We start from the raw sequence: 144,179 nt of genomic DNA on the forward strand, positions 1-144,179 counted from the left end.
GATAAACTTTTATTTAAAAGATGTTATTCTGAGAAAATGATTTTTATTATGAACATGAAACTATATCCAAAAATTATGGTTAAACTCAAAGTGGAAGTATGTTTTCTAAAATGGTCATCTAGACGTCGTTCTTTCGACTGAAATGACTACCTTTACAAAAACGACTTATAACTTATTTTTCCGACTATAAACCTATACTTTTTCTGTTTTTATTCATAAAATAGAGTTCAATATGAAACCATAGCAATTTGATTCACTTAAAACGGATTTAAAATGAAGAAGTTATGGGTAAAACAAGATTGGATAATTTTTCTCATTTTAGCTACGTGAAAATTGGTAACAAATCTATTCCAACCATAACTTAATCAACTTGTATTGTATATTATGTAATCTTGAGATACCATAGACACGTATACAATGTTTCGACCTATCATGTCGACACATCTATATATATTTCGGAACAACCATAGACACTCTATATGTGAATGTTGGAGTTAGCTATACAGGGTTGAGGTTGATTCCAAAATATATATAGTTTGAGTTGTGATCAATACTGAGATACGTATACACTGGGTCGTGGATTGATTCAAGATAATATTTATCGATTTATTTCTGTACATCTAACTGTGGACAACTAGTTGTAGGTTACTAACAAGGACAGCTGACTTAATAAAATTAAAACATCAAAATATATTAAATGTAAATTGGAATGATTCGTGGACTGATTCACAAGTTCCCGAAGAGGAACCGGAAGAAGAGTCGGAACCGGAAGAAGAATCGGAACCGAAAGAAGAATCGGAACCGGATGAAGAAATAGAACCGGTGGGGGAAATAATAAAACGGTTAAGTAAAAGAAAATCCTCAACCAACCGACCAAGGTTAATTATGGTCAATGGTGTTTCCGCCAAGGAAGCAAAATATTGGGAGGATTACCAATTCTCCGATGAATCGGATTCCGACGAGAATTCCGATGATGTTATAGAAATTACCCCAACTGAATTTAAAAAGGCAAAAGAAAATAATAAGGGAAAGGGCATAAAAATAGAGAAATCTAATTCCAACCCCGATGAACTTTATATGTATCGTCAACCCCCGAAGTCCTTAAGTTGTAACAATGACCCGGGAACCTCTAAACCACCAGGTTTTTCTAAACCAATGTGGAAAACGACGGCTCGTATTAGGGGAACATCATATATCCCTAGAAACTTGGCAAAACGATCCAAAACCGAAGAAGAAGAAACAAGCGAGTCGGAATAAGATAGTTGTATTCGTGTGGTGTAATATATGTAATATAGTGTGTTTATGCTTTATGATATATGTAAAAATTGCTTGTATTAATAAGTATTTTTTTATGAATCTAACTCTTGTCTATTTTACAGTATAAAAACACAAAATGGATAGACAACCCAATATTTTAAGAGACTTACTCGGAGACATGATTGATGAAATCTTGTCTAGAGTCGGTCAGAATTCTTCGGCACAACTATTTAAGGTGAGATCAGTTTGTAAGACATTCGAAGAACGTTCCAAGAATGCCTTGGTTTATAAAAGGCTTTCGTTCGAAAGATGGGGGATATCACATTGAGAAATCCATAAGTTACGATGTGTTTACTTTGACGCATATATTGCGGGGAACCCAAATGCTATTTTACGCAATGGGTTAAGAAATTATTTTGACTCAATATATCCGAATATTGGACTTCGTGATTTAGAAAAAGCAGCTAACATGCAACATAAAGAAGCATGTTATGCTTACGGATTAGTAATGTTCGCTTCTCACCAAAGTGAGAACAAGAACATCGGGCTACAACTATTAAACAAAACGTTCCCACAAGTGACGGAGTCGGTAATTGGGGTAAGAAATGAGGTTTTTAGATTGTTAGGGGACTGTTGGACATTACGTAACCCTCGTCCCTTTGACGACGTTACAACACGCTGTCTTATCAACGACCATTAGTTATGTTCCACAAGACCAAGGATGGGAAGTAATCCTAGTAAAACCAGAATGCATGACTTGTTTCTGGACGTATGAATTACGTGTCTTTATTGCCTTTGCTGAACGACTTGTGTACTAGCTAGAATTATCTTCACAACCATCTTGTATCAAATTTATTGTGTGCTATATTTCATGCTATATGTAAAATAAGCGGTATTGTAAGTTTGTAAAATATTGTGTAAAAGTTTGAACGCGAAATATTATTATAATCAGTTTTTCATATAGAATTGTAGTAGTTGAATTGTATATTAGCTACTAAGTATGAACTTAACGGGTAGGTACTACCCGAATTTAAACTTATAAAACGCTAATATGAAGAAAAAGCTTTTATAAATGAGTTCATATTATGCTACGAAATACTATTAACTACTCTTAATATTCTGTATGATTAACTTGTTCCATTTGACTATTTTGAAGGAAATGGCACCGACTACTCGACACACCGTGAATATGAATGAAGAGGAATTTCGTACTTTTCTAGCTTCAAACATAGCCGCAGTACAGGCTGCGTTACATACCAACAATAACCTTGGATCTAGTAGTACAGGAAATCGTGTAGGATGCACCTACAAAGAATTCACTGCCTGCAAACCTTTAGAATTTGATGGAACCGAAGGACCGATCGGATTGAAACGGTGGACCGAGAAGGTCGAATCGGTGTTTACCATAAGTAAGTGTACTGAAGAGGACAAAGTGAAGTACGCTACGCATACCTTCACAGGTTCTGCGTTAACATGGTGGAATACCTATCTAGAGCAAGTGGGACAAGACGATGCGTACGCACTACCGTGGTCAGCATTCAAGCACTTGATGAACGAGAAGTATCGTCCCAGAACCGAGGTCAATAAGCTCAAGACAGAACTTAGAGGGTTACGAACCCAAGGATTTGATATTACCACGTACGAAAGACGATTCACAGAATTGTGCCTATTGTGTCCGGGAGCATTCGAAGATGAGGAAGAGAAGATCGACGCGTTTGTGAAAGGATAACCGGAGAGAATCCAAGAAGATATAAGTTCACACGAGCCCGCCTCCATACAACAAGCATGTAGAATGGCTCACAAACTAGTGAACCAGATTGAAGAAAGAATTAAAGAACAGACTGCTGAAGAGGCCAATGTGAAGCAAGTCAAAAGAAAGTGGGAGGAAAACGGTGATAAGAATCACCAATACAACAACAACAATTATAACAATAATCCCAACAATTATCCCAACAATCGCAACATCAATCGCAACTACAACAAACGGCCCAACAACAACAACAACAACAACAACAACAGTAACTACAACAATCATCCCAACAACAATAATAACCGCAACAACAACAACAATCAGAAGCAGCTATGCCAAAGGTGTGAAAAGTATCACTCGGGGTTCTGCACCAAATTTTGCAACAAGTGTAAAAGAAATGGTCATAGCGCGGCGAAGTGTGAGGTCTACGGACCAGGGGTTAATAGAATGAAAGGAACAAATGGTGTCGGAACGAGTAATGGCGGAGCAAGTAGTGTCGGAGCAAGTTATGCCAATGTAGTTTGTTATAAATGTGGAAAACCGGGCCACATTATTAGAAATTGCCCGAACCAGGAGAACACGAATGGACAAGGCCGCGGAAGAGTTTTCAATATTAATGTGGCAGAGGCACAGGAAGACCCGGAGCTTGTTACGGGTACGTTTCTTATTGACAATAAATCTGCTTACGTTTTATTTGATTCGGGTGTGGATAGAAGCTATATGAGTAGAGATTTTTGTGCTAAATTAAGTTGTCCATTGACGCCTTTGGATAGTAAGTTTTTACTCGAATTAGCAAATGGTAAATTAATTTCAGCAGATAATATATGTCGGAATCGAGAAATTAAACTGGTTAGCGAAATATTTAAGATTGATTTGATACCAGTAGAGTTAGGGAGTTTTGATGTGATAATCGGTATGGACTGGTTGAAAGAAGTGAAAGCAGAGATCGTTTGTTACAAAAATGCAATTCGCATTATACGAGAAAAAAGAAAACCCTTAATGGTGTACGGAGAAAAGGGTAACACGAAGCTACATCTTATTAGTAATTTGAAGGCACAAAAACTAATAAGAAAAGGTTTCTATGCTGTTCTAGCACACGTCGAGAAAGTACAAACTGAAGAAAAGAGCATCAATGATGTTCCCATTGCAAAAGAATTTCCCGATGTATTTCCAAAAGAATTACCGGGATTACCCCCACATCGATCCGTTGAATTTCAAATAGATCTTGTACCAGGAGCTGCACCAATAGCTCGTGCTCCTTATAGACTCGTACCCAGCGAGATGAAAGAACTGCAAAGCCAATTACAAGAACTTTTAGAGCGTGGTTTCATTCGACCAATCACATCACCGTGGGGAGCTCCTGTTTTGTTTGTCAAGAAGAAAGATGGTACATTCAGGTTGTGTATCGACTACCGAGAGTTGAACAAACTTACCATCAAGAACCGCTACCCACTACCGAGAATCGACGACTTATTTGATCAACTACAAGGCTCGTCTGTTTATTCAAAGATTGACTTACGTTCCGGGTATCATCAAATGCGGGTGAAAGAAGATGATATTCCAAAGACTACTTTCAGAACACGTTACGGTCATTACGAGTTTATGGTCATGCCGTTTGGCTTAACTAATGCACCAGCTGTGTTCATGGACCTTATGAACCGAGTGTGTGGACCATACCTTGACAAGTTTGTCATTGTTTTCATTGATGACATACTTATTTACTCAAAGAATGACCAAGAACACGGTGAACATTTGAGAATGGTGTTAGAAGTATTGAAGAAGGAAGCGTGCATTTTGGTTGGAAGAAGTTCAATTCCTCGGTCACATAGTGAACAAAGAAGGTATTAAGGTGGATCCGGCAAAGATAGAAACTGTTGAAAAGTGGGAAACCCCGAAAACTCCGAAACACATACGCCAGTTTTTAGGACTAGCTGGTTACTACAGAAGGTTCATCCAAGACTTTTCCAGAATAGCAAAACCCTTGACTGCATTAACGCATAAAGGGAAGAAATTTGATGGAATGATGAACAAGAGAAAGCGTTTCAGTTATTGAAGAAAAAGCTAACTACGGCACCTATATTGTCATTGCCTGAAGGGAATGATGATTTTGTGATTTATTATGACGCATCAAAGCAAGGTCTCGGTTGTGTATTAATGCAACAAACGAAGGTGATTGCTTATGCGTCTAGACAATTGAAGATTCACGAACAAAATTATACGACGCATGATTTGGAATTAGGTGCGGTTGTTTTTGCATTAAAGACTTGGAGGCACTACTTATATGGGGTCAAAAGTATTATATATACCGACCACAAAAGTCTTCAACACATATTTAATCAGAAACAACTGAATATGAGGCAGCGTAGGTGGATTGAATTATTGAATGATTACGACTTTGAGATTCGTTACCACCCGGGGAAGGCAAATGTGGTAGCCGATGCCTTGAGCAGGAAGGCCAGAGAACCCATTCGAGTAAAATCTATGAATATAATGATTCATAATAACCTTACTAATCAAATAAAGGAGGCGCAACAAGGAGTTTTAAAAGAGGTAAATTTAAAGGATGAAATACCCAAAGGATCGGAGAAGCATCTTAATATTCAGGAAGACGGAACTCGCTATAGGGCTGAAAGGATTTGGGTACCAAAATTTGGAGATATGAGAGAAATGGTACTTAGAGAAGCTCATAAAACCAGATACTCAATACATCCTGGAACGGGGAAGATGTACAAGGATCTCAAGAAACATTTTTGATGGCCGGGTATGAAAGCCGATGTTGCTAAATACGTAGGAGAATGTTTGACGTGTTCTAAGGTCAAAGCTGAGCATCAGAAACCATCAGGTCTACTTCAACAACCCGAAATCCCGGAATGGAAATGGGAAAACATTACCATGGATTTCATCACTAAATTGCCAAGGACAGCAAGTGGTTTTGATACTATTTGGGTAATAGTTGATCGTCTCACCAAATCAGCACACTTCCTGCCAATAAGAGAAGATGACAAGATGGAGAAGTTAGCACGACTGTATTTGAAGGAAGTCGTCTCCAGACATGGAATACCAATCTCTATTATCTCTGATAGGGATGGCAGATTTATTTCAAGATTCTGGCAGACATTACAGAAAGCATTAGGAACTCGTCTAGACATGAGTACTGCCTATCATCCACAAACTGATGGGCAGAGCAAAAGGACGATACAAACGCTTGAAGACATGCTACGAGCATGTGTTATTGATTTCGGAAACAGTTGGGATCGACATCTACCGTTAGCAGAATTTTCCTACAACAATAGCTACCATTCAAGCATTGAGATGGTGCCGTTTGAAGCACTTTATGGTAGAAAGTGCAGGTCTCGGATTTGTTGGAGTGAAGTGGGGGATAGACAGATTACGGGTCTGGAGATTATACAAGAAACTACCGAGAAGATCATCCAAATTCAACAACGGTTGAAAACCGCCCAAAGTCGACAAAAGAGCTACGCTGACATTAAAAGAAAAGATATAGAATTTGAAATTGGAGAGATGGTCATGCTTAAAGTTGCACCTTGGAAAGGCGTTGTTCGATTTGGTAAACGAGGGAAATTAAATCCAAGGTATATTGAACCATTCAAGATTATTGATCGTGTCGGACCAGTAGCTTACCGACTTGAGTTACCTCAACAACTCGCGGCTGTACATAACACTTTCCACGTCTCGAATTTGAAGAAATGTTTTGCTAAAGAAGATCTCACTATTCCGTTAGATGAAATCCAAATCAACGAAAAACTTCAATTCATCGAAGAACCCGTCGAAATAATGGATCGTGAGGTTAAAAGACTTAAGCAAAACAAGATACCAATTGTTAAGGTTCGATGGAATGCTCGTAGAGGACCCGAGTTCAACTGGGAGCGTAAAGATCAGATGAAGAAGAAATACCCGCATCTATTTCCAGAAGATTCGTCAACACCTTCAACAGCTTAAAATTTCGGGACGAAATTTATTTAACGGGTAGGTACTGTAGTGACCCGAACTTTTCCATGTTTATCTATATTAATTGAGATTGATATTTACATGATTAAATGTTTCCAACATGTTAAGCAATCAAACTTGTTAAGACTTGATTAATTGAAATATGTTTCATATAGACAATTGACCACCCAAGTTGACCGGTGATTCACGAACGTTAAAACTTGTAAAAACTATATGATGACATATATATGGATATATATATATATATATATATATATATATATATATATATATATATATATATATATATATATATATAGTTAACATGATACTATGATAAGTAAACATATCATTAAGTATATTAACAATGAACTACATATGTAAAAACAAGACTACTAACTTAATGATTTTTAAACGAGACATATATGTAACGATTATCGTTGTAAAGACATTTAATGTATATATATCATATTAAGAGATATTCATACATGATAATATCATGATAATATAATAATTTAAAATCTCATTTGATATTATAAACATTGGGTTAACAACATTTAACAAGATCGTTAACCTAAAGGTTTCAAAACAACACTTACATGTAACGACTAACGATGACTTAACGACTCAGTTAAAATGTATATACATGTAGTGTTTTAATATGTATTTATACACTTTTGAAAGACTTCAATACACTTATCAAACTACTTCTACTTAATAAAAATGCTTACAATTACATCCTCATTCAGTTTCATCAACAATTCTACTCGTATGCACCCGTATTCGTACTCGTACAATACACAGCTTTTAGATGTATGTACTATTGGTATATACACTCCAATGATCAGCTCTTAGCAGCCCATGTGAGTCACCTAACACATGTGGGAACCATCATTTGGCAACTAGCATGAAATATCTCATAAAATTACAAAAATATGAGTAATCATTCATGACTTATTTACATGAAAACAAAATTACATATCCTTTATATCTAATCCATACACCAACGACCAAAAACACCTACAAACACTTTCATTCTTCAATTTTCTTCATCTAATTGATCTCTCTCAAGTTCTATCTTCAAGTTCTAAGTGTTCTTCATATATTCTACAAGTTCTAGTTACATAAAATCAAGAATACTTTCAAGTTTGCTAGCTCACTTCCAATCTTGTAAGGTGATCATCCAACCTCAAGAAATCTTTGTTTCTTAAAGTAGGTTATCATTCTAATACAAGGTAATAATCATATTCAAACTTTGGTTCAATTTCTATAACTATAACAATCCTATTTCAAGTGATGATCTTACTTGAACTTGTTTTCGTGTCATGATTCTGCTTCAAGAACTTCGAGCCATCCAAGGATCCGTTGAAGCTAGATCCATTTTTATCTTTTCCAGTAGGTTTATCCAAGGAACTTAAGGTAGTAATGATGTTCATAACATCATTCGATTCATATATATAAAGCTATCTTATTCGAAGGTTTAAACTTGTAATCACTAGAACATAGTTTAGTTAATTCTAAACTTTTTCGCAAACAAAAGTTAATCCTTCTAACTTGACTTTTAAAATCAACTAAACACATGTTCTATATCTATATGATATGCTAACTTAATGATTTAAAACCTGGAAACACGAAAAAACACCGTAAAACCGGATTTACGCCGTCGTAGTAACACCGCGGGCTGTTTTGGGTTAGTTAATTAAAAACTATGATAAACTTTTATTTAAAAGATGTTATTCTGAGAAAATGATTTTTATTATAAACATGAAACTATATCCAAAAATTATGGTTAAACTCATAGTGGAAGTATGTTTTCTAAAATGGTCATCTAGACGTCGTTCTTTCGACTGAAATGACTATCTTTACAAAAATGACTTATAACTTATTTTTCCGAATATAAACCTATACTTTTTCTATTTAGATTCATAAAATAGAGTTCAATATGAAACCATAGCAATTTGATTCACTCAAAACGGATTTAAAATGAAGAAGTTATGGGTAAAACAAGATTGGATAATTTTTCTCATTTTAGCTACGTGAAAATTGGTAACAAATCTATTCCAACCATAACTTAATCAACTTGTATTGTATATTATGTAATCTTGAGATACCATAGACACGTATACAATGTTTCGACCTATCATGTCGACACATCTATATATATTTCGGAACAACCATAGACACTCTATATGTGAATGTTGGAGTTAGCTATACAGGGTTGAGGTTGATTCCAAAATATATATAGTTTGAGTTGTGATCAATACTGAGATACGTATACACTGGGTCGTGGATTGATTCAAGATAATATTTATCGATTTATTTCTGTACATCTAACTGTGGACAACTAGTTGTAGGTTACTAACAAGGACAGCTGACTTAATAAAATTAAAACATCAAAATATATTAAAAGTGTTGTAAATATATTTTGAACATACTTTGATATATATGTATATATTGTTATAGGTTCGTGAATCAACCAGTGGCCAAGTCTTACTTCCCGACGAAGTAAAAATCTGTGAAAGTGAGTTATAGTCCCACTTTTAAAATCTAATATTTTTGGGATGAGAATACATGCAGGTTTTATAAATGATTTACAAAATAGACACAAGTACGTGAAACTACATTCTATGGTTGAATTATCAAAATCGAATATGCCCCTTTTTATTAAGTCTGGTAATCTAAGAATTAGGGAACAGACACCCTAATTGACGCGAATCCTAAAGATAGATCTATTGGGCCTAACAAGCCCCATCCAAAGTACCGGATGCTTTAGTACTTCGAAATTTATATCATATCCGAAGGGTGTCCCGGAATGATGGGGATATTCTTATATATGTATCTTGTTAATGTCGGTTACCAGGTGTTCACCATATGAATGATTTTTATCTCTATGTATGGGATGTGTATTGAAATATGAAATCTTGTGGTCTATTATTATGATTTGATATATATAGGTTAAACCTATAACTCACCAACATTTTTGTTGACGTTTTAAGCATGTTTATTCTCAGGTGATTATTAAGAGCTTCCGCTGTCGCATACTTAAATAAGGACGAGATTTGGAGTCCATGCTTGTATGATATTGTGTAAAAACTGCATTCAAGAAACTTATTTTGTTGTAACATATTTGTATTGTAAACCATTATGTAATGGTCGTGTGTAAACAGGATATTTTAGACTATCATTATTTGATAATCTACGTAAAGTTTTTTAAACCTTTATTGATGAAATAAAGGTTATGGTTTGTTTTAAAATGAATGCAGTCTTTGAAAAACGTCTCATATAGAGGTCAAAACCTCGCAACGAAATCAATTAATATGGAACGTTTTTAATCAATAAGAACGGGACATTTCACCTTGAAAGCTACTTGATACATGCTTCCGCACTCTTTTTGATACTTGCTTGGATGTCGAGTATGCATGCATAGTTGGAGCATCTTTTGACTACTTTAAATTGTGTCGCATAGGTTTCATTCGTACGTTAAACTTTGTATTGTAACTAATCTTTGAACTACATTTGTAAACTTGAAACATCCCTTTACTTATGAAATGAATGCGACATATTTTGGTCAAACGTCATAATAAAGACTTATGACCACGCAACGGGACCTAAGTAGTCGGCGCCGTCAAACATGATTTGGTCGGGTCACTACAGATGGTATCAGAGCGTTGGTTGTAGGGATTTAGAGTTCATTGGTGTCAACCCCGAGTCATAGGGTACATTGGTGAGTCTAGACTACAACCGGCATATAGACTTGAAGTAGGAATTACTTGACTACTTGTGCATTATACTCGAACTCGTCTATCACATCAAATTCTTATTCTACCTTAATCTCACGTTACTTAATTTAATTGACGCGCCACCTTGACTATATGAATTAGTGTCGAATGCACATATGAATTAGGGTAATATAATTTCCGGGATTATATTACAGTGACTCAGATGAACATTCCGACATTATGACATAAAGAATTTAAGGCGAGTCAAGGAAAATTTTTCTCTATCCTTAATCCATATCATGGTTAGTATTATTAAGAATACTAATCAACGGTATTCTTGTGTTTTGAAGGAACAATGCCTCCTCGTCGTGTGTCACGCCATGAGACTCCCGAACAAGCTCTACAACGAATGATAGCCACCGCCGTGGAAGCGGCCATGGCCGATCACTCCTCCAACAATAACAACAACCACAACAACAACAACAATGGAGCCGGTAACTCAAACGAAGGGTGCTCCTACAAATCCTTCATGGGGTGCAAACCTCACACTTTTGATGGAACCGGGGGACCGGTTACTCTTACTCGATGGTTTGAACAAACGGAGGCCGTCTTTAGCATAAGCGGTTGTCGGGACCAAGACAAGGTCAAATACTCCACTCACACCTTCGCCGGTGTCGCTCTTACATGGTGGAATACTTATGTACAATCGGTGGGTACCGATGAAGCTCACGCCCTCTCTTGGGCCGATTTAAGGGAAAAGATGGTCATCGAATATTTCCCTCGCGAAGAAACCCGAAAGCTCGAACAATAGCTAAGAACCTTAGAGGCGGTCGGAAACGATCTCAAGGCCTATAATCAACGATTCGCCGAACTATCCTTGATGTGTCCCAACCTCGTGAACCCCGAATCTCAAAGAGTCGAACTTTATATGTATGGTCTTCCAAAGAGCATCAAACAAGGGGTGATGTCATCCAAACCCGCTAACCTACAACTAGCATTGAACATGGCCCGCCAATTGATCGAAACGGTTGACGAAATCATAGTTCCGGCACCTAAGGCCGAGGATAAATCGGGCGGCAACAAAAGAAAGTGGGAACCCTCCCAATCAAGCAACAACAACTTTGCTAAGAAGCCTTACACCTCCGACGCCAAGAAAAGTTATGGCGGAAATAAACCCTTTTGCAACAAATGCCACAAGCACCACTATGGTGAATGTAGCAATCTATTTTGCCACCGGTGCCAAAAGGGTGGTCATGTGGCCAACGATTGTAGAAGTGCCGCCCCCGTCGCTCAAAAGGTGCCCAATGCACCAAAACCGGGTACTTGTTATGAATGTGGCCAAACGGGACATTTTAGAAATGCATGTTCGAAGAAGAAAGCCAACCCCAACACACGCAGCCTAGCTTTCAACATCAACACCGAGGAAGCCCGAGATGACAATGAATTAGTCACGGGTACTTTTCTCCTCAACAACACTTATGTTACTTGTTTATTCGATTCGGGTGCCGATAAGAGTTTTGTATCCAAGACTTTGACTCATTCTTTTAATACTCCACCACTCCCACTAGATACCACTTATACCATTGAAGTGGCCAACGGAAAACTATTGAGTGCCGACACATATTACCGGGGGTGTACGTTAAACATTTTGGGTAATGAGTTTGAAATTGACTTGATACCCATGGAACTAGGAAGCTTCGATGTATTAATCGGTATGAATTGGCTATCCAAAATGAAATCTCACATCCTTTGTGATCTTAACGCAATCCGAATCCCTATCGAGAATGGTGAACCTTTGATCGTCAATGGCGATAAGAGTTGCACCGGACTCAACCTCATTTCGTGTATTAAAGTTAGAAAACTACTCCGTAAGGGTTTTTTTTGCGATCCTTGCTCACGTTAACAAAGTCGAGTCCAATGAGAAGCACATCGATGGTGTGCCAATTGTTAGTGACTATTCCGATGTATTTCCCGACGAATTGCTGGGTCATCCACCTCATCGACCGGTTGAATTCCAAATCGATCTTATTCCGGGGGCCGCACCCGTAGCACGTACACCTTATAGACTCGCTCCATCCGAAATGCAAGAATTGCAAAGTCAAATCCAAGAACTACTTGATCGTGGTTTTATCCAACCTAGCCATTCACCTTGGGGCGCTCCGATTTTGTTTGTTAAAAAGAAAGACGGATCCCTACGAATGCGCATTGATTATCGGGAACTAAACAAATTGACGGTTAAAAACCGATATCCTCTTCCTAGCATCGATGACCTCTTTGATCAACTACAAGGGTCTTGTGTATATTCAAAAATCGATCTCCGCTCGGGTTATCATCAATTAAGGGTTAAGGGGGAAGATGTCTCCAAAACCACTTTTCGAACTCGTTATGGTAGTTATGAATTTCTTGTAATGCCATTTGGTCTCACTAACGTACCGGCGGTGTTCATGGATCTTATGAACCACGTGTGCAAACCGTATCTTGACAAATTCGTTATCGTGTTCATCGATGATATTTTGGTTTATTCTAAAAGCGAAGAAGAACACGAGGAACACCTCTGGCTCGTGCTTGAACTTTTAAGACAAGAACGACTCTATGCCAAATTCTCCAAGTGTGAATTTTGGTTGAAGGAAGTTCAATTTCTTGGTTATGTTGTAAGTGACCAAGGTATTAAAGTCGATCCAACGAAAATCGAAGCCATTAGTAAATGGGAGACTCCCACTACTCCTACTCACTTCATCAATTCTTGGGTCTCGCTGGATACTATCGTAGATTCATCAAGGATTTCTCTTTGGTCGCTCGTCCTCTAACCGCTTTAACTCACAAGGGAAAGAAATTCATTTGGGCGACCGAACAAGAATCCGCATTTCAAATCTTGAAAACAAAGCTAACCACCGCTCCTATCTTGTCACTTCCCGAAGGCAATGACGATTTTGTTGTGTATTGCGACGCCTCGAAACATGGTTTTGGGTGTGTGTTGATGCAATGAACGAAAGTCATTTCTTATGCTTCTCGACAACTCAAAATTCATGAACGAAACTACACTACACATGATCTCGAACTCGGAGCCGTTGTCTTTGCACTTAAAATGTGGAGACACTATCTTTATGGAACCAAGAGTACTATCTTTACCGATCACAAAAGTCTCCAACACATCTTTGACCAAAAGCAACTAAATATGAGACAACGAAGGTGGATTGAAACCTTAAACGATTACGATTGCGAGCTTCGTTACCATTCCGGGAAGGCAAATGTAGTAGCTGATGCCTTAAGTCGAAAAGAAAGAGCGGTGCCTCTTCGTGTCCGAGCCTTAAACATCACCATCCACACCAACCTTAATAGCCAAATTCGGGTAGCCCAAGATGAGGCTCTCAAGGATGAAAACGTTTCACACGAGCTCTTGAACATTCTCGTCTCTCGATTCGAAATTAGAGAGACCGGACTCTGATATTTCACCGGAAGGATTTGGGTGCCTAGTTATGGGGACCTACGAAGCCTTATTTTAGATGAAGCCCATAAGTCGCGATACTCGATTCACCCCGGTGCCAATAAGATGTACCACGACCTTAAACAACTATATTGGTGGCCGAACATCAAAAGGGACGTAGCTACTTATGTTTCCAAGTGTTTGAAATGTTCCAAAGTCAAAGCCGAACACCAAAGACCGTCCGGATTACTTCAACAACCCGAAATCCCGCAATGGAAGTGGGAAAGAATAACAATGGATTTTATCACCAAACTACCAAAAACGACGGGCGGTTATGATACCATTTGGGTTATTGTTGACCGTCTCACCAAATCCGCACACTTTCTCGCCATGAAGGAGACCGACAAAATGGAGAAACTTGCACGACTTTATATCAAGGAGATCGTAGCCCGACACGGTGTACCTTTATCGATTATCTCCGACCGAGATGGTCGTTTTGTTTCTAGATTTTGGCGTACCTTGCAAGAAGCGTTGGGAACGCGTTTAGACATGAGCACCGCATATCATCCTCAAACCGATGGACTAAGCGAACGTACAATTCAAACCTTAGAGGACATGTTACGAGCTTGCGTGGTTGATTTTGGAAAATCTTGGGACAAGCACTTACCTCTCGCCGAGTTCTCTTACAACAATAGTTATCACGCGAGTATAAAAGTCGCCCCATTCGAAGCATTATATAGCCGAAAATGCCGTTCTCCTCTTTGTTGGGCCGAAGTAGGCGACGTACAAATCACCGGAACCGAATTCATTCACGAAACCACCGAGAAGATCGTTCAAATCCGAGATAGGCTTCGGACGGCCCAGAGTCGTCAAAAGTGCTATACCGACAAAAGACGCAACGACCTTGAATTTCAAGTCGGTGACCGCGTCATGTTAAAAGTCGCACCTTGGAAGGGTGTAATCCGTTTTGGGAAACGCGGGAAGCTAAATCCGCGGTATATTGATCCTTTCGAAATCTTGGAACGTATTGGAACCGTTGCTTATCGTTTAGATCTTCCGCCTCAATTGAACTCCGTTCATCCTACCTTCCATGTATCTAACTTAAAAAAGTGTCTTGCCAAACCCGATATCGTCATCCCTCTCGAGGAACTTACTATTGATGGCAAACTTCATTTTGTGGAGGAACCGGTTGAAATTGTGGACACCTCCGTCAAGACATTGAAACAAAGCCGAATCCCGATTGTTAAAGTCCGTTGGAATGCCAAAAGGAGACCCGAGTTTACTTGGGAAAGACAAGATCAAATGCAAAAGAAATACCCTCATTTATTCCCGGCTCCGGAAACGCAAGATCCCGAGGAAGAAACAACGACTACTACGCCTACTTAAATTTCGGGACGAAATTTCTTTTAAGGAGTAGGTAATGTAACATCCCGGCTTTTTCCGTTTACTTTTCCGTTTAACTATTTAAATCCCGTTATATGTTTATAACATCTCCGGTTAATACGTGTTTTAAAAATATCTCGTCTAGGTATTTCACTCACCCGCAAACGAACTTGAGGGACTAGTTTCGCCAAAATGCCAAAGAGGTGACTAGCCTTTGACTAGTCAACCCCCACCCCCATCTTTTCTTTTTCATTTCCCTTTTCTTCTTCTACTTCCATATTTTCTATCAATTCTCCAATTTCAAGAATCATCATCTAAATCAAATCGAGCAAGCATCCATCTAAACAAATTGCATATTCTGAATCCTCTCATCTTCCTCTTCTATTCCATACCGATTTCATCAAGTTTGGGTAACTTTCTAAAATCACTAGATTTTGTGTTCTTGATGTTTTTAACTTATAAAGTTGTTAATTAGTGTCTATGGCTCAAGTCTAACATGATTATATGATTTATATGCTCGATTTCGTTATTTGAAGTAACTAGCGTGAATATGAACTTTGGTATGTTTGATTTGGTAATTTGGTTGCTTAAATGTTGTTGTTATGGTAAAGTGCAAGTATTAAATGTGTTACTAGTAGCACTAGCTTCAAATTGATGTGTAGGTTGTTTTAAAAAACTTCATAAACTTGATTATTGGTTTTGGTGGATTTGGGTTAGGGTTTGATGAACTTGAAATGAACTTTTGATGCTTTGAATGACATGAAATGTTATTTGTAAGTGTTAGGTTGTATTGTATGCTTGATCACCTTCGAAACGGCATATCATTCATGTAAATTGGTTGCCGAATCATCGAATTTCATTTATGAACTTGAGTGCATTTAATGAGGAGCTTTGAATGTGATTTTGGTTGTTGTAAAAGTAAATGTGATGGATGAAATGTGTTTAGTTGTTTTCCTTGTCAAAATACCTTTCCGATGATATAAGATACATGCTTTGGTTGTTTGCGGGTCATAAATGGTGATTGGTTGAAGTTAGGTTCGTGCATAAAACTTAAAAACTGCCAGAATTCTCTGCACAGGTAATGGCGCGGCGCGCCATATACCCGCGCGGCGCGCCAAAGTGGTCTGTCCAACTTTGTCGATTTTCGAATAATGTTTGCTATGCTACGCACCTCCGATTCACATGTAACTTGTTCTAACATTCTCATATATGATTAAAAACCTCAGAAAAATAGTTCGGGACCCGACCCGAACGTGTTGACTTTTTCATTGACTTTGACCGACCAAAGTTTGACTTTTTGTCAAACTTAACCAAATGATTATGCAACCTTCCTAACTTGTTTCTATACTTGTATCTTGCATGAAACTTGACAATTTGATTCCACATGCTACATAATCGAGTCGTAACGAGCCATAGGACTAATTGAACATCTTTGACCTATCGTGTTTACCGTTATTGATACGACCTATTTGTTTAGGTCAAGACTAGCACTATCCTTCGCACACGTTACTTTGTGAAGTACTTTTCATACGTGCACTCAAGGTGGGATCATAGTCCCATCTTTCAAACAACTTTTATGCTTTAAACTATGGGATGAGAAACATATACGTATCATACTTTTATACATTGAACACAAGTACGAAAACGAACATTCCACGTACGAGTTTGAACGAAAATCCTCAATTCAATTATCATTAGTTACACTTGCAGGGTGTAAACGTGAACTTATATTATGTGATCACATGGGCTTGACGAGCCTCATTCGGACGGTTCGCTACCGTTAGCGGATGAAATATATTTTCGGGTCTAGTGTATGTTCTAACACTATGCAAAAGGTGCAAAACAATTAAGTTTGATAATTGGGTGCCCGCGAAACAAATAAAAACTTTGGAATGCAAATGATTTTGATAATCATATTATATTAAATCTTGCGGTTCAAATGCAACGTTTACTAAAACACCTATGATTTCACCAACGTTTTCGTTGACAGTTTTCTATATGTTTTCTCAGGCCCTTGAAAGCTACTTGATACATGCTTCCGCACTCTTTTTGATACTTGCTTGGATGTCGAGTATGCATGCATAGTTGGAGCATCTTTTGACTACTTTAAATTGTGTCGCATAGGTTTCATTCGTACGTTAAACTTTGTATTGTAACTAATCTTTTGAACTACATTTGTAAACTTAAAACATCCATTTACTTATGAAATGAATGCGACATATTTTGGTCAAACGTCATAATAAAGACTTATGACCACGCAACGGGACCGAAGTAGTCGGCTCCGTCAAACATGATTTGGTCGGGTCGCTACATTAGTGATTAAAGTCGAGTCTTGGCCATTTATGGGCGGTTGTGAGTAGTTGAGTCATTTAATGCAAATTGGGTCATTAAATGCTCAAGTGGGAGTATTGTGGTTAATCCCACTAGTTGTGAAATTGAATGTGCACTTAATGATTTAGGTACATTGCGTTGAAGCTCGGAAGTGCTAAATCATCATCCTTGTGACAATGTGAGTGGAATAATTATATATGCATGTATATGATTTATTTTCTTGTGGGGTATGGGTTGAAGTTCGTTGTTGACGATAGCATACCCTAGAGTATATTATGTTGTTGACGAGGGTTTAAAGTTCGTTGTTGACGATACCTCATACGTATGGAATTAAAGTTCGATGTTGACGATGCCATACGATTATTGTAATGACGTTGATGAGGGTTTAAAGTTCGTTGTTGACGATACCTCATATGTGGGTTTAAAGTTCGGTGTTGACGATACCACATTAATGTAGGCGAATGGGGTTTAAGTTCGATGTTGACGATACCATTCGTTGGGCTAGCCTTGGGATCTTGAGTACTATGGATGTTGTGAACATCATCGTTTTATTTGTGTTTTAGCATAATGTATTGTTGTGTTATATGCTATTGTGATACTAGCCTTGTTATCGTGGTGCTCAGCGTTATACATGTGAAAGGTATGCTAATTATGTAACTAGTATGTATGCGGATTTGGTAAGTGTTTGCAAGTAAGTAGGTTATATATATGTATGTATAATTGTTGCACTCACTAAGCCTTGCTTACCCTCTCGTTGTTTACCATTTTATAGGTTCCGGCTTGGACAAGGGTAAGGGCATACGTTTGGACTAGTGGTCTCCCGCTTATGTTGTCGGGGGTGCTTTTGGTGTTAGCTTTTGAAGTTGGCCTAACGTTTTGGGTAGTTTAGCCCCAAACCATGCTCGAGGTCGTTTGGATTATAAACTATCCTTGTAGTGGGTCAAACTTGATTTAAACTTAATTAATGGCTTTCGTGCCTTTTGTAAATATTTAAATTGATGTACGTTTAAATGGAACTTATGGAATGGTTTACATATTTAATTGGCACATAAATATGTATTATAAAAAAAAATTATCGTATGGAATACGGGTTGGTTCGTTTCATCTTTTATGTACTTTAGATTGTAACTTGTTTGCAGGTAATATAATTTGATTATCTTGCTGTAATATAACTCATTATTTACTTATCTTATTTGAAGTTTTAGTATGAATCCTGCTGAAATACAACATCAATTAAATGGTAAAGACCTATGTATTGCAGATAGTGGTAACATACATACTATGATCAAATCTAAGAAATATTTCATTGATTTAAATCAAATGAAGGAATTATAAATACTATATCATGTATTGCAAACTTGATAAAATGAACCTGAAAGGCAAAATTCATGTTACCAAATGGTATGAATTTTGTGATAAATAAAGTCTTATTTTCTCTCAAATCAAAAGAAATTTGTTAGGTTTCTCTGATATATATCATAATGGATATGATTATCAGTCAATGATAACCGGAAATGAGAAATACCTATGTAGCACCGAAATGCGCATATGATTAAAAGCGCATATGATAAAAAGTGCAAATGATGAAAAGCGCAGCGCATATGATTAAAAGCGCATATGATGAAAAGTGCATATGATGAAAAGCACAGCGCATATGATGAAAAACGCAGCGCATATGATTAAAAGCCCATATGGTGATTAATGAAAAAGCACATATTGTGATTAATGAAAAAGCACATATTGTGATTAATGAAAAAGCACATATGGTGATTAATGAAAAGCACGTATGGTGATTAATAAAAAGAATATTGAGAAAGAATCACCAATATCTCTTGAAAGAATTCAAGGTTATATATATTGACCAATTCATCCATCAAGTGGACCATTTTGATATTTCATGGTTCAAATAGACGCATCTAGCGGATGGTCTCATGTTTGTGTGTTATCAAGCTATAATATGGCATTTGCAAAGTTTCTTGAACAAATTATTAAATTGAGAACACATTATTCTGATTACACCATTAAAATGATGAGACTTGATAATGCGGGTGAGTTAACATATCAAGCATTTAATGATTATTATATGTCTACAGGGATTGTTGTTGAACATCCAGTTGCTCATGTGCATACACAAACTTGGTTTAGCTGAATCAATAGATAAACACTTGCAGCTAATAACTAGACAATTGGTAATGAGTACAAAACTCTCAATATTTATATGGGGACATGTAAATTTACATGATGCGACATTAATTCGCATTAAACCAAGTGCAAGTCATAAATATTCTCCGTTACCAACTTAATTTTGGTCGAAAGCCAAATATTTTTCATCTTAGAACATTTGGTTGTGGAGTGTATTTTTAATTACACCACCACAATAAATGGTTCCTCAAAGAAGGATTGAAATATATGTTGGATATAAAACATTTTCAATCATAAGATATATTGAACCCATGACGGGTGATGTTTTTACAGCACGTTTTGCTGATTGTCATTTAAAAAAAAAATTATTCCCTATATTAGGGGGAGAAATGAAAAATAAAGAAAAAGATGCTTCATGATGTGAATATCAATTAAGGTATATAGAACTCGCACAAAAGAATGTGAAACAAAAGTTCAAAAAATAATACATATGCAAGAACTTGCAAATTAATTACTTTATGCATTTATAGATACAAAAAAAGTGACTAAATCATATATAATAGTAGGAAATGTTCCAGCTCAAATTGAAATTCCAAAAGCTGACAATAATATCACTCATGAGTGTTTGCCACGTCTGAAACGTGAAAGACCAATTGGTTCCAAAGATAAAAATCCTCGAAAAGGAAAATCAGCTGATAATGAAGTAAAAGAAAGTGTTCAAGAAGAACTACAAATCAATATTCCTTCTGCAGAGGATATTGATAAATGTAAATACATAAATTGCGATAAATTATGCAATATTATGGAACCGAAATGAAATGAAAAATCTTGATGAGATATTTTCATATAATGACATCATGAATAAAGATGATGATCTGGAACCAAAATCTGTCATTGAATATCAAATAGACATGATTGAGCTCAATGGAAAGGAGCAAGACGAGATGAATTAGAATTGCTCAATAAAAGAAAAAATTTCGGATCAATCATTATCACTTTTAAAGATGTGAAACAAAAAAATGAATTTTTATCCGAAAAAGAAATGAGAAAAAATGAAGTTACAAAATAAAGCTAGACTTGTAACTCAAGAATTCTCTCAAACACCATGAATGGATTATGAGGAAAACTTATTCTCCTGTTATGGATGCAATTACTTTTAGATACTTAATCAGCCTAACAGTTTCTAAAAAATTTAGAAATGCATCTCATGGATGTTATTACTACTTATTTAAATGAATCACTTGATAGTGATATACATGAATATCCATGAAGGATTTAAGGTATCAGAAACATCTAATGCAAAATACAAGGAAATGTATTCCATTAAATCACAAAGATTTTATATGGGTTGATACAATGGTACAACCGATTAAGTGATTACTTGATAAGAAAAATGGTATACAAATAATCTTATTTGCACATGTGTTGTCATTAAGAAAACAACAATCGAATATGTGATCATATTTGTTTATGTTGATATTCTTAACATCATAGGGACAAATAAAGAGATCCATAAAACCATTCAACTTCTAAAAGAAAGAAATTAAAATAAAAGATCTTGAAAAAAAATCAAGTATTGCACTAGTTTGCAGATTGAGCGTATGCCTAATGGTTTACTTGTACATCAAACAACTTACACCGAAAAGATTTTAAAACATTTTTTTAAAGACAAAAATATTGGTTGTTAGATCACTCAATATTGACACTGATTCATTACATCACCGTGAAGATCATGAAGATCTTAACGGATCAGAAGTTCCATATCTTAGTGCAATTGGAGCTATTATGTATTTTACAAATTGTACAAGACCTGACATTTCTTTTGCAGTTAATTTGTTGACAAGGTTCAGCTTAACCCCTACAAAAAGACATTGAAATGGGATCAAGCAGATATTTTGATACCCTTGAGGAACTGCTGATTTAAAATTATTTTACTCTAACGCTTCAAAACAAGATTTGGTTGATTATGTATATGTAGGTCATTCATCAAATCCTCATAAAGATAAATCTCAAACTCGATATGTATTCCTAAATGGAGGTACCACAAAATCATGGCATTCTTAAAACAAACACTTGTTGCAACATCACCAAATCATGACGAAGTGATTGCATTATATGAAACTACTCGAAAATGTGTTTGGTTGAGATCAATGACACAAATCATTATTGATTCTTATGGGCTAGAACGCTATAAAAAGACCAACAACTGTATATGAAGATAATGCAGCTTGCATAGTACAAATGAAAGAATAGTATCAAAAGTGACAGAACAAAATATAAATGCAAACAAGATGCTAAAGCCATAGACGGTCTTAGCGGTCATAATTTTGATGGGAAAGAACGGTATGTAGGTAAAGCTTAGAAAAAGACTGAAAGGGAATAGGAATTGAAACAACGTTGAGCTAACCATGAAAGAGATTGTAGACAAATCACACGGGCTAAACTTGTACATAAAAGATTTAGATGATACAGTTTCAGATGAAAAATCTCATATTCTTATCATATACTCAAGATCTCATAAAGGCCAACCAGATTGAAATGAGATACGTTCAATCAACAACTCTGCTGATCTTTATACCAAAGCACTGTCAACTACTATTTCCAGAACACACGTTCACAATATTGACATGAGTCAAGTTCAAAAGATGTGATGACTCAATGATGTCTACTTGAGGGGGAGTCAACTCCATGCTGCACTCTTTTTCCCTTAGCTAAAGTTTTTTCCCACTGGGTTTTCTTTAGCAAGGTTTTTAACGAGGCAGTAACTTATAGTTGATCTTCAATAAAACAAAATTGATATCCAAGAGGGAGTGTTATAATAATAACAATATTATTTATATGTGGATAGTCAATTTTGTACTAATACTTAGTCAATATTGGGTAGCTTTGTTTTTGTATAAATAGCCATGTATTGCAAGCTAAAACACTTGCACCATTTCTCACACTTACAAAGTGTTTCCTTTTTTCTCTCCATTATCATCTTTGTTCTTACACTTCATTATTAGTATTCTTAATCAAGAATCAAACCACTAAAGGTAGTTATAAGTCTACTGAATTATAACACAATCAAACCACTAAAGGTGGTTATAAGCCTACTGAATTATAACAAAAATTACAATTGCGGAGACATTAAGTAAACGTGATACATCCTAGCATGTTCTCTTTTATGATACATTTTAGTTATGTATTTAAGCATAGAAAGGAATTAAATCCAAATTTGTCAATGATCATTTTATTCAATAGTACGTCTACATTATTATTATTATTATTATTATTATTATTATTATTATTATTATTATTATTATTATTATTATTATTATTATTATTATTATTATTATTATTATTATTATTATTATTATTATTATTATTATTTATATATATATATATATATATATATATATATATATATATATATATATATATATATATATATATATATATATATATATATATATATAGGGGCAGGATCAATGGGGAAGTAACCAATCGGGAGGAAGTGGGGGAAGCAATTTTTTTATTTTTTTCGTTTTTTATGGAATTTTTTTTCCGGCATCAAGATCACACGAAAATATGAACATTTAGAAGAGACACTTCGTGATGAATGTTATTATTTAGGCGGGAAAACGATCGACAAAAATAACATTCAAGTTAATATTGTTCGTGAAGAATATGAACGTTTTTTTTTCATGTTTTGTGAAGTAAAATTTAGCCCGATTTAGAGTTTAGGGTTTAGGGTTTAGGGTTTGGTGTTTTGGGTTTATTCCATAAACCCAAAACACCAAACCCTAAACTCTAAACCCTAAACCCTAAACCCTAAACTCTAAACCGTTCGTGTTAAAAACTCAATCTAAATCCTAAATCTAAACCCTAAATCTAAACCCTAAACCCTAAATTTCTAAACCCTAATATCTAAACCCTATAAACCCTAATATCTAAACCCTAATATCTAAACCCCAATAGCTAAAACCTCAACATACGCTCGAAAGACACGATAATTGTTATATATTACTTCTTCGAGCGTTTTCCCGCCAAAATAAAAACATTTATCACAAAGTGTCTCTACTAAATGTCCATATTTTCATCCCATCTATAATGTTCGTGAACAAAGTTTTTTCAAAAAACGAAAAAAAAAAGTTTTTGCTTCCCCCCGATTGGTTACTTCCCTCTTGATCCTACCACTATATATATATATATATATATATATATATATATATATATATATATATATATATATATATATATATATATAGTGGTAGGATCAAGATGGAAGTAACCAACTACATGGACCAACTACCTTGAAAAGAAGTTCACGGACCTACTGCTTCATATGAAGTAAACCTTAGGTTTTCTGTTTAGCTCTCTAGTTGCATGGCCTCTCATTTTGTTCGTGTATTTTTTTGTCGGCTTTTCATCAACGGACCGAACTGCACTAATAACTAAGATTGTCCGGGGTTGGATAATCTATCAAATAATGATTAAGTGTGAAGAATATAGGCCGATGAAAATCTTTTACTAATATAAGTTTTTATTTTAATCTTTAAAAAAAACCAAGTGTAACCAAAAACTTTAACATTCATTACAATCCTAGCTACTCCCAAAAACATATTCAAACCAAGTCGGTGATCCATAGTGGTTTATTCTCGGGTGTTGAAATTGGAAATAAAAAAGTTCCTATATCACACCTCCAATACGTGGACGACGCTATTTTTTTCGGTACATGGAGTGAGAGCAACATACTTAACCTTATGTGTCTTCTTAAATGCTTCGAATTAAATTCGGGCTTAAAGGTAAACTATAATAAAAGTAATATATTTGGAGTTGGTGTAAATAACAGTGACATTGAGGTAATGGCAAATAAATTCGGGTGTAAGGTTGGCACATTTTCGTTTATTTATTTAGGTCTTCCAATCGGTGCTAAGATCAACAAAGCTTCTAGTTGGGACCCGGTTATTGAAAAGTTTGAGAAAAGGCTTTCGGATTGGAAAGCACGTGCGACGTCTTTTGGTGGTCGATTGACTCTTGTTAAGTCGGTTCTTAATAGCATCCCGTTGTATTACTTCTCGCTCTTCCGCGCTACGCCCGGCGTCCTTAAAAAACTTGAGAGTGTAAGACGTTCCTTTTTTTAGGGGGGGGGGGGGGGGGGGGGGCGGGGGGGGGGGGGTCGGGTACTAATTCAAAAATGTGTTGGGTAAAATGAGATGAGATTCTTCTTCCATACTTGGAGGGCGGGTTAGGTTTGGGATCTTTAAAAAGCAAAAATTTAGCTTTGATCGGCAAGTGGTGGTGGAGGTTTTATTCCGAAACTATTTCCTTGTGGGTCAAAGTTATAAAAAGCATTTATGGTTCTTCGGGTGGTTTCGAGTCTTGTAATATTTCTGTTTTTAACTCCACTACATCTGCATGGTCTAACATCATCAAAACAGGAAGTGCTATAGATACAATTGGAGTTCCTTTCAGGTCTTCCTTTTCCAAGAAAATTGGTGATGGTTCAACAACGTCTTTTTGGGATGACAAATGGATTGGAGACATGGCGCTAAAATTCATATTCAAAAGGCTTTATCAATTGGACTTGTCTCATAATGCGTCTGTTAAAGACCGTACACGATGGGACGTGTCCAAATGTTGCGATTTTTGGGAATGGTCGAGATGTCCATTTGGTAGGGCTGCTGACGAGCTTTTTGAGCTGGAAACAATGCTCGGGTCGTTCACCATGGCCCCCACAAACACAGAATTCATGGTCATGGAATGGATGCACTAGCGGTTTATTCACAACAAAAGCACTCTCGGATTTAATCAACTCAAAATTGCTCACGACAGGTACAACAAATCTTGAAACATTGCGAAACAATCTTGTTCCAAAAAAAGTGAAGGTTTTCGTTTGGCGTACTAAAGGTCTCGCTTGCCAGCTCTTATCGAATTAGACAAGCGTGGGGTTGATCTCCACTCTACTCGTTGCCCCATTTGTGACGATAGCGTGGAATCGGTTGACCACTCGATTGTCTCATGTAAGCTTGCAAGTGAGATTTGGGATAAAATTCGCGCATGGTGGGGGCTAAATTCTGCTACAAATGTTGCTCCAATTACTACTTCAAATTGTTGCGTTGCTAAATTTTTAAAAGGTTCTTCGGCTCAACAAATGTCGGATCTAGGTACGAAGCTATGGCAAGCGGTGGTTTGGATGTGCTGATACTTAATTTGGAAAAACCGAAATCAAAATGTGTTCAAAAATAAATGTTGGAATCCGCCAGTGGCGCTCAACGAGATACAATTTTATAGTTTCGAATGGATCGCGAAGAGGTGTAAAAAAGTGTCGATTGATTGGCATACATGGCTTCATAATCCTCAAGTTTTTCTCTATTAATTTTTGTTGCTAGCTTAGCACCAAGATTGTAGGATTGTAGTCTTGTATATTGTGAGTTTGTGAGATTCTGCTATGTATATTTTCATGTACTGTGAGTTTTTTGTGTTAATAAATAAAATATCATATTGCCTTTCAAAAAAAATAAGTACCAATATAAAAGAATAAAAGTAACATATATACTTTTGAAACAAACTTAAATATAAATATTTTTAGCTCTTTTATGGTTCAGCATTAAATGCAATATATTTTTAATATAAAATTATATATTTTTATGAATAAATTGATTCATAATTTACGTATGAAAAATTCTTTATAATATAAAAATTAACATAATTAATGTTTAAGTGTACTTTAACCCTTTTGATATGAATAATAGACTTAAAATGATTTCAATACCAAGTATTCTTACTTGAAAACGTTGACCCCCTTGAAAATTAAAGTGGCATCCTCTCAAGTTTTGACAACATCCGTTCTGTCCATTTCAATTTTTCATATGGGCTCTGTTCAGTTATTAAAAAATAGGACTCTAGTATACAAAAGTTTTAGACAATTGTAAGATTAAGTTTACTAAATAATAAAAAATTAAGTTAAGTACAAACATCAGTCATAACAATATTATTCAAAAGTACTACATATTGTTGGATTATAGGCCCCTTTGAATTATGAGCCATGTGCAAGCGCATATGTTGAACACCCTCAAATCCGCCCCTAACATCCAATCTCTGTCTCTATATAACTATATTATTATTATTATTTTTTATTATTATCATATGAGCAGATATACAACTCGTGCACATCCATTGCACTAAACCTGTCCAAGTCCAGTTTCACATATTAAGCAAATAATACTTCCAGATTTTTTATCAAACAAAAGCAACCTTTTGTTATATTTATCAAAATTTTGGTATATTTATTCAATCAAGATGCATGCTTTAGGGTGTATATTAATCAGTGTTCTTGGAGTCTTGTTGCTCATCAATAATCCAACCATGGTGGAATCATCAAATCGATTATGGCCGTGTTCGGAAAAAGTATCTAAAAGGAGGAAACTTGCCGCAATCGAAACCACCTTCAAACTTCCTGCTCCTTTACCCAATTGGCTTCCCGGTTCTAAATTTATATATCGTCATTGTCATCTTTTATAATATAAAAATAAAAATCGATGATATTAATGTTGATTCACAAGATTATAAAATATAAACTACAAGGGTGGTTAGTCCCTATGAGTGAAAATAACAAGAGGTCCAGTTTCAAATCATAGGAGAAACAAAATACCTCTTTGTAGCCACCGATGTTGACAATCGATGACTCTGGACCCGCAAAGCTAGTGATCGCCTTGGATTAGTTGGCTCACAAAAAGCGAGCCAAATACTCAAGTTAACTAAAAAAGTTTACAAATTTGTTTTAATTCTTTTGTTTTATTTTTTAGGTGGAGGTTTTGGTGGCGGAGCCATAGATATAGGAGGATTACAAGTGAGTCAAGTAACAACATTTAACAAGATTTGGGCAGCTAATGAGGGAGGACCGGGCAATGCAGGGGCAACATTTTATGAACCGGGTTCAGTCCCTCAAGGTTTTTCGATTTTAGGATGTTATAGCCAACCGAATAACATGCCTTTATTTGGGCATGTTCTTGTGGGAAAAGATGTCACAAATGACTCTTCTAACCCTTCTCTAAAATCACCAATTGACTATACTCCTGTTTGGAACAGTTTGTATCTTAATATCAAGAAAGATGGTGATAGTTATATTGAAAGGACCGGTTATAGCCCAACAAGCACCAAACATATAAGTCATGAGCTCCCAAATTACTCTAAAACCAATTGGTAGTAGAGAGAGACACTCATGAGCTTATATGTTGATCTTGACATTTATCCCCAACCAATGTGGGATTGGGTTTGCACCCAACAATCCTCCCCTCCAACCGAAGACCACATCACCAGGCCTCCCTTCAACGATATTCCGCACAAGATTCATTCATCTTATATCGCCGGCCATTACCCGCAACTCTCAACCTGACCAAGGCCAAATCAGGGAGATCTTTTGATATAAGGCACACACAATGATCCATTATCGTTGGCGAACTTGGGCGATTAACCCACATCATAATTTTGAGCTAACCCGCTCTGATACCACTGAAAAGACTGGTTATAGCCCAACAAGCACCAAACATATAAGCCAAGAGCTCCCAAATTACTCTAAAACCAATTGGTAGTAGAGAGAGACACTCATAAGCTTATATGTTGATCTTGACATTTATCCCCAACCAATGTGGGATTGGGTTTGCACCCAACATATATTTGGTTCCCCAATCCACCTAACGGATACATGCCTGTTGGGTATCTTTTTACGAATTCATCACAAAAACCGGATCTTGATAGAGTCCGTTGTGTCAGGTCTAACTTAACGGACTCTCTGGAGACCGATGTATGGATATAGGGACCGAGCAATATTTTCAATGTTAATGAATTCAATGTGTTTAGTTCTAGGCCAACAAATAGAGGTGTTGGAGCAATGGGTGCAACAATAGGAGGTTTTTTGGTTCAAAATGGGAATGGGGCCAACACATTATCATTGTCTTGTTTGAACAACTTGAAGGGTAGTTTGATAAATTCAATGCCGAATTTAAACCAAGTTGAGACCTTAATTCAAACTTATTATCCAGTGGTTTATTTACATCCTAATGAAATTTATCTCCCATCCTCAGTTGATTGGTTCTTTCAAAATGGTGCATTGTTATATCACAAAGGGGATGAGTCAAATCCTAGCCCAATTAGCCTAATGATGGGAAAATAATCACAACGGACAATCTACAAAGCGGAAACAAATCCGTTTGACCAATACTTTCCCGACCCGTATGAACCCGTAAGGATGCTAACAAACAAGCTATAACAAATCCAACCCAAATCAGTAGCTAAACAATACCAAATTAGTAGCAAATCAGTAGCTAAGCAATAATCAAGTACACACAATACACACGAGACTTTTTACGTGGAAAACCCCTCAAAATCGAGAGTAAAAACCACGGGACTCGTAAGCCACTTAAACTTCACTATCACCAACAAGGAGAACAATACAATAGGTCTTTTCTAGATCATCTAGAGGTATACAACATCATCATACTCTTGAATTACAACAATCAACAAGTATATGAACAACCTAAAAGACAAAAGAGGAATTATCTCACCCAAAAACTGCTCTCTGTTCCAGCAGCAAAATCACGACCTACAGACCTCTTTAGACAAATTCGACGGTTGAAAATGTTGGACCTGATCTCAGGAAGACACAGTCCAAAATTGAAGAAGATTCAATGGTCGGATTTCCGGGGATCGTCGATTTACTGGGCTGCTGTACATAAAAACGGGAATTGAGAAAACACACTTTTTCTTGAGTTGACTTCTCTCTTTTTTTTTTATCTCTAAAATGATGAATACAGCTGCACTTGATTTGAATTAAGAGATGCCTCTAATGGTTGACCAAGTCAAATAACCATTGGGCCTAATTTTGTTGGGCTTGGGCCTTTCACATTAATTGGAAACCAAATTAAAACCCAACAAATCTCTCCCTTTCCAATTATGCGGAAGAGTTCGCCATCCCGACGATCGTGCAACATATCTTGAGCTTCTCACTTGCTAAAGCCTTTGTAAACATGTCAGAACCATTATCGTCGGTATGAATTTTATCAAGTTCAAACAAACCATCTTCAAGACGTTCTCTAATCCAATGATACCGCACATCTATATGTTTTGTCCGCTTATGATACATAGAATTTCTAGCCAAATGAATCGCACTCTCATTATCACAAAGAACCACATATCGTGATTGCTTAAACCCAAGGTCTTGTAGAAACATTTTCATCCACAATAGTTCTTTGCACGCTTCTGTTGCTGCCATATACTCAGCCTCGGTCGTAGACAATGCAACACACTTTTGTAACCTTGATTGCCATGAAACTGCTCCTGTAACACCTCGCCAAAATCGCCATCGACGCGGATGTTAACTTTGGTCCCAGTGCTCGGCTTGACTTCTAAGTAACAGCAGAGCTCTACAACGGAAGCAATATATCTAAGTACCTGAGACAAAACATGCTTAAAAGTGTCAACCAAAATGGTTAAGTGAACAACATAGGTTTAATAATTATAACAAGTTCTTAGACCACAAGATTTAAATAAGCGGTTTAATCAGTTCGGTAGTAGTGCTGGTGTATATGATATCGATACTAACCATTAGTTACCCTAAACACATCACGTTCGTGTCGTTCATCGTTATTATGTATCCATTGACCAGCGGTCATCCGGATAGAGACGTCACCCTCAATAGCGCTATCACAATAACTAAGCTTGCCTTTATACGTAGCAATTAACGATATCATGGTAGGGATTAAGCATGAATCAAAGCATGTTAGCAACAGTTTGAACTAATCAAAATAAAGTTTGAGTACTTGTGTCTAATTGTAAAACAGTTTAAAAGGAAGCATGTGTCTCACCCCAAAGTTATAAAAACAGTTAAGAAATAGTAAAAAGAGGGGCTATGAAGTTTACCTTAATAGCAGATAAATATTCCACGCAAGTTATATGATCGGAGTGTTGAACACGGGGATCTCAACCTAGAGATATTATGTTCGATTAGTTAATGTCTAATAGACATAAAGTTTATTTATTAATATAGCAAACTATATTAACAGTGACCGTTCTCGAGAAAAGTTATATTTATATTTATATAGGTGATTATATACTTAGTGTATTTAAGTGTTACTATATAATTAAGTGTATAAGTTATACTAATAATAGTATTATTATTTATTTTAATTATTCAAATATTATGTAGACTTATCATTATATGTTACATCTATAAATATACCTCTATGTGATACATACATATACATATATTCTTTATTATTATTACTATTCATGTAGGTATTTATAACTATATGATACAGATATAGAAGGTGTATGTGTTACATATATAATAGTGTAAGATGGTACATATACATATACTTATCACTTTTATTTTTATTAAGTTTATTAACTTATACTTTACATAATACACATTCATATATACATACACACGTACATATACATACATATATACACACATACATATACCTGTATGTATATATTTACATATACACACACACATATACATACAGGGTATACATGCACATACGTACGCATGCATGCATGCATGCACGTACACCATGATCAATTCCTAAACTTTATCTATCTTTTCTACATTACTAATCTTACCATCAAAACTTTTATCTTTAACCTAATCAATACATAAAATCATATCTTTTCAACATAATTACTAGTTACATTCCTTTGATCATACTTGTTATCATCTTTTAATTATATTTTTAATTATATTTTTATCATCTTTTACTAACCATAATCATACTTGTTATCATCTTTTAATTATATTTTTACTTTGATCATAACCATTATTATTTTATTAATCAATTTTTATCAAACCTACTTAACCTTATTACCATAACACCTTTAACATAAAATTATAACTTATCATAATCATAAACTAGTTTCATCAAAATTCTTAGTCTTATTAACCTAAACTTCTACCATTACACAATACGTGTTCTTGTTTAACCTCCACCTTTTAATCTTAGCCATAATCTTCAACTAACATTAACTAACTTCATGATCATACATAATTCAACCTAGTATCTTATTAACATAAAATCATGACTTTATATCATAATAAATAATCATCTTTTTAGCCATAATCAATTCGTATTCATAACCTAAACTTCACATTAAATCATAATTCATACTTGATTCATTATCATCTTATTAACCGTTTATTATAATACTTGATCAAAATCATACTTCATATTCATTATCTTTATTCATTCTTACTAGTTACCTCGTAAAATCATAAACTTTTATTATAATACATACAACTATAACTTAATAGATTTAATGTAGGAATGTACTAGGGTTTATTAGTTATACCTTAGGGTTTAATGATCAAGAATGATGATGGACGTGGACTAAATAGACGACAGAAAACAGAAGCCAAGCAGCAGTAAACACGACCCAAAAGGCTGTTTGGGTTTGTATGATTCGACAGAAAAACTGGTGCAGGAGCAACAACAATGAATCACGACCCAAAACAAGGGTTTTCTTGACCCGTTTGATCCCAACAGAAACAGCAGTAACCCGCAGCAACTTTGCAGGTTTCTTAGCTTGTTTGATCACGAATTTGCAGCAGGCAAATAGGAGATTAAAAGGGCTGTTGAGTGGCGACTATTACAGCTGCTATTAACAGCTGTTATGGCTCGAAAAAGACGGCAGAAAAACAAGAACTAGTAGCTGTTTTGGACTGCACAAAGGTGGAGGATAGGAGGCTGAATGGGTGGCGATTAGAAGGCTGAACAGCAGGTTGTTTGGTGGGGTTTAAGGTCGATGCAGGATTGGTTGTGGAAGGCTGTCTAGTCGACTAAAAAATAGAAGGAAAGAAGCTGTAAATTGTCGACTAAAAAGAGGGCTGAAGGAGGGTTGTTTAATCGACACAAAGAGAAGGAAAAGGCTGGGGAACTCTGTCGACTAGAGCAGCCAAAAAGAGAGGGATTGTGACAAATTTTATGATGCTAATTTTGAGAGATCATGTAGCCTTTTATAGATGACTCTAGTTTCCTAATCCACTCAAATTGCTTAGAGATCAAGGTTTATGTGTTAGTGTTTGGCTAGGACTAGTTACTTTGTGAACAAGTTGGTTTCCCTTTTCTTTTTGTGCTAGCCAAAATTACATACAATACATATTTATATTTTTTTTCGGCATTTTACTATATTTATATATATTATTATTATTATATATTATTATTATTATTATTATTATTATTATTATTATTATTATTATTATTATTATTATTATTGTTATTATTAAAGTTACATTTATTTAAATAAGTTGTATTTATTTAATTTACATTATTGGTCCATATCCTTTATTAATTTAAATTTACTTCTAATTAGTTTTTAATTTAAAATTTGTCACCACTTAATATTATATATAGTTTATTTATTAATTTAATATTAGGGTTAGGGTTTAAGATTTAATTACGAGCATTATTTATAAGAGCATTTATTATATCTGGATAACAACCCTAATGCTAATACACAGAGTATGACATTGAAACCCTAAGGGCAATTTGGTAAATTCAGATGGGAAAAGTGAGGGTTGTTATAGCTCCCCCTGCGAAAGTCATCAAATATTCAGAAGTGGATTTCATGTTATCTTTGTTTCCTGCCATATCTGAGTCTGTATAACCAACAAGCACCGGCTCTCCATTTCCGAATGTGATACCTAACTTTGAAGTACCTCGTAAGTATCTCATAATCCATTTAACTGCTTCCCAATGCTTCTTACCCGGATTTGACATAAACCGACTAACAACACCTACCGCATGAGTTATATCAGGCCTAGTACACACCATAGCATACATCAAGCTACCAACCGCTGAAGCATATGGAACTTTATCCATCTCCTCAACATCCTCCTTTGATGTAGGGCAATCTCTATCTGTTAGCTTAAAGTTATTAGTAAGAGGGGAACTAACCACTTTAGCATTCTCCATGTTGAATCTACTAAGCACCTTTTCAATGTATTGCTCTTGTGATATATGTAACGTCTTAGCACCTCTATCTCTAGAAATCCGAATGCCAAGAATCTGTTTTGCTGGTCCCAAGTCTTTCATAGCAAAAGACTTGCTCAATTCTCCCTTCAACTACGCAATTCTTTTAATATTTTTACCAACAATCAACATATCATCAACGTATAACAACAATATGATGAAATCATCATCACCAAACCTCTGAAAGAAAACACAATGATCTGAAGTTGTCTTTCGATAGCCTTGCTTTTCTATAACCGACTTAAACTTCTTATACCACTGTCTCGGTGCTTGCTTCAACCCATATAGACTTTTCTGAAGTCTACAAACATAATTTTCTTTACCCTTAACCCGAAAACCTTCAGGTTGCATCATGTAGATTTCCTTATCCAAATCACCGTGAAGAAAAGCAGTCTTGACATCCATCTGTTCAACCTCAAGATCAAGACTAGCAGCTAACCCAAGAACCACTCGAATAGATCCCATCTTCAAAACCGGAGAGAAAATCTCATCAAAATCAATACCCTTTATCTGGCTGAATCCTTTAACGACTAACCTAGCTTTGTACCTTGGTTGTGAAGTAAGCTCATCTATCTTCACTTTGAATACCCATTTGTTTCTCAAAGCTCTTTTGCCTTTAGGTAACTTCACCAGGTCATAAGTATTGTTCTCATACAAAGAATTCATCTCATATTGCATAGCTTCACCCCACTCTTTCTTATGCTCATCTTTCATTGCTTCTGAATAACACTCTGGCTCTCCCCCATCAGTGAGTAATACATACTCATCAGCAGAACATCTAACAGAAGGATGATGGTCTCGAGTAGACCGCCTAAGTGGGACAAATGAAGGAATATCTGGTACTGGAATCTCTACCTGCTCTGGAGCATCACCAACATCAGTACCATGTTCATCATTCTGAACATCATCTCCAACATGTTGTGGAGTAACTGGATCCAAATCAACAAGATCAGTACTAGGTTGAGGAACTGAATCTGTCTTCTCAATATCTTTTAACATCTGATCTTCTGTAAAAACAACATCTCGGCTTCGTACAAGTTTCTTCTGAACTGGATCATATAACCTGTACCCAAAATCATCTTCACCATAGCCGAGGAATACACATGGCTTAGTCTTCATATCAAGCTTTGACATCTCATCTTTAGGAACATGAACAAAAGCTTTACATCCAAAAACTCATAAATGACGGTAAGAAACATCTTTGCCGCTCCAAACCCTGTTAGGAACATCAAAACGCAAAGGAATACAAGGGGTTAGATTAATAATATGAACTGCCGTATTTAAAGCCTCACCCCAAAAGGAATCGGACAACCATGCATGTGAAAGCAAACATCTAACTCTCTCAACCAAAGTTCTGTTCATCCTCTCTGCTAAGCCATTCAACTGAGGTGTCTTTGGTGGAGTATTTTGATGCCGAATACCATTCTCCTTACAATAAGCATCAAATCTGCCAATGTATTCACCGCCATTATCAGTCAGAATACACTTGAGTTTCTTCCCCGTTTGCCTTTCAACTAGTGCATGAAATTCCTTAAACTTCTCATATACTTGATCCTTTGACTTTAAGGTATAAACCCACACCTTCCTGGAATGATCATCGATGAATGTAACAAAGTAGAAACATCCACCAAGTGTCCTAGTCTTCATAGGCCCACAAACATCCAAATGCACTAGATCAAGTATGTTCTCCATTCGAAAAGGAGAATGACTCTTAAACGCAACTCTGATCTGTTTACCTACCAAACACTGAGAACACTTACTCAAATTAATATCACTAACACCCGACAACACATTCTTCTTAAACAAGATAGACATCCCCTTTTCACTCATGTGGCCAAGTCTTTTATGCCACAACTCAGTAGAATCAACATTGTCCACTACGTTAACAATGTTCTTGATGATCTTCGGACGCGTGATGTATAATCTTGAGTCTTTCTTTCCTCTTCCCACTATCATAGAACCAAGAGTTAGCTTCCAAATACCATTACCAAAACCATTATAATAACCATCATCATCAAGAATGCCTGTTGAAATAACATTAAGTCTCATATCCGGAACATGTTTTACATTATGCAAAACTAACTCCATTCCCGTGTCAAATTTCAAACAAACATCTCCAATACCAACGATCTTTGATAACTCGACATTACCCATCCTAGCAAATCCATAGTCACCTGGAGTGTAAGATGAGAAATGATCTCTACAAATTGCAACATGACATGTAGCACCACTATCAACAATTCAACTCGTGTCATCATGAGTAAGATTGATCATATCATAATCAATACAAACAAAGAACTCATCTGTGATAGCGTTAACTTCAACCTTATCATCATCACCACCATCACTTTTCTTTTGTTTATTCTTGTCATATGCCTTTTTCTTCTCATTCTTCAACTTTGGACAATACCACTTTGTGTGCCCCTTTTCATGACAATTATAACACTCAGCATTAGCAAATTTACCTTTGCGTGAGCTGCTACGATGATTGCCTCTTTTACCCTGACCTCTACTATGACTTCTCCCCCGCATTTCTGTCACCAAGATATCTGACTGTGAAGAGGAACCTTGTGACTTTCTTCTCATCTCTTCATTCAAAATACTACCCTTAGCCAATTCCATGGTGATAGTACCATTCGGTGCAGAGTTGGACAAAGACGTCCTAAAAGTCTCCCAAGAGTCCGGTAATGTACCAAGTAACCAGAGACCCTGAATCTCATCCTCAAACTTGATACCCATACCTGCAAGCTGATTTATAATACCCTGATATGCATTTAGGTGATCTGTAATAGGAGTCCCATCATGATACTTCAAAGTCATCATCTGCTTAATTAAGAACAACTTGTTATTCCCAGTCTTTCGCTCATATAACTGCTCAAGCTTTTTCCATAAGGCTTTAGCATCAGTCTCCCCAGTAATATGATTTACAACATTATCATCAACCCACTGCCGAATATACTCACATACTTGTCTATGCAAAATTTTCCATTGAGCATCAGATTTTTCCTCAGGTTTATCCTCAGTAAAAACAGGCAAATAATAATATTTCACATAAAGAAGATCCTCCATCTTGCCTTTCCAAACATGATAATTTGAACCATTTAAACTAATCATTTTACTTGTATTAGCTTCCATCTTTCACACAAGTCAAATCAAATAACCTAGCTCTGATACCAATTTGATGGGAAAATAATCACAACGGACAATCTACAAAGCGGAAACAAACCCGTTTGACCAATACTTTCCCGACCCGTATGAACCCGTGAGGATGCTAACAAATAAGCTATACCAAATCCAACCCAAATCAGTAGCTAAACAATACCAAATCAGTAGCAAATCAGTAGCTAAGCAATAATCAAGTACACACAATACACACGAGACTTTTTACGTGGAAAACCCCTTAAAATCGAGAGTAAAAACCACGGGACTCATAAGCCACTTAAACTTCACTATCATCAACAAGGAGAAAAATACAATAGGACTTCTCTAGATCATCTAGAGGTATACAACATCATCATACTCTTGAACTACAACAATCAACAAGTATATGAACAACCTAAAAGGCAAAAGAGGAATTATCTCACCCAAAAACTGCTCTCTGTTCCAGCAGCAAAATCATGACCTACAGACCTCTTTAGACAAATTCAACGGTTGAAAATGTTGACCCTGATGTCAGGAAGACACAGTCCAAAATTGAAGAAGATTCAACGGTCGGATCTCCAGGGATCGTCGATTTACTGGGCTGCTGTACATAAAAACGGGAATTGAGAAAACACACTTTTTCTTGAGTTGACTTCTCTTTTTTTTTTATCTCTAAAATGATGAATACAGCTGCACTTGATTTGAATTAAGAGATGCCTCTGATGGTTGACCAAGTCAAATAACCATTGGGCCTAATTTTGTTGGGCTTGGGCCTTTCACATTAATTTGAAACCAAATTAAAACCCAACACCTAAATGGTTCAAATCTCCTACAAGGTGGTTCAAATGATGACACATATTGGCTAGACCTTCCAAAAGATGGTTCGAGTCAAGAAATGGTTAAGAAAGGTTACTTACAAGATGCAAGTGCCTATTTTAATGTTAAGCCCATGTATATATTGCTATTTGGTTATTTTACCCTTTTAATGGCCCATCAAGAGCCCAAGTTGAGTTTGTAACCATTCCATTTGAAAAGATAGGAGAATATGTTGGTGACTGGGAACATGTTACATTAAGAATAAGTAATTTCAACGGTGAGTTAACTAGTGTCTTTTTCGCTCAACATAGTTGGGGGACATGGGTTATTGCTTCTGTTCTTGAGTACGCGAGTGGGAATAAACCGGTTGTGTACTCATCGCTAGATGGGCACGCATCTTATCCTACAGCCGGGTTAGTTTTGATTGGTTCTTCGGGGGTTAATATCGGGCTAAGAGATGATACGGCTAAGAGTGATAAGGTAATGGATACCGGAGTTGGGTTCATTGTGGTCTCGGCCGAGTATCTGGGTTCGAAAGTGGTTGAACCACCATGGTTGAACTATGTAAGAAAATGGGGTCCAAAGATTGATTATGACCTTGATAAAGAAATTACTAATTTGGAGAAGGTTATGATAGGGAATTTGAAAACATCTTTTGACAAGCTTGTAAAGAGTATTCCAAGAGAGGTGTTGGGTGAAGAAGGGCCCGTTGGCCCTAAACTGAAAAATAGTTGGAATCGAGATGAAATTTCATAAATTCAACTTATAATAATACAAATTTAAGTTTGTTACAAAATGTTATTTATATGAGATTCTGTAAAATTGTACTACGTATACATTCCTTCTCTTATTTTTCTATTGAAATGAAAAACATTTCAATATGTATACATGGTTTCGTAAGATCTTTTATGGCTTTTTGTATACACCACTACAAATTTTTTAAACCAATTTAATGTCCTAAGCTCCTAATATTGATATAAAATGTCTCAGATTCAAACTACGAGTATAATGACGTACGTCACGCCATGGGTGACGTCACATTCAACGCATGGTGTATAGCACATGAACCTGTCGGGAACCTAATGCTGTATCACGTGTAACACACGTAATATCCAGTAAACGTTCAACTCATGCTCAATCTACCGTCACGCCATGGGTCACGTGATGGACTGTCAAGGTTGACTTGGTATTGCTGAGTTGGACCACATCCCTAGATTTCAGGAACGTGGAATAGGTTGTAGGCTTGATTAGGAGGTTCTAGTGGCAGTTACAAGTCGTGGGTGCTATTATAATGGCTATCATGCATAACTATCATTTTATTATCTATAAATAGCATCATTTGGCCTCATTCAATGGCCAATCGACCAACTGATCATTTCACACACTAACCTTCCATAGCTTACCTTGGACGCTCGGAAAAAGACAAACAACATCACCACATCCATCTCCCATTTAACCGAAGGAACCCCTTCCAAAGGTTAAACTTCCTTTTTAATTCACTTGCACTCAGACCGAACAATTTTGGTTTGATCATTTGGCGCCATCCATGGGACCCGACTAATCAACGCTCTAATAGCAAGATGACAGAAGGTTCCAACCCACAATCCACTACTAACAATGGCAAAGAACCATATGACCATTTCAAACCTAATGACGATAGCACTTACGAAACTCCAAATAATTCCATCAAGGGTACCCGTTTGCAGTTTGATGACGACGAGAAGGAAGCTGATCAATGTGACTCTGAAGAGACGGAAACTCAAGAGGAAAACGTACACCAGCTCAAACCCATTAACGGCGAGGAAGCTATACACTTCTTGGCAAAGGGAGGATTCGTTTTACCCTCACTCATGCCCAAAGGCGCCGAAAGGCCTACCGGTATGTTGAAGGCACAACCCCGCATCTCAACACGTTCGGTGTCAGGGACCGGTAAGAGTTCTGACAAAACTAGGGGGAGGCACGAAAGGATCTGATTGATAATTTGATCCTTGCCGCACCGAAATCTATGAGTGCTAAGGTCGAGCAGCCTGGGTGGCGGACAATATGTTGAATAACTGGTATGCTATGATGGGGGACAACGTTAAACGTTCATTTGAAATTTCTGCAACGTCAGAGAAGTTTACCTGGGAAATAGCTACCCATCCGCTGTCTGCCATCCTTACTACCCCCCTCACGCTAGGGATGTATGACAGTAGCTCGGATCCGGAGGAATTTCTGCAGCAGTTTGAGCTCGATGTCAAGACGCAACACTAGGATAACCCTACGGCATGCCACATGTTCCTGGGATAGCTTCAGTCCGCCGTGCGAGAGTGGTTTGCCAAGTTGCCCGCGTTGAGCATTACCAGCTTCACGGACCTTAGAACCAAGTTCGTGCAACGCTTCCAGAATTTTAAACGTACAGAATTGACCCATTTAGACGTGCATAGCATCAAGATGAGGTCACGCGAGTCTTTGATGAGTTTTACTTCCCGCTTCACAGCGGAATGTCAAAAAATCCCGGACTTGCCAGAGTCACAGCAAATTTTCGCGTATATCATGGCAATCTGCCAAGTTAGACATTTGTCTCTGGTAAAGGCGATGCGACGGAAGTTGCCAAAAACGTTTGTTGAAGCGGTAAGGATGGTGAGAGACTACGTTTGGTCAGAGGAGTTTGCTAACGCCGCTGTCGGTGAAAACAAAACAACAGACCGCAACGATAGAGATGACAAAGGCAACGGTAAGGGTCACGCAAATAGAAGTCATAGGGGTAGCGACGGAAGTAGCGGTGATGGCTACGGATGTTCCAATCATAAGTCTGGAAACCGCCATAATTACCGCCCGTACGAACGTTACGGGACTAAAAGGCTATCACCCGAGGAGGAAAGCTTAATAAGGTCACTATCTAAAACGCTAAAAGAAATTCTGGCAACGGAGGAGATTAGCAGAGACTTCCCGCCACCCAAGCCTATGAAACCACGCTTCGCGGTAGACGAAACGCAATACTGTATCTTTCACGAAGATAAGGGGCATGACGTGGACGATTGTCGTGAACTAAAAAAGGTCATAATTGAGAGGCTAAAGTTAGGTGAGTTTAACCACTTAAAACCTTCGAGCAAAGGAGGATTCGCGACCAAGAGGTTCGCGTGGCAGAAAGGAAAAGATAAAGCGCTGGAAAAGCACATTCACATGATTCAGATGTGGCACTCGGGTCACGTAAGGAAGGCCGAAGCGCTTGAAAATTGGGAATGCGCGCCTATCACATTCCCGGAATTTTGGAAGATCTGCCTAACGGACCTACCGTTAACGATCACTGCAACAATCGGACGTTGCCGGGTATCACGTATTTATGTCGATACGGGTAGCGCTGTGGATGTCATTTATGAACATTGCTTTTTGCAGTTACCACAGGATGTGAGGGACAAGGTTAAACCCCCGTTGCACCCCGTTGAGGGATTCACAGGTGAAACGACTTGGCCCCTAGGGCGTGTTACTATCGACGTGACGTTGGGAGATGATTACCGTTCCCGCACCGTGCAGTTAACATTTGTAGTGGTTCGTAGCCAATCCAAGTACAATGTGATTTTGGGACGGACAGCGCTCCAGGAGTTGGGCGCAATACCTTCAACAGTTCACGGTATGCGGAAGTTCCCCACAAGGGCAGGTGTAGCAACTTTGTTTTCAGATCGCGCTCAAGTCTGCGCTGATATCAGTCAACCGGTTGTACAGTTGGCACCTGTTAATCGCGAAGGGGGTGTCGTGATCAATCATACGTTTCCCGAGAAAGTCATTAAAATCGGTAGCACCCTTTCGGAGGAAACTAAGAGTGCTCTATGCGATTTGCTGTCCAACAACGCCGATGTTTTTGCTTGGCAAGAGTCAGACATGATAGGAGTTCCAAGGGAGGTGGCGGAGCACCATTTAAACAAACCCAAGCATAACGCCGGTACGACAGAAAAAGAGAGGAATGGCACCAGAACGAAGCACATTCCTCCGTAGCGAGGTAGAGAAGCTTGTTGACGCCAACATATTGAGAGAAGTCCGTTACCAAACTTGGGTAGCCAACCCGGTGCTAGTCAAGAAAGCCAACGGGGCGTGGTGCATGTGCGTTGATTTCAAAGATATCAACAGGGCGTGCCCAAAGGATAACTATCCGCTACCGGAGATTGACTGGAAGGTCGAATCACTTGCCGGTACCACTTTAAATGCTTCCTTGACGCGTACAAATGGTATCATAAGATTCAAATGGCGAAAGGAGATGAGGATAAGACCGCATTTCACACTGATCATGGCATTTTTTTGCTACACTAAGATGCCGTTTGGACTAAAGAACGCTGGAGCAACGTATCAACGGGTGATAGACACTGCCTTCAAGAACCATATAGGATGCAACGTTGAAGCTTACTTTGATGATATCGTAATCAAAAGCCATACAGAACCATCTCTCCTTAAAGATATCCAAGAAACGTTCTACTCCTTGAGGAAAATCAATATGAAACTCAACCCGAAGAAATGCAGTTTCGGCTTCGAGGAGGGTAGCTTTCTTGGTCATGTCGTGACGCCACGAGGTATCAGAGCAAATCCAAAAAAAAATTCAAGCCATGGATGAGATGGTATCACCGCGAACAAAAAAAGAGGTGCAAAGCTTAAACGGGAAGTTGGCGACACTCTCTAGGTTCTTGTCGAAGGTCGCAGAGCGTTCTCTACCGTTCTTTCAGGTGTTAAAGGCATCCATGGGCAAAAGCTTCGACTGGACGCCGGAAGCAGAAAACGCGTTCCAAGAGATGAAGGCGTTCATCAAAACCCTACCTACGTTAACAGCTCCGGTACCGGGTAAAGTGTTCGTTCCACTACTTGCTTGTTTACTGACGTTTCAAAAATTTCAGGAGAAACTTTAACTGTTTACTTAGCAGCAGGAGCCGAAGCAATCAGCTCGGTACTAGTGGCGGAACGCGACGGAACCCAGATGCCGGTATACTTTGTCAGCAAGGTTTTGCAGCACGGTGAGGTCAATTATAACCCAGTCGAGAAACTGGTTTACGCATTAGTTCATACCGTGAGGAGGCTGAGGCGATACTTTCAAGCGCACCACATCTTGGTGCTAACAGATACGCCCATCAAGCAGGTACAACATTTTTGAGACACTTGTACAGCAAAGAACGTTACTAACTTCTTCATGACAGGTTTTAAGTAAGCCGGAGATCTCCGGCCGAATGGAAAAATGGGCAATCGAACTTGGGGAGCATGAAATTAGCTACGCATTGCGTAACGCTATCAAAGGGCAAATCATGGCCGATTTCATGGTAGAATTCATTAATTTCGAAACATCAACAGTTGCAAACGAAACGGTACCCCAAAACATCACGTGGGAGCTTCACACTGACGGAGCGTCAAGCTCAGACGGGGGCCGGTGCAGGCTTTATACTGATGTTAAAGCTAAGGGGTATAAAATACTATTAAATTTTACAAGGAAATACTATTAAATACGATACAATTTTACACAAGATATTTATTTATTTAGAGAATGGATATACTTAAACCTTGCTACAACACTTATAGGCAGTGTACCTAATCGTACAGTAGTGTAGTTTTTAGTAAGTCCGGTTCGTTCCACAGGGAAAATCTTTTAATCAAAGCTTAACGCTATATTAGTTTTATTTTATAAAAATACAAATATATATATAAGTAATATTATTATTATAAAGGGGGGTTTTTACCGTTTAATGACCGGTTTGTCGATTTTAAAAACTTTAGTCGCAGTTAAAACAAAATGTAAAATATTGAATAAATAAAAGACTTAATTTAAAGCGTAAAGTAAATAATGATAATGAAATTGCGAAATAAAAGTGCGATAAAATAAACTAGCGATAATTAAAAAGTATGATAATTAAAAGTGCAATTAAATACAATAACAAAAAAATAAAAGTGTGATAATTAGAAGTGCAATTAAATATAAAATAAAGGAAATTAAATATGAAATAAAAGAATTATGCTTATTTAAACTTTCGTAATCATGATGTTTGACGTGTTGATTTTAGTTTTATGCCCATGGGTTAATTGTCCTTTGTCCTGGATTATTTAATATGTCCGTCTGGTTTTTGTCCATAACAGTACATCAGTCATAAATATAAAGTGCGAGTGTCCTCGTCAAATTATCCTTATACCCGAAGTAAAATATTCCAACTAATTGGGGACTTAAACTGTAACAAGATTTTAATACTTTGTTTAATAATTACACCAGGATGTCGACTGAATGTAACCCAAGGTTTTAATACTTTGTTATCAATTATACCAAGTGTCCTTGTACATAATTTCACCCCTGTTTTAATAATTCTAGTGGCTATTAATCCATTCCTGTGTCCGGTTAAATGAACGATTAATCGTACATATAAATATCCCGCCCATCGTGTTCAATTGAGTGTATATGGTTATTTATAGGGACGTCCAATTGTAAATCTTTATATTAAAATTAACAAACTATCATTTAGTTAAACAAATATAAAGCCCATTAATAGCCCATAGTCTAATTTCCACAAGTGTCGTTCTTTTGTCCAAACTCCAATTATGGTACAAAGCCCAATTACCCCAATTATGGTACAAAGCCCAATTACCCAATTTTAATATTTTTAGCCAAACATCATGATTAGTCACCATGTGTAGAATTTGTCCTTTGATTTCATAATCTGGCGCATTAATGTCTGGATGAGTAATTGCTTGACCTTGGCCAGTGCGTTTAGCTCTCATTCAGTCTTCCATACTTAAAGGTTCCAGATTTTCCATAATTAAATTTGTTGAATCTGAATCACTAGAGGATTCTGATTTAATGGTTCGTTCCTCAACAATCTCTGTTTGAATGATTGGTGGTTCCGGAGGAAAATTTAATGTTTCAGGATCTATGAATCGTCCCTGAATATTCTCCGGATTCTCAATTGTGAGGTCGGGTTCAAAAAATGGATTATCGAAAAGTTGAACTGGAGTACTTGGTTGACTGGATGACGATTCTAAAGAAAAATCAACGGCGGTAATATTTGCTAGATGTCTTGATCTAGTTACAGGTGGTGAACGTACAAAAGGTGGTGAACGTCTTGCTCGGTGCATTCACTGAATATCCTATTAGTTTTTAAAAGGAAAGAAAAAATTATATAAGTTATCCAATTAATAGACTTTTCTGATTTTGCCCACGTTTCGAATAGCCAAATGATGCAGCAGAGGGGCAGGATTCGTTTGGTCTCAATATAATTGAGGACTGTTTGGCTCCAATAACCCGGTCCACGTATAAATCCAACTATTACTACGAACCAGAAAATTTTGATGTCTATCAATTTAACCACTTAAAATAAATTTTCGTAATTTTAAGAAATTTAGATAAGAAGTAGAATAAAAATCTATGTCCTAAAACTAGAATGGCGAGAAATAAGAAAGAAAAAGAGCGCGTCGAGAAATAAGGAAGAAAAAAAAAAGAGTTGAAAAATAAAAGGCGTCGAAAAATAAGAAAGAAAAAGAGTGACTTATAAAACTTTAAAACACTCGACTAACCCAACCTTATTACTACCACTAATTTAAAATTATAATCGCAAATTGAGATTACTAATTGGAATGATAATTGATACATAGGTAAAAGGCGTCTAAAAATATTAAAGCTTACAAGTAAAACTGTATCCCAAATGGAAATGACTTAAAAAGGTACTAAAACTTAAAAAGACGTCGCAAAATTCTAAAGCACTTTAATCTTAGTCTAAAGAAAAAAAAGCACTTAATGGATTTTACAGCAAAGCGTAAAAATCTAAATAAAAAAAAATAACTATGGCAAAAACTATGAATTAATAACTAAATACGAGCGAAAAATACAAATTTTACGCTAAAACAATTAAAAAGGGACAAAATATAAAAATATACTAAAAGTTGTAAAAAGTACAATTTTTTATAAAAATATTATTTTTATATTATTTATTTAATAAAACTATTAATTTTACAATTTAAATAAACTAATTTAACTAAATATAAAATAAATTAAAAACTAAAATTAAACTAAATAATAAAATATTAAAACCTAATTAGGGTTTATTAAATAATAATAATAATACACCGTAATTAATGCAGTTAGGGTTTCCTGTTGGCGTGTCAGACACTCTCATGCGATCGCATGAGTTTATGCCTTCGGGCTTATGCGATCGCATGAGCCAGGATTTTGGGCAAGGTTACGAGCTGCTACAATAGCAGGCCCGGGAGTTTTTTTTTTTTTTTTTTTTTTTAGCGTTGCGCTTCCGGCTTTTAAGCAAGAAAAATCCACGGCAGCGGCGCCAAAAATACTTGATGTTAAAGCTAAGGGGTATAAAATACTATTAAATTTTACAAGGAAATACTATTAAATACGATACAATTTTACACAGGATATTTATTTATTTAGAGAATGGATATACTTAAACCTTGCTACAACACTTATAGGCAGTGTACCTAATCGTACAGTAGTGTAGTTTTTAGTAAGTCCGGTTCGTTCCACGGGAAAAATCTTTTAATCAAAGCTTAACGTTATATTAGTTTTATTTTATAAAAATACAAATATATATATAAGTAATATTATTATTATAAAGGGGGGTTTTTACCGTTTAATGACCGGTTTGTCGATTTTAAAAACTTTAGTCGCAGTTAAAACAAAATGTAAAATATTGAATAAATAAAAGACTTAATTTAAAGCGTAAAGTAATTAATAATGATAATGAAATTGCGATAAAATAAACTTGCGATAATTAAAAAGTACGATAATTAAAAGTGCAATTAAATACAATAACAAAAAAATAAAAGTGCGATAATTAGAAGTGCAATTAAATATAAAATAAAGGAAATTAAATATGAAATAAAAGAATTATGCTTATTTAAACTTCCGTAATCATGATGTTTGACGTGTTGATTTTAGTTTTATGCCCATGGGTTAATTGTCCTTTGTCCTGGATTATTTAATATGTCCGTCTGGTTTTTGTCCATAACAGTCCATCAGTCATAAATATAAAGTGCGAGTGTCCTCGTCAAATTATCCTTATACCCGAAGTTAAATATTTCAACTAATTGGGGACTTAAACTGTAACAAGATTTTAATACTTTGTTTAATAATTACACCAGGATGTCGACTGAATGTAACCCAAGGTTTTAATACTTTGTTATCAATTAGGCCAAGTGTCCTTGTACATAATTTCACCCCTGTTTTAATAATTCTAGTGGCTATTAATCCATTCCCGTGTCCGGTTAAATGAACGATTATTCGTACATATATGGTTATTTATAGGGACGTCCAATTGTAAATCTTTATATTAAAATTAACAAACTATCATTTAGTTAAACAAATATAAAGCCCATTAATAGCCCATAGTCTAATTTCCACAAGTGTCGTTCTTTTGTCCAAACCCCAATTTTGGTACAAAGCCTAATTACCCAATTTTAATATTTTTAGCCCAACATCATGATTACTTCGGATTAAATAAGTATAATAATAACTTAGCTACGAGACATTAAATAAAAAAAGTTGAACATAACTTACAATGATTAAAAATAGCGTAGCGTTACACGGACAGAATTTCGACTTACACCCTTACAACATTCGCTAACACACCCTTATTATTATAAATTAAAATTAAAATTATAATTTAAATATAAATATTATACGTTGAATGAGGAGAAGAAAAAGATGTGTTTTGTGTTACACCAAAGCTCGATTTTTATAGGCCTGTGATCTGGAAAAGATGCTCATGCGATCGCATGAGCTTTACCCTTCAAGGCCATGCGATCGCATGGCCAGCTGGGGAGACTCAAAAGTCTTTGTTTTTTATGCCGACGGTTTTTAAATATAATATAATATATATATTAATTTTAAGAATTAATTATATATTATATTATATTCAAGTGCATAGTTGACTTGAAATTTTTAGTCCGTTGCGTCGAGCGTTGAGAGTTGACTCTGGTCCCGGTTCCGGATTTACGAACGTCCTTGCGTACAATTTAATATCTTGTACTTTGCGTTTTGAATCTTGTACTCTTGTAATTTTGAGACGTTTCTTATCAATAATTGGAACCTTATTGATTGTATTTTGTACTTTTGAGCTTTTTAGTCATTTGCGTCTTCAATTCGTCGAATCTGTCTTTTGTCTTCACCTTTTATTATTTAAATGAATATCACTTGTAAATAGAACAATTGCAACTAAAAGCTTGTCTTTCTTGAGGAATAATGCTATGAAATATATGTTCGTTTTTAGCATTATCAAATATTCCCACACTTGAGCGTTGCTTGTCCTCAAGCAATATCGTCTTGAAATACTAGAATCACTTCTTTATTTTTCACACTTTGTACATCAGTGATTTCAATACGGCGGTATAAACAATGGTAGTAACGTTGTGGTTTACAGTCCCACATAACTATAAAAATTTAGATCCTTTAAGAAATTGGATCTTTATGAAAACATTTGATCTTTTTGAAAATTCAATCTAGCTTTTACCCTAGATAAGTTTTCCGGAATAACCCTTCACCGGTGTTTGCAAAATATTTTTGTGGGTTTGGTGGGTTTCAGATTTGAAAATTTTAGCTCAAAACTTGTGGTTTTGTGTCACCCACTTGCTAACCTTGTTTTGGGAAAGCAACACGTCCAGTATACTTACTCCGTATATTACCTTTCGGTAAACTACCGTCCGGTTGTAAAGGAAAGCGTTTGAACAAGCAACTGTTAAGGCAATGTCCCCTGACATGCTTTTAATTATGGTCTATAACGTGTCGGACGCAATTACTATCCATGGTAGGAGCAATAGTAAAGCTCACCCTTATGATTTTTCGGTCTGGCACAAGGTCCTGTCTTTGACCATGCTATGCAACCACCGTTCTTACAGTTGACACCCGATTTGGTTCAGATGACCTAATGAATTCCAGGTGAATTCCTAGGATTTTACGTTCAATGGTAATGAACGCATTGAAAATGGGTTTTCAGAAAACAAATCGGTTTGTAATTTTGATCAAAATATTTTCTCGTTCAAGCTCTAGTTTAGATATCATTGAATTCCATGAGTTTGTAATTCTCAAACTTTAAGGTCAATCTCTAGGATTGAGTAATATCAGTCTTAAAAGCTGATTTTTGATCTTTAAAGGAGATTATCCTTTCTGGGGATCTGATTTATTAGTCTTATCAAGCTAATTTGCACGGTGCCCCCATTGTACGAGACAGATCCTCTCATGGTTAGGATAAGTCTGACCACTTGGCGACCCTGTTTGATGCTGAGGTCCGTGGATTTCCTGCTGATTTTAGTGATGACTTTTCTAGGTTTTTCGTCAACCTACAGCTGGTCTGGACGACAACTTCATGACCTAAATCAAGAAGCGCGTGTCTTTTTCGGAAGACTTTACTTCCTTTAAATGATGGAATTGATTCATCGTGTAGATCCATCTTTCTTTCAAATATATTACAGTAAATCGGGTAAAACTGTTTAGTTTAGTCCAAAGCAAAAGTATCTTCAATTATTTGTTACAGAAATATGTGATATATGTTTAAGATAACTTGGTAATTTTTCCCACACTTGGCTTTTATTTTCCTTTTTATTGTCCTCTATTCCATTTTAAATGAATTTTAACATTTTGGTTTGTTTCTCAATTTATGTCCTTTCCGAGGTAACAATAATTTCGGTGTTAACACCTAGTTTTATCGTTCATAAATATGTATAAACATGATTTTGAGTTCATTTAATTGAAAATTTTGAAAATTTTTACTAGAATTGGGTAGTCAGTATATAAGACTAGGGCTGTTCTTTATCAGAGAGCACTAGATTCTAATTCAACTACTACTTTACTAGTATTTCTAATGGTAACCAAGTGTTTAAAGTAAAAAAATTTAAAAATCCGAAAGAATTTAACCCCTTCCCACACTTAAGATCTTGCAATGCCCTCATTTGCAAGAAATCAGTAACAATTTAAATTATTGAGGGTGATTAGCGTAGAAAAATGATTAAATTTTATCAAAGTTTCCAAACATATTGGCGTTTGTTTGCTGAATGATAAATGGTGCATATCATTTGTTCATTCCGTCTGTTGTTACATCACATTTATTTGTCATCTTGTCGTCAAAATTAGTAGCTTTTGCTGAACTTAATGCCAGTCTTTGAAAATGCGCTGTTTTACCATGTTTTGTACAATTTACAATATACATACATACAAATATAAACATGCATGGCAATTTGAAATGGGACTTAATATCCCACTTTCAAATCCTAAATGTGAAATATTAGTACACAATAATAATAAAAATGATAAAGATTACATAAGTATATTCAATAACATAAGTTTAAACATGAATAAGTAAAAAGATAAAAACATAAAAATCATATAAATAACCAAATGGAACCAAATCAGTCTGGATAGGGGTTCCAGTTCATCTCAGCAGGTGGGTTCCATTGTTGGTTATAGGTGTTCTGATAGGCTTGGTTATAGTCATACCGGTTAAAGGGTGGCCGGATATCGGGGCTGTGTGGCGGAAAATGAGCAGGTCGAGTAGGTACATAGTTATTTGGTACCTGATATGATAGCTGGCTCATGATTTGGTGCTGATGAACTACCCAGCTATCGTGTTGGCGTCGCCTATAATCCTCTTATACTCGCTCGGAGTTCCACTGCTCGTACATACTATGTCTGGCCGCGTTCGTCATTGCTTCCTCATCTATACGAACGTGGACGTCAAGAATAGCATCTCGAAAGACATCCCTAATGTCTTCCGCCTCCTCCATTTCCTCGTCTGAGCCTCTCTCTACCTGAGGATGAGATCCCTCATAGGGTACTGCCTGGTTACGTCTACTTTTCAATACCTTAGCACCCACATAAACTTTCAATCCTAAGGGCTCAACCTGTTCTCTACAAAGCTGTAATGGACCCCCTTGGTTCCTATCAACACCTAAATACTCTCCAATGAGAGTAACAAAAATACCTCCTCCTATTATACTCCCGTCCTGCATTCCCTCTACCATTTTAGATAAATAAAAAGCAACACAGTAAGGGATATTGACAAAGCTTCTAGTACCCGAATACACTTTAGGTAGAATAAATCATGTAAGGTAATTTTTTCTTTATTGTGACCTCTTTGTGTAATTGAGTTAGCCAAAAATCTATGAATAATATGAAGCTCGGCTCTGTCAATATGTGTATAGGAGTGTCCTCCTGCTCGTGTAAAAACATCAAAATGTGACATACGCCTCCAAATGGCGTCAGCGTCAAAGTTACTATCTACCCTTTCACCATAATGAATCAAATTTGTACAATCGGGTAACAGCAACTCACCAGGAGTATATATCTGTAAGGCCCTGGCCATGTCCAGCATGGACATTCTGTACATCCTACCGCCAAGGATAAACCTAAGAAATCTTCTATCATCTATTCTAACTATATTTGTATCAAGTGATACAGTACTCATCAACTCAACACACCATTCCTTATATACAGGTCTACGAATGGTGAAAAGACATTCCCAGTCTGTAAAAGAAGAACTGCCATACCTTTGTACCAAAAGTTGTCTAACACGGTCAGCTAGATGGACCGTTTCTAAAGGGGCCCAATCGATTACCCTTGGCACCTCTCCATTTTTTGTTACCAATTTGAATTTGTTCCTTTGATATGTCTCGTAATCTCTCCATCTCCTATCAAATCTTAGATTAGGATGCAGAGTTTGCTCAGGAATCGTTGGGAATTCTACTGGCAGCCTCATTGGGAATACTATGAATTCATCAACAAACTGTACCGGATCATAATAAGGTATGTGCTGATCAGGCTGTTGTTGTGGTTCATGTTATGGTTCTTGTTCGTGCTGCATTTCTGGTTCTGGTGCTGGTGTTGGTCGTCTAGATGATGATGCTCCTGAACCTCCAGTATCAGCTTTCTGCAAAACACATTAAACACAAAATTTGTGCATCCAAATATGCATTAGTGTTAGCAAAATAACAACTTAAAACAATCACTATAACATGTTAAATTAAACTTATACACATTTTCACAATTTTTCACAATTCTACACTTTTCAAATAAGCACATATGAAAATGTATACAAAATTCATAAGCATTTAACTCAAATAACATGTCAAAATAGTCATTACTAATAATTAAACAAGTCTCAAATGTCAAATATATCAAATTAATCAAGTTCATGAATTTTGGACTTAAAAAGTCCACTTTAATCTCTAAAAATCATGTTTAGGATCAATGTTTGGATCATTTAACTATCTAAACATATTACACTACTCAATTTAGCAATAATTCATGACAAAAATCGGCCATAACCTGTTTATATCAAAAAGCCCCAAATTGCTCAAGAACACAAACCCTAGATTTCTGAAAATTTTGAAGTTTTTGGCTTCAAATCATGTTAAATAGCATCAATCTAGGTTATACATGCATAAAATACTAACAATTTAACACTAATTACACTAGAAATTAACAAAATTGCATTAGGTAAAAAATTGGAATTTATCACAAAAACTAGCAAATTTATGAGTTTATGGGTGTAATTTTTACCATTTTGCTGAAGAATGAGAATCTAGGCATGATTAGAGCAAGAAAAATGATGAATTACGGTGAAAAATGGCGAATTTTAGAGAGGATTTTGGGGTTGGTTCGTGTAAATGTGTGTGTTTGTGTTGAAGAACAGACTCGCTGTCTGTTTTGATCTGGCCAGAAATATGCCTCCATGCGATCGCATGGAGGTATAGGGTGATTCCCATGCGATCGCATGGGTACCCGGCTACAGTGTTTTGCCCCTTTTTTTTATTTTTTTTAATAAAACCTTATACTTTATAAAACTTATAATTAATTAAATTTTAAAAATTTGTTTTCCTTTAGGAGCTAGGGTGTTTCGGATCGAAGTCCTAGTCTGTCCCTTGACAAAATTTTTAAAATTTGTCAAATCAAAGCGCTGTTTTAAAAGTAAAGATTTTTGGGTTTTTTAATGTTTTTGGCATAAAGCAATTTCGGTTCAACGACCTAGTCTTCAACTCACGACGAATTTTAAAAAACATATTTTTAACTTAGCGAAATAAAGTAAATTTTTGTTTTTAAATTCACACCAAACTTAAATTTAAAATGCATAAAATTAAAAATTCACACCAAACTTAAATTTAAAAATTTATATTATAAATTCACACCAAACTTATATTATATTTTTGTTTTTATACATACAAACTTATATTAAAAAGATTAATTTTTCAAATATTTACAATTTTAAATATATTAATTTTAAAAAGTTTACAATATTATTTTAACTTTTATATATTAATTTTAAAACATGGTAAAAATAAAATTAAAAATCTTTTTGGCTTTTATCCCACTTTAATCAATCAAATATTACCAAAAATATACGCCCCTCTTTTCGGTAAAGTAATTTCGGTTCCATGACCTAATTTAACTCATGACGAATTTTTAAAATATTTTGGGTTGATTGATTAAAGATATTTATACCTTAAGAATAAACGTTAAATTTCGCAGTGATGTAATAAATTTTTGAATGATATCAATAATTTCGGTCGCCAAACCTAATTTTATTCAATACCAATTTAATACTTTATAGCGAACAAATTAGCGTTTATTATCAAAAGGTTAAAAATAAAAATAAAAAATAAAAACTGTACAGACTTACCTGTGAGATAGTATTCTTAGTGATACGATCTATCCCATTCATAAGATAGTCAGTTTAATTGATTTTCCATGGCTACATAGGCGTAACCTCGAGCATTCAGTGTTTTTTCTTCTAAACATATGAACGGTCCGTCTCTGCATAAAGTAACAAATTCGGTGTTTGAATAGGTTTGATTATTTGAACATTTACCTCCATGAGACCATTTTCCGCATTTGTGACATCTTTCTAGGTGTCGTGTTCTTCTTGTCGCTGCGGATTTTGATTTTCCTTTACCAAATTGTAACTTATTATCTTCGCATCTGGATTCTTTTCTTACTCCGTCCAATCTTTCTCTGATTACTGATACTAGTTCACTCGAAAGTGTGTCATTATTACGTTTAGTGATCAAAGCGTGTAGCATTAGACCATGGTTTAGTTCACAGGAAGTCTTCATTTCCTAAATAAAAATAAAAATTCAGAATGGGGGGAGAAGACTAGTTCTTTAGGGTCTGCTAGGGAAAGACCATTCGGGTTCCATTTTCGAGAACTACATGAAAACAGACAATCTAACTCTAACAGAAATACATAAAATCCTTAAAAGACTTGATTCTCCCCACACTTAGTTAGCTGTGGTATCGAAATTGTGATTAACTTCGTTGTCGACTTCCATCGGACTATCTATGTAATGTTTAACTCTGTGACCATTAACTTTAAATTCAATTCCATTTGAATTTATTAATTCTATCGTTCCGTATGGGAAAACTCTTTTGACTATGAATGGTCCAGACCATGTTGATTTCAATTTTCCAGGAAATAGCTTGAATCGTGAATTGAAAAGAAGAACTCTGTCTCCTTCTTTGAATTCTTTTGAACTTCTGATTCTTTTATCATGTCATTTCTTCGTTATTTCTTTATAGATTAATGAATTTTCATATGCTTCATGTCTTAATTCTTCTAATTCGTTTAATTGACTTAATCGTAGACGTCCAGCTTCATGTAAATCAAGATTACATGTCTTCAAAGCCCAAAATGCTTTGTGTTCAATTTCTACTGGAAGATGACATGCTTTTCCATAAACGATTCTAAAAGGTGTGGTTCCAATTGGAGTTTTGTAGGCTGTTCTAAAAGCCCAGAGTGCATCCTCCAATTTAATGGACCATTCCTTCGGATTTGATCCTACGGTTTTTGCTAGAATACGTTTTGAAGCTCGGTTGGTATTTTCAACTTGTCCACTTGTTTGTGGATGATATGCGGTGGAGATCTTATGAGTTACTCCATATCTTTTGAGAACTTTCTCAAGTTGATTATTACAGAAATGAGTACCCCGATCACTTATTAAAGCTTTCGGTGTTCCAAACCTTGCAAAAAGACGTTTTAAAAAGTTGACTACAACTCGTGCATCGTTAGTTGGGAGAGCTTGTGCTTCCGCCCATTTAGATACATAATCAATAGCTACGAGAATGTAGAGATTATTATAAGATTTTGGAAATGGACCCATAAAGTCAATACCCCAAATGTCAAATACTTCGCATACTTGAATGACATTTTGTGGCATTTCATCACGTTGACTTATTATTCCGGCCCTTTGACAAGCATCACAGGATTTGCAAAGAAGGTGTGCGTCTTTGTAAATTGTAGGCCAATAGAATCCAGCATCATAAACTTTTCTTGCTGTTAGTTGAGGCTCATAGTGCCCTCATGTTGGTCCTGTGTGACAATGGTTTAAAATTTTACTAGCTTCATCTCCAAATACACATCGGCGTATTATTCCATCGGGACAACTTTTAAACAAATGTAGATCTTTCCAGAAATAGTATTTTATATCACTGAAGAATTTCTTTCGTTTTTGGTACGATAATCCTTTTTCAAGGAATCCAATACTAAATAGTTTGCATAGTCTGCAAACCACGGAATTTCATTATAATCTATCTTCAATAGATATTCATCAGGAAAGTTGTCTTGTATGGTCGATTCATTTAGAACTTCTAATTCGGGATTTTCAAGACGAGAAAGATGATCAGCGGCGAGATTTTCTGCTCCTCTTTTATCTCGGATTTCAATATCGAACTCTTGTAAGAGTAAGATCCAATGGATTAATCTTGGTTTGGCATCTTGTTTCGAAAATAGGTATCTAAGAGAAGAATGGTCGGTATAGACTACCGTTTTTGCTAGAACGAGATATGAACGAAATTTGTCAAAAGCGAAGACAATAGCAAGGAGTTCTTTTTCAGTAGTTGTATAGTTCGTTTGTGCTCCTTGTAACGTCTTACTAGCATAATATATAGGTTGAAATCGTTTTTCAATCCTTTGTCCTAAAACGGCTCCCATTGCAAAATCACTTGCATCGCACATTAGTTCAAACGGTAGATTTCAATTTGGTGTTATCATGATCGGCGCATTAGTGAGTTTCTCTTTAAGAATATTAAAAGATTTGATGCATTCATCTGAAAAGATGAATGGAGCATCCTTTTCTAGGAGTTTATTCATAGGAGTGGCAATTTTAGAAAAATCTTTTATGAAACGTCGGTAAATACCGGCATGCCCTAGAAAACTTCTAACTCCTCTAACATTGGTGGGATATGGAAGTTTAGCAATTACATCTACTTTAGCTCTATCCACTTCAATTCCTTCTTTTGAAATTTTATGTCCAAGAACGATGCCTTCTTTAACCATGAAATGGCATTTCTCCCAATTAAGTACTAGATTTGATTGTTCACATCTAATAAGCATTCGTTCCAGATTAACTAGACATGATTCAAATGTATCACCGAAGACTGAAAAGTCATCCATGAAAACTTCCATGCATTCTTCTATCATGTCGTGGAAAATCGCCATCATGCACCTTTGAAAGGTTGCAGGGGCGTTGCAAAGTCCAAATGGCATGCGTTTGTAAGCAAAAGTACCATAAGGGCACGTGAATGTGGTTTTCTCTTGGTCTTCGGGTGCTATTGGAATTTGAAAATATCCGGAAAATCCATAAAGAAAACAATAGTAACTGTTTCCGACTAATCTTTCCAACATTTGATCAATAAAAGGTAAAGGAAAGTGATCTTTTTGGTGGCGTCATTTAATTTTCTATAATAAATACACACACGCCATCATGTTACAGTCCTAGTAGGAATAAGCTCATTTTTCTCATTTGTGATGACAGTCATGCCACCCTTCTTAGGCACACATTGAACTGGGCTTACCCATGGACTATCAGAAATTGGATAAATTAAACCTGCATCTAGCAGTTTAATTATTTCTTTTTTAACAACATCTTGCATATTCGGATTTAGTCTTCGTTGGCGTTGCACATACGTTTTATGACCTTCTTCCATAAGGATTTTATGTGTGCAATACGAAGGACTTATTCCTTTTATATAATGAATCTTCCATGCAATGGCTGGTTTATGAGCTTTTTACACAGAAATGAGTTGTGATTTCTCATTTTCAGTAAGAGAAGACGATATTATTACAGGTAATTCAGATTCACCATGTAAATACGTGTATTCCAAATGGTTTGGAAGTGGCTTTAACTCTAATTTCGGAGGTTCTTCTATCGATGATTTATATCTATATCTGTCTTCTTCTTTTAGCATTTGAATTTCTTCTGTTGTTGGTTCATATCCATTAGCTATTAGTGTAGCTAACATTTCAGTTTCATCAATTGGTTCAGTTCCTTCTCATAAAGAACATTCTCCTGTTCCTTGTAATTCTGGAAATTCTTCTAATAATTCTGCATGTGAATCTATAGTTTGAATATAATAACATGTATCATCTGCAGATTGCGGTTGTTGCATTGCTCTATCAACTGAAAAGGTAGCACTCTCGTCCTCTGTACTTAGGGTCAATTTCTTACCGAACACGTCTATCATTGCTTTAGCCGTGTTTAAGAATGGTCTTCCTAATATGAGAGGAACTTGAGAATCTTCTTCCATGTCCAGAACAACAAAATCTACTGGAAATACTAAAGTACCAACTTTAATTAGCATGTTCTCCATTATCCCTCTAGGATATTTTATTGATCTATCGGCTAGTTGTATACTTATTCTTGTTAGTTTCAATTCTCCAAGGTCTAGTTTAGTGTATAGTGAATACGGCATTAAATTTATACTAGCACCTAAGTCTGCCAATGCTTCTATTGAACTAAGACTACCCAGAAAACATGGAATTGTGAAACTTCCTGGATCAGATAATTTTTCTGGTATCTTATTCAACAGCACTGCTGAACAATTAGCATTCATAGTAACAGCCGAGAGTTCTTCCATTTTCTTTCAATTTGGGATTAGATCTTTCAAGAATTTAGCATATCTAGGCATTCCTGAAATCACATCAATGAAAGGAAGATTTACATTTATCTGTTTAAACATATCCAAGAATTTGGATTGCTCGGCTTCAAGTTTCTCTTTCTTCATTTTACTCAGGTAAAGAAGTGGTGGTTGGTATGGTTTAACATAAGGTTTATCCTTAGCTGTGTTATCTTCATTAACATTTTCAACTACCGGTTCTTTTTCCTTATCTTGATCAGGTTGTGGTTCTTGTGGAGTAGGAATAGCTTCATCAGAAGTTACAGGTATTTCAGGTGGTTTAAGTGTTATACCACTTCTTGTGGTAATGGCTTTAGCTGTTTCATTCTGGGGGTTAGCATTTGTAGCACTAGGTAAACTTCCCGATTTTCTTTCACCTATTAACCTTGCTAGGTTACTTACTTCTTGTTCCAAGTTTTGAATAGAAGCTTGTTGATTTCTAAATGCTTGAGCATTTTGTTCATTAGTTTGTTTTTGAGATGTGAAAAACTGAGTTTGAGTTTCAACTAGCTTCGTCATCATATCTTCTAAATTCGGCTTTTTATCATTGATTTGTGGTGGTTTGTTTTAAAAATTAGGTCTTTGCTGATTGTAATTATTATTGGATACTTGTTGATTGCTAGGACCTTGTTGGTTGTTGTATGGAATATTTAGATTATAATTCTGGTTTTGATTGTAGATCGGTCTTGGCGGTTGATAATTATTCTGATGATTATTTCCAGGCCTTTGGTTTAGATATGAAACATTCTCTCTTTGTTCCATTGTTAATTCAATACTGGGACAATCTTTTGTCAAATGTGGTCCTCCACACTGCTCACAACTAATTCGTATTGAATGGATATCTTTAGTCATCTTTTCCATTCGTCTCTCGACAGCATCAATCTTTGCGGAAATAGAATCTAAGTCATGGCTAGAATCGGCTCTAGCTACTTTAGATGATCTAACGATATCTTTTTCTTGGTGCCACTCATGTGAGTGGGAAGCAGTGTTATCAATAATTTTGTAAGCATCAGTTTCGGTTTTCTTCATAATAGAACCACCAGCTGCTATATCGATGTCTTTTCTTGTAGTGATGTCGCATCCTTGGTAGAATATTTGTACTATTTGACAGGTGTCTAAACCATTTTGCTGACATCCTCTTAATAACTTTCCAAATCTTGTCCACACCTCATATAGAGTTTCATTTGGCATCTGTGTGAACGTAACAATTTCTCCTTGAAGTCTTACGGCTTTAGATGCCGGAAAGAATTGTTTAAGAAAATTTTCAACTAAAACGTCCCATGTATCAATCGCCCCTTCAGGTAACGATTCCAACCAATCTTTGGCTTCTCTCTTTAAAGTCCAGGGAAATAACATGAGATATATCTGTTCATCCTCCACTTCTCGGATGTTAAATAGAGTGCAAATCCTATTAAAGGTACGAAGATGTTCATTTGGATCTTCCTTCGGCGCACCACTAAATTGGCATTGATTAGTCACCATGTGTAGAATTTGTCCTTTGATTTCATAATCTGGTGCATTAATGTCTGGATGAGTAATTGCGTGACCTTGGCCAGTGCGTTTAGCTCTCATTCAGTCTTCCATACTTAAAGGTTCCAGATTTTCCATAATTAAATTTGTTGAATCTGAATCACTAGAGGATTCTGATTTAATAGTTCGTTCCTCAACAATCTCTGTTTGAATGATTGGTGGTTCCGGAGGAAAATTTAATGGTTCAGGATCTATGAATCGTCCCTGAATATTCTCCGGATTCTCAATTGTGAGGTCGGGTTCAAAAAATGGATTATCGGAAATTTGAACTGGAGTACTTGGTTGACTGGATGACGATTCTAAAGAAAAATCAACGGCGGTAATATTTGCTAGATGTCTTGATCTAGTTACAGGTGGTGAACGTACAAAAGGTGGTGAACGTCTTGCTCGGTGCATTCACTGAATATCCTATTAGTTTTTAAAAGGAAAGAAAAAATTATATAAGTTATCCAATTAATAGACTTTTCTGATTTTGCCCACGTTTTGAATAGCCAAAAGATGCAGCAGAGGGGCAGGATTCGTTTGGTCTCAATATAATTGAGGACTGTTTGGCTCCAATAACCCGGTCCACGTACAAATCCAACTATTACTACGAACCAGAAAATTTTGATGTCTATCAATTTAACCACTTAAAATAAATTTTCGTAATTTTAAGAAATTTAGATAAGAAGTAGAATAAAAATCTATGTCCTAAAACTAGAATGGCGAGAAATAAGAAAGAAAAAGAGCGCGTCGAGAAATAAGGAAGAAAAAGAAAAGGGTTGAAAAATAAAAGGCGTCGAAAAATAAGAAAGAAAAAGAGTGACTTATAAAACTTTAAAACACTCGACTAACCCAACCTTATTACTACCACTAATTTAAAATTATAATCGCAAATTGAGATTACTAATTGGAATGATAATTGATACATAGGTAAAAGGCGTCTAAAAATATTAAAGCTTACAAGTAAAAGTGTATCCCAAATGGAAATGACTTAAAAAGGTACTAAAACTTAAAAAGACGTCGCAAAATTCTAAAGCACTTTAATCTTAGTCTAAAGAAAAAAAAGCACTTAAGGGATTTTACGGCAAAGCCTAAAAATCTAAATAAATAAAAAATAACTATGGCAAAAACTATGAATTAATAACTAAATACGAGCGAAAAATACAAATTTTATGCTAAAACAATTAAAAAGGGACAAAATATAAAAATATTATAAAAGTTGTAAAAAGTACAATTTTTTATAAAAATATTATTTATTTATTATTTATTTAATAAAACTATTAATTTTACAATTTAAATAAACTAATTTAACTAAATATAAAATAAATTAAAAACTAAAATTAAACTAAATAATAAAATATTAAAACCTAATTAGGGTTTATTAAATAATAATAATAATACACCGTAATTAATGCAGTTAGGGTTTCCTGTTGGCGTGTCAGACACTCTCATGCGATCGCATGAGTTTATGCCTTCGGGCTCATGCGATCGCATGAGCCAGGATTTTGGGCCAGGTTACGGGCTGCTACAGTAGCAGGCTCGGGAGTTTTTTTTTTGTTTTTTTTTTTTAGCGTTGCGCTTCCGGCTTTTAAGCAAGAAAAATCCACGGCAGCGGCGCCAAAAATACTTGATGTTAAAGCTAAGGGGTATAAAATACTATTAAATTTTACAAGGAAATACTATTAAATACGATACAATTTTACACAAGATATTTATTTATTTAGAGAATGGATATACTTAAACCTTGCTACAACACTTATAGGCAGTGTACCTAATCGTACAGTAGTGTAGTTTTTAGTAAGTCCGGTTCGTTCCACAGGGAAAATCTTTTAATCAAAGCTTAACGTTATATTAGTTTTATTTTATAAAAATACAAATATATATATATAAGTAATATTATTATTATAAAGGGGGGTTTTTACCGTTTAATGACCGGTTTGTCGATTTTAAAAACTTTTGTAGCAGTTAAAACAAAATGTAAAATATTGAATAAATAAAAGACTTAATTTAAAGCGTAAAGTAATTAATAATGATAATGAAATTGCGATAAATAAAAGTGCGATAAAATAAACTTGCGATAATTAAAAAGTACGATAATTAAAAGTGCAATTAAATACAATAAAAAAAAATAAAAGTGCGATAATTAGAAGTGCAATTAAATTTAAAATAAAGGAAATTAAATATGAAATAAAAGAATTATGCTTATTTAAACTTCCGTAATCATGATGTTTGACGTGTTGATTTTAGTTTTATGCCCATGGGTTAATTGTCCTTTATCCTGGATTATTTAATATGTCCGTCTGGTTTTTGTCCATAACAGTCCATCAGTCATAAATATAAAGTGCGAGTGTCCTCGTCAAATTATCCTTATACCCGAAGTTAAATATTCCAACTAATTGGGGACTTAAACTGTAACAAGATTTTAATACTTTGTTTAATAATTACACCAGGATGTCGACTGAATGTAACCCAAGGTTTTAATACTTTGTTATCAATTATGCCAAGTGTCCTTGTACATAATTTCACCCCTGTTTTAATAATTCTAGTGGCTATTAATCCATTCCCGTGTCCGGTTAAATGAACGATTATTCGTACATATATGGTTATTTATAGGGACGTCCAATTGTAAATCTTTATATTAAAATTAATAAACTATCATTTAGTTAAACAAATATAAAGCCCATTAATAGCCCATAGTCTAATTTCCACAAGTGTCGTTCTTTTGTCCAAACCCCAATTTTGGTACAAAGCCCAATTACCCAATTTTAATATTTTTAGCCCAACATCATGATTACTTTGGATTAAATAAGTATAATAATAACTTAGCTACGAGACATTAAATAAAAAAGGTTGAACATAACTTACAATGATTAAAAATAGCGTGGCGTTACACGGACAGAATTTCGACTTACACCCTTACAACATTCGCTAACACATCCTTATTATTATAAATTAAAATTAAAATTATAATATAAATATAAATATTATACGTTGAATGAGGAGAAGAAAAAGATGTGTTTTGTGTTACACCAAAGCTCGATTTTTATAGGCCTGTGATCTGGAAAAGATGCTCATGCGATCGCATGAGCTTTACCCTTCAAGGCCATGCGATCGCATGGCCAGCTGGGGAGACTCAAAAGTCTTTGTTTTTTTATGCCGACGGTTTTTAAATATAATATAATATATATATTAATTTTAAGAATTAATTATATATTATATTATATTCATGTGCATAGTTGACTTGAAATTTTTAGTCCGTTGCGTCGAGCGTTGAGAGTTGACTCTGGTCCCGGTTCCGGATTTACGAACGTCCTTGCGTACAATTTAATATCTTGTACTTTGCTTTTTGAATCTTGTACTCTTGTAATTTTGAGACGTTTCTTATCAATAATTGGAACCTTATTGATTGTATTTTGTACTTTTGAGCTTTTTGGTCGTTTGCGTCTTCAATTCGTCGAATCTGTCTTTTGTCTTCACCTTTTATTATTTAAACGAATATCACTTGTAAATAGAACAATTGCAACTAAAAGCTTGTCTTTCTTGAGGAATAATGCTTTGAAATATATGTTCGTTTTTAGCATTATCAAATATTCCCACACTTGAGCGTTGCTTGTCCTCAAGCAATATCGTCTTGAAATACTAGAATCACTTCTTTATTCTTCACACTTTGTACATCAGTGATTTCAATACGGCGGTATAAACAATGGTAGTAACGTTGTGGTTTACAGTCCCACATGACTATAAAAATTTAGATCCTTTAAGAAATTGGATCTTTATGAAAACATTTGATCTTTTTGAAAATTCAATCTAGCTTTTACCCTAGATAAGTTTTCCGGAATAACCCTTCACCGGTGTTTGCAAAATATTTTTGTGGGTTTGGTGGGTTTCAGATTTGAAAATTTTAGCTCAAAACTTGTGGTTTTGTGTCACCCACTTGCTAACCTTGTATTGGGAAAGCAACACGTCCAGTATACTTGCTCCGTATATTACCTTTCGGTAAACTACTGTCCGGTTATAAAGGAAAGCGTTTGAACAAGCAACTGTTAAGGCAATGTCTCCTGACATGCTTTTAATTATGGTCTATAACGTGTCGGACGCAATTACTATCCTTGGTAGGAGCAATAGTAAAGCTCACCCTTATGATTTTTCGGTCTGGCACAAGGTCCTGTCTTTGACCATGCTATGCAACCACCGTTCTTACGGTTGACACCCGATTTGGTTCAGATGACCTAATGAATTCCAGGTGAATTCCTAGGATTTTACGTTCAATGGTAATGAACGCATTGAAAATGGGTTTTCAGAAAACAAATCGGTTTGTAATTTTAATCAAAATATTTTCTTGTTCAAGCTCGAATTTAGATATCATTGAATTCCATGAGTTTGTAATTCTCAATCTTTAAGGTCAATCTCTAGGATTGAGTAATATCAGTCTTAAAAGCTGATTTTTGATCTTTAAAGGAGATTATCCTTTTTGGGGATCCGATTTATTAGTCTTATCAAGCTAATTTACACGGTGCCCCCCCCCCATTGTACGAGACAGATCCTCTCATGGTTAGGATAAGTCTGACCACTTGGCGACCCTGTTTGATGCTGAGGTCCGTGGATTTCCTGCTGATTTTAGTGATGGCTTTTCTAGGTTTTTCGTCAACCTACAGCTGGTCTGGATGACAACTTCATGACCTAAATCAAGAAGCGCGTGTCTTTTTTGGAAGACTTTACTTCCTTTAAATAATGGAATTGATTCATCGTGTAGATCCATCTTTCTTTCAAATATATTACAGTAAATCGGGTAAAACTGTTTAGTTTAGTCCAAAGCAAAAGTATCTTCAATTATTTGTTACAGAAATTTGTGATATATGTTTAAGATAACTTGGTAATTTTTCCCACACTTGGCTTTTATTTTCCTTTTTATTGTCCTCTATTCCATTTTAAATGAATTTTAACATTTTGGTTTGTTTCTCAATTTATGTCCTTTCCGAGGTAACAATAATTTCGGTGTTAACACCTAGTTTTATCGTTCATAAATATGTATAAACATGATTTTGAGTTCATTTAATTGAAAATTTTGAAAATTTTTACTAGAATTGGGTAGTCAGTATATAAGACTAGGGCTGTTCTTTATCAGAGAGCACTAGATTCTAGTGCAACTACTACTTTACTAGTATTTCTAATGGTAACCAAGTGTTTAAAGTAAAAAAATTTAAAAATCCGAAAGAATTTAACCCCTTCCCACACTTAAGATCTTGCAATGCCCTCATTTGCAAGAAATCAGTAACAATTTAAATTATTGAGGGTGATTAGCGTAGAAAAATGATTAAATTTTACCAAAGTTTCCAAACATATTGGCGTTTGTTTGCTGAATGATAAATGGTGCATATCATTTGTTCATTCCGTCTGTTGTTACATCACATTTATTTGTCATCTTGTCGTCAAAATTAGTAGCTTTTGCTGAACTTAATGCCAGTCTTTGAAAATGCGCTGTTTTACCCTGTTTTGTATAATTTACAATATACATACATACAAATATAAACATGCATGGCAATTTGAAATGGGACTTAATATCCCACTTTCAAATCCTAAATGTGAAATATTAGTACACAATAATAATAAAAATGATAAAGATTACATAAGTATATTCAATAACATAAGTTTAAACATGAATAAGTAAAAAGATAAAAACATAAAAATCATATAAATAACCAAATGGAACCAAATCAGTCTGGATAGGGGTTCCAGTTCATCTCATCAGGTGGGTTCCATTGTTGGTTATAGGTGTTCTGATAGGCTTGGTTATAGTCATACCGGGTAAAGGGTGGTCGGATATCAGGGCTGTGTGGCGGAAAATGAGCAGGTCGAGTAGGTACATAGTTATTTGGTACCTGATATGATAGCTGGCTCATGATTTGGTGCTGATGAACTACCCAGCTATCGTGTTGGCGTCGCCTATAATCCTCTTATACTCGCTCGTACATACTATGTCTGGCCGCGTTCGTCATTGCTTCCTCATCTATACGAATGTGGACGTCAAGAATAGCATCTCGAAAGACATCCCTAATGTCTTTCGCCTCCTCCATTTCCTCGTCTGAGCCTCTCTCTACCTGAGGATGAGATCCCTCATAGGGTACTGCCTGGTTACGTCTAATTTTCAATACCTTAGCACCCACATAAACTTTCAATCCTAAGGGCTCAACCTGTTCTCTACAAAGCTATAATGGACCCCCTTGGTTCCTATCAACACCTAAATACTCTCCAATGAGAGTAACAAAAATACCTCCTCCTATTATACTCCCGTCCTGCATTCCCTCTACCATTTTAGATAAATAAAAAGCAACACAGTAAGGGATATTGACAAAGCTTCTAGTACCCGATTACACTTTAGGTAGAATAAATCATGTAAGGTAATTTTTTATTTATTGTGACCTCTCTGTGTAATTGAGTTAGCCAAAAATCTATGAATAATACGAAGCTCGGCTCTGTCAATATGTGTATAGGAGTGTCCTCCTGCTCGTGTAAAAACATCAAAATGTGACATACGCCTCCAAATGGCGTCAGCGTCAAAGTTACTATCTACCCTTTCACCATAATGAATCAAATTTGTACAATCAGGTAATAGCAACTCACCAGGAGTATATATCTGTAAGGCCCTGGCCATGTCCAGCATGGACATTCTGTACATCCTACCGCCAAGGATAAACCTAAGAAATCTTCTATCATCTATTCTAACTATATTTGTATCAAGTGATACAGTACTCATCAACTCAACACACCATTCCTTATATACAGGTCTACGAAGGGTGAAAAGACGTTCCCAATCTGTAAAAGAAGACATGCCATACCTTTGTACCAAAAGCTGTCTAACACGGTCAGCTAGATGGACCGTTTTCAAAGGGGCCCAATCGATTACCCTTTGTAGTGACCCGAACTTTTCCATGTTTATATATATTAATTGAGATTGATATTTACATGATTAAATGTTTCCAACATGTTAAGCAATCAAACTTGTTAAGACTTGATTAATTAAAATATGTTTCATATAGACAATTGACCACCCAAGTTGACCGGTGATTCACGAACGTTAAAACTTGTAAAAACTATATGATGACATATATATGGATATATATATATATAGTTAACATGATACTATGATAAGTAAACATATCATTAAGTATATTAACAATGAACTACATATGTAAAAACAAGACTACTAACTTAATGATTTTTAAACGAGACATATATGTAACGATTATCGTTGTAAAGACATTTAATGTATATATATCATATTAAGAGGTATTCATACATGATAATATCATGATAATATAATAATTTAAAATCTAATTTGATATTATAAACATTGGGTTAACAACATTTAACAAGATCGTGAACCTAAAGGTTTCAAAACAACACTTACATGTAACGACTAACGATGACTTAACGAATAAGTTAAAATGTATATACATGTAGTGTTTTAATATGTATTTATACACTTTTGAAAGACTTCAATACAATTATCAAAATACTTCTACTTAACAAAAATGCTTACAATTACATCCTCGTTCAGTTTCATCAACAATTCTACTCGTATGCACCCGTATTCGTACTCGTACAATACACAGCTTTTAGATGTATGTACTATTGGTATATACACTCCAATTATCAGCTCTTAGCAGCCCATGTGAGTCACCTAACACATGTGGGAACCATCATTTGGCAACTAGCATGAAATATCTCATAAAATTACAAAAATATGAGTAATCATTCATGACTTATTTACATGAAAACAAAATTACATATCCTTTATATCTAATCCATACACCAACGACCAAAAACACCTACAAACACTTTCATTCTTTAATTTTCTTCATCTAATTGATCTCTCTCAAGTTCTATCTTCAAGTTCTAAGTGTTCTTCATATATTCTACAAGTTCTAGTTACATAAAATCAAGAATACTTTCAAGTTTGCTAGCTCACTTCCAATCTTGTAAGGTGATCATCCAACCTCAAGAAATCTTTGTTTATTACAGTAGGTTATCATTCTAATACAAGGTAATAATCATATTCAAACTTTGGTTCAATTTCTATAACTATAACAATCTTATTTCAAGTGATGATCTTACTTGAACTTGTTTTCGTGTCATGATTCTGCTTCAAGAACTTTGAGCCATCCAAGGATCCGTTGAAGCTAGATCCATTTTTCTCTTTTACAGTAGGTTTATCCAAGGAACTTAAGGTAGTAATGATGTTTATAACATCATTTGATTCATACATATAAAGCTATCTTATTCGAACGTTTAAACTTGTAATCACTAGAACATAGTTTAGTTAATTCTAAACTTGTTTGCAAACAAAAGTTAATCCTTCTAACTTGACTTTTAAAATCAACTAAACACATGTTCTATATCTATATGATATGCTAACTTAATGATTTAAAACCTGGAAACATGAAAAACACCGTAAAACCGGATTTACGCCGTCGTAGTAACACCGCGGGCTGTTTTGGGTTAGTTAATTAAAAACTATGATAAACTTTGATTTAAAAGTTGTTATTCTGAGAAAATGATTTTTATTATGAACATGAAACTATATCCAAAAATTATGGTTAAACTCAAGGTGGAAGTATGTTTTCTAAAATGGTCATCTAGACGTCGTTCTTTCGACTGAAATGACTACCTTTACAAAAACGACTTGTAACTTATTTTTCCGACTATAAACCTATATTTTTCTGTTTAGATTCATAAAATAGAGTTCAATGTGAAACCATAGCAATTTAATTCACTCAAAACGGATTTAAAATGAAGAAGTTATGGGTAAAACAAGATTGGATAATTTTTCTCATTTTAGCTACGTGAAAATTGGTAACAAATCTATTCCAACCATAACTTAATCAACTTGTATTATATATTATGTAATCTTGAGATACCATAGACACGTATACAATGTTTTGACCTATCATGTCGACACATCTATATATATTTCGGAACAACCATAGACACTCTATATGTGAATGTTGGAGTTAGCTATACAGGGTTGAGGTTGATTCCAAAATATATATAGTTTGAGTTGTGATCAATACTGAGATACGTATACACTGGGTCGTGGATTGATTCAAGATAATATTTATCGATTTATTTCTGTACATCTAACTGTGGACAACTAGTTGTAGGTTACTAACGAGGACAGCTGACTTAATAAACTTAAAACATCAAAATATATTAAAAGTGTTGTAAATATATTTTGAACATACTTTGATATATATGTATATATTGTTATAGGTTCGTGAATCAACCAGTGGCCAAGTCTTACTTCCCGACGAAGTAAAAATCTGTGAAAGTGAGTTATAGTCCCACTTTTAAAATCTAATATTTTTGGGATGAGAATACATGCAGGTTTTATAAATGATTTACAAAATAGACGCAAGTACGTGAAACTACATTCTATGGTTGAATTATCGAAATCGAATATGCCTCTTTTTATTAAGTCTGGTAATCTAAGAATTAGGGAACAGACACCCTAATTGACGCGAATCCTAAAGATAGATCTATTGGGCCTAACAAACCCCATCCAAAGTACCGGATGTTTTAGTACTTCGAAATTTATATCATATCCGAAGGGTGTCCCGGAATGATGGGGATATTCTTATATATGCATCTTGTTAATGTCGGTTACCAGGTGTTCACCATATGAATGATTTTTATCTCTATGTATGGGATGTGTATTGAAAAATGAAATCTTGTGGTCTATTGTTACGATTTGATATATATAGGTTAAACCTATAACTCACCAACATTTTTGTTGACGTTTAAAGCATGTTTATTCTCAGGTGAATACTAAGAGCTTCCGCTGTTGCATACTAAAATAAGGATAAGATTTGGAGTCCATGTTTGTATGATATTGTGTAAAAACTGCATTCAAGAAACTGATTTCGATGTAACATATTTGTATTGTAAACCATTATGTAATGGTCGTGTGTAAACAGGATATTTTAGATTATCATTATTTGATAATCTACGTAAAGCTTTTTAAACCTTTATTTATAAAATAAAGGTTATGGTTTGTTTTAAAAATGAATGCAGTCTTTGAAAAACGTCTCATATAGAGGTCAAAACCTCGCAGCGAAATCAATTAATATGGAACGTTTTTAATCAATAAGAACGGGACATTTCACCCTTGGCACCTCTACATTTTTTGTTACCAATTTGAATTTGTTCCTTTGATATGTCTCGTAATCTCTCCATCTCCTATCAAATCTTAGATTAGGATGCAGATTGTGCTCAGGAATCGTTGGGAATTCTATTGGCGGACTCATTGGGAATACTATGAATTCATCAACAAACTGTACCGGATCATAATAAGGTATGTGCTGATCAGGCTGTTGTTGTGGTTCTTGTTGTGGTTCTTGTTCGTGTTGCATTTCTGGTTCTGGTGCTGGTGCTGGTCGTCAAGATGATGATGCTCCTGAACCTCCAGTATCGGCTTTCTGCAAAACACATTAAACACAAAATTTGTGCATCCAAATATGCATTAGTGTTATCAAAATAACAACTTAAAACAATCACTATAACATGTTAAATCAAAATTAAACTTATACACATTTTCACAATTTTTCACAATTCTACACTTTTCAAATAAGCACATATGAAAATGTATACAAAATTCATAAGCATTTACCTCAAATAACATGTCAAAATATTCATTACTAATAATTAAACAAGTCTCAAATGGCAAATATATCAAATTAATCAAGTTCATGAATTTTGGACTTAAAAAGTCCACTTTAATCTCTAAAAATCATGTTTAGGATCAATGTTTGGATCATTTAACTATCTAAACATGTTACACTACTCAATTTAGCAATAATTCATGACAAAAATCGACCATAACCTGTTTATATCAAAAAGTCCCAAATTGCTCAAGAACACAAACCCTAGATTTCTAAAAATTTTGAAGTTTTTGGCTTCAAATCATGTTAAATAGCATCAATCTAGGTTATACATGCATAAAATACTAACAATTTAACACTAATTACACTAGAAATTAACAAAATTGCATTAGGTAAAAAATTGAAATTTATCACAAAAACTAGCAAATTTATGAGTTTAGGGGTGTAATTTTTACCATTTTGCTGAAGAATGAGAATTTAGGCATGATTAGAGCAAGAAAAATGATGAATTACGGTGAAAAATGGCGAATTTTAGAGAGGATTTTGGGGTTGGTTCGTGTAAATGTGTGTGTTTGTGTTGAAGAGCAGACTCGCTGTCTGTTTTGATCTGGCCAGAAATTTGCCTCCATGCGATCGCATGGAGGTAAAGGGTGATTCCCATGTGATCGCATGGGTACCCGGCTACAGTGTTTTGCCCCTTTTTTTTTAAAATAAAACCTTATACTTTATAAAACTTATAATTAATTAAATTTTAAAAATTTGTTTTCCTTCAGGAGCTAGGGTGTTTCGGATCGAAGTCCTAGTCTGTCCCTTGACAAAATTTTTAAAATTTGTCAAATCAAAGCGCGGTTTTAAAAGTAAAGATTTTTGGGTTTTTTAATGTTTTTGGCATACTTTAATTCAATAAGATTAAAAATAATGATAATAAAAGTTCTCGTCCCTCCCTCGGGTAAAGCAATTTTGGTTCAACGACCTAGTCTTCAACTCACGACGAATTTTAAAAAACATATTTTTAACTTAGCGAAATAAAGTAAATTTTTGTTTTTAAATTCACACCAAACTTAAATTTAAAATGCATAAAATTAAAAATTCACACCAAACTTAAATTTAAAAATTTATATTATAAATTCACACCAAACTTATATTATATTTTTGCTTTTATACATACAAACTTATATTAAAAAGATTAATTTTTCAAATATTTACAATTTTAAATATATTAATTTTAAAAAGTTTACAATATTATTTTAATTTTTAAATATTAATTTTAAAACATGGTAAAAATAAAATTAAAAATCTTTTTGGCTTTTATCCCACTTTAATCAATCAAATATTACCAAAAATATACGCCCCTCTTTTCGGTAAAGTAATTTTGGTTCCATGACCTAATTTAACTCATGACGAATTTTTGAAATATTTTGGGTTGATTGATTAAAGATATTTATACCTTAAGAATAAACGTTAAATTTTGCAGTGATGTAATAAATTTTTGAATGATATCAATAATTTCGGTCGCCAAACCTAATTTTATTCAATACCAATTTAATACTTTATAGCGAACAAATTAGCGTTTATTATCAAAAGGTTAAAAATAGAAATAAAAAATAAAAACTGTACAGACTTACTTGTGAGATAGTATTCTTAGTGATACGATCTATCCCATTCATAAGATAGTCGGTTTAATTGATTTTCCATGGCTACATAGGCGTAACCTCGAGCATTCAGTGTTTTTTCTTCTAAACATATGAACGGTCCGTCTCTGCATAAAGTAACAAATTCGGTGTTTGAATAGGTTTGATTATTTGAACATTAACCTCCATGTGTGATGACCCGGAAATTTCCGACCAAATTTAAACTTAATCTTTATATGAAATTAAACATGATAAGCAAAGTCTGTACTATTGAGTCTCAAAACTTGTGAACTATTTTCATGGATTCATTTAACCTTTGACCATGCCCGACGATTCACGAACAATTATTTGTAAATAAATAAACAAACAAACAAATATATATATATATATATATATATATATATATAAATATATATATATATATATATATATATATATATATATATATATATATATATATATATATATATATATAATGTATGTATATATAATAATTGAAGATAATAAGACATAAGTTGTTATTAAGCTATAAATATAACATATAATTTATGTACATATTTATTATTAGGTGTATGATAAAAATGTAAAAGTTATACTATTAACCTAATCCTCATTATAAATGTTAATATTAATGTTTGTATTATTAAAATATATATAATATATGAAACTTGGAATGTACAATTTAAATGTAATCAATATACATATGACTTCTATATTTAATATTGTAAGTAGGTTATAAGATATATAATTATATAAATATTAAAATATGTTATATAAATATTAAAAAGGACTTATGTACTTTTAATAAATTAACTATAATACGAATTTAAATGAAGTGTTATATAAATGTTACTATTATTATCTCTATTTTATTATTAATATTAATATTAATACTATTAATTCTATTAGTAATATTATTATAATATATACATACAAAAATTGAAACATTTAACTTGTTATTATTAGTATTATCATAAAGGATCATATATATATATATATATATATATATATATATATATATATATATATATATATATATATATATATATATATATATATATATATATATATATATAATATCATTATAAAATAATACAATTTAATAATATCATTTTTTAAAATATCATCATAAACATTATTATTAAGATTTAAGATAATTATTAAAATTCAGTATTAATATAATATTATTAATAATAGTTAAGTAGTATTATTATTTAACATTATTGTTAATATTAATTATTTATAAAATAAATAAAAAACGTATAGACAAAGACTAAAGATCAAAATTTGTTTCCTGTTATTGTCAAACTATTTTTGCTTTTAGAATTCGTACCAATCAACCAATTCAATCAACAGAACATTCCAAGAATTGGTTAGCCATCGTTTTCATTTTTTTTTTATTTTTTTATTTTTTTTTATTCCTGTCTATTACAATATCGGCCATAGATTGATACAAATAGAAGGGAATTACTGGAGAACATTAACATAGTCAATCAGCTTCACATTATCACTATCGATTGTTATTTTCTATCTGTTTTAATTGATTAATTTTTACAAAGAAATTCAAAGAAACAGACGTAAACTCTGTTCTTAGTTCCATTTTTCAATTAGCTCGAATACTTAATGGATTTCAAAAGTTAAAAGTGCAGTGTTGTTGTAAATCTTTTACTAAAACTATCTGGGAAGTTTCACGATCCAATTTATCAAATTAAGGACGAATTTCGAAGTCAAAGTTAATATTCAAAAAAGTCAAACGAAGTGTTCAAGGTGAAATTCGAATTTGTTTTAGTGTTCTGAGTTCAATTGTTGATTCAAAGAGTTTCTAGTAACGATTTTGAACCTTTTTCATTTGGAAGTTGTTGTCTGAAACACTCTTAATAAACGAATTGATGTTTGAGTTATAATTTTTTTTTCTTCGAAAAACAGAAGCAGCAGCAACTGTTATTTTCTTTTTCTGTTAAATAAAAGTTACAATCACAGGTCGTATACAAGTAAGTTTCAATTATTAATACAGTCTTTAATTCGTTATTATGTTTATAATGTGAGTCTGGATCGATCTTGAATTGATGAAGAAGAAGATGAATAATAAATACGGGATATAAGGAATCAGGGTGGGATAATCTCAGGAAAAATGAAATTGGAGGAATGGTTTAGAGGATATGTGAGTGAGCGGGAGGTCTTGGGTTCGATCCCGGTTGGTGCCATTTCTTTTTAAAACTCTTTTCTTTTGAGGTATAACTATTATTATTATTTTTACTTCTATTATTATTTATTATTGTTATTGTTATTATTATTAGTAATATACTTATTATTATTGTTATGTATTTATTAAGTATTAGGATTATTATTAATATTGCTGGTATTATTATTATGACTATTATTGTTATGACTATTATTATTATTATGACTAATATTATTATTATTATTATTATTATTATTATTATTATTATTATTATTATTATTATTATTATTATTATTATTATTATTATTATTATTATTATTATTATTATTATTGACTATCGTTATTATTATTAGTATTATTGTTATTATCAAAGTTATACGTAATATGACTATTATTATTATTATTATTATTAATATTGATATCATTTTTGTGATTATAAGTATTAGTAGTAATATTAAAGTAAGTAGTATTAATAATATTTATACAAGTATTATTATTAACATTATCATAGTTATTTTATGAGTATCATCCTTAATGAACTATTACTAAAATTAATATCACTAGTAGTAAAAATGGTTATTTTATAGTTATTATTAATATTAGCATTATTATAGTTATCATTAAAACTAAAAGTACCATAAATTTTAAATCTATCATCTTATTAAAAATTAGTATTTTTACTAAGAATATTATTAGTAGTATCATAATTACTAACATCATAATTATTATTAAAATTTGCACCTTACATAAAAATTATCATTTCTTGTATTATTAGTATTATTAAATCTAATAGTATTAATATCATTATCTTGGTATAATCAATAATTTAAGAAACAAATGATATTTATATAAACATATACTTAATACATATAAATAAACTATATTAACACCTTATGTATTAAAACATATAAAATGAATACATTTAATTAATTAATGAAATATATAAGTTATTAATATAAAAACTATATCACTAATAATAATATATATATTTGCTCAATTACAAGTATATGTTTTAACGTATATATAAATAATATAGGTTCGTGAATCCGAGGCCAACCCTGCATTGTTCAGTTGTTCAATATAGCCATATGTATTTTTACTACAAAATACATTAGGTGAGTTTTCATTAATCCCTTTTTAAATGTTTTTGCAATATATATTTTGGGACTGAGAACACATGCGCTGCTTTTATAAATGTTTTACGAAATAGACACAAGTACTTAAAACTACATTCTATGGCTGGATTATTAAACTAAATATGCCCCTTTTTATTAAGTCTGGTAATCTAAGAATTAGGGAACGGACACCCTAATTGACGCGAACTCTAAAGATAGATCTATCGGGTCCAACAAGCCCCATCCAAAGTACCGGATGCTTTAGTACTTCGAAATTTATATCACGTCCGAAGGAGGATCCCAGAATGATGGGGATATTCTTATATGCATATTGTGAATGTCGGTTACCAGGTGTTCTATCCATATGAATGATTATTTTTGTCTCTATGCATGGGACGTATATTTATGAGAAATGAAAATCTTGTGGTCTATTAAAATGATGGAAATGATTATTTATGTTAAACTAATGAACTCACCAACCTTTTGGTTGACACTTTAAAGCATGTTTATTCTCAGGTACGAAAGAAATCTTCCGCTGTGCATTTGCTCATCTTAGAGATATTACTTGGAGTCATTTATGACATATTTCAAAAGACGTTGCATTCGAGTCTTTGAGTTCATCAAGATTATTATTAAGTCAATTAAAGTAAGATATATTACGAAATGGTATGCATTTTGTCAACTTTCGATGAAATGAAAGATTGTCTTTTCAAAAACGAATGCAATGTTTGTAAAATGTATCATATAGAGGTCAAGTACCTCGCGATGTAATCAACTGTTGTGAATCGTTTATAATCGATATGGACTTCGTCTGGATTGATTAGGATGGGTCTTCACAGTTGGTATCAGAGCGGAGGTCTTAGCGAACCAGGTCTGCATTAGTGTGTCTAACTGATAAGTCGTTAGGATGCATTAGTGAGTCTGGACTTCGACCGTGTCTGCATGTCAAATGTTTTGCTTATCATTTCTAGTCGGAATTCATCAGCTTATCATTCTTAGTCTAGACACATCATACTGCAATGATTACATGAATAGTATATAGACAAAATTCATATCTTAGCGTATCTGTTATTGTTACCTTTGCCTGACAGTTTTCGTAGATTCCTCCTTAACTTATGGGATTTTAGTATTATATATGCATATGTAAATTATGTATTGCAGGGTACTAATCTACATCCTATAATCTATTTCTTATCAAAAATCCTTCATCTGATCATACGAGATGAATCCCTCAACCAGTTCGAATTCCTCAGATTCCGACAGCTATTCCAATATTGAGTTTCACCTAAGCTCCGAAAGCAGTGTCACCAGAATGAATCAACCAATCATCCATCCCCAATTCATCTGATGGGTTCGTTGTCGACTTAATCGATGGAGACGCGCAGACGGCGATCCCTTCCACTAACCGAATTCACCTTTTGATGAAGAACCCGAAGCATTTACCGGCAAACCTGTTCGTAACTTCACCCTCATTTCCCGAATATCTCGCCACGACTATATCATAACTCAGATTCTAAACCTTATTCATCCGCTCGTCTGACCGACAATCATCCCGGAATAATAGAAGAAGTCAATGAACTTCGTGCTCGAATAATCAGTTTGGAAAACGTGGTGCAAAACCTACCAGCTTCAGCAACAGCACCGGCAACAACAGTACCACCAACAACCCAAGTTTCAACATCACACACCTCAACATCTCAATCCGTACCTCGAGTATAATCATCGTTCTACGTATCGTTCTACATCATTTATTTTCGTTCGACATGGCGATCATGTAATCTCTAATGTTTTAGAGATTATATATTCTTGTCCTAACGGTAAACCAAATGAGTTTAATATCATATTAACTCATTAAATCCATGATTACATCTGAAGAAAAAATATATGTATATATGTTTTCATAAAGATTGTAGTTAAAAATTCTTTTGTACAAACTGTTAATGGTGAAAATATTTTAACGGGTAGGTAATACCCGAGGAATATTTAGATTTCACATTAATAAGTTACATTGTACGTTCTTCGAATCTGATTCAACGATCATTTAATATCCTACTTACACCCATAGATATACGTATCCGTTCACCGCAGAATAACCATTTTTATTTAATTTCATATTTGGATTTTGACCTATCAGAATCCAACAAGTGGCATAATGAAGAAAACATATGACAAAATAAAATTTGTTAGAAATAGACTAATTAACTATGATAAATTGTGTTAAGAATCCACGCTAACTGTTCCTAGCTAACTATTTATATTTTATTTATCGCAATTTACATTCTCGCAATTTACATTCACGCAATTTTATTTTTGTCATTTAATTTCTGTATTTATTTTAGGCACTTTAAATATCGGGACACGTATACAAGGTTTTGACATATCATATCGACGCATATATATATATATATTATTTGGAATAACCATAGACACTCTATATGCAGTAATGATCGAGTTCTCTATACAGGGTTGAGGTTGATTCTATAATAATATATATATACTTTGAGTTGTGATCGAGTCTGAGACATGTACACGAGTCACGATACGTATTAATTAATTTGAATGTTATATATTAAATTATATATGAATTATTGAATTGCTAACTGTGAACTTTGAACTATGGATTACCAACATGGGACAATTAAAATGAATTAAAACATTGATTATAACATATGAAACTAAACATTTCTTCAAGTTTGCCACTTGATTTTATCCTAAACCCCATTTGTATCTTCACGATTACATTCTGCGTTCAAACCTTTCATGATTCTTGAAAACGCCTCAATCGATAGGATGAACCAACCGCACTTCATTTACGGAAGAAAAGATTGATGCATATAGTAATGCACTTGAAAAACTCTCGGAAACTGAGTAAACGTTCAACACATAACTGTTATTATTACCCAAAATAACTTTGCAGTTCTTCTTCAAAATAGCCAATTTTGTCACAGCTCCAGCAAGACAACTTCGACTTTTCGTACAAAACAACCTTATTATAACATTGATATATACGCGTGCTCTTTTATTGTTACTAGAGAACCTTTCATATTCCACCATATTACCATCAGCGTTTAATCATCTAAAAACACAATTCTCCTGAAACCACCTCGGATTAATAACCGATGATTCAGATATCATAGCATTAAATGAAGAGGAAACAGAAAAATGGTAGATGGTCTAAACGGCCAAAAGTTTGATGATAAAGAAAGGAGTGTTAGGAACGCTCGATAGAAAATTGGGTATTGAAAAACAGATTGAGCTACCCATTAAGGAGACCAAGGACAAACACAAGGACCAAACCCTATATTCAAAAGATTCAGGTAATTCTGGATCCATTGAAATCGTTAGAGAATATCTTGCTCCGAAGTCATGTTAAAATCTTGCGGAAAAATCTTTCTCCATCAACCATCGAACTTAGAAATTCCAAAATATCATCATCAATATCTTCGATATTTCTGAGGATATTTTCATAAATATTCTCGTCCAAAATTATATACCTCCTCGTGCTTCCTGTGTATCATTATATTGAAAACATTCAATAGAAAATTTAGTACCGAAAAGCAGATTATGCGAAACTATGAAGAAAGCCGTGGAAAAATCAGTTTAACTTCAAAGAATCCAAATGATTCAATGTCCACTAAAGTCTTTAGTGAATATCTTGCTCCTTACTCTAAACCCTTGCAGACATTAGTTTCTATCATCCTCTGATCTTAGATATTTCGAGATATTATCATATCTTTCATTATAAATATCCTCCATATTTCTGGAGATATTTTTATAACTATTCTTATCTGAAATCATTAATCTCTTCGTGCTATCAGTATTACATCATATAGAAACTGTTAGTTTCTATATTCTGTAAAATTTCGAGCTTAAAAATATGAATGTTATTGAAGTAATGTTGGGAACTGATGCATGAGTTAGTATAATATAATGACACTTGATCAATGTGATTATATTACAGTAAGTCATGCTGAGTTTCTAATGGGACGTGATGATTCACAGATCATAACATCATCATGTGCTATGTTACATAACTCTTTCATTCTACTTAACTCCTGAACAAATCAAGAAAATGTATCCTTGATGGTTCTATCTTTCGTGATGTTGATAAATTTAAAAATCAAATCGTGCTATCACGTTCCTTCCTGCTTAGAACATTATAATTATTTGAAACTCTATATCTACAAATTCTGGACCATTATTCGCTTTACTTGAAGTCGGAAAGAGAAAACAAAAGCGTAGAGCTCCAAAATATAAGAGAAAATATAAAGCCCAATAACAACACGGAAATTACAAACCGTGTATATCAATGTTTATCGCAACATAAAGACACGGGAGAATTAAAAACACTATAACCCAAGGGCAAAGTAGAAGAAAACAGATTCCTCTGGTGGAAGTTGGAAAAGGTGAATGATTGTTGTGATAGTAAGGATACGGACAAGGATTAGAACTGGATTAAGCATTTTCACAATCATTTGGATGTATGAAATAAGAAAAAAAAGTATAGGAATTGTGAGAATAACGGAATGGAAAAGTTTAATTTATAATGGAAATATCAGACAGAGAAATCGAGGCAGATCACCGTATTTAATTATAGAGATCTTAATTTCCTTATTCGCCGAAGAATCAAATCTTTTATATTTCAAAGATTTTCTTTAAATCCCTTGAATTCCGGAATTCAACCCTGACTACGTCAAAAGTTAAGATGCACCTCATTTTCTAAATTCAACCAAGGCAACGTCAAAAGTTAAAACGAAACTTCATTTATTCATATTCACTCTTTTGTGATAGCTTCGATCGTGCTCTTCGAATAATCGAATTATTTTATCTGTATTATTCAATAATGATAAAACTCTATTTATCAGCTCATATTCATCAGGAAAACATATTTATTGTTAGCCATGACGACCTTACTCAAATTTCGGGACGAAATTTCTTTAACGGGTAGGTGCTGTGATGACCCGGAAATTTCCGACCAAATTTAAACTTAATCTTTATATGAAATTCGACATGATAAGCAAAGTCTGTACTGTTGAGTCTCAAAACTTGTGAACTATTTTCATGGATTCATTTAACCTTTGACCATGCCCGACGATTCACGAACAATTGTTTGTAAATAAATAAACAAACAAACAAATATATATATATATATATATATATATATATATATATATATATATATATATATATATATATATATATATATATATATATATATATATAAAATGTATGTATATATAATAATTGAAGATAATAAGACATAAGTTGTTATTATGCTATAAATATAACATATAATTTATGTACATATTTATTATTAGGTGTATGATAAAAATGTAAAAGTTATACTATTAACCTAATCCTCATTATAAATGTTAATATTAATGTTTGTATTATTAAAATATATATAATATATGAAACTTGGAATGTACAATTTAAATGTGATCTATATACATACGACTGCTATATTTAATATTGTAAGTAGGTTATAAGATATATAATTATATAAATATTAAAATATGTTATATAAATATTAAAAAGGACTTATGTACTTTTAATAAATTAACTATAATACGAATTTAAATGAAGTGTTATATAAATGTTACTATTATTATCTCTATTTTATTATTATTATTAATATTAATATTAATACTATTAATTCTATTAGTAATATTATTATAATATATACATACAAAAATTGAAACATTTAACTTGTTATTATTAGTATTATCATAAAGGATCATTTATATATATATATATATATATATATATATATATATATATATATATATATATATATAATATCATTATAAAATAATACAATTTAATAATATCATTATTTATAATATCATCATAAACATTATTATTAAGATTTAAGATAATTATTAAAATTCAGTATTAATATAATATTATTAATAATAGTTAAGTAGTATTATTATTTAACATTATTGTTAATATTAATTATTTATAAAATAAATAAAAAAACGTATAGACAAAGACTAAAGATCAAAATTTGTTTCCTGTTATTGTCAAACTATTTTTGCTTTTAGAATTCGTACCAATCAACCAATTCAATCAACAGAACATTCCAAGAATTGGTTAGCCATCGTTTTCATTTTTTTTTATTTTTTTTATTTATTTTTATTCCTGTCTATTACAATATCGGCCATAGATTGATACAAATAGAAGGGAATTACTGGAGAACATTAACATAGTCAATCAACTTCACATTATCACTATCGATTGTTATTTTCTAACTGTTTTAATTGATTAATTTTTACAAAGAAATTCAGAGAAACAGACGTAAACTCTGTTCTTAGTTCCATTTTTCAATTAGCTCGAATACTTAATGGATTTCAAAAGTTAAAAGTGCAGTGTTGTTGTAAATCTTTTACTAAAACTATCTGGGAAGTTTCACGATCCAAATTTATCAAATTAAGGACGAATTTCGAAGTCAAAGTTAATATTCAAAAAAGTCAAACGAAGTGTTCAAGGTGAAATTCGAATTTGTTTTAGTGTTCTGAGTTCAATTGTTGATTCAAAGAGTTTCTAGTAACGATTTTGAACCTTTTTCATTTGGAAGTTGTTGTCTGAAACACTCTTAATAAACGAATTGATGTTTGAGTTATAATTTTTTTTTTCAAAAAACAGAAGCAGCAGCAACTGTTATTTTCTTTTTCTGTTAAATAAAAGTTACAATCACAGGTCGTTTACAAGTAAGTTTCAATTATTAATACAGTCTTTAATTCGTTATTATGTTTATAATGTAAGTCTGGATCGATCTTGAATTGATGAAGAAGAAGATGAATAATAAATACGGGATATATGGAATCAGGGTGGGATAATCTCAGGAAAAATGAAATTGGAGGAATGGTTTAGAGGATATGTGAGTGAGCGGGAGGTCTTGGGTTCGAGCCCGGTTGGTGCCATTTCTTTTTAAAACTCTTTTCTTTTGAGGTATAACTATTATTATTATTTTTACTTCTATTATTATTTATTATTGTTATTGTTATTATTATTAGTAATATACTTATTATTATTGTTATGTATTTATTAAGAATTAGGATTATTATTAATATTATTGGTATTATTATTATGACTATTATTGTTATGACTATTATTATTATTATGACTATTATTATTATTATTATTATTATTATTATTATTATTATTATTATTATTATTATTATTATTATTATTATTATTATTATTATTATTATTATTATTATTATTATTATTATTATTATTATTATCATTATCATTATTATTAACTATCGTTATTATTATTAGTATTATTGTTATTATCAAAGTTATACTTAATATGACTATTATTATTATTATTAATATTGATATCATTTTTGTGATTATAAGTATTAGTAGTTATTATCATTTTTGTGATTATTATTAACATTATCATAGTTATTTTATTAGTATCATCCTTAATGAACTATTACTAAAATTAATATCACTAATAGTAAAAATGGTTATTTTATAGTTATTATTAATATTAGCATTATTATAGTTATCATTAAAACTAAAAGTACCATAAATTTTAAATCTATCATCTTATTAAAAATTAGTATTTTTACTAAGAATATTATTAGTAGTATCATAATTACTAACATCATAATTATTATTAAAATTTGCACCTTACATAAAAATTATCATTTCTTGTATTATTAGTATTATTAAATCTAATAGTATTAATATCATTATCTTGGTATAATCAATAATTTAAGAAACAAATGATATTTATATAAACATATACTTAATACATATAAATAAACTATATTAACACCTTACGTATTAAAACTTATAAAATGAATACATTTAATTAATTAAAGAAATATATAAGTTATTAATATAAAAACTATATCACTAATAATAATATATATATTTGCTCAATTACAAGTATATGTTTTAACGTATATACAAATAATATAGGTTCGTGAATCCGAGGCCAACCCTGCATTGTTCAGTTGTTCAATATAGCCATATGTATTTTTACTACAAAATACATTAAGTGAGTTTTCATTAATCCCTTTTTAAATGTTTTTGCAATATATATTTTGGGACTGAGAATACATGCGCTGCTTTTATAACTGTTTTACGAAATAGACACAAGTACTTAAAACTACATTCTATGGCTGGATTATTAAACCGAATATGCCCCTTTTTATTAAGTCTGGTAATATAAGAATTAGGGAACGGACACCCTAATTGACGTGAACTCTAAAGATAGATCTATCGGGTCCAAAAAGCCCTATCCAAAGTACCGGATGCTTTAGTACTTCGAAATTTATATCATGTCCGAAGGAGGATCCCGGAATGATGGGGATATTCTTATATGCATATTGTGAATGTCGGTTACCAGGTGTTCTATCCATATGAATGATTATTTTTGTCTCTATGCATGGGACGTATATTTATGAGAAATGAAAATCTTGTGGTCTATTAAAATGATGGAAATGATTATTTATGTTAAACTAATGAACTCACCAACCTTTTGGTTGACACTTTAAAGCATGTTTATTCTCAGGTACGAAAGAAATCTTCCGCTGTGCATTTGCTCATCTTAGAGATATTACTTGGAGTCATTCATGACATATTTCAAAAGACGTTGCATTCGAGTCTTTGAGTTCATCAAGATTATTATTAAGTCAATTAAAGTAAGATATATTACGAAATGGTATGCATGTTGTCAACTTTCGATGAAATGAAAGATTGTCTTTTCAAAAACGAATGCAATGTTTGTAAAATGTATCATATAGAGGTCAAGTACCTCGCGATGTAATCAACTGTTGTGAATCATTTATAATCGATATGGACTTCGTCTGGATGGATTAGGATGGGTCTTCACACCATGTGACCATTTTCCGCATTTGTGACATCTTTCTAGGTGTCGTGCTCTTATTTTCGCTGTGGATTTTGATTTTCCTTTAACAAATTGTAACTTATTATCTTCGCATCTAGATTCTTTTCTTACTCCATCCAATCTTTCTCTGATTACTGATACTAGTTCACTCGGAAGTGTATCATTATTACATTTAGTGATCAAAGCGTGTAGCATTAGACCATGGTTTAGTTCACAGGAAGTCTTCATTTCCTAAATAAAAATAAAAATTCAGAATGGGGGGAGAAGACTAGTTCTTTAGGGTCTGCTAGGGAAAGACCATTCGGGTTCCATTTTCGAGAACTACACGAAAACAGACAATCTAACTCTAACATAAATACATAAAATCCTTAAAAGACTTGATTCTCCCCACACTTAGTTAGTTGTGGTATCGAAATTGTGATTAACTTCGTTGTCGACTTCCATCGGACTATCTATGTAATGTTTAACTCTGTGACCATTAACTTTAAATTCAATTCCATTTGAATTTATTAATTCTATCGTTCCGTATGGGAAAACTCTTTTGACTATGACTGGTCCAGACCATCTTGATTTCAATTTTTCAGGAAATAGCTTGAATCGTGAATTGAAAATAAGAACTCTGTCTCCTTCTTTGAATTCTTTTGAACTTCTGATTCTTTTATCATGTCATTTCTTCGTTCTTTCTTTATAGATTAATGAATTTTCGTATGCTTCATGTCTTAATTCTTCTAATTCGTTTAATTGACTTAATCGTAGACGTCCAGCTTCATGTAAATCAAGATTACATGTCTTCAAAGCCCAAAATGCTTTATGTTCAATTTCTACTGGAAGATGACATGCTTTTCCATAAACGAGTCTAAAAGGTGTGGTTCCAATTGAAGTTTTGTAGGCTGTTCTAAAAGCCCATAGTGCATCCTCCAATTTAATGGACCATTCCTTCGGATTTGATCCTACGGTTTTTTCTAGAATACGTTTTAAAGCTCGGTTGGTATTTTCAACTTGTCCACTTGTTTGTGGATGATATGCGGTGGAGATTTTATGAGTTACTCCATATCTTTTGAGAACTTTCTCAAGTTGATTATTACAGAAATGAGTACCCCGATCACTTATTAAAGCTTTCGGTGTTCCAAACCTTGCAAAAAGACATTTTAAAAAGTTGACTATAACTCGTGCATCGTTAGTTGGGAGAGCTTGTGCTTCCGCCCATTTAGATACATAATCAATAGCTACGAGAATGTAGAGATTATTATGAGATTTTGGAAATGGACCCATAAAGTCAATACCCCAAATGTCAAATACTTCGCATACTTGAATGACATTTTGTGGCATTTCATCACGTTGACTTATTTTTCCGGCCCTTTGACAAGCATCACAGGATTTGCAAAGAAGGTGTGCGTCTTTGTAAATTGTAGGCCAATAGAATCCAGCATCATAAACTTTTCTTGCTGTTAGTTGAGGCCCATAGTGCCCTCCTGTTGGTCCTGTGTGACAATGGTTTAAAATTTTACTAGCTTCATCTCCAAATACACATCGGTGTATTATTCCATCGGGACAACTTTTAAACAAATGTGGATCTTCCCAGAAATAGTGTTTTATATCACTGAAGAATTTCTTTCGTTTTTGGTACGATAATCCTTTTTCAAGGAATCCACATACTAAATAGTTTGCATAGTCTGCAAACCATGGAATTTCATTATAATCTATCTTCAATAGATATTCATCAGGAAAGTTGTCTTGTATGGCCGATTCATTTAGAACTTCTAATTCGGGATTTTCAAGACGAGAAAGATGATCAGCGGCGAGATTTTCTGCTCCTCTTTTATCTCGGATTTCAATATCGAACTCTTGTAAGAGTAAGATCCAATGGATTAATCTTGGTTTGGCATCTTGTTTCGAAAATAGGTATCTAAGAGCAGAATGGTCGGTATAGACTACCGTTTTTGCTAGAACGAGATATGAACGAAATTTGTCAAAAGCAAAGACAATAGCAAGGAGTTCTTTTTCAGTAGTTGTATAGTTCGTTTGTGCTCCTTGTAATGTCTTACTAGCATAATATATAGGTTGAAATCGTTTTTCAATCCTTTGTCCTAAAACGGCTCCCATTGCAAAATCACTTGCATCGCACATTAGTTCAAATGGTAGATTCCAATTTGGTGTTATCATGATCGGCGCATTAGTGAGTTTCTCTTTAAGAATATTAAAAGATTTGATGCATTCATCTGAAAAGATGAATGGAGCATCCTTTTCTAGGAGTTTATTCATAGGAGTGGCAATTTTAGAAAAATCTTTTATGAAACGTCGGTAAAAACCGGCATGCCCTAGAAAAATCCTAACTCCTCTAACATAGGTGGGATGTGGAAGTTTAGTAATTACATCTACTTTAGCTCTATCCACTTCAATTCCTTCTTTTGAAATTTTATGTCCAAGAACGATGCCTTCTTTAACCATGAAATGGCATTTCTCCCAATTAAGTACTAGATTTGATTGTTCACATCTAATAAGCATTCGTTCCAGATTAACTAGACATGATTCAAATGTATCACCGAAGACTGAAAAGTCATCCATGAAAACTTCCATGCATTCTTCTATCATGTCGTGAAAAATCGCCATCATGCACCTTTGAAAGGTTGCAGGGGCATTGCAAAGTCCAAATGGCATGCGTTTGTAAGCAAAAGTACCATAAGGGCACGTGAATGTGGTTTTCTCTTGGTCTTCGGGTGCTATTGGAATTTGAAAATATCCGAAAAATCCATCAAGAAAACAATAGTAACTGTTTTCGGCTAATCTTTCCAACATTTGATCAATAAAAGGTAAGGGAAAGTGATCTTTTCTGGTGGCGTCATTTAATTTTCTATAATCAATACACACACGCCACCCTGTTACAGTCCTAGTAGGAATAAGCTCATTTTTCTCATTTGTGATGACAGTCATGCCACCCTTCTTAGGCACGCATTGAACTGGGCTTACCCATGGACTATCAGAAATTGGATAAATTAAACCTGCATCTAGCAGTTTAATTATTTCTTTTTTAACAACATCTTGCATATTCGGATTTAGTCTTCGTTGGTGTTGTACATACGTTTTATGACCTTCTTCCATAAGGATTTTATGTGTGCAATACGAAGGACTTATTCCTTTTATATAATGAATCTTCCATGCAATGGCTGGTTTATGAGCTTTTAACACAGAAATGAGTTGTGATTTCTCATTTTCAGTAAGAGAAGACGATATTATTACAGGTAATTCAGATTCACCATGTAAAAAAGCGTATTCTAAATGGTTTGGAAGTGGCTTTAACTCTAATTTCAGAGGTTCTTCTATCGATGATTTATATCGATATCTGTCTTCTTCTTTTAGCATTTGAATTTCTTCTGTTGTTGGTTCATATCCATTAGCTATTAGTGTAGCTAACATTTCAGCTTCATCAATTGGTTCAGTTCCTTCTCCTAAAGAACATTCTCCTGTTCCTTGTAATTCTGGAAATTCTTCTAATAATTCTGCATGTGAATCTATAGTTTGAATATAATAACATGTATCATCTGCAGATTGCGGTTGTTGCATTGCTCTATCAACTGAAAAGGTAACACTATCGTCCTCTATACTTAGGGTCAATTTCTTACCGAACACGTCTATCATTGCTTTAGCCGTGTTTAAGAATGGTCTTCCTAATATGAGAGGAACTTGAGAATCTTCTTCCATGTCCAGAACAACAAAATCTACTGGAAATACTAAAGTACCAACTTTAACTAGCATGTTCTCCATTATCCCTCTAGGATATTTTATTGATCTATCGGCTAGTTGTATACTTATTCTTGTTGGTTTCAATTCTCCAAGGTCTAGTTTAGTGTATAGTGAATACGGCATTAAATTTATACTAGCACCTAAGTCTGCCAATGCTTCTATTGAACTAAGACTACCCAGAAAACATGGAATTGTGAAACTTCCTGGATCAGATAGTTTTTCTGGTATCTTATTCAACAGCACTGCTGAACAATTAGCATTCATAGTAACAGCCGAGAGTTCTTCCATTTTCTTTCTATTTGAGATTAGATCTTTCAAGAATTTAGCATATCTAGGCATTCCTGAAATCACATCAATGAAAGGAAGATTTACATTTATCTGTTTAAACATATCCAAGAATTTAGATTGCTCGGCTTCAATTTTCTCTTTCTTCATTTTACTCGGGTAAGGAAGTGGTGGTTGGTATGGTTTAACATAAGGTTTATCCTTAGCTGTGTTATCTTCATTAACCTTTTCAACTACCGGTTCTTTTTCCTTATCTTGATCAGGTTGTGGTTCTTGTGGAGTAGGAATAGCTTCATCAAAAGTTACAGGTATTTCAGGTGGTTTAAGTGTTGTACCACTTCTTGTGGTAATGGCTTTAGCTGTTTCATTCCGGGGGTTAGCATTTGTAGCACTAGGTAAACTTCCCGGTTTTCTTTCACCTATTAACCTTGCTAGGTTACTTACTTCTTGTTCCAAGTTTTGAATAGAAGCTTGTTGATTTCTAAATGCTTGAGCATTTTGTTCATTAGTTTGTTTTTGAGATGTGAAAAACTGCGTTTGAGTTTCAACTAGCTTCGTCATCATATCTTCTAAATTCGGCTTTTTATCATCGGTTTGTGGTGGTTTGTTTTGAAAATTAGGTCTTTGCTGATTGTAATTATTATTGGATACTTGTTGATTGCTAGGACCTTGTTGGTTGTTGTATGGAATATTTCGATTATAATTCTGGTTTTAATTGTAGATCGGTATTGGCGGTTGATAATTATTCTGATAATTATTTCCAGACCTTTGGTTTAGATAGGAAACATTCTCTCTTTATTCCATTGTTAATTCAATACTGAGACAATCTTTTGTCAAATGTGGTCCTCCACACTGCTCACAACTAATTCGTATTGAGTGGATATCTTTAGTCATCTTTTCCATTCGTCTCTCGACAGCATCTATCTTTGCGGAAATAGAATCTAAGTCATGGCTAGAATCGGCTCTAGCTGCTTTAGATGATCTAACGATATCTTTTTCTTGGTGCCACTCATGTGAGTGGGAAGCAGTGTTATCAATAATTTTGTAAGCATCAGTTTCGGTTTTCTTCATAATAGAACCACCAGCTGCTATATCGATGTCTTTTCTTGTAGTGATGTCGCATCCTTGGTAGAATATTTTTACTATTTGACAGGTGTCTAAACCATGTTGCGGACATCCTCTTAATAACTTTCCAAATCTTGTCCATGCCTCATATAGAGTTTCATTTGGCTTCTGTGTGAACGTAACAATTTCTCCTTGAAGTCTTACGGCTTTAGATGCCGGAAAGAATTGTTTAAGAAATTTTTCAACTAAAACATCCCATGTATCAATCGCCCCTTCAGGTAACGATTCCAACCAATCTTTGGCTTCTCCCTTTAAAGTCCAGGGAAATAACATGAGATATATCTGTTCATCCTCCACTTCTCGGATTTTAAATAGAGTGCAGATCCTATTAAAGGTATGAAGATGTTCATTTGGATCTTCCTTCGGCGCACCACTAAATTGGCATTGATTAGTCACCATGTGTAGAATTTGTCCTTTGATTTCATAATCTGGCGCATTAATGTCTGAATGAGTAATTGCGTGACCTTGGCCAGTGCGTTTAGCTCTCATTCGGTCTTTCATACTTAAAGGTTCCAGATTTTCCATAATTAAATTTGTTGAATCTGAATCACTAGAGGATTCTGATTTAATGGTTCGTTCCTCAACAATCTCTGTTTGAATGATTGGTGGTTCCGAAGGAAAATTTAATGGTTCAGGATCTATGAATAGTCCCTGAATATTCTCCGGATTCTCAATTGTGAGGTCGGGTTCAAAAAATGGATTATCGGAAATTTGAACTGGAGTACTTGGTTGACTGGATGACGATTCTAAAGAAAAATCAACGGCGGTAATATTTGCTAGATATCTTGATCTAGTTACAGGTGGTGAACGTACAAAAGGTGGTGAACGTCTTGCTCGGTGCATTCACTGAATATCCTATTAGTTTTTAAAAGGAAAGAAAAAATTATATAAGTTATCCAATTAATAGACTTTTCTGATTTTGCCCACGTTTCGAATAGCCAATAGATGCAGCAGAGGGGCAGGATTCATTTGGTCTCAATATAATTGAGGACTGTTTGGCTCCAATAACCCGGTCCACGTACAAATCCAACTATTACTACGAACCAGAAAATTTTGATTTCTATCAATTTAACCACTTAAAATAAATTTTTGTAATTTTAAGAAATTTAGATAAGAAGTAGAAGAAAAATCTATGTCCTAAAACTAGAATGGCGAGAAATAAGAAAGAAAAAGATCGCGTCGAGAAATAAGGAAGAAAAAGAAAAGAGTTGAAAAATAAAAGGCGTCGAAAAATAAGAAAGAAAAAGAGTGACTTATAAAACTTTAAAACACTCGACTAATCCAACCTTATTACTACCACTAATTTAAAATTATAATCTCAAATTGAGATTACTAATTGGAATGATAATTGATACATAGGTAAAAGGCGTCTAAAAATATTAAAGCTTACAAGTAAAACTGTATCCCAAATGGAAATGACTTAAAAAGGTACTAAAACTTAAAAAGACGTCGCAAAATTCTAAAGCACTTTAATCTTAGTCTAAAGAAAAAAAAGCACTTAAGGGATTTTACGGCAAAGCCTAAAAATCTAAATGAAAAAAAAATAACTATGGCAAAAACTATGAATTAATAACTAAATACGAGCGAAAAATACAAATTTTACGCTAAAACAATTAAAAAGGGACAAAATATAAAAATATACTAAAAGTTGTAAAAAGTACAATTTTTTATAAAAATATTATTTTTATATTATTTATTTAATAAAACTATTAATTTTACAATTTAAATAAACTAATTTAACTAAATATAAAATAAATTAAAAACTAAAATTAAACTAAATAATAAAATATTAAAACCTAATTAGGGTTTATTAAATAATAATAATAATAATACACCGTAATTAATGCAGTTAGGGTTTCCTGTTGGCGTGTCAGACACTCTCATGCGATCGCATGAGTTTATGCCTTCGGGCTCATGCGATCGCATGAGCCAGGATTTTGGGCCAGGTTACGGGCTGCTACAGTAGCAGGCCCGGGAGTTTTTTTTTTTAAAAATTTTTTTTTTTTGGCGTTGCGCTTCCGGCTTTTAAGCAAGAAAAATCCCCGGCAGCGGCGCCAAAAATACTTGATGTTAAAGCTAAGTGGTATAAAATACTATTAAATTTTACAAGGAAATACTATTAAATACGATACAATTTTACACAAGATATTTATTTATTTAGAGAATGGATATACTTAAACCTTGCTACAACACTTATAGGCAGTGTACCTAATCGTACAGTAGTGTAGTTTTTAGTAAGTCCGGTTCGTTCCACAGGGAAAATCTTTTAATCAAAGCTTAACGCTATATTAGTTTTATTTTATAAAAATACAAATATATATATATAAGTAATATTATTATTATAAAGGGGGGTTTTTACCGTTTAATGACCGGTTTGTCGATTTTAAAAACTTTAGTCGCAGTTAAAACAAAATGTAAAATATTGAATAAATAGAAGACTTAATTTAAAGCGTAAAGTAAATAATGATAATGAAATTGCGATAAATAAAAGTGCGATAAAATAAACTTGCGATAATTAAAAAGTACGATAATTAAAAGTGCAATTAAATACAATAACAAAAAAATAAAAGTGCGATAATTAGAAGTGCAATTAAATATAAAATAAAGGAAATTAAATATGAAATAAAAGAATTATGCTTATTTAAACTTCCGTAATCATGATGTTTGACGTGTTGATTTTAGTTTTATGCCCATGGGTTAATTGTCCTTTGTCCTGGATTATTTAATATGTCCGTCTGGTTTTTGTCCATAACAGTCCATCAGTCATAAATATAAAGTGCGAGTGTCCTCGTCAAATTATCCTTATACCCGAAGTTAAATATTCCAACTAATTGGGGACTTAAACTGTAACAAGATTTTAATACTTTGTTTAATAATTACACCAGGATGTCGACTGAATGTAACCCAAGGTTTTAATACTTTGTTATCAATTATGCCAAGTGTCCTTGTACATAATTTCACCCCTGTTTTAATAATTCTAGTGGCTATTAATTCATTCCCGTGTCCGGTTAAATGAACGATTATTCGTACATATAAATATCTCGCCCATCGTGTCCGATTGAGTGTATATGGTTATTTATAGGGACGTCCAATTGTAAATCTTTATATTAAAATTAACAAACTTTCATTTAGTTAAACAAATATAAAGCTCATTAATAGCTCATAGTCTAATTTCCACAAGTGTCGTTCTTTTGTCCAAACCCCAATTATGGTACAAAGCCCAATTACCCAATTTTAATATTTTTAGCCCAACATCATGATTACTTCGGATTAAATAAGTATAATAATAACTTAGCTACGAGACATTAAATTAAAAAGGTTGAACATAACTTACAATGATTAAAAATAGCGTAGCGTTACACGGACAGAATTTCGACTTACACCCTTACAACATTCGCTAACACACCCTTATTATTATAAATTAAAATTAAAATTATAATATAAATATAAATATTATACGTTTAATGAGGAGAAGAAAAAGATGTGTTTTGTGTTACACCAAAGCTCGATTTTTATAGGCCTGTGATCTGGAAAAGATGCTCATGCGATCGCATGAGCTTTACCCTTCAAGGCCATGCGATCGCATGGCCAGCTGGGGAGACTCAAAAGTCTTTATTTTTTTATGCCGACGGTTTTTAAATATAATATAATATATATATTAATTTTAAGAATTAATTATATATTATATTATATTCATGTGCATAGTTGACTTGAAATTTTTAGTCCGTTGCGTCGAGCGTTGAGAGTTGACTCTGGTCCCGGTTCCGGATTTTCGAACGTCCTTGCGTACAATTTAATATCTTGTACTTTGCGTTTTGAATCTTGTACTCTTGTAATTTTGAGACGTTTCTTATCAATAATTGGAACCTTATTGATTGTATTTTGTACTTTTGAGATTTTTGGTCGTTTGCGTCGTCAATTCGTCGAATCTGTCTTTTGTCTTCACCTTTTATTATTTAAACGAATATCACTTGTAAATAGAACAATTGCAACTAAAAGCTTGTCTTTCTTGAGGAATAATGCTATGAAATATATGTTCGTTTTTAGCATTATCAGATACTTACAAGTCCTACAGGAGAAGAACATACATACGCTTTGCGCTTCGCTTTCTCTGTTTCCAATAATGAAGCGGAGTATGAAGCGTTGCTCTCCGGGTTACGTATCGCTGAAAAGATGGGCATTACGGCACTGAAAGTGGCGGTTGATTCACAACTGGTGGCAAATCAGTTGAACGGAACATTCGAAGCTAGAGACCCTGCAATGCAAAAATATTTGAAACTGGCGGAAGAATTAGCCAACAAGTTCGATTCTTTTTCAATCACACAAGTGCCGCGTTCAATGAACAAAAATGCTGACGCCCTCAGCAAGCTCGCTTCGCTGACGTTCAACCACTTCCCTAAGGACGTATGGGTGGAGGTCGTTAACCAAAAATCCACCGCTTGTAAAACCAACACCGCTTGTTTGATAAAATAAATTTCATAACAATTGCAACGTGATGCTTGACAGGTGGCGGCACCATTCGAGGAGGTAAACACTTGGATGAACCCAATTGTCAACTATCTGAAAGACGGAACGTTACCTTCTGACAGCGTAACGACTAAGAAAATCCGCATGAAGGCTCCTATGTATGTTATACGTGACGGTGTACTATACAAGAAGTCATTCTTGGGTCCGTTGTTACGTTGTGTGGGTCCACAAGAGGCAGAAACAGTGATAAGGGAAGTGCATGAAGGGACTTGCGGAATGCATTCAGGGTTTCGTATCGTTGTAGGAAAAATTATGCATTTGGGTTATTACTGGCCATCCATGTACCGTGACACCAGCGATGTAATTAAGAATTGCCTTTCCTGTCAACGCCACGCGCCACAAATTCACGCACTGTCTCATGAGTTGATTCCTGTCACATCGGCTTGGCCATTTTACAAGTGAGCAATCGATCTAGTCGGCCCGTTTCCCGATGGACGGCACCTTGTTGTAGCGGTTGACTTTTTTACGAAATGGGTGGAGGCTAAGCCTTTGAAGAGCATCACGGGTAGACAGATTGTGAATTTCATCTGGGAAGAGATAGTGTGCCGTTTCGGGGTACCGCACGAGATTTTCAGTGACAACGAGAAGCAATTTGCACATGATCCGTTTCGAGCTTGGTACGACGGACTAAATATCAAACAAACGTTTAGTTCCGTTGCTCACCCTTAAGCTAACGGGCAGGTTGAAGTTACCAACAGGGACATTGTATCCGGCATCAGAGGAAGGTTGGATACAGATCGGAAAGGTTGGGAAGACGAGTTGCCAATGGTTCTGTGGGCGTTTCGCACCACACCAAAAGGAAGCAATCACGAAACACCTTTTAGCCTTGTTTACGGTTCAGAGGCGGTCATCCCGGCAGAAATAGCGGTCCCGACGCAGCGCGTCACGGAATTCAACGAGGAAGCTAACATGGTACAGTTGAGGGAAAACATAGATCTGTTAGAGGAACGCAGATGCATAGCAGCAATCAATGAAGTGGCTAACAAGCAAAAAATTGCCAAATATTACAACCGGCGTGTGCGTGAACGTTCGTTCCGCCCCGGTGATTATGTTTGGTGCAATAATAATGCCAGCTGAGTTGAAGACCTTGGCAAGTTAGGGCCCAACTAGGAGGGCCCGTACGAAGTTGTGGACGTCCTAAGTAATGGGGCGTACAACTTGAAAACACCTGATGGCAAGTTCGTGCCACGTACATGGCACGCAACCAATCTCAAGAAATTCTATGTTTAGAATATTTAGTACGTTGAAACTATGTGTTCCACTATTCAATGTTTCTTTTAATTCTGTGACTGATCATCACAAATTTGTAAGCGCGATGCGCCGTAGATTGGTTTGTTTTATTTGAATTTAATGCATTTTCCAGTTTCAGTAATGCGTTACGTAACTATTTATGGCATCACTTCGGTGTTTTTATACAAAATGTAAATATAAGTCCATTCATGTGTTACACATGCCTTGAACAAAGAATATTCTAGCTTTCGGACTGCATGAACGGCGCTTCGCGTTGAACCTACGTCAAAGTGACACTGTAACGGGATGCCTTCGGGTTTCGTACCCGTCGTGTCCATCCCGGCATGGTCTACATACATGCAAGTCATGAAAAATTGTCAAGTATAACCTTGAAATACCACGCTACCATGACGACGACAGTGTGTCGAATATTACCGAAATGATACACATCAATGAAAGTAATTGCAATACGGCAGATATAATTACATATTTTCATTCATAATATTGTTTGATTACATCCATCAACAACAAAAATCAAAAATTACAAGTGACAATCTACTTGGGGATCATCCCCTTAATCTTTTCCATGTCTAACCCAAGCTGGCTCCCAATCTCCTCCACAAAAGGCACCTTGACCGCCTTCACTTCGGCGGTGGCCGCATCATATTTGTCATACACGTCTAGATCCAAACTATTTGCAACCGCGTCAGGTAGAGGATCAGGAAGCGTGACGTTTTCTTTCATCATCGTGTAGGTCTCAAGACGCCCTACGCCTTTGGCGGCGTCAAGAAGCTTGCCGAAGGGTTCCATGATGTGATGAGAGGTGATGGCCTTGGTGAAGATGTGCGGTATCATAGAACATAACTGTTGAAAATCATCCGTTGCCTTATTCTTGGCAACGGTTAGTTCTTGAACCTGCGTAGCGAGGAGCTCCTTGCTCGCCTTCTCCTCAGCCAACTCCTTTTGAGCCGCCACTAAGTCAGCAAGGGTCTGTTTTTCCTTTTCCATAACAATTTTTAGGTTTTGGGTAGCTCGCTGCGCCTCCCTTAATGCCACCAGCTTTTCAGGTTGCGCCTCCGCCGCAGCCTTTTTGTGGCCCTCCATCTCCTCCCTTAAAATCTTGGCTTCATCGCCAACCTCCTTCACCAGTGCTTCTGCTTGACGACAACGCTGCTCGGCGTTGTTTGAACGAACAACTTCATCACGGGTCAATGCTAGACCCTGATGAATGTGCTGTATACGCGCTCGACGCGCAGCGTTGTCTGGCATCTTTTTAAGCTCATCCACCAGAGCAGTGGGGCATATTCTTTGAAGGTACTCAAATTGGGAGTACGCGTCCCCATGGGACACGTCCCATATGACGTTAAGATGAGAAAACGTCGGCTGTTTGCCAAACCCGGAAGAATGAGGATCCTCCCGGGAATCGCTGTGATGACTGGACTGCTGATGGCCAGAACCGGTGCCAGAGCTTGACAACGTGACAACTTTTTCGGGTCGCTGCACGTGAGAGATGTCCTCAATATTGATCACCGAAGGATTGGTCTGACCCCCTGAAACTTTTATTAGTTTCCGCCATTGTGACCTTGGTAAGGTATTGACATTATTATCAGGATTGAAATAGTACCCACCCTGACTAGGTTCGTGTTGAAAACTGTCCAGATTGCCCTCGGCAATCTCCCTAGCGCTTTTCGGTTTCTTGTTGCCGCCGGGCGTCACCAGAAATGTGGCGGGGCTATAGCGATTTTGCCCTTTCGGTGGCATCGGTGGCGCAACGGATATTGGCTCAGGGTTGGTGGTTGGTGTGGAAGTCTGTGTTTGCGACACGCCACCAGTTTCAGTGGTGGCGTTAGTTGATGACTCGACGGCAGGCTCTCCTTCTTTGCGGGGATCACCTGCAGGAAGCTTGGACCTCTCAACTTTCTTGAGCTTCAACCCCTCAAGTGTGGGACGGCGAATAGCTTGTCCAAAGTCCATCTCTACACAAGAATGCATATATATTAAAATATTGACGAAGAGAGTACTTACAAAGAACGCTACGGCATCAAGAGCACACCCATTCCGTTATATAGAATCATCGGCACCTTGTTCGCCCATGGTTAGTAACATTGAACGTTACCTAGCTTCAGCATCACCTCCGTGTAAGGATTATAATAATTCTATGTGGAAATCTATAATATTGATGTCCTTATTCCTTAACAATGACGATACGCAAAAACATAAATGACTTGTTCCACGAGTCATATAACTTAGATAAACAATCAATTAATTCATTATTTGATTTGTGGTTAATTATATCTACCATACGATACAGTACTAGAACCCTCTTTAATACTCGATAAATTAATAACTTCGATAAAATTAAAAATTTATTCGGTCCCAACTTGGGACCAGTACAAAATTAAGCCACAATCGATAAAATAATAAGAATAATTTTTTTGAAATCTCAATATAAATACATCGGTCCAAGCAAAACTATAAATTAATTATTACTAAAATATTTCAATATTCTAGGATTTTCCAGTGCGTACATGAAGGTCCTTGTTTATGTTTTATTCAAATAGATAAAGTGAACGGATATCGTAATTTCGAATGTCGATGCATTAATTTTTGAGTTTCTCACAAATGTAAGCCAATTTCGTAAATTAATAATATATCAATATAATAATATCTCGCTAAATCAATAAAATTTCCACGTCCCAACATATTAATTTATAGAGGTTGTATTGTATATATTAACTAGGGATGGCAATGTATGGAAAAAACCCGTAAGCCGCGGGTACCCGTACCCGTGACGGGCGGGTATTTATGAAAGAATGTATCTGCGGGCACGGGTCAGGTAAAATTTTGTACCCGTTGACGGGTCGCGTGCGGGTCGCGGGTATTTCATACCCATCGCGGGTAAAACTCGACCCGTCAATCCGTAATGTCCGTTTGAGCTACTCGCGGGTATACCTGTTTACCCGCATACATATACTTAATTATATATTAAAATAATTTAATTTTTTAATATATTTTCATAATTATTCGCGGGATTATCCGCGGGTAGTGGATATCTGTGACTAAAAATTAGTTACAAGTGCACATTTTGTAAACCCGCGCGTTTACTCGCGGGTTGCGTGTACCCGCGGATCGCGGGTAGGGGCAGAAAAGTTTACCCGTTGGCGGGTAAACGGGTACCCGCGGGTATAGAAAAACTTTGACGGACGGGTTGCGGGTACTAAGGATCTGTACCTGTCACCTGCGGGTGTCATCCCTAATATTAACAGTATAAAACTAACAACTATCCTTCAAGCAGGGGCGGATCTTAGTGGAAGTTGGAAGGGGCAGTCGCCCTCCCTGAAATTTGTGTAACTAGTGTTACTTTATCTGATTTTGGAGCTTTTTTAAAGATGAAATATAGAGTTTTGAAGTATATACAGTGAATGGGTTGAATAGAGGTTAAAGAAAGAGAGGAGATTATTTTTTTTCCTTTTTCTTTTTTACCTAGGAGTATGTGTATTATAAAATGTTTTTTGTCAGGATAAAGTGAGTCAAATTTATACTTTAATCATTCTAGTGAAATATACCAATCCTTTTTATTTTTATTATTACTCCGTATCATTTATTGCTGTAATACTTACTCCGTATATGTAAGACCTGTTTCCAGTTATATGGGACGCTGTCCAAGATCGTGGGACGCCGTCCAACAAAGAAGAACTGGACGCCGTCCAGGTAGTTTGGACGCCGTCCAGATGAACTGGCGGGCCAGCTGTTGGAATTTTAGATATTTTTAAGGGGCTTTTTGGTAATTTCACTTGGGGGCCGAATTTAAGGCACAAGATCAGATCTAGGAGTGTCATTTACTCCATTTCCAACAACCTCTTCCATTCCACTTCGAGTTTAGAGAGAGAGAGAGAGAGAGATTTTCTAGTGTAAGAAAGCTCAAATCAAGAAGGAAGAAGCTCGATTCGAGTTTAAGCTCGAGTGTTAAAGTTGTTCACCTCGTCACTAGCTACGTTTTGATTGTGGTGGTATGTCTTAACCTTGATTTCCTTATTTTAAATTGTTTAAGGGTTAGGGTTTGGGTTAGTGACAAACATAAAACCCATTTGTTAGTGATTTGGGGGTTTGTGGGTAAGATTGGGTCATGAGGACCCAAGGATGACTAACCTAGGGTTTTAATGTGATATATGGTGTTCATGGGTCTTATATGATTAACAATCACTAGCACACTTAGAGGTTAATTTGAATGGGTGCTATTTGGGTTGTGGGTGACCCAAATGGGTGTGTTAACCTTGAAATGGGTCAAATGAGTTTTGAGTGACCTAAGTTGTTTAATGAGTATGAAAATGCGCTAACCTTGTGTTAACAAGTGTGTAAAGACCATAATTGGCTAGTGTTAGGGTTTTGGCGAAGTTGACATAATAATAGGGTTAAGAGGGCAAATGGGTCGAAATTGCACTATGGGTCAAAATGACACTAGAATGGTGAGTGAGTTGGTTGACCTTGTTCGTGTGATTGATTATATGCAAAATGTAATAGGTACATTACATTGAAGGTTGCAAGCTTGATTTCTCATTCACCAAAGGCATTAAGGTGAGCGGAATACTTATATATATGCGTATATAGTGTATTTGCTTGCGGGCTTGTGGTTAGTGTTATCCGGGCGTGTGGATTCACTATAGTGTTATCCGGGCGTGTGAATTCACTACTCTTTTGTGCGATGGAGACCACATGTACGTGAAGGGTGGTTCGGTAAGTGCGGACATCCACCTAGGGGTTAGTTTACCCTAACAGTCATTGTGCGAGTACCAACGGTCATTGTGCGAGTACCGTTCCCTTGTGTGCATTTTGGTTAACCATGGTTATGTGTGATAGTTTTAGCATATCGAATTGTGAATTATATGCTATTGGTAATGCTAACTTATTGAGAATTGTGGATATCTTGTTTTGCATTGTGATTGCATAGTTGTTAGTTGCTAGCTCGTATACGGTAATTGAGTAAGTGTTTGCAAGTAAGTAGATTATATATGTATATGTATAATTATTGCATTCACTAAGCGTTTTGTTTGCCCTCTCGTTGTTTACTCTTTTTAGGCTCCGGCGTGGACAAGGGAAAGGGCATCCGTTTAGATTTCTGGCCTCCCGCTTCGTTTGATAGGGGATGCTTTTGGGTGCTAGCTTTTGAAGTTTGACCAAGATTTAGGTAGTTTAACCCCAAACACCATGCTCTAGGTGTCGTTTGTCAATTAAACTCTTATGGTCGAAACTTGTATTTTGAACGAAATTCGTAAAACGGATCGTTGTGGGCCCAGTGTTGTAAAACTCGTTTTCATTGTAGAAATCTCTTAGTTTTAATTATACAAACGTGTTGTGAAAGTCGTTTCGTTTAAAAGTGTCGGGAAGCGGGTTTTCCGCTCGTGTAAGTTGGACTCCCGGGACAGCCCCTGGCAGTTCATTTGGACGCCGTCCCAATTTCTTGGACGCCGTCTTGCCCTTCACAACTGGACGCCGTCCAGATAATTGGTCGCCGTCCAGATGAATTGAGTTACAAAAAAAAAAAAAAAAAAATTAAGGCGTGTTTTTGGTTGGATAACGGGTTGGCTCGTTACAGTATATATTTATATTTTATCTATACCCCTTTGCAATGATATGGAATGATGTGCACTTCAATGCCCAAGTCTACAAGTTTCAAGTCCATTTTCTTCCATTGTAATCCTACTGTGATGTTGTTTGTATTAGCATTTTTTTATAAGAGATATTTGATAGCTAGCGTCTGTTAATTTTTATATTATGGATTCATCGGGTGGATGTAAAGTTTGTAAATCCATGCTATTCCTTTGTGTTCTGATTGGCTTTTCACAGTTTCGTGAAAAGCTTCGATTTATTATATTTGTGTTTTTTGCCACACAAATATATATATATATATATATATATATATATATATATATATATATATATATATATATATATATATATATATATATATATATATATATATATATATATATATATATACTTCAATATAAATGGGTTTGTTATTTAATCAATTTTAGTACATAGTATTTTAATAAATGTCCATATAAATATTAATGATGTTTTTATATAAATTTATTTGTTCAATAGTTCGTCCCCCTGAACGTTGATTCAAGTTCCGATACTGCCTTCAAGTCATATGTTGGCATTTATTGTTTACTTTTCATTTAATAATATGTTTATATTTATCTTTTAATTTAGTAAGTAAAATCGATGTTCTTTGTCACTTGATCTGTTATTTAATCTGAAAAATAGTCTCTTTGTAGAAACATAAAAACAAAGACCCTTTTTTTTAAAAAGAGACATATGAAAACAACACTTAATACAAAATATAAATAAAAAATCTCTTAAATTTGACTATTAGGGTTATGATTCTCATATAACTTGACCAATTTAGTTACATTTTAGACATGAATAATTATTAAATATAACAATAAAATAAATAAATTCAGTAATTGCCGAGCTCCTATTTTTTTTTTTTTCCTCACCAATCCTTAAACATGACTAGTCATGTTAAAATATTACTAAAGGGGATTCTTATCCTGACTAATAAATAATTTGATTTCTAATTTAAAAGTTACGCACGTTTATTATTATTATTTTTTTATTAATTTTTTTTTTTTTTTTAACAATAATCCTTAGAGCAATGGTTAAGCATTTATTATATAGTATTAATTTTTAATATTATAATATATATATATTTTGAAATTCAGGAGGTCAATTTATTAATGGATATATGAAGTTTTATATCGAAAATATTAACTTTACACTTAATATTTAACCATAGCCCTAAGGGTTATGGTTATCAAATTTTTTTGAACGATGAATTTAGAAATATTGACGGTGATAGAAACCACCCACACGATTATATACCACCTACACACGCTCCGAATGAAACCTATTTTTCCCAGCAGGCAACCGAAATAGGTGAAAACTCCCGGTGGGATTGGAACCCAGGAACAATCCACAAAGTCCAGTCTCCTCTGGAATTCGAACCCGAGACCCCGCAGGAATTCAGCATAGTGCACCCTTCCAGATAACCACTTAGCCAAAGGCTCAGTGGTTCTACGCTTATCAATTTTCCTTGTTTTTTTTATCAAGTTGGAGTATATCATATGAATTATTCAAGTGTCATTTACAAAATCTTTTTTCATTAGCTTCTGGAACAGATTCGAAACTTTAGGATTGACGTTCTACTGTCTATCTTATATTTACGATACTCTACCTTTTTTTGTCGAAAAAACTAAGAACATATATAACTAGTAGAGAAATTCATCAAAAATATAAAAGCTCTTAAACGTACAAAGGTACAACGAATAAAGCATACGAGCTCGACTAATACAAAACCTAACAAGAGCTCTCAATGAGAACGATAAATGAACAACAACTTGACTGATACTCTACTTTTGACGGATCTCGTGTTGCTGTTATAAATGTTCGACCTTTGTTTTAATTATAAAAAAATTGATTAATTTTATAGTAATTAATTAATTTTAAATTATAAATTAATTAATTAACTAATTATAAATTTAATTAGTTAATTAATTATAAATTAATTAATGGCTTAAGTTTTTTTTTTTTTTTTTTTTTTTGAGTAAGCGATGAAACTCTCATATGAACGAGCACATTGGCTCAAAATCTCGGGTAATCAAGTCCCCCGAGCGCGAGACCTCGGGTAATGGCTTAAGTGTTTGGTAATGTTAAAAGTAATAATCAAATCAATAAACCACACTTACTTATTAATCCGTATAATGATAATGATAAAGATGCAACTTTTACGATTGAAAGCATCATTAGATAGCCCGAATTTTCAAATTGTTTCCAATACGTTAAACGTACATATTGTGCACGAAAACATTGGAGTATATCTATGACTTAACAATATAGTTTATGATTTTAACTTGTATCGCGATTTTGGTTATGCCATATAAATTGATGTTTCCTTTAAGTTGTATCTTATTTTGTTAAATGCCCACTACTTCTTAATCATCATATCAATGTAACAACGAGTTAGATTTAACAACCACATGATCCAAGTTTGGTAAGGATCTAGTATATTCATATAGATGAGGCTGATTGGCTCAATTAGCACAAGATTTTGACATCTATTTCATATTAACGTCAATGGATCGGATCGTCATAAAATTCATTTGAGAAATAGAACTTTAATTATTTCAACATGCTAACGGTAGTTACAGAAAAAGTTCGTTGCATTAAATCGTTAATTAACGTTATTCAGTTTAGTTAACCATTTGCATGGATCGTCATTGTTGCGTCTTAATAACGACGAAACCATATAAAGCAGGAGAAAGACATTAGCAGGTTCCATTTTAGTTTTTATTTTCTCCTTAATTTTTGTTTTAGGTTTATAATAAAATCAGTTTTCGTAAGTTTGATACTTTGATTTAGGGGTGTGCTCATTATTTCAATATGATGTTAATTATTGATGTTAAATTAAGAATTCTCTCGAGAACATCAAAAACTTAGCAGTAAATCTCTCCATCGGATTATTGACATCACAATTGGTATTGACTATCCCTAACGTTATGGTATCATCATCTAATCCTAAATATCAATCCGGTTCTACAATTAAGTAAGTATTCATGTTGTTCTTGTTATGATGTGGTTACATGAATGATGTATTCATTATGCATTGTGATGTATTACTTCAACAGTGCATACTCTAGCTAGTATACTTGATCGGTTCACACGATCTAATTGTCATACAAACTTCTATGGAAGTTTTCCCTAACAACATTAATACAAGATATTATAAACAACCAATACAAACCACTGGCGCCCCCAAACTTCGAAACATTTTGCTTCACGGTCTAAAGAAACAATAGACGTGGTCGCCATGAACAAATTGAAGGCGAATGCAATGGAATAACAAAACAACCCCTCAATCATAAAATACCACGAAGTGAGACCTCAAACCTCCCAACATCTTCCAACCTCCACAACCAAACGCCAACCAAACTCCTAAAACTTGCTAATAATCTAACGAGACGCGTACCACACGTCCTTCAAAAAGTTCCACTAACATGTACACCAAACTCCAATAAATAATTTCCTTAAGTTTGTTTTCGGTTGCCATTATTTAACTTTGCTATAAAAAAAATAAAAAAATAAAAAAAAATACCCGCCATCATCAATTATTGAAGCTGCCATCGATCTAATTTAACAATTTGAATCTATCTATATGTGTATTCTGTTATGAAAGTCAAATTTGAATGACAACTTGCACAGTAAAATTATGAATTATTGATTACTGTTTCACCTATCATTATCATACATAATTGAAGACAACAATTGTATAGTTAATTTTAGTACTATAAATATCGAGTGAGATATAAGGATGCTACACACAATTCTTCAATAATAATTCTTACTTCCTCATTTCTTCTTTAATAATCTATAGTTGAGAATTAGGCTACAAAAGTTGTTATCTATCACTAAATTACAACACGTTATCAGCACGAAGTGCTCCGTATAATCAAGGTTTATCTAAGCAAACACAAGTCACTAATCAAGGTAAGAAATTTTTTAACGATATCTTCTATTATTTATTAGTAAGGTAAATATTATTATCATCATAAGTAAAATTATATTTCTGTAATCTAACTTTTATTAACTTCACCAACATTTATATTTATATTATTTAAGTTATATATGGTCGGTTATACCGCCTGAATTATATTTATGTAATCTAACTTTTATTAACTTCACTAACATTTATATTTATGTTTTTTTTTACGAGGAACCCCTACTACGAACGGGCACATTGGCCCCCCCGCAGCGGGTAAACCCCGGGTAAACGGCAAGCCAACCCTCCACCGCTACTAGGTAAAGCATCCTCAAGCTATTGGTCTCTTAAGTTTGCCCCAAGCGTTTGAAGTGCCTTGAAGGGAATCGAACCCGTGACCTCACCTTCATTGAAAGTGTTGGTGGCCATCCAAGCTATGCCTGGATGGTTATTTATATTTATGTTATTTAAGTTATATATGGTCGGTTATACCGCCTGAATTATATTTATGTAATCTAACTTTTATTAACTTCACTAACATTTATATTTATGTTATTTAAGTTATATATGGTCGGTTATACCCCCTGAATTATATTTCTGTAATCTAACTCTTATTAACTTCACTAACATTTATATTTATGTTATCTAACATTTATGATTACTTATGCAATTAATCATTATTTATTTCATGCATACTAATGTTTATTCTTAAAATTTATTATTTATGCATAATATGTTTATTCTCTTAATCTTCGTATTTATGCTAAATGTATTTATACTAAATGTATTTATAGTAATCGTATTTGTACTAATAAAATTATTTTATTAAAATTATTATTAATACAACGAGTACATAACAGTCGTTAACGTCAACTAACGACGTTACAACGGTCATATAAACATAACGGTTGTTAACGTCAACTGAGGACGTTACAACGACTATATTTTTCAAATATAAAATAAACATCTCCGTTTTCATATTTTCACAAACCAATCTTCATTTTCTCAGATTACCACTCTCAAAAGTTTTTTTTTTTTGTAAAGTTGATTCACACAAGGATGATTTTTCCTATTGTATTGGTCATACTAACTATCATCATTGTTTCTAATATATCACAGGGTGAACCTATATTCTATCCTGCTTTTGTGGTTTTATCATTTGTAATCATGCCATTATTCTGTTATTTGCTACTTATGAATTTAAAATGATTCTGATTTCATTTTATTATTTGTCTATGAATAGAAGTTGATTATGATTATGATTTATGTTGTTCATCTTTTGATAATAGAAAATGTCGAATTTGAAAAGGATTAATTTTGCTCCTTTAGAATCAAGTGGGAACAACTACTTAACATGAGTTATGAATGTAGAAAAACATCTCAAATCAATCGGTATTTTAGAAACCCTGAATGAAAATAACAATTGTTCCGAACAAGAAAAAGCAATAGCAAGTATTTTTCTTAGCAAACATATTGACGAGTCCTTAGAATCTACATATTATATAATCGAATATCCAAGTTTATTAAGGAAAATACTCAAAGATAGATACGATATTAATTATCAAGAAATAACGGTGATCCATGAAAGAATAAAATTGAAGATGTTAGTAGACGCTCTTATAAGAATCCCGGAGATTCTTATTAATGATCTGGTAACGTGGATCATCAGTCTAGTATTTCTTGATTACATGAACATCTTGTTTATCTCTACAAATAAGTCCCAAAAGAAAAGAAAACGAGAGTGAATCTGTTGAAAAATCTTGATTAAATAAACCCTGAGCTACCTTGAGACTTGAATGGTTTGAATTTTCTAAAATGCCTAGCTTGTTATGTATCACTCATAAATAAATGGTTTTAGACCATAACGTATATATTTATTAAGTGTTATCTTTTATATACTTCAGATTGTAACTTGTTTGCAGGTAGTATAATTTGATTATCTTGCTGAAATGTAACTCATTATTTGCTTATCTTATTTGAAGTTTTTGTATAAATCCTGCTGAAATACAACATCAATTAAATGGTAAAGACCTATGTATTGCAGATAGTGGTAACTGATAATGCTAAAAATGAACATATATTTCATAGGATTATCCTTCAAGAAAACCAAGCTTTTAGTTGCAATTGTTCTATTTCCAAGTGATATTCGTTTAAATAATAAAAGGTGAAGACAAAAGACAGATTCGACGATTTGAAGATGCAAACGACCAAAACGCTAAAAAGTACAAAGTACAATCCAAGTGGTTCAATTTATTGATGAGAAACGTCTAAAAATTACAAAAGCACAAGCCGCGAAACACAAAGTACAAGATATCTAAGCGTACGAAAGGACGTTCGAAAATTCGGAACCGAGACATGAACCCACTATCAACGCGTGGGGCAACGGACCTAAAATTACAAATTAACTATGCACATAAATATAATATAATATATAATTAATTATGTAAATTATATATATATTATATTTATATATTAAATAAATAAACGTCGGCAAGCTAGGATCCAAATGCTGCGTGCGTTGGAATTCAAAGCTCCGCACTCGCGGAGTTGTGAGGAACAAATCCTCAGCACTCGCGGAGCACACCAGGGCCCAAATCCCACTATAAAAGGCGATGCAATTCGACGAAATATTTACACCATCTTCAATCTCTTCTCTCAGTTTATATTTATATTTATATTTTAATTATAATTTTAATATTAAGTTAATAATAATAATAAGGTTATTATAGCGAATGTATTAAGGTTTTGTAAGTCAAAACTCTGTCCTTGTAACACTACGCGATAAATACTCATTGTAAGTTATTTTCAACCTTTTTAAATTAATGTCTCGTAGCTAAGTTATTATTATGTTTATTTAAGCCGAAGTAATCGTGATGTTGGACTAAATATTAAAACGGGGTTATTGGGCTTTGGACCATAATTAGGGTTTGGACAAAAGACCGACACTTGTGGAAATTGGACTATGGGCTATTAATGGGCTATATATTTGTTTAACTGAATGATAATTCGTTAATTTAATATAGCGATTTACAATTTGAGGTAATTATAAATAACCACATACACTCGATCGGACACGATGGGCGGGATATTTATAAATACTAATAATCGTTCATTTAACCGGACACGGGAATGGATTAATAGTCAATGGACTCATTAAAACAGGGGTGGATTACATACAAGGAAAATTGGTGTAATTGTTAACAAAGTATTAAAACCTTGGATTACACGCAGTCGATAACCTGGTGTAATTATAAACAAAGTATTAAGACATTGTTACAGTTTAAGTCCCCAATTAGTTGGAATATTTGACTTCGGGTATAAAGTTAATTTGACGAGGACACTCGCACTTTATATTTATGATTGATGGACCATTATGGACAAAAACCAGATGGACGTATCAAATGATCCAGGACAAAGGATAATTAACCCTTGGTAATAAACTAAAATCAACACGTCGAACATCATGATTACGGAAGTTTAAATAAGCATAATTCTCTTTATTTTATATCTCATCGCACTTTTATTTACCATCATTTTATTTATCGTACTTTTATTCGCACTTTTATTTATCGTCATTTACTTTACGCTTTAATTTAAGTTGTATTTATAATTAATATTTTACATTAGGTTTTAATTGTGACTTAAGACATAAATCGACAAACCGGTCACTAAACGGTAAAAACCCCCCTTTTATAACAATAATAATATTACTTATATATATATATATATATATATATATATATATATATATATATATATATATACATATATATATATATATATATATATATATATATATATATATATATATATATATATATATATATATATATATATATATATATATATATATATATATATATATATATATATATATTTATACAAATATAGTTTAAAATAAATATAGCGTTAGACTCAGCTAGCTCCCTGTGGAACGAACTGGACTTACTAAAAACTACACGACTCTACGATTAGGTACACTGCCTATAAGTGTTGTAGCAAGGTTTAGGTATATTCCATTCTATAAATAAATAAATAACTTGTGTAAAATTGTATCGTATTTAATAGTATTTCGTAGTAAAATTAATAGTATTACATACTACCCCTCGCACACATCAAGTATTTTTTTGGTGCCGCTGTCGGGGAACAATCAACGCCGAAGCGAAACGCTATATAAAAAAATTAGGTTTTAAGTTATTTTTGTAAAAATACATTTATATAAGTTTTAAATATTAAAAACAAAAATATTAAAAACAAAAATATTAAAACATAAAATATATATATATATATATATATATATATATATATATATATATATATATATATATATATATATATATATATATATATATATATATATATATATTTTTAAGTGTTTAAAATTAAAAAGTTTTTATTTTTAGTTACAAAAACTAATAAGTAATTTATAAAATATAAGTTTTATTTAAATTATATTTTATATAAATTAAAATCAGAAATAGAGTTTAAAATAAAAAAAAAGTTTACGCTGAACCTGCAATTTTGGCCTGCACGAATTCTGAATCTGCCTAACTCCGAACTCGCGGAGCACCTCTGGTATAAATAAACCACACTCGCGGAGCTTCTCTGACAGGTCAAACCTCAGCCTGGATTATTACGAAATTAGGGTTATAATTTAATTATTATTAATTATAATTAGGGTTTAGTTAAATATTAAATAGTTTATCTTATTTTTAATTTTAATTTTAATTTTAATTAATAAGTATAATAGTTATTATTAAATATATAGAATAATATTTTTATAAAAATAATATTTTTTATAAAAATTGTATTTTTATAACTTTAGTTTTATTTTTAACTTTTATATCTTTATTCGTTTAATTTGTAATTTGTATTTTTATCGTTTGTAACTAGTTTTAAACTTAGTTTTTGCCGTAGTTAATTTTTATTTCTAGATTTTTAAGTTTTGCCGTAAAATCCCTTAAGTGCTTTTTCTTTAGATTAAGATTTAGGCGCTTTAGAATTTTACGACGTCACTTATCGCTTTAATGTTTAATAGATTTTAGTGCTTATTAAGTTATTGCCGTTTTGGATATAGAATTTCTTTTAAGCCTTAATTCCTTTAGACGCAACTTTTAATATTTAGTTTTTAGACTTTTAAGTTTCGACGTTTTCCTTTCAACGTTTATTATTTTTCGACTGTTTGTTTTTCGACCTTTTATTTTTCGATGTTTTTCGACTCACTCTTTTTCTTCCTCTTATTTCTCGACGCTCTAGTTTTTAGGACATAGATTTTATCTTCAAAGTTTCGACAAAAAATTATTTTAAGCGGTTAAATTGATAGACATCTAAAATTTTCTGATTCGTAGTAATAATTGGATTTGTTAGTGGCGAGTTGTAGGCTTCCGATTTAAAGGGTCCTGGCTACCTGCAGCATCTATTGGCTATTCGAAACGTGGGCAAAATCAGAAAAGTCTATTAATTTGATAACTTATATAATTTTTTTATTTTTATAACTAATAGGATATTCAGTGAATGCACCGAGCAAAACGTTCACCACCTTTCATACGTTCACCTCCTGTAACTCGATCAAGACATCTAGCTAACATTGTCGCCATTGATTTTTCTTTAGAATCGTCATCTAGTCGAACGAGTACTCCGATTCAAATTTCCGATAATCCATTTTTTGAACCCGACCTCACAATTGAGAACCCAGAGGATATTTAAGGACAATTCAGAGATCCTGAACCACTAATCATTCCTCCTGAACCACAAATCATTCATCCGGAGATTGTCGAGGAAGAAACCATTAAATCAGAATCCTCTAGTGATTCAGATTCAACAAATTCAATCATGGAAAATCAGGAACCTCTAAGTATGGAAGACCGAATGAGGGCCACAAGCACTGGCCAAGGTCACGCCATTACTCAATCAGACATTAATGCGCCAGATTATGAAATCAAAGGACAAATCCTACATATGGTAACTAATCAATGCCAATTTAGTGGTACGCCGAAGGAAGATCCAAACGAACATCTTCGTACCTTTAATAGGATCTGTACTCTATTCTAAATCAGAGAAGTTGAGGATGAACAAATCTATCTCATGTTATTTCCCTGGACTTTAAGGGGAGAAGCCAAAGATTTGTTAGAATCGTTACCTGAAGGGGCGATTGATACATGGGATGTTTTAGTTGAGAAATTTCTTAAAAGATTCTTTCCGGCATCTAAAGCCGTGAGACTTCAAGGAGAAATTGTTACGTTCACACAAAAGCCAAATGAAACTCTATATGAAGCGTGGACAAGATTTGGAAAGTTGTTAAGAGGATGTCCTCAACATGGCTTAGACACTTATCAAATAGTACAAATATTCTACCAAGGATGCGACATTACTACACGAAAAGACATTGACATAGCAGCTGGTGGTTCCATTATGAAGAAAACCGCAACTGAAGCTTACAAAATTATTGATAACGCAGCCTCCCACTCACATGAGTGGCATCAAGAAAAAGACATCATTAGATCATCTAAAGCGGCTAGAGCCGATTCTAGCCATGACTTTGATTCCATTTTCGCAAAGTTATATGCTTTCGAAAGACGAATGGAAAAGATGACTAAAGATATTCACGCAATACGAATTAGTTGTGAGCAGTGTGGAAGACCACATTTGACAAAAGATTGTCTCATTATTGAACAAACAATGGAACAAAGAGAGAATGTTTCATACATGAACCAAAGGCCTGGAAATAATTATCAAAATAATTATCAACCGCCAAGACCAAACTACAATCAAAATCAGAATTATAACTGAAATGTTCTATACAACAACCAACAAGGTCCTAGCAATCAACAAGTATCTAATAATACTTACAACCAGCAAAGACCTATTTTTCCAAATAAACCACCACAAACCGATGATAAAAAGCCAAATTTAGAAGATATGATGTCAAAGCTAGTTGAATCTCAAATGCAGTTTTTCACATCTCAGAAACAAACTAATGAACAAAATGCTCAAGCATTTAGAAATCAACAAGTTTCAATCCAAAATCTGAAACAAGAAGTAAGTAACCTAGCAAGGTTGATAGGTAAAAGAAAACCAAGGAGTCTACCTAGCGATACAAATGCTAACCCCCGAAATGAAACAGCTAAAGCCATTACCACGAGAAGTGGTATTACACTTAAACCACCTGAAATGCCTGTAATTTTTGATGACTCTATTCCTACTACACAAGCACCACAGCTTGAGCAATATAAGGAAACAGAACTGGTAGTTGGAAAGGTTAATGAAGATAACACAGTTAAGGCAAAGCCTTATGTTAAACCATACCAACCACCACTTCCTTACCCATAGTAAAATGAGAAAAGAAAGACTTGAAGCCGAGCAATCCAAATTCTTGGATATGTTTAAACAAATAAATGTCAATCTTCCTTTCATTGATGTGATTTCAGGAATGCCACGATATGCTAAATTTCTGAAAGATCTAATCACAAATAGAAAGAAAATGGAAGAACTCTCGGCTGTTATAATGAATGCTAATTATTCTGCAGTGTTGTTGAATAAACTACCAGAAAAATTATCTGATCCAGGAAGTTTCACAATTTCATGTTTTCTGGATAGTCTTAGTTCAATAGAAGCATTGGCAGACTTGGGTGCTGAAATGTCCCGTTCATATTGATTATAAACGTTCCATATTAATTGATTTCGTCGCGAGGTTTTGACCTCTATATGAGACGTTTTTCAAAGACTGCATTCATTTTTAAAACAACCATAACCTTTATTTTATCGATAAAGGTTTAAAAAGCATTACGTAGATTATCAAATAATGATAATCTAAAATATACCATTTACACACGACCATTACATAATGGCTTACAATAAGAATATATTACATCAAAATAAGTTTCTTGAATGAAGTTTTTACACAATATCATACAAGCATGGACTCCAAATCTTGTCCTTATTTTAGTATGCAACAACGGAAGCTCTTAATAATCACCTGAGAATAAACATGCTTAAAACGTCAATAAAAATGTTGGTGAGTTATAGGTTTAACCTATATATTATCAAATCATAATAATATACTACAAGAATTCATTTTTATAACACATCTCATATCAGGCATTTCGCAAACTGCATAGAGACAAAAATCATTCATATGGTGAATACCTGGTAACCGACATTAACAAGATGCATATAGAATATCCACATCATTCCGGGACACCCATCGGACATGATAAACTCGAAGTACTAAAGCATTCCAAATTCCAGAATGGGGGTTGTTAGTTCCCGTAGATCTACCTTTAGGATTCGCGTCAATTAGGGGCCAGTTCCCTAATTCTTAGGCTACCAAGCTAAAAGGGGCATATTCGGTTTAATAATTCAACCATAGAATGTAGTTTCGATTACTTGTGTGTATTTCGTAAAACATTTATAAAACTGTATGTATTCTCATCCCAAAAATATTAGATTTTAAAAGTGGAACTATAATTCACTTTCACAGATTTTTTACTTCGTCGGGAAGTAAGACTTGGCCACTGGTCGATTCACGAACCTATAACAAATATGTACATATATATCAAAGTATGTTCAAAATATATTTACAACATTTTTTTATTACGTTTTAATAATTTGAGTTTGTTAAGTCAGCAGTCCTCGTTAGTAACCTACAATTAGTTGTCCACAGTTAGATGCACAGAAACAAAGCAATATATATTATCTCGAATCAATCCACGACCCAGTGTCTAGAAGTCTCAGACTCGATCACAACTCAAAGTATAAATATTATTTTGGAATCAACCTCAACTCTGTATAGCTAACTCAAACATTACTGCATATAGAGTGTCTATGGTTGTTCCGAAATATATATATAGATGGGTCGATATGATATGTCAAAACATTGTATATGTGTCTATGGTATCCCAAAATTTCATAATATGTATAATACAATATAAATTAGTTAGGATATGTTTAGTCTAGATTTGTTACAAAATTTTCATAGCTAAAACTAGCAAATTTATCCAATTTTGTTTTACCCGTCATTTCTTCGTTTCAAATCCGTTTTGAGTGATTCAAGTTGCTATGGTTTCATAATGAACTGAAATTTATGAAACTAAACAGAAAAAGTATAAGTTTATAGTCGAAAATAAGGTTACAAGTCATTTTTTAAAGAGGTAGTCATTTCCGTCGAAAAAACGACATCTTGATGACCATTTTGAAAAACATACTTCCACTTTGTGGTTAACCATGATTTTTGGATATAGTATCATGTTCATATGTAATACCATTTTTCCAGAAAACAAACTTCAAATTCAAAGATTAAGATACTTTTTATTTTTTAACCCAAAACAACCCCCGATTTCACTACGACGGCGTATGTCCGGTTTTACGGTGTTCTTCGTGTTTCCAGGTTTTAAATCATTAAGTTAGCATATCATATAGATATAGAACATATGTTTAGTTCATTTTAAAAGTCAAGTTAGAAGGATTAACTTTATTTGCGAACAAGTTTAGAATTAACTAAACTATGTTCTAGTGATTACATGTTCAAATCTTTGAATAAGATAGTTTTATATATATGAATTGAATGATGTCATGAACATCATTACTACCTCAAGTTTAGTAGGTAAACCTACTATAAGTGACAAAAATTCATCTAGATTCAAATGATTCTTGGATGGGTTGAAAGTTCTTGAAGTAGAATCATGACACGAAAACAAGTTCAAGTAAGATTTCCACTCGAAATAAGATAGTTATAGTTATAGAAGTTGAATCAAAGTTTGAATATGAGTATTACCTTGTATTAGAAAGATATATTACTGTAAATAAGAAAGATTTCTTGAGCTTAGATGATTACTTGGGTTGGATTAGAAAGCTTGGAACTAATCTTGCAAACTTGATAGTATTCTTGATTTTATGAAACTAGAACTTATAGAATTTATGAAGAACACTTAGAACTTGAAGATAGAACTTGAGAGAGATCAATTAGATGAAGAAAATTGAAGAATGAAAGTGTTTGTAGGTGTTTTTGGTCGTTGGTATATGGATTAGATATAAAGGATGTGTAAGTTTGTTTTCATGTAAATAATTCATGAATGATTTATAATATTTTTTGTAATTTTGTGAGATATTTCATGCTAGTTGCCAAATGATGGTTTCCACATGTTTAATGACTCACATGGGCTGCTAAGGAGCTGATGATTGAGTGTATATACTGTGACAACCCGGAAATTTCCAACCAAATTTATAACTTTATCTTTATATTATTCCGACACGATAAGCAAAGTTTGTTAAGTTAAATCTCAAGAATTTTAAATTGTGTTCATACATTCATTATAACCTCGACCAAATTCCGACGATTCACGAACCGTTATATATAAATAAATATGTATATATATATATTATAACTTGAGAATATTAATAAAGTATTAAACATATAATACTTTACATGAACGTATTTGTTTCAATATGTTTATCGATGGAATTAGAAGATAATATCAAATGATTAATTTATCAGATACATTATGATATGATTACGGGTCTATGTTATGAGGTCCACTATGATTTAAGAAATCTATTCTTTTTGACAACATTCGGAAAATGGTAAAGTGATTTATAAGTAAGAACGTGAAGTGTAAATAACTTAGATGTTGGATATCGACAAGTTAAGTAACTCGACATTTTTCATTAAGATGATTTCATACGTTTATTTAACCTTTGAACTTTATCCCATGCTTCACCAACAAACTGAAATTTAAAAACTTGAAACCTATTATGAATATATATGATTCTACTTTTCTAAAACATTTTATGATATAACGATTTTCATTATTTTAACCTTTAAATAAAATGATTCTTAAAAATATATTTGGTTTTGGAAAACAAAATTATTATATTTATTTGATTTAGTTTCAAACGTACAAAAACGTTTTCAGTTTAAAAAGAACTTTATTATTAAAACGTATATAACTTTTATAAATATCTAGAACCACTTTTGACAACTCATTACTTAACCAGTATGATAAAGATAACGATATTTATATTTTATTTTATTAAATATATATAACGATTTAAATTAATATTATATATATTTATACGCGTATTATACGTACATAGTTTTATACTTTTACTATACTTAAACTTTACCTTTACTTTATTTTTACTTTACTTTAACTTTAATAATTCACTTTAATAATTCATACTTTAATAATTCACTTTAATAATTCATACTTTAAAAATTCACTTTAATAATTCATACTTTAATAATCCACTTTAATAATTCATACTTTAATAATTCACTTTAATAATTCATACTTTAATAATTCACTTTAATAATTCAAAAATCTATTATAAATAGAATTCAATAGGTTTCATTATTTTATAGAAACTTGAAAATATTTTTCTCTAAACTCTCTCAATCGATTTACATATATATATTTACTCCGTATTATTTCAAGATATTATTAGTATACATAAAATATTACGTCAGAGTGCTGTCCGAGTGATTTTGAAATTGTTTTTCGAGTGGGATTGGATTAAGGAAATTATGGGTTATAGCTATGGAGGTGATTGGGTATGGTTCATGGGTATGCTCGTGAGGTCAATATAGTGTTTATCATATCCGTTGCGCCTACGTACCTTTCCTGCAATATTGAATCTCGATATTGATACGTGAGTACTCATAATTTAACTTTTACATACTAATAGTGTATCCTTGACTAGTGCTCGAGTATATAGGATTATGCATATTTGTACTTTTGATATTGCCTTTAGTTAGGTTATGTTGAATCCTGAATTAGTTATATATGTGACTGAGATAAGGTATAAGATATGCATGTCGTTGGAAAGCTAACGAAAAATTAAGAACTTTTCATTTAGATATCGAATGATTTCGATGAACGGATTTGAAGTTATAGTCCATCGAATTTTTGTATTATTATTAAAAATGATTATTATTATCGTCGTTATTATCGTCGTTATAGTTTTATCTTATTATTATTATTATTATCTTTATCAATAAAAGGATTTATCATTAAAAAAAATTGTTATTTTTTATTATTATTACTATCGTTATTATCGTTAAAGTTATAATTAGTATTATTATTATTATCCAATTATTATTATTATTATTATTATTATTGGTATTATTATTATTATTATCATTATTAATATATATATATCATTATTTAAAAATGGTTATTGTTATTGTTAATATTATTATTACTATATTATCATTAAGATAATTATTAGTATTATCGTTAATAATGTTATAGTAACTATCATTATTAATATTAGTGTAATTAGAACAAATATTTGTAACACCTAATTATTTTGATTACTATTATTATCATTATTACGAACACGATATAAAAGACGACTAAAAGCAATTAAACGAACCGATTATGAAATAATGGGTAAGAGTATCATGATGAAATTAAAATATTATAAGATATTGATTTAGATAAAATTATCGTTCTTATTATTTTTATCATTACTATTATTATTAAAATTATCATTAGTATTAAAACTATCATTTTAACAAAAATTATCATTTTAATAGAAATGTCATTGTTACTATAAAATATCATTATTATTATTATTTTAAATAGAATTATTATTTTAAAGATAATATTAAAAATTATCGTAAATATTAAAGTTGTCATAATTAGAATTATCGTTTATCATAATGTCATCTTAGTAATTATAAATATTGATATTTTTATAATAATAATTATTATTACAAAATAATACAACTTTTACTTACTATCATTATAGATATTATTTTATCAAATAAATATTTGATACAAACATATTTTACTACGTGTAATAACTTACTTTAATAATACCTATCATATTATCTTTATAATATTAAATGAACCCTATAAATTTTATTACTTAATATATATAAAAGTATATTTTATTATATAAATATAATATAAAATTTTATTTATTAATAAAGAAATTATATTATTTACTCTAATAAATCTTTTAAAAATATTTAAAAATATAAAACGATGATATTTAAACTATATATTAATCATGTATAGATTTTTGGAAATTATTTTGAGTCAAATTTACTTTTGTTGACTTTTGCATATTAGTCTCGAGCATTAGGATTGTGGTACACTATGACTTGACCTAATTTGTTAGACAAATATTGACCAACACATAAATATATATAATTAATTTAGGTTCGTGAATCCGAGGCCAACCTTGCACTTGTTCAATGACGTTATATGTATTTTTACTACGAAATACAGTATGGTGAGTTTCATTTGCCTTTTTACCCTTTATATTTTTGGGACTGAGAATACATGCGCTTTTATAAATGTTTGACGAAATAGACACAAGTAATTGAAACTACATTCTATGGTTTAATTATCGAAATCGAATATGCCCCTTTTTATTAAAGTCTGGTAATCTAAGAATTAGGGAACAGACACCCTAATTGACGCGAATCCTAAAGATAGATCTATTGGGCCTAACAAACCCCATCCAAAGTACCGGATGCTTTAGTACTTCGAAATTATATCATGTCCGAAGGAGGATCCCGGAATGATAGGGGATATTCTTATATGTATCTAGTTAATGTCGGTTACCAGGTGTTCACCATATGAATGATTTTTTTTGTCTCTATGCATGGGACGTATATTTATGAGAACTGGAAATGAAATTCGTGTGGTCTATTAAAATGATGGAAATAAATGATTATGATAAACTAATGAACTCACCAACCTTTTGGTTGACACTTTAAAGCATGTTTATTCTCAGGTGTTAAAGAAATCTTCCGCTGTGCATTTGCTCATTTTAAAGATATTACTTGGAGTCTTTCATAGCATATTTCGAAGAACGTTGCATTCGAGTCATTGAGTTCATCAAAGATTATTATTAAATCAATTTATAGTTGGATAGTGAATATTATGAAATGGTATGCATGCCTGTCAATTTTTGATGTAAAGAAAGATTGTCTTTTAAAAACGAATGCAATGTTTGTAAAATGTATCATATAGAGGTCAAATACCTCGCAATGTAATCAACTATTGTGAAACGTTTATAATGTATATGAACGGGTTCTTTCAGTTGGTATCAGAGCGGTGGTCTTAGTGAACCAGGTCTGCATTAGTGTGTCTAACTGATAAGTCGTTAGGATGCATTAGTGAGTCTGGACTTCGACCGTGTCTGCATGTCAAAAGTTTTGCTTATCATTTCTAGTCGGAAATCATCTGCTTATCATCCATAGGAAATTACCTGCTTATCATTATTAGTCTAGACACGTCTTGCTACATTAATTGCATGAGTAGTGTATAGACAAAATTCATATCTTAGCGTATCTGCTAAATCATATCTTATCGTATCTGTTACTTTAAACTTTGCCTGACATATCCCGCAAATTCCTCCGTAATCTATGAAATCTTTTGATATCTATATATAGATATCCTATGTAAATAGAATACCACCCGATAGCCGAAAAATCATTTTATATCGAAAATCCTTTATCCAATCGTACGAAATGGAATTTGTCATCAGTTCAAGTCACTCGGATTCTGAAATGGAATCTCACTCAAGCTCCGAAAGCAGTGTGACCGGAATGGATCAACCAATCAGTCATTGTAATGACCCGCACTTTTTCGATCATTCTATATTTATAAGATTAATATTTACATAAATTAAACCTTACCAACATGACAAGCAATCCAAATTGTTGAGACTTATGTCTTCGAAAAGAGTTTTACACAACGTTTGACCGTCCAATTTGACCGATGATATCACGAACTATATAACATACGATAATTATACGTTTATGTATATATATGTATTTATATATATTTAACATGATCTAAGGATGTTTAACATCTCATTGGGTACTAATAACAATAAGTCATAAGTATATTTTGAAACTACTAACTTAAGTTTTCAAAACAATAACCTACGTAACGTTATTTGACATAAATACTGATGATTTATAATGTTTATACATATATCGTATAAGTAATGTATTTAATCATTTTTAAAGGGCTTTTATACATAAAACAATATAAGTATATTTACAAAAGATAGTTATATTTGAATTCTCGTTCCGTTTCCTCAATAATCCTATACGTATATCTAGGGTACTATACACAGCTTTTAGAAGTATTTACTATTGGTATATACCAATAGAAATCTTCAATTATTGGAATAATATGTCATTCATGACATAATAAATTTTAACTTATCTTAGATATTTTCACTAAAAACCAAATTTTCAAGCCTATAAATAAGCACCATTTCTAACTCATTTTTACACATTCATTTTCCAAATTTTACTTCCAATTTTCACACACACTTGCAAGAACTCTCTCAACTTTTATTTTACTACTTCTTTCCAGCAACTTTACATTTTAAACTTGAGGTAAAAACTCTACTTCAACTCTTTTTCAATTCATATATTTAAAGCTATATATATAAGAGTTTATAAACTAGAACATAGTTTGAATGATTTCAAACTTGTTCGCAAACTAAATAGATCTTTCTAACTTAACTTTTAAAATACTTCAAGACCTGCAACATATCTTAATTATATGCTAACTTAACAAGGTATAACTTGGTTTTTCAAAGAACACCTTAAAAACTGAATTTACGACGTCGGAGTGCAACCGGGGGCTGTTTTGGGTTGGATAATTAAAAACCATCTTAAACTTTGAATTGGAGGTTTATTTTCTGGAAAAATGATTTTTACTATGAATATGATAACACATAAAAATTTCATGATTTAACTCAAAGTATAAGTATTTTTAGAAAAATAATCATTTGAGGTTGTTTACATGATAGAAAATGATTAACTTCATAAGTTTCACTAAAGTTTGACCTATGCCGTGTGATTTTGAATACAAACTAAGGTATTTACAGTTCATAGTCTTAAAGAGGGACTCGATCCAAGGAGATGGCAAGTTGAATCAACGAAAACGGAGTTGTAACGAAGAAACTATGACCGAAACAAAATCGGATATCCAAGACTAGTTTAGCCACGAAAATAATTGGGAAAAATTAAATAAATCACATCTTTTTAAGTTAACATGATATTTTATATATATGTACTTATAATTCAATTTTATATGGTTCAGGATCACCCGTAAACAACACGAGAAGATTAATCATAAGATCCCATGATTGTACGCAACACGTCATTTGACAACACCGGTACTTTATGTACGCAACACGTCATTTGACAACACCGGTACCGTGGGTCAAGATTAATCTCGACCAATACATATACGATGGGGTTTTATTTATTTCGTTGGGGGTTTTATTTATTTCATTGCGGGTATATTAAACATCTAAAAATGAACCATTAAAATTGAATTACTAACAACGAACTGCTAACTACGGACTAAGGAATTATTCAAAGTATTAAAAGTATAACAAGTATATATATGTGACGTTTGTTTAAAAAGAAAAGGTATTGATATATTATATATGGATAGGTTCGTGATATCAACCGGAGACCAAGTCAAATTATATATATATCTTCAAGACGAAAGTGAGTATATAGTCCCACTTTTAAACTCTAAATATTTCGGGATGAGAATACATGTATTTTATGTTTTACGTTATGGACACAAGTAACTGAAAAATATATTCTACATTGAGTTGTACCACTGGCATACTTCCCTGTAGCTTGGTAACTGTTATTTACAGCGGTATTGTAAACGCGAATCCTGTTGATAGATCTATCGGGCCTGACAACCCCAACCGGACTGGACGACCAGTATTCAACGGTTGCACAGTACTTCGTTTTGTGACTACACTTGGTACGGTGTAGTAAGATTTCATATTAAAGGGAATATGCGACGTGATTAAATGTTAAGTATGGTTACCAAGTGCTCAACCACTTAGAATATTTTTATTAAACTGTTTATATACGAAATCTTGTGGTCTATATATATATATATTGCTGCCGGCATTAAACCTATATCTCACCAACTTTATGTTGACCTTTTAAAACATGTCTATTCTCAGGTGATTACTAAAGCTTCCGCTGCATTATGTTGAATTTGAGCAGGATCTTGCGTACGCATATTTGTGTCAAAAATAAAACTGCATACCCAAGGATTTGTGTTGTAAAATATGCTCGAAATCGTGTTGTTATCATTATATGTAAAGTTTGTAAGTCGAAGATTATCGCTAAACGATAATCATCTTTTTATTGTCTAAAGCTTGTAACAAAAATAATGGTTATGGTTTATAATGTATAATATATGCAGTTTCTCTTTTAAAAATGTCGCATATAGAGGTCAATACCTCGCAATGAAATCATACGTTATCTAACACGTTCTTATGGTTAAGGACGGGTTATGACATGTGGTATCAGAGCGGTGGTCTTAGCGAACCAGGTTTGCATTAGTGTGTCTAACCGATAAGTCGTTAGGATACATTAGTAAGTCTGGACTTTGACCGGGTCTGATTTAAAAACCATTGCTTATCATTGTTGGTTAAAATTTATATGTAAATATTATGTAGTACTAATGGGTTAGTTGTTGTATGATAGATGTCGGGCTCAAAACTTGTTATCACATTCAGCGACTCCGAACCAGAATCTTCAGATGGTGTTCCAGTCATTAACCTATCCGATGACGAAAATAATATCTTTGGGGAAGACTCACAAATTCCGGATGAACCGACTATAGAGAACCCGGAAAGTGAACCCGAGGAGGAAAGTGAACCCGAGGAGGAAAGTGAACCCGAGGAAGAAATACAGGAAATTACAAAAGACGAGTTCGAACTAGGAAAGAAACGAAAGGCTAATGAATTAGAAAATTCAAATCCCGAGTTTAGTAAGGATGATGTGGCACCAACTCCACTAGACACTACCACTCCTATTCCCGCTATTCCTATTCGTGCTGTCCCGGCATCCAGTTCTTCAGCCCCACAGCCAAAATATAGGCAGACAGCTAGGATAAGCGTTAGGCCATTCCTTGAACCTAAACGTCCTAGAAAATAGACCAAACGATGCGCTGCCGTATTAAACCATGGGATCATATAATGTTTTGTATAATATTATTAGTGTGGTTTGCTTAATGTTCGATATAAGATAAGCATATGTAAAATAGTGAAGTGTGAAATGCAATAATTTTCCATGGTTAAGTATTATTTAGATGGTAGTAATTGATTCTGTACTAAGCTATTAAGTATGGACATTAACGGGTAGGTACTACCCTAGATATAATTATAAAACGCTAATAAGAAGAAAAGGCTTTTATAATAATACCTGGTTCATATTATTAATAAGCTATAATGTACTGTAAATATACACTACATCTATAATATTCCATGTGAATAATTATTTTCTTTTCATTCTTATAGAAGAATATGGCGCGATTGAACCGAATGACGGAACAAGAAATCCAGGAACTCATCAATCAACGAGTGAACGACAGAATGTTATGGGCCGAGGCTGCAAGAGGTGCTGCAGTTAACCCAAATCCTCGTGTGGGGTGCACTTACAAAACTTTTCAAGCTTGCAAGCCCTCATCATTCAGTGGAACAGAAGGACCAATCGGTTTAACCCGGTGGATAGAAAAGATGGAGACTGTGTTTAAAATCAGTGGTTGTGTTGAAAAGGACATGACCAAGTATGCATCGTGCACTTTACAAGATAGTGCACTCACGTGGTGGAAAAATTATGTGAAGGCTGTAGGAGGAGATGTAGCTTATGATACTCCGTGGGAAGAATTCAAAACAATGTTAATCAACGAATATTGTCCAAGGAACGAGGTTAGGAAGTTGGAAGATGAGTTACGAAGTCTGAAGGTTATTGGTACTGAAATCACCAACTACAATCAGCGATTCATGGAATTAGTTTTGCTATGTCCTGAATTGGTTCCAACCGAAGAACGAAAGATTGAAATGTACAAAGATGGTTTGCCCAAAAAGGTCAAGGCAAACGTTACAGCATCGAAACCTAAGACAATTCATGAAGCTATAACCATGGCAAACGAGCTAATGGATCAGGTCATCATGGATAAGAAAGCATCCAATACTGATGTGAAGGTATCAGGTAACAAAAGAAAGTGGAATGGAAATTATGATCGAGGTAACCAACAACAATCTTTTAAGAAACAAGAAACCATACAAGGTGCAGGTGGTGGTTCAAGCTTTGGTTACAAAGGACAAAATCCTTTATGCAACCGATGCCACAAACATCACTCTGGCTACTGTAATGTGGTATGCAACAAATGTAATCGAAAGGGTCATCTTGCTGAAGATTGTAGGGCTCTCGTTACAAATACAAATGGTACCAAGACTCCTGCCACCAATGCAAATAGAACTGCTTTGGCTACCATTACTTGTTATGGGTGTGGAAAACAAGGTCACTATAAGAGCCAGTGTCCGAATCCAGAGAAGAATAATGGATCTGCACGTGGAAGAGCATTTGTTATTAATGCTAGAGAGGCGTGTGAAGACCCGGAGCTTGTTACGGGTACGTTTACCATTAATAACTTATCCGCATCTATTATATTTGATACTGGTGCCTATAGAAGTTACGTGAGTAGAGGCTTTTATGCTAAATTGAATTGTTCATCATTACCTCTAGATGCTAAGTACATGATTGAGTTAGCTAATGGTAAACTAATTAAAGCCGATAAAATTTACCGTGATTGTAAAATAAATTTAGCCGGAGAAACATTTAAAATTGACTTAATACCCGTAGAATTAGGAAGTTTTGATGTAATAGTCGGCATGGACTGGATGTCCAAAGTAGGAGCTGAAGTTGTGTGTGCCAAGAAGGCAATTCGCATTCCTTGTAAGGATAGAATGCCGGTGATGATTTATGGAGAGAAGGGTAACTCAAAGCTAAAACTCATTAGTTATTTGAAAGCTCAAAAGTGCTTGAAGAAAGGGTGCTATGCTATCTTAGCACATGTTAATAAAGTCGAAAAGAAAGAAAAAGAGAAGTGCATCAACGACGTGCCTGTGGCAAGAGATTTTCCTGAAGTTTTTCCGGAAGAGTTGCCGGGATTACCTCCATTTAGATCTGTAGAATTTCAAATAGATTTAGTACCAGGAGCCGCACCAGTGGCTCGTGCTCCATATAGACTTGCACCGTCCGAGTTAAAAGAACTTCAGAGTCAGTTAAAAGAATTACTGGATCATGGATTCATACGACCAAGTACTTCACCGTGGGGAGCTCCGATTCTATTTGTTAAAAAGAAAGATGGATCTTTTAGGATGTGTATAGATTATCGTGAATTAAATAAGTTAACTATCAAAAATCGGTATCCACTACCGAGAATTGACGACTTATTTGATCAACTCCAGGGATCATGTGTTTATTCGAAAATCGACCTAAGATCGGGCTATCATCAACTACGTGTCAAAGAAGAGGACATTCCGAAAACTTCTTTTCGGACACGTTATGGTCATTACGAATTTTTAGTCATGCCGTTTGGATTGACGAATGCGCCAGCTGTATTCATGGACCTCATGAATCGAGTTTGTAGTCCGTATTTAGATAAGTTTGTTATCGTTTTCATTGATGACATTCTTATCTATTCCAAGAGTGAGCAAGAGCATGAGCAGCATTTAAGGTTGATATTAGAGTTGTTGAGAAAAGAACAGCTATATGCTAAATTTTCTAAGTGTGCTTTCTGGTTGAAAGAAGTGCAATTTCTTGGCCACGTTGTTAGTAGCAAAGGAATTCAGGTTGATCCAGCAAAAATTGAAGCCATTGAAAAATGGGAGACTCCTAAAACACCAATGCAGATACGCCAATTTTTGGGTTTAGCCGGTTATTATAGAAGGTTTATTCAAGATTTTTCCCGAATAGCTAAGCCGTTGACAGCATTAACGCAAAAAGGGAAGAAATACGAATGGACCTCGGAGTAGGAGAACGCATTTCAATTACTGAAGAAGAAGTTAACTACGGCGCCTATTTTATCGTTACCTGAAGGGAACGATGATTTTGAAATATATTGTGACGCTTCGCGACAAGGTTTTGGTTGTGTTCTTATGCAACGAAAGAAAGTTATTGCATACGCATCTCGACAATTGAAGATTCACGAGCGGAATTATACGACGCATGATCTAGAACTGGGAGCAGTCGTGTTTGCGTTAAAGATATGGAGACACTACTTATATGGGGTTAGATGCACTGTGTTTACTGATCATAAAAGTCTTCAACATATTTTTGATCAGAAACAGCTGAACATGAGGCAACGTAGGTGGGTCGAGTTAATAAACGACTATGATTGTGAAATTCGTTATCATCCCGGGAAAGCGAATGTGGTGGCTGACGCACTAAGCAGAAAGGAACGAGAACCAATTCGAGTACGAGCGATGAACATAAAAATTCGCATGAATCTCAACTCACAAATCAAAGAAGTTCAACGAGAAGCACTTACTAAAGAAAAGATAGGAAATGAAATAATGAAGAAGTATGAGAAGCAACTCGTTATACGGGAAGATGGAATTCGATATTTTGCAAACCGTATTTGGGTACCGAAGTTGGGTGGATTAAGGAAGTTGATATTGAACGAGGCACATAAGACAAGATACTCGATACATCCTGGAGTTGGAAAGATGTATCAAGATCTTAAGACACATTATTGGTGGCCTAACTTAAAGACAGACGTTGCAACATATGTTGGGGAGTGTTTAACTTGTTCCAAGGTCAAGGCAGAACACCAGAAACCATCAGGGTTACTTCAACAACCAGAAATCCCAGAATGGAAATGGGATGGTATTACCATGGATTTCATCACGAAGTTACCAAAGACTGCCTGGGGTTACGACACCATTTGGGTGATTGTTGATCGTCTCACCAAGTCTGCACATTTCTTGCCTATAAAGGAAACGGATAGAATGGAGAAACTATTACTATTGTATATAAAGGAAGTTGTTTCAAGGCATGGAATACCTATTTCCATTATATCTGATCGTGATAGTAGATTTACCTCAAAGTTCTGGCAATCACTACAGGAGGCACTAGGAACTCGTCTGGATATGAGTACCGCATATCATCCGCAAACCGACGGGCAGAGTGAAAGAACAATTCAGACTCTTGAAGACATGCTCAGGGCATGTGTGACCGATTTTGGAAACGGATGGGATAAGTATTTACCGTTAGCAGAATTCTCGTATAATAATAGTTATCATGCGAGCATTAAAGCTGCACCATTCGAAGCATTGTATGTAAGGAAGTGTAGATCTCCTATCTGTTGGAATGAAGTAGGAGATCGACATTTAACTGGTCCCGAGATCATACACGAAACGACTGAGAAGATAGTACAAATCAAGGAGAGATTGAAAACAGCCCGTAGTCGCCAAAAGAGCTACGCCGATGTCCGAAGGAAACCATTAGAGTTTCAGATCGGTGACATGGTTATGCTAAAGGTGTCACCTTGGAAAGGTGTGATACGTTTTGGAAAAAGGGGTAAACTGAACCCAAGATATGTAGGCCCGTTCAAGATCATCGAACGCATTGGACCGGTAGCTTATCGACTCGAGTTACCGCAACAACTCGCCGGAGTACATAATACCTTTCACGTCTCAAACCTTAAAAAGTGTCTTGCAAAGGAAGACCTCACCATTCCTCCTGAAGAAATCCATGTCGATGAGAAACTACAATTCATCGAAGAACCAATCGAAATCATGGAACGTGAAGTTAAACGGCTCAAGCAGAGCAACATACCGATCGTTAAGGTTCGTTGGAATGCTCGAAGAGGTCCTGAGTTTACTTGGGAACGAGAGGATCAGATGAAACAAAAGTATCCACACTTGTTTCTCGATGACGCAAAATAGGTACAATTTTAAAATTTCGGGACGAAATTTATTTAACGGGTAGGTACTGTAATGACCCGCACTTTTTCGATCATTCTATATTTATAAGATTAATATTTACATAAATTAAACCTTACCAACATGACAAGCAATCCAAATTGTTGAGACTTATGTCTTCGAAAAGAGTTTTACACAACGTTTGACCGTCCAATTTGACCGATGATATCACGAACTATATAACATACGATAATTATACGTTTATGTATATATATGTATTTATATATATTTAACATGATCTAAGGATGTTTAACATCTCATTGGGTACTAATAACAATAAGTCATAAGTATATTTTGAAACTACTAACTTAAGTTTTCAAAACAATAACCTACGTAACGTTATTTGACATAAATACTGATGATTTATAATGTTTATACATATATCGTATAAGTAATGTATTTAATCATTTTTAAAGGGCTTTTATACATAAAACAATATAAGTATATTTACAAAAGATAGTTATATTTGAATTCTCGTTCCGTTTCCTCAATAATCCTATACGTATATCTAGGGTACTATACACAGCTTTTAGAAGTATTTACTATTGGTATATACCAATAGAAATCTTCAATTATTGGAATAATATGTCATTCATGACATAATAAATTTTAACTTATCTTAGATATTTTCACTAAAAACCAAATTTTCAAGCCTATAAATAAGCACCATTTCTAACTCATTTTTACACATTCATTTTCCAAATTTTACTTCCAATTTTCACACACACTTGCAAGAACTCTCTCAACTTTTATTTTACTACTTCTTTCCAGCAACTTTACATTTTAAACTTGAGGTAAAAACTCTACTTCAACTCTTTTTCAATTCATATATTTAAAGCTATATATATAAGAGTTTATAAACTAGAACATAGTTTGAATGATTTCAAACTTGTTCGCAAACTAAATAGATCTTTCTAACTTAACTTTTAAAATACTTCAAGACCTGCAACATATCTTAATTATATGCTAACTTAACAAGGTATAACTTGGTTTTTCAAAGAACACCTTAAAAACTGAATTTACGACGTCGGAGTGCAACCGGGGGCTGTTTTGGGTTGGATAATTAAAAACCATCTTAAACTTTGAATTGGAGGTTTATTTTCTGGAAAAATGATTTTTACTATGAATATGATAACACATAAAAATTTCATGATTTAACTCAAAGTATAAGTATTTTTAGAAAAATAATCATTTGAGGTTGTTTACATGATAGAAAATGATTAACTTCATAAGTTTCACTAAAGTTTGACCTATGCCGTGTGATTTTGAATACAAACTAAGGTATTTACAGTTCATAGTCTTAAAGAGGGACTCGATCCAAGGAGATGGCAAGTTGAATCAACGAAAACGGAGTTGTAACGAAGAAACTATGACCGAAACAAAATCGGATATCCAAGACTAGTTTAGCCACGAAAATAATTGGGAAAAATTAAATAAATCACATCTTTTTAAGTTAACATGATATTTTATATATATGTACTTATAATTCAATTTTATATGGTTCAGGATCACCCGTAAACAACACGAGAAGATTAATCATAAGATCCCATGATTGTACACAACACGTCATTTGACAACACCGGTACTTTATGTACGCAACACGTCATTTGACAACACCGGTACCGTGGGTCAAGATTAATCTCGACCAATACATATACGATGGGGTTTTATTTATTTCGTTGGGGGTTTTATTTATTTCATTGCGGGTATATTAAACATCTAAAAATGAACCATTAAAATTGAATTACTAACAACGAACTGCTAACTACGGACTAAGGAATTATTCAAAGTATTAAAAGTATAACAAGTATATATATGTGACGTTTGTTTAAAAAGAAAAGGTATTGATATATTATATATGGATAGGTTCGTGATATCAACCGGAGACCAAGTCAAATTATATATATATCTTCAAGACGAAAGTGAGTATATAGTCCCACTTTTAAACTCTAAATATTTCGGGATGAGAATACATGTATTTTATGTTTTACGTTATGGACACAAGTAACTGAAAAATATATTCTACGTTGAGTTGTACCACTGGCATACTTCCCTGTAGCTTGGTAACTGTTATTTACAGCGGTATTGTAAACGCGAATCCTGTTGATAGATCTATCGGGCCTGACAACCCCAACCGGACTGGACGACCAGTATTCAACGGTTGCACAGTACTTCGTTTTGTGACTACACTTGGTACGGTGTAGTAAGATTTCATATTAAAGGGAATATGCGACGTGATTAAATGTTAAGTATGGTTACCAAGTGCTCAACCACTTAGAATATTTTTATTAAACTGTTTATATACGAAATCTTGTGGTCTATATATATATATTGCTGCCGGCATTAAACCTATATCTCACCAACTTTATGTTGACCTTTTAAAACATGTCTATTCTCAGGTGATTACTAAAGCTTCCGCTGCATTATGTTGAATTTGAGCAGGATCTTGCGTACGCATATTTGTGTCAAAAATAAAACTGCATACCCAAGGATTTGTGTTGTAAAATATGCTCGAAATCGTGTTGTTATCATTATATGTAAAGTTTGTAAGTCGAAGATTATCGCTAAACGATAATCATCTTTTTATTGTCTAAAGCTTGTAACAAAAATAATGGTTATGGTTTATAATGTATAATATATGCAGTTTCTCTTTTAAAAATGTTGCATATAGAGGTCAATACCTCGCAATGAAATCATACGTTATCTAACACGTTCTTATGGTTAAGGACGGGTTATGACATTCATCACCTATTCTGGATGAATTGGGGATGGGTTCGTAGCCTCTTCAATCATTGGAAACAAGAAGAAGGCGATCCTTTCCATCCACCACATTGCCCTCTTGGCGAAGATCCTGAAGCACTTACCGGCGAACCTGTTCGAGACACCATTTTCTCTCTCATTTCCAGGGTATCTCGTCACGATTATATACTACATCAAATTCTAGATTTTATTTATCCGCTCGTTCCGATCGACAATCATCCTGGAATAATAGAAGAAGTCAACGAACTTCGCGCTCGGGTAGTGGCTTTGGAAAATATGGTGCAGAGATTACAAACACCAGCAGCAGCACCAGCAGCATAACCAGTACCACCATCATCAACGCCAACAGTACCATTACCACCTCCAACCACAACCACAACCACGTTGTAAACCTCAACTTCACAATCTGTCCCACTAGTATCAACGTCATACGCACCATACATACCAAGGAGTACCAACAACAATAACTGACGAAGTATTAATTCATAACTTCATTGGAGAAACATTCCGCGGGGATTATATAATCTCTAAAGTCTTAGAGATTATCTAATCTAGCCCTAACCATAAATCAGTTAAGCGAACCAAAATGATAGAAGGAAGAGTAGAAACCCTGAAAAAAAATGGTGTGTGATTAACAAGTTAAACTTGTTTTACCAACAGCATCAACAGTACCGTCAACGTCACCAGCATCGTCAGTACAGTCAACATCAGAATCAACAACACCTATAATATCACAAACTCCGTCAGTTCAAGAATCACTGTGGACATCATTACGAATCAATAACGTGTATATTGTATCAACAAGTTATGAAGAATTAACTCATTCCCTCTGAAGAAATTATATATATATATTTTATATATATATATTTTGAAATAAAAAATAAATCTTTCCGTGCTAAGCTATTGTGTGTGAATCTTAACTACTCGATTAATTCATTTACAAATATGCAATAATGTACGTCCCTCGCCCGCGACTTAACTATCGTTAACTACAATCTCTGTCTCAATTCAACAAATTCCAATTCCTAATAAATCAAGTATATATTTGATTTTACACTTCATCATTGATGTAACCGAAACTTTTCAGATAACATCATTCGTACTTTGCGAAGTTCACAAGAATTTAACGAAAACCAACATCACATCTCAACAAATAATGAAGTATTGATTCATAATTTCAATATTATTGAATAAATACTTATGTAACCTCTAAAGCCTTCAAGGAATTATTCAATTCTAGTTCCAACCGTAAATCGAATGAGTTTAATTTAGTATTAACTCATTAAAATCTATGTTACATCTGAGGAGAATATATACATATATATTTTCATAAAGACTGTAATAAAATTCTTATGTACAAAATATTAATTGTGAAAATTTTTTAACGGGTAGGTAATACCCGAGAGATATATATAAATTCACAATTAATATGTTACATTCCTCGAATCAGATTAAGCAAATTATCAATTATACTTCCCACTTTCACAATAATATACATTCTTTCATAGAAATCAAAACAATCATACTCATTCAAACCCAATTACATATTCTGATTTTAAAATCTCAGAATTCAATTCGAGATATAACCGGTACCATCACTTTTAGATTCCTACATCTTTCAAATCTATACTTTAACTTCAAAAGTGTGTTAGAACATCAAATGTATACAAACAATTACAATCTGTGTTCAAACCCTTCGAAAATCTCTGAAGACACTTCAAATAATGAGCAATCGAGATGATGATCCAACCACATATTACCCACAGTTATGTACTTAAAAAGCTCTCGAAACCAAAGTCATAATTCAACACATATCTGTGTCAGATCTTTTGGCATTTATTAGCAAAAATAACCTTGCAATTCCTTTGCAAAGTAGCAAATTATATCACAGCTCCAGCAAGACAACTTCTATTTTTCATTCGGAGTAGCCTTATCATAATTTTGATATATGTGATTACCCTTTTGTTACCGGAGAACCTTTCATATTCCACCACATTAGCAATAAACTTACCAACAACTTCACTGATCTTAGGCATTCCGAAGAATCTTTATATTTATCGAAACCTCATCATTTACTCATCTGCCTCTTGTAACGAGATTTACCATACGAATCATTGGGAATTAGCAATCAGTATTTTGAAATCTCACAGCATGTTGACGCCAACAGTTATACATAACGTCTATTTCCAAGGCTTACATACTTCGAATGTGAAGTTTCTGAAAAACACTCTGAACCGCGAACTAGTTCTCGAAATGCTGATGAAGCAACAAAAACTGTAAACGACCTTAGCAGTAAAAAGTTTGATGATAAAGATTAGTGTATTAACAAAGCTCAGAAATAGAGAAGTTTTGGAACTGGAAAACGGATTGAGCAAAGTATAAAGGAGGCTGTGGACAAATCACAAAGACTGAACCTGCCTTCAAAGAATCCAAATGATTCAGTGTCTGCTGAAGTCATTAACGAATACCTTGCTCCTGACACTAAACCCTTACAGACAATATTCTTCATCATCCTCTGATATTAGAAATTCTAAGATATCATCGTATCTTTCATTATAAATATCCTCCATATTTCTGAAGATATTTCCATAACTATTCTTATCTGGAATCATTTATCTCTTTGCGCTATCTGTATTACATCAAAAAGGAAACTGTTTAGTTCCTATACTCTGTAAACCTTTGAGTTTAAAATATGAATGTTTTTGAAGTAGTGTTGGAAACTGAAGCATGAGTTAGTATAATATAATGACACTTGATCAACGTGATTATATTACAGTAATTCATGCTGAGTTTCTAAATGGAACGTGATGATTCACAGATCATAACATCATCATGTGCCATGTTATATGACTCTTGTATTCTATTTAACCTCTAAAATATCAAGAAAATATTTCTTGATGATTCGGCCTTTTCCAAGGTATTCTAGTAATTTGACAAGTCAAGATCGTGCCATCACAATTTCCTTCCTAGAACATTAACAATGTTCATTCCGAAATTCATATCTGTGAATTCTGGACCATTACAAGCGGTGCTTAATCGCAAGAAGAAGAAACGAAAGGACAAAACTCCGAAATAGAAATTGGGGTATAAATTGCAGCAAATAAAAGAGAGCATTAACTGTGGATGACAATGATTATAGAAGATAGAAACAGAGACTTTGAAATATAAGGGAAGATATAAAGCCCAACGACAAACCAAAAATTATAAACCATATATATCGATGCATATAGCAATATAAAGACACGGGAGAACTAGAAACACTATAAACCCAAGAGTATAGTAGAAGTAAATAGATTCTTCCGGGGGTAGATGAAAAAGAAGAATGACCGATATGAAAGTTATAAGTATATCGAGAATCAGAACTGGATAGAGCATATTGATGAACACTTTAAAATATGAGTTGAGGGAGAAAGAATAGAAGGTGATGAAACATGACTAGGAACTTAGAAATCAACAGATTTAACTCACACAATGACGGAATAAGTGAATCAAACCCTCTAGTAAATAGGTTAAGCTTTTTGGGATTAATTTAGTCATACCATAACTAAATCAAGTGTGATTAGATCAACACCTAGAGCTATTATTCACCACCTGGGTGATTTGGGTTGAGAGAGAATCAGAGGAGCTCACCAGATCTGAGTGTGTGTAACAAATGAGAGGCTTAACCTAAAATGATGAACATAAGACTTTATATACCCCTGCTATTGACTCACCCGTACGATTCATCCATCACACATACGAGTTGGCTTCATCAGCAGTACGGGTTATCACTCACTCGTGTCTTCTCATTTAGGTTGTAATTGTGACTTAGCTCAGTATCAACCGTGCGTATGAGCCTATCAGCTGTACGAGTGAGGCTTCACTCGGACGTCTGACTAAGTCTAACATAGTCAAACATCTAAATCTCGTTCCTGCAGTTGCTGTAACCACATACAAACACGGATAGGATAATAACGAACGATCATGGTGGCCTGTAAACTGTTGTACCTGCAATAGACGTGGGTAGATGTCTAGGGACTTGCATAAAATGCATCAACAGAAGGTGTGAGTTGTAAGAAAATGAAGGAGGTGAATTTATAAGAAAATCTCCGATAGAACAATTAAAATGGACTATCGCATTTAAAGCGGATCCAAATTCCTTTTGTTACCGGAGAATCAAATCTAATTACAAAGATTTTCTTTAAATCCCTTGAAATCTGGAAATCAATCATATCTACGTCAAATGATAAGATGAATCTACACTTACTCATTTCACTCTTCTATGTTAGCTTCATTCGTACTCTTCATATAAATGGATTGTTTATCCAAATTATTCGCTGATGATAAAACTCTAATTTTCAGCCTGTATGCATCATGAAAACATACTTATTATCATTCACGACCTTTCCACTCAAATTTCGGGACGAAATTTCTTTAATGGGTAGGTACTGTGACAACCCGGAAATTTCCAACCAAATTTAAACTTTATCTTTATATTATTCCGACACGATAAGCAAAGTTTGTTAAGTTAAATCTCAAGAATTTTAAATTGTGTTCATACATTCATTATAACCTCGACCAAATTCCGACGATTCACGAACCGTTATATATAAATAAATATGTATATATATGTATATATATATATTATAACTTGAGAATATTAATAAAGTATTAAACATATAATACTTTACATGAACATATTACGGGTCTATGTTATGAGGTCCACTGTGATTTAAGAAATCTATTCTTTTTGACAACATTCGGAAAATGGTAAAGTGATTTATAAGTAAGAACGTGAAGTGTAAATAACTTAGATGTTGGATATCGACAAGTTAAGTAACTCGACATTTTTCATTAAGATGATTTCATACGTTTATTTAACCTTTGAACTTTATCTCATGCTTCACCAACAAACTGAAATTTAAAAACTTGAAATCTATTATGAATATATATGATTCTACTTTTCTAAAACATTTTATGATATAACGATTTCCATTATTTTAACCTTTAAACAAAATGATTCTTAAAAATATATTTGGTTTTGGAAAACAAAATTATTATATTTATTTGATTTAGTTTCAAACGTACAAAAACGTTTTCAGTTTAAAAAGAACTTTATTATTAAAACGTATATAACTTTTATAAATATCTAGAACCACTTTTAACAACTCATTACTTAACCAGTATGATAAAGATAACGATATTTATATTTTATTTTATTAAATATATATAACGATTTAAATTAATATTATATATATTTATACGCGTATTATACGTACATAGTTTTATACTTTTACTATACTTAAACTTTACCTTTACTTTATTTTTACTTTACTTTAACTTTAATAATTCACTTTAATAATTCATACTTTAATAATTCATACTTTAGTAATCCACTTTAATAATTCATACTTTAATAATTCACTTTAATAATTCATACTTTAATAATTCACTTTAATAATTCAAATATCTATTATAAATAGAATTCAATAGGTTTCATTATTTTATAAAAACTTGAAAATATTTTTCTCTAAACTCTCTCAATCGATTTACATATATATATTTACTCCGTATTATTTCAAGATATTATTAGTATACATAAAATATTACGTCAGAGTGCTGTCCGAGTGATTTTGAAATTGTTTTTCGAGTGGGATTGGATTAAGGAAATTATGGGTTATAGCTATGGAGGTGATTGGGTATGGTTCATGGGTATGCTCGTGAGATCAATATAGTGTTTATCATCTCCGTTGCGCCTACGTACCTTTCGTGCAATATTGAATCTCAATATTGATACGTGAGTGCTCATAATTTAACTTTTACATACTAATAGTGTATCCTTGACTAGTGCTCGAGTATATAGGATTATGCATATTTGTACTTTTGATATTGCCTTTAGTTAGGTTATGTTGAATCCTGAATTAGTTATATATGCGACTGAGATAAGGTATAAGATATGCATGTCGTTGGAAAGCTAACGAAAAATTAAGAACTTTTCATTTAGATATCGAATGATTTCGATGAACGGATTTGAAGTTATAGTCCATCGAATTTTTGTATTATTATTAAAAATGATTATTATTATCGTCGTTATTATCGTCGTTATAGTTTTATCTTATTATTATTATTATTATTATTATTATCTTTATCAATAAAAGGATTTATCATTAAAAAAATTGTTATTTTTTATTATTATTACTATCGTTATTATCGTTAAAGTTATAATTAGTATTATTATTATTATCCAATTATTATTATTATTATTATTATTATTGATATTATTATTATTATTATCATTATTAATATATATATATATATATATATATATATATATATATATCATTATTTAAAAATGGTTATTATTATTGTTAATATTATTATTACTATATTATCATTAAGATAATTATTAGTATTATCGTTAATAATGTTATAGTAACTATCATTATTAATATTAGTGTAATTAGAACAAATATTTGTAACACCTAATTATTTTGATTACTATTATTATCATTATTACGAACACGATATAAAAGACGACTAAAAGCAATTAAACGAAACGATTAGGAAATAATGGGTAAGAGTATCATGATGAAATTAAAATATTATAAGATATTGATTTAGCTAAAATTATCGTTCTTATTATTTTTATCATTACTATTATTATTAAAATTATCGTTAGTATTAAAACTATCATTTTAACAAAAATTATCATTTTAATAGAAATGTCATTGTTACTATAAAATATCATTATTATTATTATTATTTTAAATAGAATTATTATTTTTAAGATAATATTAAAAATTATCGTAAATATTAAAGTTATCATAATTAGAATTATCGTTTATCATAATGTCATCTTAGTAATTATAAATATTGATATTTTTATAATAATAATTATTATTACAAAATAATACAACTTTTACTTACTATCATTATAGATATTATTTTATCAAATAAATATTTGATACAAACATATTTTACTACGTGTAATAACTTACTTTAATAATACCTATCATATTATCTTTATAATATTAAATGAACCCTATAAATTTTATTACTTAATATATATAAGTATATTTTATTATATAAATATAATATAAAATTTTATTTATTAATAAATAAATTATATTATTTACTCTAATAAATCTTTTAAAAATATTTAAAAATATAAAACGACGATATTTAAACTATATATTAATCATGTATAGATTTTTGGAAATTATTTTGAGTGAAATTTACTTTTGTTGACTTTTGCATATTAGTCTCGAGCATTAGGATTGTGGTACACTATGACTTGACCTAATTTGTTAGACAAATATTGACCAACACATAAATATATATAATTAATTTAGGTTCGTGAATTCGAGGCCAACCTTGCACTTGTTCAATGACGTTATATGTATTTTTACTACGAAATACAGTATGGTGAGTTTCATTTGCCTTTTTACCCTTTATATTTTTGGGACTGAGAATACATGCGCTTTTATAAATGTTTGACGAAATAGACACAAGTAATTGAAACTACATTCTATGGTTTAATTATCGAAATCGAATATGCCCCTTTTTATTAAAGTCTGGTAATCTAAGAATTAGGGAACAGACACCCTAATTGACGCGAATCCTAAAGATAGATCTATTGGGCCTAACAAACCCCATCCAAAGTACCGGATGCTTTAGTACTTCGAAATTATATCATGTCCGAAGGAGGATCCCGGAATGATAGGGGATATTCTTATATGTATCTAGTTAATGTCGGTTACCAGGTGTTCACCATATGAATGATTATTTTTTGTCTCTATGCATGGGACGTATATTTATGAGAACTGGAAATGAAATTCGTGTGGTCTATTAAAATGATGGAAATAAATGATTATGATAAACTAATGAACTCACCAACCTTTTGGTTGACACTTTAAAGCATGTTTATTCTCAGGTGTTAAAGAAATCTTCCGCTGTGCATTTGCTCATTTTAAAGATATTACTTGGAGTCTTTCATAGCATATTTCGAAGAACGTTGCATTCGAGTCATTGAGTTCATCAAAGATTATTATTAAATCAATTTATAGTTGGATAGTGAATATTATGAAATGGTATGCATGCCTATCAATTTTTGATGTAAAGAAAGATTGTCTTTTAAAAACGAATGCAATGTTTGTAAAATGTATCATATAGAGGTCAAATACCTCGCAATGTAATCAACTATTGTGAAACATTTATAATGTATATGAACGGGTTCTTTCATATACCAATAGTATATACATCTTAGAAGCTGTATATTGTACGAGTACGAATACGGGTGCATACGAGTAAAGTTGTTGATGAAAATGAATGAGGATGTAATTGTAAGCATTTTTGTTAAGTAGAAGTACTTTGATATATGTCATGAAGTCTTCTAAAAGTGTATTAATACATCTTAATACACTACATGTATATACATTTAACTGAGTCGTTAAGTCATCATTAGTCGTTATATGTAAGTGTTGTTTCGGAACCTTTAAGTTAACGATCTTGTTAAATGTAATTGATCCATTGTTATTACACTTAAATGAGATGTTAAATTGTTATGTTAACATGTTAACATGGTGTATTAATATATCTTAATATCATATAAATATGTGTAAAATACTATTGCAATTATAATCGTTACATATATGTATTGTTTCGAAATCCTTAAGTTAGTAGTCTCATCTTACTCGTGTAGTTCATTGTTAATACGCTTAATGATATATGTAATTATCATTTAATGATGTTAAACATAGTGTATTAATATCTTAACATGATACATATGTATTTAGTAAGACGTTGTTGTAACGATAGCCGTTATATATATCGTTTCGCGTTTCTTAATTCACTACTTTCATTTTATGTATATAACTCATTGTTAATGTACTTGGTGAGATACTTACTCATCATAATATCATGTTATATATATATATATATATATATATATATATATATATATATATATATATATATATATATATATATATATATATATATATATATCATGTTGTTTTTACAAGTTTTAACGTTCGTGAATTGCCGGTCAACTTGGTGGTCAATTGTCTACATGAAACTCATTTCAATAAATCAAGTCTTAACAAATTTGATTGCTTAAAATGTTGGAAACATTTAATCATGCCAATATAGTTTTCATTTAATATATAATCATGGAAAAGTTTGGGTCACTACAGGTGCTATTATAAATTTAATGCCATATTCATTATACGCTAAACTAGACCTTGGAGAATTGAAACTAACACAAATAAGCATACAACTAGTAGACCGATCAGTAAAATATCCTAGAGGGATAATGGAAAACATGCTAGTTAAAGTTGGTACTTTAGTATTTCCAGTAGACTTTGTTATTCTGGACATGGAAGAAGATTCTCGAGTTCCTCTTATATTAGGAAGACCATTCTTAAACACGGCTAAAGCAATAATAGACGTGTTTGGTAAGAAACTGACCCTAAGTATAGAGGACGAGAGTGTTACCTTTTCAGTTGATAGATCCATGCAACAACCGCAATCTACAGATGATACATGTTATTATATTCAAACTATAGATTCACATGCAGAATTGTTAGAAGAATTTCCAGAATTACAAGGAATAGGAGAATGTTCTTTAGGAGAAGGAACTGAACCAATTGATGAAGCTGAAATGTTAGCTACACTTATGGCTAATGATTACGAACCAACAACAGAAGAACTTCAAATGTTGAAAGAGGAAGACAGATATCGATACAAATCATCGATAGAAGAACCACCGATATTAGAATTAAAGCCACTTCCAAACCATTTGGAATACGCTTATTTACATGGTAAATCTGAATTACCTGTAATAATATCGTCTTCTCTCACGGAAAATGAAAAATCTCAACTCATTTCTGTGCTAAAAGCTCATAAACCAGCTATTGCATGGAAGATTCATGACATTAAAGGCATAAGTCCTTCGTATTGCACACATAAAATCCTTATGGAAGAAGGTCATAAAACATATGTGCAATGCCAACGAAGACTAAATCCTAATATGCAAGATGTTATTAAGAAAGAAATAATTAAACTGCTCGATGCAGGTTTAATTTATCCAATCTCTGATAGTCCATGGGTAAGCCCAGTTCAATGCGTACCTAAGAAGGGTGGCATGACTGTTATCACAAATGAAAAAGATGAGCTTATTCCTACTAGGACTGTAACGGGATGGCGTGTTTGTATTGATTATAGAAAATTAAATGACGCCACCAGAAAAGATCACTTTCCCTTACTTTCATTGATCAAATGTTGGAAAGGTTAGCTGGGAACAGTTAATATTATTTTCTTGACGGTTTCTCCGGATATTTTCAAATTTCAATCGCACCCGAGGACCAAGAGAAAACCACCTTCACGTGCCCTTATGGTACTTTTGCTTACAAACACATGCCATTTGGACTTTGCAACGCCCCTGCAACCTTTCAAAGGTGTATGATGGCGATTTTTCACGACATGATAGAAGAATGCATGGAAGTTTTCATGGATGACTTTTCAGTCTTCGGTAATACTTTTGAAACATGTCTAGTTAATCTTGAACGAATGCTTATTAGATGCGAGCAAGCAAATCTAGTTCTTAATTGGGAAAAATGTCATTTCATGGTTAAAGAAGGCATCGTTCTTGGTCATAAAATTTCAAAGGAAGAAATTGAAGTGGATAGAGCTAAAGTAGATGTAATTTCTAAACTTCCACATCCCACCAATGTTAGAGGAGTTAGGAGTTTTCTAGGGCATGCCAGTTTTTACAGACGTTTCATAAAAGATTTTTCTAAAATTGCCACTCCTATGAATAAACTCCTAGAAAAGGATGCTCCGTTCATCTTTTCGGATGAATGCATCAAATCTTTTAATATTCTTAAAGAAAAACCCACTAATGCGCCAATCATGATTACTCCAAATTAGAATTTACCATTTGAACTCATGTGCGATGCAAGTGATTTTGCAATGGTAGCCGTTTTAGGACAAAGGATTGAAAAATGATTTCAACCTATTTATTACGCTAGTAAGACGTTACAAGGAGCACAAACGAACTATACAATTACTGAAAAAGAACTCCTTTCTGTTGTCTTTGCTTTTGACAAATTTCGTTCATATCTCGTTCTAGCTAAAATGGTGGTCTATACCGACCATTCTGCTCTTAGATACCTATTTTCAAAACAAGATGCCAAACCACGATTAATCCGTTGGATCTTACTCTTACAAGAGTTCGATATTGAAATCCGAGACAAAAAGGGAGAAGAAAATCTCGCAGCTGATCATCTATCTCGCCTCGAAAATCCTGAATTAGAAGTTCTAAATGAATCGGCCATACAAGACAACTTTCCTGATGAATATCTATTAAAAATTGATTATAATAAAATTCCATGGTTTGCAGACTATGCAAACTACTTAGTATGTGGATTCATTGAAAAATGGTTATCGTACCAAAAACGAAAGAAATTCTTTAGTGATATAAAACACTATTTTTGGGAAGATCCACATTTATTCAAAAGTTGTCCCGATGGAATAATACGCCGATGCGTATTCGGAGATGAAGCTAGTAAAATCTTAAACCATTGTCACACAGGACCAACAGGAGGGCATTATGGGCTTCAACTCACAGCAAGAAAAGTTTATGACGCTGAATTCTATTGGCCTACAATTTTCAAAGACGCACACCTTCTTTGTAAATCCTGTGATGCTTGTCAAAGGGCAGGAAAAATAAGTCAACGTTATGAAATGCCATAAAATACCATTCAAGTATGTGAAGTATTTGACGTTTGGAGTATTGACTTTATGGGTCCATTTCCAAAATCTCATAATAATCTCTACATTTATTATGTATCTAAATGAGCGGAAGCACAAGCTCTCCCAACTAACGATGCACGAGTTGTAGTCAACTTCTTAAAATGTCTTTTTGCTAGGTTCGGAACACCGAAAGCTTTAATAAGTGATAGGGGTACTCATTTCTGTAATAATCAACTTGAGAAAGTTCTCAAAAGATATGGAGTAACTCATAAAATCTCAACCGCTTATCATCCACAAACAAGTGGACAAGTTGAAAATACCAACCGAGCTTTAAAACGTATTCTAGAGAAAACCGTAGGATCAAATCCGAAGGAATGGTCCATGAAATTGGAGGATGCACTCTGGGATTTTAGAACAGCCTACAAAACTCCAATTGGCACCACACCTTTTAAACTCGTTTACGGAAAAGCATGTCACCTTCCAGTAGAAATTGAGCACAAAGCATTTTGGGCTTTGAATACGTGTAATCTTGTTTTACATGAAGCCGGACGTCTACGATTAAGTCAATTAAATGAATTAGAAGAATTAAGGCATGAGGCATATGAAAATTCGTTAATCTATAAGGAAAGAACGAAGAAATGGCATGATAAAAGAATCCGAAGTTCAAAAGAATTCAAGGAAGGAGACCGAGTTCTTCTTTTTAATTCACGATTCAAGCTATTTCCTGGAAAATTGAAATCAAGATGGTCTGGACCATTCATAGTCAAAAGATTGTTCCCATACTGAACAATAGAGTTAATAAATTCAAACGGGGTTGAATTTAAGGTTAATGGTCACAGAGTTAAACATTACATAGATAATCCAATGGAAGTTGGAGATAAAGTTAATCACAATTTTGAAACCACACCTAACTAAGTGTGGGAAGATTCGAATCTTTTAAGGGTAATATGAATTTCTGTTAGAGTTAGATATTCTGTTTTCTTGTAGTTCTCGAGAATGGAATCCGAATGGTCTTTCCCTAGCAGACCCTAAAGAACTAGTCTTCTCCCCCCATTCTGAATTTTTGTGTTTTTAGATTTTACGAGATGAAGAATTCCTTTGATCTGAACCATGGTCTACTACTACACGCTATGATTACTAAACGTAATAATAACATCTTCCAAAGTGAACTGGTATCATTCATTAGAGGCAAAATGGACGAAGTGAGGAAAGAACTCAGGAAAGATCATCATAAGATACATTTTGGTAAAGGAAAATCAAAATCCGAAATAAAAAGAAGAGCACGACACCTTGAAAGATGTCATAAATGCGGAAAATGGTCACACGAAGGTAAATGTTCGAACAATCAAACACATTCCAATTCTGAGTTCGTTACTTTATGCAGAGAAGGACCGTTCGTATGGTTAGAAGAAAAGTTATTGAAGAATTGAGGTTACACTTATGTAGCTATGGAAAACCAAATCGAACAACTCTCCTATGAGTCGGCTAAAGCAGGTCTCTAAGAATTCTATCTCACGGGTAAGTATGTATAGTTTTTATTTATTTTTATTTATTGCTTTTAACCTTTTGATAATAAACGCTGAATCATTCGCTATAAAGTATTAAATTGATATTCAATAAAATTAGGTATGCGAAACCGAAATTATTGATATCATACAAAAATTTAATGCATCACTGCGAAATTTATCGTTTATTCAAAAGGTATAAATATCTTTAATCAATCAATCTAAAATATTTCAGAAATTCATCAGGAGTAAAACTAGGTAATATAGCCGGAATTACTTTACCCAAAAGAGGGACGTATATTTTTGATAATATTTGATTGATTAAAGCGGGATTAAATTCTTTCGGTTTTAAACATTTGACTTATACACTTGGTTTAATAGCCACTGTTAAAATACTAGTAACGCAGTAGTTGTATTAGAATCTAGTGCTCTCTGATAATAAAGAACAGCCCTAGTCTTATATACTAACTACCCACTTCTATTAAAAATTTTAAAAATTTTCAAATAAATGAATTCAAAATCTCGTTTATACATATTTATGAACGATAAAACTAGATGTTAACACTGAAATTATTTTTACCTCGAAAAGACATAAATTGAGAAACAACCCAAAACGCTTGAATTCATTTAAAATGGAATAGAAGAGAATAAAAAGGCAAAGAAAGAAAAATAAAAGCCAAGTGTGGGAAAAATTTACCTAGTTACTTAAAACATATATCACATATTTTTGTACAAATAATTGAAGATACTTTTGTTTTGGACGATATTAATCAGTTTTACCCAGTTTATTGTAATATAAATGAAATTTAAAAGGAAGTAAAGTCTTCCGAGAAAAAGACACGCGCTTCTTGATTTAGGTCAGGAAGTTGTCATCCAGACCAGTTGTAGAGTCTACGAAAAACCTTGAAAAGTTTTCTCGAAAATCAGCTGGAAATTCACGGACCTCAGCATCAAACAGGGTCGCCATGTGGTCAGACTTATCCTATCCATGAGAGGATCTGTCTCGTACAATGGGGGGCACCATACAAATTAGCTTATAAGACTAATGAATCAGACCCCCAGAAAGGATAATCTCCTTAAAGATCAAAAATCAGCTTTTAAGCCTGATATTACTCAATCCTTGAGATTTACCTTAAAGATTGAGAATTCAAACTCATGGAATT

At 33.6% G+C, this 144,179-nt stretch overlaps 1 protein-coding gene, 1 non-coding gene and 1 pseudogene across 2 annotated transcripts; 2 read left to right on the top strand and 1 right to left on the bottom strand.

The window, feature by feature from the left end:
* Positions 1–27,217: 27,217 nt before the first annotated feature.
* Positions 27,218–38,746, top strand: LOC139897257 (hypothetical protein At1g04090-like; annotated as a pseudogene).
* Positions 38,747–42,506: 3,760 nt separating this feature from the next.
* LOC139900855 (uncharacterized) lies at positions 42,507–94,533 on the top strand. The gene is made up of 7 exons (XM_071883606.1): positions 42,507–42,729; positions 42,783–43,021; positions 43,080–43,325; positions 92,986–93,345; positions 93,436–93,828; positions 93,937–94,073; positions 94,155–94,533. Exons 1-7 carry the CDS (start codon positions 42,507–42,509, stop codon positions 94,531–94,533), a joined length of 1,977 nt encoding a protein of 658 aa, XP_071739707.1.
* A 15,910-nt stretch (positions 94,534–110,443) lies between these two features.
* LOC139903448 (small nucleolar RNA R71) lies at positions 110,444–110,550 on the bottom strand. Its single transcript, XR_011778266.1, has one exon. It is a non-coding gene; the product is annotated as a small nucleolar RNA R71 (small nucleolar RNA).
* Positions 110,551–144,179: the final 33,629 nt, after the last annotated feature.

This window comes from Rutidosis leptorrhynchoides, chromosome 3 (genome assembly GCF_046630445.1).
Source record: "Rutidosis leptorrhynchoides isolate AG116_Rl617_1_P2 chromosome 3, CSIRO_AGI_Rlap_v1, whole genome shotgun sequence".
NCBI lineage: Eukaryota > Viridiplantae > Streptophyta > Magnoliopsida > Asterales > Asteraceae > Rutidosis > Rutidosis leptorrhynchoides.

Coding starts and splice junctions, on each gene's coding strand:
- LOC139900855 (XM_071883606.1), top strand. CDS start 42,507: ATGGTATCACCGCGAACAAAAAAAGAGGTGCAAAGCTTAAACGGGAAG. Junction 93,346..93,435: donor CTAAGGACGTATGGGTGGAG/GTCGTTAACCAA, acceptor GATGCTTGACAG/GTGGCGGCACCATTCGAGGA. Junction 94,074..94,154: donor CATGATCCGTTTCGAGCTTG/GTACGACGGACT, acceptor AGTTACCAACAG/GGACATTGTATCCGGCATCA.